This window comes from Phascolarctos cinereus, unplaced genomic scaffold (assembly GCF_003287225.1).
Source record: "Phascolarctos cinereus isolate Bilbo 61053 unplaced genomic scaffold, phaCin_HiC Scaffold_2;HRSCAF=192, whole genome shotgun sequence".
Classification (NCBI taxonomy): domain Eukaryota; kingdom Metazoa; phylum Chordata; class Mammalia; order Diprotodontia; family Phascolarctidae; genus Phascolarctos; species Phascolarctos cinereus.
The window spans coordinates 41533111-41674391 of NW_027555625.1; the positions used below are offsets into that span (position 1 = coordinate 41533111).

Genomic DNA, 141281 nt, shown 5'->3' on the forward strand with positions numbered 1-141281 from the left:
CTGTGGCCCTCCTCCCAGCCATCCCAATGCCCTCTGGCAACTGACCCACCTTCCCTCTCCAAACTCAGCTCCCACAGCCTCCTGGACTAGAAACACTGTCTCCAGGCAGACCAGTCTCTTCATTATCCCCAGTACATGCCTCTAGTCAATGAAGACCCTGCAACCCCCAGACCAGGGACAGCTCTCCTCAATCTTCTAAGGCCTAGATTAAGTACTATGTACTCCAGAAAGTCCTCCCTGACTGCTGGAAATGGAGACACAGGACCTGAGTCCATACTCTGCCTCTTACTATGTGTGTGACTCAACCATTCTGAGACTATAAAATGAAACAACAGGATTTGATGATTTGTCTCAGAGGACCCTTCTGGTTCTAGAACTTGGACTTCATTCCAGCCCATGAAAACCTCATACCGCAAGGAGCAATAACATCTAGGATTTACAGCTGGAGGACGTTAGAAACTGCACCTTCGGCCTAAACGGCGGCATCCAGGGGTCGCTGGATTTGGAATCCAAAGAATCGAGTTCAAATCCTGCCTCTGGTACAATTCACAGGGTTGTTTTGAGAATCAAATAAGATGACTTTTGTAAAGCGCTTTGTAAAGCTTAAAGCACTATATAAACACTAGCTGTTATTATTAACAAGAACGTATGAGGGGCCTACTGTGTGTCAGGTACTACGAATGCAAAAACAGGAGACAAAGTCCTCAAGAAATATTCAATATGGGGATGGGGGAGGGAAGGGAGAGAAGACATATACACATATAAAAAGTAATTTCATTGCGGCAGTATCAACTGGGATGGGTGGGGAGAATTAGGATAGAATTTCTGTAAGAGTGGCTCTTGAGATGAGTTTTGAAGGAAGTGAGGATTCTAAGGGTAAGCAGGTAACGATTGCATTCTGAGCGTGGGAGATGGCCTAAGCCAGGGGTGGTGAACCTGCAGCCTCGAGGCCACATGTGGTCTTCTAAATCCTCAAGGGCAGCCCTTTGAGTGAATCCAAACTTCACTGAACAAATCCCCTTCATAAAAGGATTCGTTCTTTCAAACTTGGACTCCATCAGAAGGCTGCACCCGAGGACCTAGAAGGCCCCAGGTGGCCTCCGGGCCACAGGTTCCCCACCTCTATCTTAGGAGGACAGATTGTAAAGGGCTTTAAATGCTGAACAGAGTGACTCTTGTTTCATCTCAGAAGCAAGCAGGAGACATTGAAGATTCTTGAGAAGGAGAGTGACCTAGGCAGACCTATTCCTTATTAGTATCAATTTGACTGTGGTATGGAAGATCGATCAGAGAGGTTGCTGATTTTGTGCAACCACTCTAATTTTGGTGCTCGGCCCTAAGAAAGGCCAACACTCCACCTATTGGCAGCTGTTAAAAAAAATCATTGCGGTCTTTGCCCATAAAAGCTGAGGGCTTTGCTTCCCATCCAGCCTCCCTGTGCCCCCACCCCCCACCAGAAAGCATCTGTCTTCTTCCAGCAGCAGCCCCTGGCAGGGTATTAATCCCTTGGGAGAGCAGGTACCCGTTCCCAGGAGCCAGAGGAACTTGGGCTGAAGCAGATGTAGGCAGCATCTCCACAGTCTCCTGGGGGACTAGGGAAAAAAAAAAAGCATGATGTTGAAGTCCGGCCTTCCCGAGTCATCGAACCGCTCTTTTGGGTAGCTTTGAACAAAACAGAGGAGATTGGGGTTGGCTCAGCTGGAGAGACCGCCAGAATGGGGTGGCCCAAATCCATCTGCCCAAAAAGGTTAGTAGGAGGGGTTGTTATCATTAAGCTTCTATCCCTCCTCATCCAGGCTCTCAAGGCAGTGACTCAGAGGCCACTTGGGGAGCTTTTGCGGACTCACCCTCCGGGTTGCTGCACTGGGGAGGCATCTCTGTACATCCAGATGGTTCCTTTGGAGCCTAGCGAAAGTCCAACAGAAAGGGGTCAGGATCCTCAGCCACCCTCCCAAGGCTCCGGGTTAAACAGAAATGGGCCCCATGGAGATATTTGGGTAGGGGGCAAGAGGAGGGAAAGAGAGAAAAGAAAGGACTCAGCAGCACCTGGGAGTCTAAGACTGCTGTGGCTGAAGGTCATGGCATCAGACCAGGCTGACTGACTCACTTCTCTCATCTGTAAAATGGGGGTAATGCTACCATCGCTGCTGACATCACAGGACTATTATGAGCAAACATGAAGGTGACATAAAAATAGCTGTTATTTGTTTGGGGAAGCTGGCCTTCTGTGCCATGTTTTAGCAGCTTCCTCCCACCTGCCTTCCGAGGTAGCCAGGGAGTCCTAGACTTGGAGTCAGGAAGACCTGGGTTGGCATCCCACCTTAGACACTTCGCTGTGTGGCCAGACCTTTCGCCCTTCTGGGCTTTGTTTTCTCATCTCTAAAATGAGCTTCTCTTCTAGCGCTCTCTCAGACTGGGAGCTGCGGCAGAGGGCGCTGCGGAGGCACAGTTTTACCTGCTCAGGCTCCTCTTTCCTCACGGGCTGATCCTCCTTCACCTCTGGTTCTGCTGGTGCTGGTTCCAGATCCGATTTCGCCTCTTCTCCTGCCCCGATCTTCTGAGGGGTGCTCGGTGGCTGGGGCAGCACCCTCTCAATCCAGCTCAACATGCCTTCACCTCGAGGGAGGGAGAAGACTTTGTTCCTCAGGCTTTCCCCTGGCCATCTGTTGCCCATACCATCTGCCACAGAGGCCTGAACTTGGAAATGGCAGCCTCCCACCTTTGGGGGCTGCTGGGAGCCCCAGTGGGTCAAACTCCCATTCTGGGACAGATCAAAGGATCGCTTTTATCCCTATCAGGGGAGACAGAGCTGAAGCAGTCCCCACTTTCCCTATTGTTCTTTTGACTCCCTTTCTCCCCAAACTCCATTCCATGTATGACCATTTCTCTGATTATGATTCAATGAATAGAGGTCCAGTTGATACAATGGAAAGAATACTGAGGGGCAGCTAGGTGGCGCAGTGGATAGAGCATTGGCCCTGAAGTCAGGAGGACCTGAGTTCAAATCCGGCCTCAGACCAAACACTTGACACTTACTAGCTGTGTGACCCCGGGCAAGTCACTTAACCCCAATTGCCTAAAAAAAAAAGGGGGGGGGAAATACTGAATGTGGAGTCAAGGAGACCTGAGTTCAAATCCTGCTCAGCCACTTACTACCTATATGACTGTGAGAAAGTCGCCTCGACATGTCTAGATACCCAACTTTTCTGGGCCTTGGCCTTCTTGTCTGTAAAATGAAGCAGCTGGCCTCGATAGCAGCTTTAGAACCCAGAACCTCAAACCTAATACTGCACTTACTCTGCATAGCAGCGAGGAGTATCATCCCTTGAACTAGCTAGAGCTATATCCAGGAGGCCTGGCTAGAGAAGTCTACACCTGGGGTGCGGAATCTTGTGGCCTCCAAGCCACACGTGGCCCTCTAGGTCCTCAACTGTGGCCCTTTTTTTTTCCAGTTAAAGGGTCGCACTTGAGGACCTCAAAGCCACAGGTTCCCCACCCCTTGCCTAGGCCACATAAAGCACTCACAGATCCCCAAAGCTCACACCCTAGCACCTCTTGTCACACCCTCCCTCCTCACCAACTCATTGATTTATTCATTCATTCAAGAAACATTTCCCAAGCATCTGTCATTCAGGCCCTTAGTCGGGGTGATTCAAAGCTTAGCTAAGACAAGGTAGCTGACCTCATGAAGTCAGAGAAGCATAAGGAACAATGCGACAAGGAAGCCCGCCAGAGGGGTACAGGCCTGAGCCCCCTCCCTTCCCAGGCTCTGTTTCCACGCTCCCTGAGGCTCCGGATTCTGGTTCCTTCACACTCTGCTGCTCCCCTCTAGGGGTCTAGAAACCAAATTAATGAAGAACCTGATGAATTAATCACCCTGTTTGACCCTCTGTATCCCTCAACGCGATCACTCTGGCTACTGAACTTGGCCATGAACTTTCACTTGTCTCTGTTACTTATTCCCTGTGTGACTTTGAGCACCTCATTGCGCGAGCTAAACGATTTCTGAGGCAGCATGGTGCAGAGGGTAGGGCACTGGTCTTGGAGTTACGAAGACCTGAGCTCAAATCCCACCTCAGATGCTTATTAGGTATGTCCTCCTGGGCAAGTCATGTTAAACTCCCAGTGCCTCAGTTTCCCCAAATGTAAATAGGAGAGTTGGACTCAGTGGCTTCTAAGGCCCCTTCTGCCTCTAAAGCTGTGATGCTATAATCCTGAATTTGCCTCTCCAGAACTTTAACTAGAAGTACTGGCATAAAACACTGGCTGCCCTGAAACTAACTTTTTAGGAGAAATTCAGCTGCAGGGAGATAAAGGGACATGGGAGGCAAAGACAGAGACACCAGGGACCTCAGAACACAAGGTCCCATGAGGCACTGAGGACACCAGCCTCTGAGGAAAGGGATGTGGAGATATCCAGAGCTCTTTCTGAGAAGGCTGCCCCAGGGAAGATACCGGCTGTGTCAGGACTAGGCCGGAGCCCACCTGGGGACAATTCGGTAGAGAGGGAGAGGATTGAAGGGGCCATCTGGAAGCTCTCTTACTTGTGCTAAGCCTGGTTGCTTCTACTTGCTGACTCGTACAAGTGCTGGCTGGGCCCTCCGCATTTGGAGCCCTCGGCCAAAGGCGAGGACACGGCACTCTTGTCGTAGTTCTGACCCGATCTAAGCTCTGATTCAGGCTATGGAACACATCCCCAAAGCATCTCTCCCTCCGGTGCCTAAAATGCTAGCATTATGGAGTTATTTCCTTGGAAGGAACAGAGCCCTTTCCCATTACCTTCCTTTAAACTGTATCTTTTAAAAGTCATTCACGGGAATGCAACATAGTTTATCAGACACTTTCCTCAACAGAAGAGACAGGGATAGGATGAAGATACTGAGGACCCTGACAGGGAAAGTTAAGTTGAATTTAGGCAGTGAATCCCAACTGAACTCTCAATCTTATTACCTCCCTTCTTTGGTTTGTTTCCCTCCTAATCTTCAGGGGACTATTTACTCATTCATTTTTTCACTCATTAAATATCTATTATTATTATTATTATTATTATTATTATTATTATTACTATTATTATTGTTATTGTTGAGTCGTTTTCAGTTGTATCTGACTCTCTGTGACCCCATTTGGGGTTTTCTTGGCAGAGATGCTGGAGTGGTTTGCCATTTCCTTCTCCAGCTCATTTTACAGGTGAGGAAACTGAGGCAGAGTGAAGTGACTTGCCTATTGGGTAGTTCCTATTTGGGCAATGGGCTATTACCACTGTCAGTGCTGTAGACTCAATTCAGCTCTTCCCTCTAATTAGTTTCCATGACTCCAGACTTGACCCTCCCTCCCTATCCTCCATGCAACCCCCAAACTGATATTCCACAAATCCACATCTGATCATGTCACCTCATCCTCTCCCCCCACTCAAAAATCTTCAGTTGGTCCCTCTTTCCCCCTATGAACAAAACACTAATCCCTCAGCTGACATTTCAAGCCCTCCCATACCTTCGCTTTTCAGTATAACTTTACATTAATCTGCCTTCACATCCCACTCTCCAGTGCCATTAGCTGTCCTCCATAGAAATCATCCTGTCCCCCACCTCTTGAAGACACTTTGGATGCAATCTTCATTTACTTTCTTCTCTACCTGTAGTATCTCCCCTGGAGAATAAACCCTTGAGGGCAGGAATTGTTTGGGGTTTTATTTTTTATTTTCTTTGGGGGCACCTAGTAAAGTACCTTAGGACACAGTAGTTTCTTAAGCTTTGTTGGACTGAATGTGCTTACTACACTGATGACGGTGATAAGAAGAAAGCCAGTGGGAGGGAGACGACAGGGATGACATAAGTAAGTATGATACATGCTAGAAGGTGATGGAAGCAAAGGGAAAAGCTTAACAAAGGATTCTAGAAAAGTTGAGTGAGTTCCCCATCACAGAAGGTCTCCAAGTGGAGATTGGGTAGCCACTTTTTAGGGATGCTATAGAAGTTTCAAATGTTGGTCAAAGTCAAATTAAGTGACCTTTGGGGTTCACTTAGGACCCTTAAATTCTATGACTCTGCTTTCCCTGGTTTTTCTTGATCCAACCTTCACTTCCTCTCCAGCCTGGCCTGGAAATAGAGACAGCTGACTCAGGTAAGGGCTTCTCTACTACCTCTCCTGACATTCTCCTGCCCATAAAATTGGGCAGATCCCCTCCATTTCCACATTCTCTCCCATCTCCTTCCCAACAAATGGGCCACAGGGGAAAGTAACTGACCTCCTCTGGGACTAACAAGGAAGTCTATTTTGACCCTAGGAGACTTTGCCAGTGCAGATGGGAGGGCAAGTTCTCCTTTCTGTAGGACCCCAGAGAATGAAACACAAAGGTTAGGGTCAGGCTTGCAGTAACTCAGCATTGCCCCACTGGCCACCCCATCCTTCCTTGCCTCTTCTTCTGGGAGATAAGAGTCTCCCCAGAGATCCTGAGAAGTTCCAGAAGGCTATGGGAGGTTGGCCAATGAGCCTCCCTTCTGTCCCCACCCCTAAAATTAGAGGTTCCCCTTCTCTCAAGCTCAGAGAAAATCACAGTCCCCAAGCAGTTACCTTGTCTGGTCTGACAGTGCCCAGCCACTGGTCCACGTTGCTCCCAATACAAGCCTCAAAGGGCTCTGATGGGATTAGAAAGGGGCCTTCCCACAAAGGAGATTAATGGGGATGGATCTGGTGATAATACTGGGACACCAGACAAAAGTAGCTGTCACTATGGGGGGCTGAGGTCACCCTACAACAGAGAAAGGGAATCTTCTGCCTGTGCCCCTCACCACAACACCCCACTGATCCAGGGCTCGGCCACATCTCAGAGGAGAAAGGATCTAGTAGGCTACTGTGACCAACTAAGGTGTTTAAAAGGTCTAGGGACATCACTGAGGGGTTTAGACTCTGTCTTCAGAGTGTGGGTGGGGAGGTGTCCCTTGCCACCCGTGGCCAAGTTTTGATGTGAAGGGATGGGACTCTGGGGCCCAGGATGATTTAAGAAAACACTGAGTGGATGTGGGAGGAGAAAGCCTGCTGGAAGTGGGAACAGGAGCAAGTATTCCTATACTGGGGGTGTAGAGGGATCTCTGTTTGAGCCTTGCAGATCTTTCAGAAGCCTCAATGCAAAAATTCAGGAAGGGAGAACAGGTCTCTTCTACCCAGGAGAACGTGAGCTGTGGCCGCAGGGCACCATTCCAGAGAAGGCTGACAGTGCCCTCACTTTAGGCCAGTGAAGAGAGAGTAGACAGTGTCGGCAAAGCCACAGGCTTTATGTGAGAGGGGGAAACTGATCCTGGGTTTAGGAGCTTTCAAGGGTTTAAGGGCGGGCGTTTAAAAATTCCCCATCCCCCAAGTGAGAATGAGGAGGGGGGAAGAGGAGGGACTAAGTTAATTAATTTATTCATTCAACAAACATTTTTTTTGGCCCAGTGGATAGACTGCACTCCTGACCGCCCACATGGCACCCCAGGAAGCCCACTCCATCCCTGGACTATTTCTCCCATTGTGAGGACCCTCTCTGCCTCCAGCCTCTCCCCCTCACTGGCTGCTTCCTCCAGACCCTCCATTTTAGGGAGGAGCCCCAGACCAGCCATGACTTCATCTCCAAGCTAGAACTCCTGTCCCTGCCAGGACTTTCTACCCTCCTCCCTTTTCAATCTCTTTTAAGTATTGTCTTACAATTAAAATGCAAGTTCTGGGGGCAGCTAGATGGCTCAGTGAATAGAGCTCTGGCCTGGGAGTCAGGAAGACCTGAGTTCAAATCCAGCCTCAGACACTTAACACTTACTAGCTGTGTGACCCTGGGCAAGTCACTTAACCCTGATCACCTCACCAAAAAAGAAAAAAAAATGTAAGCTCCCCTGGAGCAAAGACTAAGACAATCTTTCAAAGCCTGTTTTTGTTTTTCCAGTACTTAGAGAAAGTACCTGTGGTTCAGTTGTTTCTGTTATGTATGACTCTTCCTGATCACATGAGGGAGGAGGGGGTTGTTTATTGGCAAAAATACTGGAGTAGTTTACAGATGAGGAAACTGAGGCAAACAGGCTAAGTGACTTGCCCAGGGTCACACAGCAAATAAGGTCAGATTTGAACTCAGGTCTTCTTGACTCCAGGCCCAGCATTCTATGCTACTAGAAAAAATATGTGGCACATAGTAAATGTTTAATAAATGTTTGCTGACTAGATTGTTGGAGTCAAGAAGATCTGAGTTCAAATCCTATCTCAGACAGTTACTATGGATGTGACCCTGGGCAAATTAATTTCTCTCAGCCTCAGTTTCTCAATCTGTAAAACAGAGCACTTACCTCTCAGAGTTATTGTGAATTTCGAAATGAGATAACATGAAAACCTTAAAGCTCTATGTAAATGCAAGCTATCATTATGATTGTTTAATGTTTTATATTTTATAAAAGGGAAGCAGCTAAGCGGCACAGGGTCAGGAAAACTCATCTTCCTGAGTTCAAATCCAGCCTTAGACACTGTGTGACATTGGGCAAATCACTTAACTCTGTTTTCCTCAGTTTCCTCATCTGTCAAATGAGCTGGAGAAGGAAATGGCAAAACACTTCAGTACCTTTGCAAAGAAAACCCCAAATGGGGTCACAAAGGGTTAGAAATGACTGAACAACAACACAATTTTATAAAAGCATTATATGATGTTTAAGATTTACCAGACTCTGGCAGGCCCAGTAGACAGTGGGGGATTCAAGGCTGAATAAGGTATGGTCCTGGTTTTCCTGGAGTTCACAATCTAATCTGGGTTGTAAGGCATATACACAAACAGCTACCATATCAAACCTTCTTTTATAGCCCCTTTCCTTGTCTTAGGTCCTCAGAGATTGGGTACTAGTGCTGAACTTTACATCAGAGCTCCAGGAATGTCTGAAACTTGTGGGGGGGAAGTATTATGCAGTGGAGGAAATATCAAACTGGCAATCAGGAGAATTCAGTCTCTGCTCCTGGCTCTGAGATCTTGAGCAAGTGACTTCCTCTGCTCTGGCCTCAGTTTCTTTTTCTGTAAAAATGAAAGGGTTCTGCTGACTGTTCTACGGGAGGTGCCCCCTGTTGCTGCTACAGCACTCCTAGGTGCCTAACTCCAGGACTGGAAGGAACCCCTGAGGCCACCTAATCTAACTCCTTCATTTTACAAGTGACGAAACTGAGGCCTGAGAATTTAAGTAACTAGCCTGAAGTCTCAGAGTCAGAGGAGAAGATGACCATTGTTGAGAGGGAGAACACAGCTCCCAGCCTGGCTTGTCAGAAAATATGGTCTTCTGAGGGATTCAGTGCTGAGCTGAAGGTGAAATACCGATATAGCAGACACTTTATTGTGCTTTGTGTTCTGATATTTTAGTGTCAACCTCCAGAAAGAGAATAACAGCAAAGTCGCTGGTGCTTATTTCAGTGTTTGTCATTGCCTATTTGTCAGTCTTTTGTGTTGAGCATTTCTTTTGTGTGGAAGAAATAAAAAGCTGCCCTCCACATGGTAAAAAAAAAATTAAAATTAATTGGAATAGATGTTGAGCCTGGAGAAGAGAAGACTGTTGTGGAGGTGAGGGGTGGGGAAGCATGATAACTATCTTCACATGCTCAGCAAAGAGGCAAACACACTTGACCTGTTTGGTCCTAGAGGGCAGACCCAGGACTGGTGAAGATGGCCCAAGAATAGCTTCCTGACCCGTAGAAGGGAATAGACCGACTTAAGGAGCTGTCTGTCAGTGGAGGTCTTCAGCTGGAGGCTGGATGAGCGTGTCCACGGGGCTACGCAGGGTCTGCCCACTCGGGTGTGGGTTCAACTAGATGGTTTCTGAGGTTCCTCCTGCTCAGGCTGAGCTGGAAAGGGCACTTTGGTTGCTTCTCTCTCAGGCACTATCCAAGTTCAGGGAGATTTCAAAGGAGAGAGAGGGAGAGAGAGAGAGAGAGGGAGGGAGGGAGGGAGGAGGGGGAGAGAGAGAGAGAGAGAGAGAGAGAGAGAGAGAGAGAGAGAGAGAGAGAGAGAGAGAGAGAGAGAGAGATGGAGAGAGATGGAGAGGGAGAGAGGGAGAGAGAGATGGAGAGGGAGAGAGGGGAAGAGAGAGAGAGAGAGAGAGAGAGAGAGAGAGAGAGAGAGAGAGAGAGAGAGAGAGAGATGGAGAGAGATGGAGAGGGAGAGAGGGGAAGAGAGAGAGAGAGAGAGAGAGAGAGAGATGGAGAGGGAGAGAGGGAAGAGAGAGAGAGAGAGAAAAGAGAGAGAGAGAGAGAGAGAGAGAGAGAGAGAGATGGAGAGGGAGAGAGGGGAAGAGAGAGAGAGAGAGAGAGAGATGGAGAAGAAGAAGAAGAAGAAGAAGAAGAAGAAGAAGAAGAAGAAGAAGAAGAAGAAGAAGAAAGAAGAAGAAGAAGAAGAAGTAGAAGAAGTAGAAGAAGGAGGAGGAGGAGGAGGAGGAGGAAAGGAAGGGAGGGAGGAAGGAAAAGAGAGAGAAGACAGAAGTAGGAGGAGGAAGAGAAGAGAGAAGGGAGGAGAAGAGAAGAGAGAAAAAAGGAGGAGGAGGGAGAGGAAAAGAGAGGAGGAGAGAGAGAAGAAAAGGAGGAGGAAGAGGAGGAGAGAGAGGAGAAGAGAGAAGAAGAAATAGAAGGAGGAGGAGAGGAGAAGGGAAAGGAAGGGAAGAAGAGAGGAGAGGAGAGATCATTCCTGGCTGGAGGGGATAAGATAGGGCTTCTCAGAAGTGGCAGTTTGAGCCAAATCTTTCACCATTGAGTATTTATGGCATAGAATGAGCAAAGGAGAGGGGTGGGGACTTAGGAGAAAGAAGGCATGCCAGAGGATGGTGAGTAGTCAGGTTTGGTCAGAGTGCAGCATGCACTGAGGGGATAATCTAGGACAAGGGTACTTAAAATTATCTTGGCAGTTCAGTGAGTCCTAAGGACCCCATCTCAGAATACTGCTTTTAAATGCATAAAATAAAATATACAGGATTATGAAGGAAACCAATGATATTGAAATAAAGATGTTATTTTCCCCCATCCAAGCTCATGAACTCCCTGAAATCTAACCACACAGTCCATGGGCTCTTAGTTTAAGCCCTGGCTAGGAGATAATGCCTTGAAAGGTAAGGTGAGGGTCAGACTGTGAAGGTGTTGGGGTGGGAGGTTGAGTGCTCAGTTGGGGTGTCAGGGATGTGCAGCTGACACTGGAATGGAAGATCAGTCCTAGAGGAGGGTTGAGAAGATAAGACAAGGGAGCAGACATTTGTCAAAAAATGAAAGGTCTTGGGAAAAGAACCAAGGCATTCTTAACTGCCTGAGAAGAGACAGCATCACTGAGCCATGGATACAAATCACGTTCCTTCTGCCCTTATAGAAACTACTTGGAGTTGGAGGAGGGGAAGGAGAACAAGAGGAACAGGCAGATTGGGGGGATCATTTCTCCTCTAGCCCTCAGCTTCCTCATTTGTAAAAGGATTAAGTCTCTTCCTGCTCTAAGACCTCAGTGGTAAGACGGTAGACCAAGCACTGTGGGGCCAGCGGCACGGGGTGAAGGCTGTCCCTCCAGATCTTCTCTCCCTAGCTTCCTCCCTGCTTCCTGTTGAGGTCACAAAACTGGAAAAGGGACAATTTCCAGAAGGCCTAAGGTAGAGTGAGTGTCATTGAGCTAATCCAGGACCTGCTGAGGCTGCCAATCTTCCTGATCCTTTTACCGCTGACCTCGGATTTCCCGGGCAGTCTCTAATCTCCACCAGGCACTATGTTTACATCCCAGTGAAGAAAGCAGCCAGCCAGACCCCACTTCCTCCCCCTCCTCCCCCTTCCGCCGAGTTTTCAGGGCAATCCTCCCATTGCTTTTCCATAGAAGGAAAAAAAAACAACTACCACCTCATTTTATCTTTTACCTTGTATTTTGCAACAGCTCTTTAGGAGCTGAGAGGTCCTTAGAAATTATAATAGCTAGCACTTACATAGCATTTGAAGTTTGCAAAACACTTTACATTTATTATCTCATTGATTGTCACAATAACCCTGGGAAGCAGGTGCTATAATTATCTGCATCTTATAGATGAGGAAAGTGAGACAGAAATTAATTGACTTGCCCAGGATCACATGGCTAGTTAGCGTCTGAGGCAAAATTTGAAATTAGGTCTTCCCGACTCCAAGTCCTGAACCCTATACACTCCACTGCTTGGTGGCCACAGGATCAACTACTGACCAACGGGCTGGGTGCTACAAGGAGATCATAGTACCTAGAATTGAAATGGTCAGCACTAGCTTAGAAGTCAGAGAACCTGGGTCCAAATTTTTGTTCCCAGATTATTCCGCCTGTGTGACTCTGATCAACTAAATGTCATCTTCTGGGTTTTGGTTTCTTGTAAAATTGATTTGTGTAATTAATGGACTAGATGGTCTCATAGGTACATTCCAGTTCTATGATCTAGCTATCTAGCTCAAGCTTGCTTTGACATATTGGGGAACTGAAACCCAGAAGGGGGAAGTCACTCACCCAAAGTCACACAGCTGGGAAGCAGCAAAGTCAGCTTTCCTTACTTAAAGCCCAGCGTCCAACATGCTGACACTGATGTCCCAAGCTTCACAGAGCCTTTTCTAACAAAACCTTAAGTCTGACTCTGCTTCCATCCCTTTCTCTTTGTTAGGATTCCCACTAGGGAAAAGGATTATGGGGAACAATGATAACCATTCTCCAGATCTAAAATGTCACTTTCAGCATCCCTACCCACCTTCCCAAGATAGGCTGGTAATAGTGCTAGGTGTGCTGTGGTAGATAGCATGTTGGACCTGAAGTCAAAGAGAATTGGGATTCAATTCCCACCAGAGCTGCTGACCAGCTGGACAGGTCATTTAGCCTCTCATAGTGTCCACTCCATCTTCTATAAAATACATCGATAATACTTGTGGTATCTACTTAAAACATCAAGCTTTCGCAGCTTAAAACTGTATTAAGGCTTCAGGGACATCCTATATATCTGGAATGGACACTGTAAATAGAAGGCCAGCTGAGTCCAGAATTAAGCTAGAGGATGGGAACAGATTGAGTGGCCTCTGGAAAACTTCAGCTCTGATCATGACCAATCATGATTCTAGAAGACTTAGGATGAAACATGCCATCCACCTCCTGACAGAGAGGTAATGGACTATGGGTGTAGACAAAAAGCAGCTAGATGATATAATGAATAGGGCACTGGGCATTGAGTCAAGAACTGAGTTCAAATCCAACTTCAGACAGTTACTAGCTGTGTGGCTCTGAGCAGGTCTCTTAACCTCCATCTACCTCAGTTTCCTCAAATGTAAAATGAGGATCATGGTAGCACCTACCTGGGAAGATTGTTGAGGATAAAATGAGGCTGTATTCACAAAACATTTAGCACAGTGCGTGGCACATAGTAGGTGCTATATAATGCTTATTCTCTTACCTTCCTTAGGCTGGGAATTTTGGGATGTGGACAATACAGGAATTTATTTTGCTTGACTATGCATATTTGTTCCAATAAATCTTTTTTCTTTCTTTTTCTTTTTGGTGAGGCAATCAGGGTTAAGTGACTTGCCCAGGGTCACACAGCTAGTAAATGTCAAATGTCTGAGAACAGATTTGAACTCAGGTACTTCTGACTCCAAGACTGGAGCTCTATCCACTATGCCACCTAGCTGCCCCTTTTCTTTCTTCTTCAATGGGGGCGGAGGGGTAGGAGAGAGAAAACAGATTTCTGTGCATTGGATAAAATTAAATTTTAAAAGAAATCACACAGTTCCTTTAGAAACAAAAGCCCACCTTTTTTAACTACCGCATTCTTCTGGTGATGCAATATACATACATACATATATGTGTGTGTGTGTGTGTGTGTGTGTGTGTGTGTGTGTGTGTGTATAGATGTATATGCGTCTATGAGCCATGGATTACTATCTTCCATGAAGAATTTAAAATTAAAGCTCTCCCAAAAAGCAATGAAGACATGTGCAGTGGGCATGAGAGGGCTTTGGCAAATGGCAAATAAAGGAATTACCCAGGAGAAGTTTCACATGGAGAGAAGGAAGGACACCTACTGGACAGCTCTCCTGGTCTATTGGTATCCAAGCAAAGCTGATGGGAACTCAAGGTAAGTGGACACTGGGTTCAATTCATTAGATGACATGGATGAGCACAGCTCAGGGCAAGCAGGTACAATGGGTTCTGGTCCTCAACCCCTGCCCCTCTTCCCCAACCCCCATAGTGATTGTGAAGCCCAAATTAGATCATGTGTGTAGATTGTTTTGCCAACTTTATCATACATTTCAAATATTTTTAAAATTTAGGGAAATAATAAGTCACTTCTTGCCAAAAGTCTGAGGACCCTCGTGAAGACTCCATCTCACTACCTCTCCTAAACAACCCAGAAGCCTGGCATACCTAAGTCTACCTGGATCCTCTCTCTGAACTCCTCTTTTGAGAAGGCTTGCCCTGGACCATGCTGCTGGACTCAGACAGCTGCCATTCCTGGGATGTGCTCAGGATCTGGCTCAAAGAGACAAAGGGATGAATCCAGTGAAATTTTGACAATAGGCACCCAAACATCATGGGCAGAGTAATTTCTCCTCTCTGTGCCTGCCTCCACCAGGTGAATTCTGCTCTGCCTGGCACTGCTTAGGGGTAGGGGTGGGGTGACTGTGGTTCCCCTGGGTTGACTCTGAGCCTGTTCCTCCTCTGGTATCCTCCCCCTCTCCCCACAACACAGCAGCACCCCCAGTTCTCTGACTCATATTCCCCTGAAGAACAGCTTCTCTTGTCCTCTGTAGCAGCTGGCCAGAGCCCTCCCCAATGGGGAGAATTTCCTTTCAGCTGAACTGAATAGAGGTCATCAGTTTCCAGGTAACTTTGGTGACACAGCTCTAGTAACCTAGCAACCTTGCCTTTCCTGCCCAGGAAAGACTTTGGATCAGAGCTGTCTGTTGCCCTGGTGAATAAGGGGATCAGTAAACAGAAGGACCAGGGGTGGAGACCTCACAATGGGAGGAACTCAGAGAGGATAGATATTGTCTCCTCAGAATGTCTGTTTGTTTTAAGCCCTTCTGCTGGAGCATTGATCTTTCTTCCCTTCTACTTCTTTGCTTCTTCCTTGGACGTATGGTGACTGGATAAAATTGGAAGCCTGTCCCACAAGCGCATCAGAACTCCTTGTTCCCTGGATGATATCTCCCTCTTTAAAGTCAAGAGAAGTCAGGCTTTTGGAGGATTTCAAAGTAGGCAAGGTTTGTTACTAGCAACTCCTCATCTCCCTTTCTGAGTCCTTCTCCCACCTCCCTTTCTGAACCCTTAGAGGTGTGATGATTTGTCCTTCATTTTCAAAGAGGACCTTGACATCAGGAAGATGATGCCATGATTTGCAATTGAATTGGATTTGAGTGAGAGGGCTGTGCAAAGTCACCAGCCTCACTTTCTCCTCCATATCCATCTGGGTCCAGTGGCCAGATATAGATCAGGACTAGCATCAGAATGGTGGGAAAAAACCACTGGCCTTGGAATTTAGTGCTATCAAATTCTGACTTTGCCACTTAACTACTCCTGCCAGCTTGAGCTACTTATTAACCTTTTAGACCTTATTTTCCCCAGCTTTAAAATGAAAGGGTTGAGATCAATGGTCCCTAAAGTTTCTTTTAGTTCTAAATCCCATCATCCTATGACTTTTTACTGATTACCTTCCTCTGCCTTCCCTTGCCAGCTCGGTCACTCAGTACATTTATGATGTCTGCTAGTTTCCAAAAACCTTCCAGTATGGCACTCTTCCTCAGGACTACTTTATACATTCACCTCCCATTCTAGGACCTTGTGGTCCAGATTTTGTTCTTCCTTCTCCCTCCCCCTTCAAGATTCCCATGTCTTTGGGTGCCTACCCCTCTGAGGGGGGAGCCTGAGATTGTGAGACGATGGCATAGGAGTCAGGACTGGAGAAGGACTTTCCATCATACTACACCAAGGAAAAGAATGTTGGACTGGCAGCAAGAGATGCAGGTTCTGATTCTAATTCTGCTCCTGCTCCTGGGGTAGTCTGGTCTACTCTTTTATCTTAATTCTGTTGTCTTCCCTCTGTTGATTGCCTCTAGTTTATCTTGTATGTGTCTTGTATGTACATAGTTCTCTCCCCCTTTAGACTGGGAGCTCCTTGAAGGCAGGGATTGGTTTTTTTAAACTTTTGCCCAGTGCTTAGTCAATAAACACTTATTAAGCACCAGGATGTACCAAGTGCTAGGCATGGTGACTGGTACAAAGTAAGCACCTAATAAATGTTCATTGGTCAATAATAGATGTTGGTGAATCCAAGAATTTCTTCTTGCCATTGTCCTGTATTTTCCCTCATTTTCGTGCTTCATGATCTAGACCACCATGGAGATTTTTTTCCTAATTAGTTCCTCAAATACTGCATCTAGCCTTTATTTTTTCTTTTTCCAGTATCTTCTTCAGCCCTAATTAATCTGATATTTGTGTTTCTTTTTTGGCTTTCCAAATTTATTATTATTCCAAATTATTTTATTTGGTGTGTCCCTCCATCATTTTTGTTGCAGTCCAAGGTGCCTCTTCCCTCTTCCATTTTGCTTTTCCATCTAATGACCTCAGCTTTATTTAAGTGACTCTCCTATATGACTCCGGCACCAAGATTTTCAGGTTGGAGCTATCACTTTGCAGTTTTCCTAGTTGGTACTTTGTGCATATTTCTAAGAACTAAATTCGAATCTACCTTGAATTCCTTTAATATACTTATAACCAATTTAGTTTTTCCCCTGATGCATCTTCCAACTCATCCACCAATACTTCAAGTTGGACTTCTGGAGGAATTTTCTTCCTTCAACCTTTTATGTCGCAGAAGCTCCTGAGCTGGGTTTCTTTTTCCTTTTTAATTCACTGCTCATTTTTTGGTTCATGGATGGGAGTCAGAGTGAAGCCTTCAGTGTGATCTGGAGTTCCCATGACCAGAGGGAGGCTTTAGTCCATCTCCAACTGGGAAAAAATTTAGGAAAATAATAGCACCTACCTTAGAGACCAAATGAGACAACTAATGTAAAGAGCTTTGGAAGCATTTTATACCAGGATATAAATGCTAGATATTATAGATTCCCTTCTTTCCAGTCAGCAGTGAAAAGGAGGGAGCCAAGGAGTGTCCTCAGCCTTGAAAAGAGAGGAGGGGATTTTAGAGGAGGATGAGGAAGAGGAATAGGGACGGGACCAGGCTCCTGGGGGCTCTCCTTTCTGGAGTTTAGGGCTTCAATTGTCAGGGTGGGCTGTGGGAATCAAAGCCTTCTACTCCTGGCCAAGAGAGCAGTGAAGCTGGGGCTGGGGCTGGGGCTGAAGATGAAGGAGACCTAGTAGCATTCAGGCCCTGTTCTCTGTTTCTTCTCTTGCTTCTCAATTCTTGGTGGGAGGGAGAGGAGTCTGGAAGGAGTCAAGACCTCTGGTGGTCTCAGCTCAGTCTTCTTACTGGATATTTGTCATCTGGTTTTATCTCACCACGGGGTTTCCCAGCCATGGCTCGGATCATCGACCTGGTCCCTTGGAGTGATAACTCCACTGAAGCTTATGTGTCTCCAGCCATCATGTTCCCCACACCTCCAAGGAGAAACATGCTCCCAGGGGTGAAACAGCAACTGTACCACCCCTACCTGCCCACCCTGCGGCAGATGGACATGGACACAGTCATCGCCAAACTCCCTGACGAGCACTGCCAGTCATCCACGTACTGCTGCAAAGGTAATAATGCCCACCTGGGCCAGCCTGTCTGGAGTCCCATGCCTGGGCACGATGGAGGCAAGGTCCCTATGTAGAACCTCTATGGGCTATGGGACCAAGGCCAAGTCCAGAAATGTGTAAAGAACGAGAGGAGATGTGTGACCTTGGGCAAGCAGTTAGTCTCTCTCATCCTTAGACCCTCCATTATAAAGTTGGGGAGGGAGGGTTATAAGAGATGGCCCCTGAGGCCCCTTCCACTTCCAAATCTATGAGCTTAGGACATTCTCTTCCTTGACCCTCTACCCCCATCTGGCAAGTGGGAAGAACAATGCCTGGTCCCTGCTCCCTGTCTACCTCACACATCCTCATACCATCACAGGGAATAGGGTGGGAACCTTGTAGGGAAAAGGTATGTCCTCAATTCCAAGGCATCACTGTTCTGCAACCTGGATAACCTGGATGAAGCTACCCAGAAAGAAACACATACAAAAACAGACATACCTCCACATTTTAATGCTCTACAATATGACAGTAAAGGCTCAGTTACACAGCTGTTCACACGGTTGTCAAAGGACTTTGCCCATAACGAGCTGCAAGCACTATATTTATACACAGGACCCAAAGACACAATCAGCACAGATGGTACACAATACAAACACACAAGTACCTACACCACACACACACACACACACACATACACAAGCACACACACCCTGCACAGACATCACATCCCCAGACACATCATCCATCATTTGCTTCTCTTCCCTGCAGGTGACTTTGACCGTGCCCACTTCAGCTTGCTGGGTGTCCCCAACAAAAGCCTGCATGGTCTGGTGAGTGACCTTCCTAGACTCGAGTCCAGCTTGGAAGTGGAGGGAGGATGGTAGCATGGGAGGCAGAGGGAGGAGTCACAGGATATGCTTAGAACAAGCCGTTGAAGAAGCAAGCCGGCCCAGCCCCCAGGACCAGCCTCTCTTTCTCCTCCCTGACTTACATTCCAAAGGACCACCTGGAAATCTGTTGCCTGGTTTCAGTCCCACTGTGAGGGTTTCCAGCTATGTCTCCAATCATTGATGTGATTGATTAGTCACAAAGTCCTGAGAGGTAGATAGGACAGATGTGATGCCCCTCCATCATTCACTCCCAGGAAAGGGGGCCCAGCAGCAATGAGTGTCTTCTCTCTGTGTCCCACTAAGCAGGGGAGGAAGGGAACCACCTCCCCCTACTACCTGATCAGGGCTGGCCTTGAATGGGAAGGGGAAAGTATTGTGGGGCTCAGCTCATGACCACTCCCTTCCATTGACCAATGTGTATATATGGGTAAATGGGGCCATTATTGTTTCTCATTGAATCCTTAGTGCCTAGAACTGCATCTGGCATCACATAATAAATGGTTGTTGAATGACTGATAGGGGAAGGGCTAATGGGGTTGGGAGGTGATGGGAGAACAGAACAGTGGGCCAGGGAAGGATGGTCTATTCCTGTGTCCTGCGACATTGCTGGCTTCAGTCAGAGGTCTAGTGCTGCCCTGGCTCTGTGGTGAGCCCAGTGCAAATATTCCTCTGGTCCTGAGGAAGTCCTATCTCTTCCATGCAGGCCCATGCCTTTGGAGACTGTCCTAACCCCACCCCCTTCTCTGTTACCCTAGTATCTCAGGAGCAGAAGCTGTCTTTCTTCTTTCACTCTGGGACTGGGGTCTCCCTGTACAGGAAATCACTGGGACAGGACAGATGCTTAAAAAGAGGTACCAGTGTGGGAAGATGGCCCCAATAGCACCCAGCATTAACCGTATCAACTGGCCCTGCCACACCCATGCCATTGAAGACTGGTCCCACTTTGTCTCTGCCTCAGGAGAGTTCAAGCTACCTCTTGTGGATAAAAAGGGTCCGTAGGGAGTGGGGATGACTGGGGGGGAGGTGGGAACAGGCCTGAGGGCTCATTGTGGGGAAGGGGACATGAAGTATAAGGCAGTCGTGCCTGGGGTCAGGGGGAATCTGGGGGGAAGGAAGGAAGGAGGGAAGGAGGGAGGGAGGAAGGGAGGAAGGAAGGAAGGAAGGAAGGAAGGAAGGAAGGAAGGAAGGAAGGAAGGAAGGAAGGAAGGAAGGAAAAGAGGGAGGGGGAGAGGGAGGGAGGGAAGGAGGGAGGTAGGAAGGAAAGAAAGGAGGGAAGGAGGGAGGAAAGAAGACTGAAGGAAGGAAAGAAGAAAGGAAGGGAAGGGGTGAGGGAGGGAGAGAGGAAGGGAGGGAGGGAGGAAGGAAGGAAAGGAAGGGCAGGGAGGAGGGGAAGGGAGGGGAGGGGAGGGAGGGAGGAAAGCTTTATTAGGCACCTATGACCTCTGAGTATAAAAGCCAAAACCATCAAACATGCCAAGGTCCGAGCACGCCACATGCCTCAGTGTCTACCTTAGCTCCACTGCAGACCACGGTTGACCCAAAGCCACCTCCTTTCCCTGTTCCTTCTTCTGTAAAGTGAGGGTGATGATTCCTTCCTACTTCATAGGATGAAACAAGAGAATGAATATGAAAGGCCTATGGGAAGCAGGAGGCTTCCCTTCTTCCTATTTTCCTGACCCTGAGAACTGGAATGCCTGGTCATCGTGGAGTCAGATGACCTGGGTTCGAGTCCTGACAAGGGCTGCCCACCAGACCTTTCTAAGGCCATGGTAGCCTTCTCACCACAGAAGTCAGTCACTTCTTACTAATGTGTCATATTATGACCGGTTTGGGTTGTCTGCTTTTTTAAGATTCTAACTTAGTAACCTTAATCCCAACTATGACACTTGATCAGCTACATAACTCTGGGCAAGTCAAGTTTCTGAGCCTCAGTTTTCCCCATCTATAAAATGGAAATAATCAGAACACTTGCATGATGTCCCTCAGAACTGCCATAGAAACATTAGTTATTAATTATTATCTTTACCAGAGCCCGTAGGAGTAGACAGGAAGTCTATATGCAGTTACCTCCCAGTGTCCAACAGTGATATTGTCCCCACCTCCGGGTCCTGCTGAGTCCGGAAATACAGCCTTCCTCCCTTTCGCTGGCCCTTTCCTGTCCATCAGAGCCCTAAGCATCAGACTCTGAAATGTGAAGGAAACAAGGACTTGGGAGCCAGGAGAGGGGTCAGGAACCCTCCTGTCGCTAGTCAGGAGAAGTCTCTGCTATGGCCCAGAGAATGCCTGGGATAATTATAAGGCCAGGGAGGTTTGGCTTCTTCCTCCCTCCTTCCATTCTCCACTGATTCCGGGGCCTTTGTCTTCCCCTGCTACTCAGAGGCCCCCAGCTTTGGGTGTCTCCCCTCTTCTCCATGTTCAAAATCTGCCTATTCTATGCCCCATTTTCTAAGGGCCTGCTCACTACTGGCTGATTATGAGCCAATATGGTCAACTGACATGTAAAATAGGCTCTTTCCCTTAACAGAAGCATTTCAGGCTAGAATGGGGCAAGGCAGACCTTCTAGAGATGGTATCTTGACCCAAAAAATGACTCTAAAAGCAAGAATTTAAGGTTTGGGGTGGATATGAGGGCAGGCGAGGCTTGAGGGTGTATTATGTGCAGGCAGGCAGGCCTCTCTGGAGGATGTGCTCAATCTGCCATGTGATAGAAGTGATGACCCTGGCCTGGGCCATGCGTCCTCTGCTTTCTCTTTCTGCAGTTGAGGGGTTCAGTGGCTACGCTGTGAGGTACCTGAAGCCAGATATCACCCAGTGCTGGCGGGTAGGATTACTTGGGTTGTGCTTAGCTACCACTGACCGGTGATCCTGGGCCCTGTCCAAGGACAGGCCCAGACACATCTCCACTGGGACAGGGTCCGCATTAGCCTGGACACCCCAGAGAGAGTGGGGTGGGGGAAGAGGAGGGCAGGAAAGAAGAGAATGATGGGGAAACGAGACAGCTCTCACGTCCCTCTCCCCTGCCCCTGGCTGGAACAGAACATAGAAAAAAGAATCCCTTCTTATCAATTAGAAGAGTATCTGGGAGGGCTTTGGTGGTCCTCAATGGAGGAGGGGAGGGGAGTCAGGGAACCATACAAGAATCCCCCATTCTGATTTCTGTGACAAGATGGGTCTAAGAAGGAAGGAGCAAAGGCTCTACCAACCTTTAAGCCAGTGGAGTCCTGGTATAACTGGCTAATTATCACCCCCAATTTACATCTCTGCTTCCTAGATTCCATTGGGAGTCTGAGGATCTAAGTGTGACCTTGGAAAATTATTGTACCCTTATGAGCAGCCTCAAGTTTCCTTACATATAAAATTAGGTTGTGGGGGGGGGGAGAGAAGAGTGTTAAACTCCACAACCTACAACATTCCTCTTGGGTCTAAGTCTATGTTCTTATGAACCCAGCTCTTCCATGAACTAGCCACATCACTTTGGGCAAGTCACTCCCCTCTCTAAGCCTCAGTTTCCTCATCTGCAAAATGAAGATAAGAATACACACCTCCCTTGCAACAACTTTGCATAACCAATATGTCAAACTACTAAGCCCTGTTCATTTGTAAGGTGGGATTATGATCAGCTGGGACAAAGAAACGGCCTTTCTTCCTAAAGCCATCGTCTCTCTCCCAGGTCAGCCTGGGATCATTCTTTGCAACAGCATTGGCTAGAGTGTTCACAACTGAAATGTAGGCAGAGTCAATGGGTACACCACCCACGCCCAAACCCCTCCAAGGCCTCTGGGGAACTGGGGGATGCAGCTTGGCCACTATCTCTGTGGTCTGCAGCAACTGAGTCCATTGATCTGTAAAGTAAAGGAATTGGAACAGGTGAACACTAGGATTCCATGCTTCCAAATCCACTGACTGCAGCTTTCATCCCTGAGGGTAGGAGACAGGTATAAATCCTTGGCCCCTGTGAACACACAGACCCTTCTCCAGTGACCTCCAAGCTTCCATGAGGAGAGCCGGGCCAAACAGCCACTGTTTACTGATCTCTCTCTCCTCTCTGGTCCTCTCTTAGTACTGTCTTAACCAGAACCCCAGCCTTGACCAGTATGGACAGAAACCCCTTCCTAATGACACCACGTAAGTGATCCCTCTAAGGGGTTTTCCTTAGGTACCAGGACAGAGGTTCCCTGCCTCAGACCTAAGTAGTATTGCTTTTCTCCCCACAGGAACACCTTCCGAAGCTTTAGCTCTGCCTACAGGTAACAGGATGGGACCCCTGTCCAGCATTCAGCCCCTCACCTGCCATGCCTGAGCCAAGTGTTCCCCATCAACAACTGGGCTTAGTGCCCATGGGTCAGGGTTTGGGAGGGCAAGATGGATGATAGCTTGTGTGAGGTCACTAGGACATAAGGTCAGGGAAAGAGTAAAGGACTGACAATTCATCAGCCCTCATAAGTCACTCAAAACAGTGCAGGCACATGGGAGCTGTCCAGCCCCACAAGTTTCTTAGGAGGTAAGGTTAGAGTTTTCCCTAGAAAGGGGAAAAAACAGGCATCCTAATATAAAACAGTGGCACAAAGGGCACTGGACTTGAAGTAAGAAGACCCAGGTATGTCTTTGGACAAATAATTTCACCTCTCTAGACCTCCGTGTCCACATCTATACAATGGATGGGTGTTAGGCTGTCAGAACTGGAAAGGACCTCAGATATCATGTGGACATGGGGCCCATAGAAATGGTCACAGATGTTGGTAGAGTTTTCCTAAGCAAGATTTAACTTCCAGCTTGGGTGGAGGGAGGGGTTCAAGATGATCTTTTAAGAGGCAAGGCAGCTAGGGGAAGGAGACTTTGAGTGCAGCCAAAAAAAACCTGAGCACTTATTCTGTGCTTACCCCTGAAGCTGAACACCATAGGGGATACGAGAACTGTAAGATCAATCTATGCCCTGAGGAAGCTCATAACCAGCCCAGGAAATGGCACTAACTAATAGGAAATAAAGTGCAAGTTGTGTAGCAATAGCTATACATGTCACAGAAGGGAGAGATCGGGTAAGGATGAGAACACTTGGGAAAGGCTTCCCAGAGGAGGCAGAGAAAGGGTAGAATTTAGAGAGAAGGGAATAGGATTGGCATTCCTGGCAGGAAAATAGCATGAGTAAAATCAAAGAGGTGGAAATGAGTTATGGTATCTTCGGGGGACAAGGAGGAGGGCAGAGTGAAAGGAGAAATTTGGAGGTGAGAAATAATATTAGCGTGGGGGCAGATTGTAGAGGGGCCTTCAGTGCCAAACAGAAGGAAGAGGAGGAGAAGGAGGAGGAAGAGGAGGGAGGAGGAGGATATAGTGCCTTGTGGTTTCCAAAGCACTTTAAATCACCCCATCTGGAGTAGTTTTACCCCATTTCCTCATCCTTAAAAGTGGGGGGGTGCCCTGGGTGATGCCTCAATTCCCTTCCAGCTCAAATAACCTTTGAGTCTATAAAAAAGGAAGTCATTGGCAATTGTGCAACAGCGCTGTGATACAATGAAAGCAAGGCTTAAGGTGAGCATCTGCTTCTTTCCCCAGACAAGGCAGCTACCTGACACCCTGGCATTAGCTTCCCAAGAGAAGAAGAAGATTTGGAGGTCTGGGCCAGCAGGACCAGGCTACCTTAAGCATCCACCTCTCCAAATGTAGCCTGCACTTCCCTGAGGCATATGGAATTCATGGCAGGAACAATAAAATAGCCACTCCACCCAAGAAGGCTTGAGCCTCAAAATGGCAGAGAAAGGTATTGATGGCAGGGTAAGGAGCGCGGTTATTAAGATGCTTCAGAACAAAGGAAGCCAACTCATGCCTCTTCTTGGCCCCTTGATTCGGGTAAGAAGAAAACAGCCTGCCTCTCCCTCCACAGAGGCTGGACAATATAAGGGACTCTCTGTAGATAGGGAAGATATTCTTTATGTGTCATATTATGAAGAATAGGTACTCTGGAGTCAAAAGGACTGAGGGTTCAAATCCTACTTAATGGAGGCAGCTAGGTAGCATAATGGATAGCCCACTAGGTCTGGTGTCAGAAAGACCTGAGTTCAAACTTGACCTCAGGCACTCCCTAGCTGTGTGACAATGGACCAGTCACTTAACCAGTTTGCCTCAGTTTCCTCAACTTGTACAATGGGGATAACAACAGCATCTTCCTCGCAAGGTCATTATGAGTTTCAAGTGAGAAAATATTTGTAAAAGGGCTTAGCAGAGTGCCTAGTAGGTGCTACATAAATATTTATCCCCTTCCCCTCAATACCAGTGTGATCTTGTAAAATTACATCAGATGAGATGCTCTCCAAGGCCCTTTCCAGCTCCAGATGCCATGATAATTCAGAGGCCTGGTCTTAGCAGTCCATTCAAATCAATTACTAGGCATCCACTCCACACAAGGGTCTGGACTAGGTGCTGAGAATACAAACATGGAAGAGGCCACAATTCTTGACCTTAAGCTTACATTCTATTAGAATAGAGAGGGGAGGCAGACTTGTATATAGGTAAATATAACACAAAGTAAAAGATGATGGAGCAATAGGGAAACCCATAAGAATGTTCTAGGAAAATCTGGGGCAGAAAACACAGCTGAGGTTTTGGTTTGGGGAAAGGAGGGTCAGGGAAGGCTTCTTGGAGGAAGCGGCACCCAGCCTGGACCTCGAAGGAAAGGATTCTGACTCCGTTTCTGATCTTGCTAGCTGACTAGGCAAATAATTTTCCCTCTCCGAGAGTCAGTGTATGCATTTATAACATGGGGATTATCTTACTTATATTGCCTACTGCTGCTGGGAAGAGAGCGCTCTGGAAATCTTAAGCCAATGACATTCCAGTTAGCTGTTCTTCTCTGATGCTGAAGGTACAGAGAAAGATAAAATCACCTTCCCAGAGAGAGGGAATAGGGACCCCATTATTCCGTGGTCTAGCCCTATAGGTCTGGTCTGCTTAGTTTTGGGGAGGGCATCTGGCACCCATTTTCAGGAAGGAGGGCTGTCCTAAGCACCTGGTTCAGGACGGTGTCTCCAAGATCATCTCCCCTGAGCCTACAGCTTCTTTCCTGTCATTCCTGCCCTTCAGTCCTCCCCATTCACCCACTAATAATATCCATGTCTGCTATGGTACAGAACAAAATGGGTAAGGAAGCCCCGGACCGGATGGAGATGGGGTGCGGGGGAAGGTCTATTTCTCAGCTCACCAAAAATACTGGAAAATGCAAAAGAATTTTTAAGAGTATGGTCCCAAGGGGAGCCCTGTCTGTGGGGAGCTGAAAGCTGTGTCTCAGTGTTATGCTATGTCTTGCTCCCTACATCTCTGCCCACTCACCACCCAACTCACATATCCACACACTGTGTCCTCCTTTAGCGCTCACGCCTTCCCGAGGAGCAGCCTCTGCTGGTGCTTCCTCTGCCGTACCAGGGCCAGGATAGCTGTTCTCCTAGCCCACACCTACCTCTAGAGGCCAGGTCAGGGGGACACAGATGGATGCCAAGCAAGTTGCATGGCAGTGCTATTTGGCCAGAAGGACCAAGAGAGGGGTGCCTGTCAGTTCATCAGTGGGACTGCATATGGGAGGATAAGGCGACTAGTCTGAGGCCTCTCCTCCTATCCCAAGGTGCCTAGACCTCATATCTAAATTCTCCCTATTCTTTTCTTCACTGAAGGCACCTGAAGGTGCTGAGTGCTCTTCCTCTGGATACAGCATCAGCTAAGGAGACCTGGCTCCCATTCAACAGGTTTCTATTAAACACCACGTACAGACATCCTGCCAGATGCTGGAGATGCAGAGAGAACCTACCCTTCCACATCTATATGTTACAGGCACAGAGGCCCTTGGCACATGCCTGGGAATCCCTTCCTGACACATAATCTGTCACCCACTCTGGGTGGTGCATGAAGGCCTCCCTGGAGTTATGGTGCCTTGTCTCCAGACTTGGCTTCCTATCAAAGCATCAGGCAGTCACAGGACACAAAGGAAGAAGACAGAAATGAGGTGAACCTGGTGGGTCATGCCATACTGGGAAAGGCTACCTTAAATGCCACCCAAAGCGGCAGGACCCTTGGAATCCTCAGTGGGAAGAGGGAGAGGCTGTGCCAACCAAACTGCCCATGTGAAGAACAGGTGGAAAGCATGAGTGATAACAGATGCTTCAAAGCCACCAACCTTTCCCCCTGGACCCACATGATGAGGTCAGAGTCCACCATGGACTCCACCACTTCTGAAAATGTGTTTATAGAGTTCTGGGACTACGTAGGAATGACAAAACAACCTTTTAAGGAGGGATGAGTGGGAAAGGATACGTTCTTGAAACACAGTCCTATTGAACTAAGTTCTCCCTGGAAAGGGTGTTGAGCTCTAGGGAAACAAGATCTCCAAGTTGGAAGGGACATCTAGTCATCTAGCCTAACCCAGCTGGAAAATGAATCCCTGCCGCCTCACCATATCTGATAAATGATCCTTCAGCCTCTTCTTGAAAACATCGAATGAGGGGCATCCTCACTATATCCTGGAACTCAGTCCATTTTTGGATAGCTCCAATCGTTTGCAGAGCTTTTCCTGACATCCACTCAGGGTCTCCAGTTCTGCCTTCTGGGGCCAAATAGAACAAAATGGTCTCTATTCTTCGAGGCTGCCCTTCACATTCTTGAAAACAGTGACCATGTTCCCTGAGTCTTCTCTTCTCCAGTCCCCCTCAACCAATATTAACATGGCACAAACTTGGGGTTCATCATCTCCCCATCAGCGTTGCCCAGCTTTAAAGATTCTATAATTGAGCGCTAACCTTCCTAAACTACCCAGAACTGACAATACTCTGGATGTACAATGGCTAGAGTGCTAGGCCTGGAGTCAGGAAGATCTAAGTTCAAATTAGATCTGACACTTACGAGGTCTGTGATCTTGGGCAAGTCACTTAACCTCTAGTTGCCTCAGTTTCCTTATGTGCAAAATGGTGATGATAGCACCTCTTACGGTTGTAAAAATCAAATAAGACATTTGTAAAACTTTTTGTGATACAAAGTGACTGTATAAATTCTATAGTTATTATCTAAATGCCAGGATGACCAGGGCAAAGTACAGCAGGGCTATCACTTCTTCATCCTGGAAGCTATGCCTCTCAATGAAGCCCAAGATCATACTAGCCCCTCTTCCTTCTGCCTTACAGCAATTCCTCTATAAGTTTCTGACCTGGGCTCACCCCCATCTCCCTATTCCAGAAGCAACTACCAAGGCACTACCATGCTCCTTTTTCTTCAAAATGTCAACTGAATGACAGCTTCTTCATGCCTTGGGGAGTGACCTTGTGGTAGCAGAATTATGTGCAGAGCTCCCCAACTCTCCACAGGGTTTTGCTTCACTATATTGATAAGCAAGGTAAGGAATAGCTGGGAAATGGCATTTAACCTGTCCCTGACTCTAGAAACCACAGCTAGGGTTACTATGGGTCAGATAAGCACTTAGATAAGCATTTGACATCATGTTAGTGTAGAGGTGTCAAACTCAAGGCTTCCCACAAAACTCCTGAGTGTGGCCAAAACCAGACTGAGCTGTAATTGGGAAATGTTTAACAAAATGTAAAGACAATATATCATAGGTGATGTTAATGTGAGGTTTTCTAAGGCAATATGCCCCCTAACCAATAGGAAGCCATTTCTACTTGAGTTTGACACCAATGGGTGGTAGATGCAAAACAGGCTCAATTGTTTCAGTGGAAGCAGAGAAGGACAATTTTTTTTTTAAATTAAGTCACCTTTCAAATCTTCCCATGGAAAAATCCTTGGCTTCTTGGCAATTAAATATAAGTATATGTGCACAAGAGAAAGAATCAGGTTCTGGCTAAAGGAGATGGGACTCGGTAATGGTCATTCAGTCAACAAACTTATGTGACTCAAAGGTATCAGTCAAGCAAATTCCCCCCATTTCCAGTGATTAGGGAGTTCTAGGAACTTGCCCAAGGTTACCTGAGCATATCTCTATGCTGAGAGAGGGCCAGAGTAAGGTACAGCCCTCCCTCCAAAGGCTCCCATCAAAAAGATTTATGTTTCCAAATATATTGGAATCTCTTAAGGGCAGGTACCAAGTCTCATATTTCTGTATCCTTCCTAGAGGCCGGCATAGGACCTGATACATATTGCTTAATAAATTCTGTTGGGCAAACGAGTGCATACAGGCATACACAAAAAAAATCAACACAGAACTGGATGCTAATCCACCCCCCAAACCCATTCACAATAAACACGGAAGGGAACCCACTTTTCAAAAGCTGCCTCTGTCTTTTCGGATGGCCACTGCTTAGAAACTGAAAATGAACTCATTTGAAACCCTCATTTCTTGGCATATTAGACAACAACAACAACAAAAACCCCAAGGACTAAGAATCTGATCAGAAAGGTCTGGCTCAGCATTGCAGGACTGATCTTTGAGAACTAACTGGGGAGCTGAAACGGCGACAATACAAATTTAATCTAGTCAAGTTAAAGGGAAGAAGGAAACGTGGTACGTTTTTGAGAACACTGGATTTGAAGTCAGAAGACTTGGGTTGAAATCTGCACACTGTATACTACCTAGGAGAGCACAGCCAAGTCACTCATCTGTAACACAAGCCCTTAGGCAGGATGACCTCTGAGGTTCCTCCTAACTCTAAATCGACGTTCCTCCTCTCAGAACAGCAGGGGCACCACTAGAGGGGATAGAAAACCCAGGCTGGCTTGAATCCAGGGCTGCCATGGGTTGTTGTAAGGGGGAGGAAGGGACCTCAGAACACAATGCAGAAAAAAGGTGGCCCTTCCCTTCACCCATGGCCAACGCTTCCAAATTGTGCCCTTAATCCCATGCTCTCCTCCTAGAGCTCATGGCCTCGATCATTCCCTTCCTCTTATTCCTCTCTACTGCCCCTTCCTCTTTTCCTGCAATCATGCAGTTTCCCTCATGCTTTAAAAAAAACCCACAACCCCCCCTTGACCCTGACATTCCCCAAAGCTAGCATCCTACCTCTTTCTTCCCATTCTACTTTCATTGCCTGGACTTCCTCATCCATTTGTTTCTCAACTCCTCCAATTTAGATTCCAACCTGACTGAAATTACTTTTTCCAGTTACCTTACTTGCTAAATCTAATGGCCTTTTCTCAGTCCTCATCCTACTGAACCTTTCCAAACCTTTTAACACTATCAACCACTCCCTCCCCATATACTCCCTCTGCTTCTCTTAACAGTATGAGACCGTTTTAGGTTTCATCTGCTGGATCACCATGTTATTTCACACACTTCCTCAGCACTCCCTTCCCCTATGGCCCCTTCCTCCCTCTGATTGGAGAGACATCCGAGAGCTCCTCCTAGATCCTCTATTTAAGGAGGGGGCCCAATGCATCACTTCCCATAAAGCTACTCACCTGGACCCCACTATTGTCTCTAGAAGCTCATCTTCCAGCAAGCTCAAATTGACTCTGTTATTCACAATTACTCAGCACCCCCTGCCCCTTGGAGCCCTCCTCCTCTCTAATTAGAGAGGGTACAGGATGGACATCAGAGAGCTCCTCCCAGAGCCTCTATAGAGGGAGCCCAGACACCTTATTAGTTCCCACCTGGTTGCCAGACTCCATCTTGGTCCAAAAAACCTCCCATTCCTCCCTCCTCTCAGTGTTGTGTGTGTGTGTGTGTGTGGTGTGTTGTGTGTGTGTTGTCTCCTTTATTAGATTGTGAGCTCCTTCAAGGCAGGGACTGTCTTTGCCTTTCTTTGCATCCCAAGTCTTTGGTGAATTTCTGGTTTTACCAGCTACCTGCTAGATACCTCCACCTGGATGTCCCATTAGCATTCAAAGCAACAGCCAGTCAACTAGCACTTACGAAGTGCCTGCCATGTGCCAGATGCTATGTTGAGCGCTGGGAAAACAAAGAAAGCAGGAGGAAGGAGTCCCTGCTCTCAAGCAGCTCACAACCGAATGGACCCTGACAATGGAATTCCTTACTCCCTTTCCTCCCTGCCCCGCCCCACTCCAATTTGGATTAAGGGTACCACCAACCATCCTTTTGGTCATCTGGCTTCAAAACTTTGGAGGCATCCTTGACTCTCACCTCTCCCTAACCCCTCATAACTAGTGAGGTGCCAAACCCTATTGGGTCCACTACCACAGATCGGGTCCATCAGTCACCACCTCAGCCAGGACCTCATCACCCCTTGCCTGGACTACCACAAAAGCCTTCTAATTGTTCTCCTTGCTTCAGGATCTACCCTCAACTCAAACTCCACATAGATGCTAAGTAATCTTCCTCAGACAGCCTGACCACGTCATTACCCTGCTCAACCTTCCCAGGTTCTCTGCTGTCTCTAGGATAAAATATAAACACCTTAGCCTGGCATTTAAAGTCCTCCCCAACCTGGCTCCACTCCCTTCAAGGTTCAACTGATGTGCTACCTCTTCTGCCTTGCCTCACCTCTGAGCTCTTTCTCTTCTCAAACTATCCTGCGTTGACTTGATGTGTGTATGATGTACACACACGTACGTACACACAGACACACGCACACACAGAAGAAAGTAACCATCCACAGCTAGGTGCTGCGGTGTTCTGGACTCAGAGTCAGGAAGTCTATTAGCTGAGGGACTCCTGGCAGGTCACTGGCCTTCATGGACAAGTCTGTCTCCTCATATGTAAAATGATAACAGCACCAATCTCACAGTGTTGTTGTGGACATCAAATAAAATAATATATGTAAAGTGCTTGCAAAACCTTAAAATGCTTTGTGCTAGATACAATGCCTCATACATGTGTTCATGTTACATATGTATATGTAAATATACATATATACACACATAATTGAGTTGAGGAAGGCAAAAATGAGTCAAGGAAAAGGCAGGATACTTCCCTTCTAAAAAACCTATGCTCTAGGGACCATGTCTTCCCACCCCAACTCCAGCAGCACTCATGCACACGCAGGGAAGCCGGCACACAGATTATGATAGATCTTTGCTCCCAAAGTTGAAACAGTTGACCTTAGGGCTCCTGACTTACCAGCAGACTTTAATGACTCAGCCCTAGACCTACCTAGGATTGCCTTTTTGCCCTTAAGAGGAAGACCAGGGTGGTGCCATTCTTCCTCCTTCTCGGGTCAATGACTTTCCAAAGCCTCAGCTCCTCAGAACAATTCCCAACAGGCCCAGCCATACTAAGGCACTCGTATTTGACTTCTGCTCTGCTATTGTTTCCAACTTCCCTTTCAAAGCCCTGGCACAGGGGTGTAGCTGCACTTAAGGACCTAGAAAGCCACATGTGGCCTCAAGGCAGCAGGTTCCCCACCCCTGCCCTGATGTCTTAGGTCACTGATCACAACACTTGAGAATCTGGTAGCATCCTAATCCGGAACTACAAGAGTTTGGGTGAGCAGGGCCCCTAGACAGCTTCAGCATCTAGCAACCATCCCCCTAGGGAGTGTTGAGGGGGAAAAGGGAGTGCAGTTCAGAAGTCAGTTTAGCAGATCAGGATATGAGTGAGCCTGGGGCTGGCTGACAAACACATTCACCGGCTTTATCTACGCTCGGCTGGAAGGACCAGCAAAGTGGCCAACAGGCTTCCCAACGTCCAGTCATCATCTTTACTAGGTATGAAAGTCAGGCAGTTTAAAAAGCCCAGTGCACCCTAACAGTTCTCAAGCTCCACAGGCCTCATCTACAGTTCAATGGAATCATGACAAACACCACAGTATTGACCTGTAGGAGCCTATAAGGCAGCTCTCAAGTGAGCCCCTTGCCCAATGCAATCTTGGTAGAGAAAGCTGCACAGTCTTTCCCTGGCTGAGAGCAGACACTTATTAGCTGTGACTTCAGGCAAATCACTTAACTTTTGTCTGCTTCAGCTTCCCCATTTATAACACAGGAGTAACAGCACCACCTGCCTCTCAGGGCTGCAGTGAGGACCAACTCAGATATTACATGTAGAGCACTTCGTTAGTGCCTGGTACACAGCAGGTGCCACACGTTTCTGTTGTCACTAACATCTATACCAGTACTTACTTCCTTCAGTCCTGTCCTAGGCACCATGAGGGGAAAAGATAAATCATAAAAAACGGTCTTGCCTCAGGGACTAAGGGGGTCATTGAGACCCAGCATCCATGAAAACCTTCCTAATTTAAAAACAAGCTGTACCCCACATAAAGTTGTCATGACCATTTCACAATACTGTCCATGTACTATGTAATGGAATCCCACCCTAACTCATTGGCCAGGTGCAGGTTTATAACACTGTCTCTATAAAACTATTTGCCCAGTGTTTTACCTAACATTTCCACAGAATTAATGACATTAGGCAGGGCAGGCTTGTATCAACAAGCAGAAATTAATGACCCCTCAACTGATCACTTAAATGCTGGAGTACCGAAGCAGAACATTCACACTTGAATGGAGTCAAACAGGGAAGCCTTCTTGGGGGGTTCTGAGCTAGGTCATGGGAGCCATTGGGTATTGGCTAAGCTTCTGACTTGTGCTTTGCTCTGGGGTCTCTTCCAGATCTAAATCTAGGACCCTAGGAATGCTTCAGCATAGCAGTAAAGGGGGTCCACAGCCTGACTCTGCCCACCTCCCTCCACCCCACCCCCCACTTGGCTCTCTGTGTTGGAGAATGAAGAAGATGATAGATCCAACAGGAATTAGCCACAGTTGCTCTTTAGTTCAAAGTAAACTAAACTAAACAATATCCTCTCTGTATCTTATCTGTTCTTCCGGATCCAATTCACATTCCCCTAAGAGGGCCCAGACAGCCTTATCTGACCACTTCAACCCACACTCTCTGCCTTCTGTCCACATAATTTAGCACCTGATCATTTCATGAAAAGATGGAAGTGAGGAAGGTACAGAGCCCTAAAGTCAAAGGGCCTCAGTTCAAATCCTTCCTTTGGTAATTCATATACCTTGGGTGAGTCACAACCTCTCTGGGTCTACTTCCTCCACTACAGAATAAGGCCAGCCTAGATGACCTTGGAGGTTTCTTCTGGCTCCAGACCTCGAATCCTAGACTGTCTCCCCACCGAGACTGTGAGCTCCTCCAGGAGGAGCCTGGCACAACGCCAGGCACAGAACTGGTGCTCAGTAAAGAGCCCTTGGTCTCCACTCCTCTAGAGTCCAGCTGGGGGGAGGCGAGAAGGCACCTCATTTAACCTCTTCATTTTGCAAAAGGAAATGGGGCAAGGCAATATCACCTCTCCAGGCCTCAGTCACACAGCTAGCAGCAGGGCTGAGACTATCATTCCAGCTTCCAGACTTGAAGTTCATCAACCTTTCCAGCTGGTTGCACATTCTGACTCCAAGCCTGGAGATGGCACCTTAACCATGCACGAACCACAGGAAAGCTGCTTCTGGTATTCCTAGAGAATGGCTGGCCACTTTCCCCACCTCAACAATATACACAAAACCTTGTACTAGACATAGTGACCCTACAATGAGTGAACCCTTTCTCTCCCCTAGTCTAGTACAAACTTCACCCCAGTTCATGACACCTGCTACAGAATAATAACAAGGGTCAGAGGAATTGTCAGACCCAGGACTGAAGAGGCCTTACACATCAATATGGTGACTGCCCATGGGGCATATGCTGCATTCAGACCTTTGTCTCTAGCCACACGTAGGCCTTAGATCTTTAAAGAATCTTGGAAAGTAAAAATGAACGGAGTCACTGTAAGGCAACACGGAGTAGCTTCGGAAGGTAAACCGCTTTCTCTAACCTTGGTTTGAGTCAAAGGGAAGAATGTTCTGCTGGTGCCTTAGGGAGGGAGCTCTGGAGCACTTCCAACTGAGAAGTACATGGTTACACGGGCCTGAGAGCGCAATACCGCCAACCCAAGAGAGTGCCTGATGAGGGGAAGACTTCAGCTGTCCATCAAAGATCAAGTCCAGGAGACCACTGGCTGGGCCTGCCCAGCAGAGCTGTGCCCCTCCACTGTGACCATCCTCAGAATCCAGACCAGGGCAGGTAGGCCTCATTGTCATTGTACATCTTGGACCCTGGAGCATACCCACAGTGGTGGAGGAATGCCAGCTGAAGGGAGAGCGCACATGAAAAGGGAGATTAACGGGCGCCAAAGACCAAACGAAATGTCTTCAAGATCTGCTCAGGACCGGCCCTGGTCTGCCACTCTTTCAGGCAATCAGCCAAGGAAGCCAAGGGCAGCTAACAAATCACAGCTTTTGGATAGAGAAAAGACTGATTATGTGGCTCAGGACTACACCATCTCAAAATCTCAGTGACTGCCCAGCCTGCCTTCTAAGTGGGTCCAGTAACTGAGCTTTAAAAGGGGGTGCAAAGTGACCAGCTACCTGGCAACAAGATGGGGGTGGAAAGCGTAGCAGCTGCCATGGCCCAGGATGACTTCTGTACCAAGGGGAATGGGAAATGCTCTGCTGTGTGTGTGATATATCAGGAAGGAAGTGAGGAGATCGAACACCCTCTGTTATTGCCTTCTGTTAGGGTGGAAGCACAAGAGAAGGAAGTGGGGAGACCAGTAGGGCCCTAGCTGCTTCTGGCAGCTCTACTAAGCAATCTCCCCCCAATTCAATCTCAGCTGTCGCAGAAATCTTCCTAATGCATAACCCCAACCCCTCACAACAATGCAACAACTCACCCATTCTTTGTCTAGAGGATAAAGTACAAACTCTCCCTGGAAATGTTTTAAGGTCCTCGGGTCCTCTACCTTGTAGCTCCAATCTTCCACTCCTTGCCATGTACTCCAGCTCCCAGCCAAAGGGACTGAGGCCATTCCCCAACCTCATCTGAAACTCTCTTAGCCACAAAATCTTGTTCTTCTTTCAAAGCCCAGCTCAGAAGCCAACAGATTTAAAGTTAGACCATCTGGGTTCTCATACAGGCTCTACTATTTACAGCCCATGCAGCCTCCTACAACTCATTTAGACTCTAGCATTCAGTGTCTTCACTTGTAAAACCAGGAGATCAGACCAGACCAGCTCTAAGGTCCCTTCCATCCTAACTCCGGTCTTATGATCCTAAATCCCCAGGAAGTACTTCCATATTATTAGGTCATCACTTTTGCTAGTTCAGACACGGTCATTTTTTTGTTCATTCCTGGATCCTCAACACTGAGCCCATGGCCTTGTCCACGGTAGGTCCTTGATAAATATTTGCTGAATTCAGAAGTATTAGGACATTTGCCTCCATCTGCAACTCCCCTCAACTGTGGCCTATGGAGAGGAATTGAATGGCTTTAAAATCATTTGCTAATCTTCCCACGTGCTGGGCACAGCACCTTCTAGAGGGAAACGACCTTCCGCTGCTGCGGCTCTGGAACTCATTACCTGCCAGTTTCCCTTTCTCCCCTTGTAAGAATGACTTGAATAACTTAGCTTTCTTTTGAGGTGGCTGTGTTTTTACTTCCAAAAGCATACCTTAAACTAAGTGATAATAACATCCAAAATGGCTACCTAAAACCACGGAGTTCTTTTTTGCACCTTTTTTTATAGAAGTTCCAAAATGACATGAAATTAAACTATACAATTTTGTGAATATTAACAAACTGCTTTTAGAAAGCAAAATGAAAAAGAGCCGACAGGAACTTTGTAAGGTCAGGTTCTATGTCTCTGGAGGCAGCGTAAAGTACAGAGCTTAACAGTCAAATGGGAAAGAGGGGCCCCTCCCTGAGGGCTGGCCTGGAAGTGGGGCTCATGGAGAAGAGGAAGAGGAGGAGATCTGTTTTACACTCCTTAAAGGTGAGATCGAGGACAGCTCCACCAGACTGCATCTGCTCCTCTTTCAAGAGCCAGGACCATGGACAGGTAGAGTGGGAGTGAGGAGAATGGGATGCTGGTTAAAAAACAAACCATTTCGTCTCTCCCAGTTTGCACCAAATTTCCTGGTATTCTCTTGGGGGCATGAGTAGGCCAAACTTGATCTCTAACCAGTCAGACTGGATAAATGGTTTCTGAAGAGAAGCTGAGAGGCCTACCATACCATTAAATATGGCAAGAAGCATGCATGGGGCCGGCTCTGGCCATGTGGGTATCAGGTTGGTGATCTGTCTTTGCTCCACTTAAATATCCATTTGCCCTTCTTCTACTCTTCCCCATCGTCTCCTCCTTCCACCTCCCCCCTCCCCCCAAGATTCAAAATGCCCCACAAGCAGCCAGAGTGAACTCCAGGAATCACCTCTCTGACCCAGGAAGTATCCAGACATTGAACGAAGCATCCTTGGTTGTGTGACATCCGCAATAGGGGCTGCATCAGCTTAGACAAATAGGGCCACCCAGGTTGCTGGCTACAGAATGCTCCTTTCTTGTCACAACTCAATAGAATCATTCACACGGAGAGGAAAGAAGGGGTCAAGGGACAGAAGGACTACCCAGGGACAATGCTCACTCCTGATACCCCAACCAGACTCTCCTTTGAAAGTCTGCCCTTCCCACTACCTACAAACTTACAAGACCAAACCTGGCCTTGACCATGAAGGCAGGACACTGGGCAAAGCTTAGCTCCCACCCATTCAATCTGACTAGAAGCCTCCTAACATTGTTATTTAAATAAGAAAGGGACAGGAGAACTGATGCCCCAGCAGAAAAAACAAAAACAAAAGTCACTGGTAACATTCTCTGCCCTTTGATTTTTCATCACCTGTAGTGTCCATGCATTCTGGTTATCACACACAGTGGTCCAGCCCTGCAGAGGCATGCCACTTTAAAAGAACATATTATGAAGTGCTAAGCAACCCCAGGATGGCAGGAGGAGAAGTTGCCCTTAAAATAGGGAAATTGATCTTTTAACCCTCAGTAAGAGAGGGGCTTCCTCCCCTGTTAGGAAAGGCTCTCAATCCTTTTCTCCCAACGCTAACGGAGCCTTTGTCTTGTTTCCTATTTGAACAGTCAGAAATAGTGCCCTTGTGACAACTCCTGTGGACAGCCACCAGCCTCCTATAGGGCTGACCTCTACAGCTGACTGCTCCGTTTGGTTCTGCTTTCTGGAGCTGCCGAGAGTAGAGGAGGACCCTTGCCAAGGCTCCCCTGCTGCTGGGACACACCATCCACCCGATGCCCAGGTCAAAGCAGACCTCCACCTATCAGCGAGCACTGCCGCAGTATTCTCACAGGCCACATGACAGCTCTTCATGGCCCGGTTTCATTTCTATTTAGGCTGGAAAAAATCAGGAAGGGCCTGGCAGGCTGGTCTTCCACTTCCGGGGGGCTGAGGAAGAGGAAAAGACTGGTTTCTGATTGGGTGTGGCTCTGAACTTCTCTCACAGAGAGGGGGCTAACTGGCCCTCAAAGGACCAGTGCCACTAGAAGGCTGCAAACCTGTTGCTGGGCGGTGGGAAGCTTGTCGAGGCCACACCTGCCCAGGTCAGCTCAGGCTCTGAGCCACGGACTGAGGGGGGCTGAGGCATGTTCCCCTGCCGCAGCCCAGTGGTTTCACAGACACCTCATTGAAGACACGGTACAGGGAGGAAGGCCCGGTGGGCAGGCTGGCCCAAGCGCCAGGGTACGAGGCGCTCAGGGCAGACAGGCAGCCACCTGGTAGGCGCCCTCTGCGGTGTGCTGGGTGCTGTGCTCCTGCAGCAGCCCTAGGTCCAGGAAGCGCTCCCCACACCACACGCACTTGTACTGCTGCTCACGGGCGTGCACGCTGTGGTGCTTGTTAAGGTGCTCGCGCTGCTTGAAGGCCTTGTCGCAGGAGGGGCACTTGTAGGGCTTCTCGCCCGTGTGCACGCGCCGGTGTCGCTGCAGGTCTGAGGCGTACTTGAAGCGCTTGTCGCAGTCGGGGCACTTGAGGGGCTTCTCCCGGGCCGGGTCGCAGCGGTGCTGCACAAACTCCGAGGAGGAGAAGAAGCGGCGCTCACAGAGCGTGCAGCGCAGGGGCTTCTCGGCGCAGTGGGCCAGCTGGTGCTTCTGCAGGGCCGAGGCACGCTTGTAGGCCTTGGCACAGACGGTGCACTTGAAGGGGCGCTCGGCACTCTGGGCGCACTTGTGCCGCAGCAGCTCCGATGACTGGTCGAAGCCCTTCTGGCAGACGCCGCACTTGAAGATGCTCTCGAGGCTGTGCACGTGCTGGTGGTAGACCAGGTGGCCGGGCTGGGCGAAGCCCTTCTCACACAGTGCACACTTGAAGGGTTCAGGGGAGGTGCCAGGGGCCTTGTGCGTGCGCCGATGCCGCAGCAGCGCATACTGCTGCTTGAAGCTCATCTGACACAGGTCGCACTGGAAGGGCCGCTCCTCACTGTGCGTGCGCTCGTGCTGCCGCAGGTCCGAGGGCCTGCGGAAGGCCTTCTGGCACTCGCCGCAGCGGAAGGGCCGCTCGCCACTGGGAGTGCACGCGTGCTGGAGCAGCTCTGAGGACTCCCGGAAGTGCAGCTCGCAGGCTGGGCACTTGAAGAGGTGTTCCCCCGAGTGCGCGTACATGTGGCGCACCAGGTGCGAGCGGTGCTTGAAGGTCTTCTCACACACGGTGCACTTGTAGGGCCGCTCGGAGCTGTGCGTGCGCTTGTGGTGCACCAGGTGGGAAGACTGGCTGAAGCTCTTGTCGCACAGCGTGCACTTGTAGGGCTTCTCGCCCGTGTGGATGCGCTCGTGCCGGGACAGCTCCGACAGGTGCTTGAAGGGCTTCTGGCAGATGGAGCAGCTGTATGGCTTCTCCACGGGCTCGGGCGCCGGCGCCGGCTGTGCGGGCTCCGGCGGCTTGTAGGTCTTCTCACAGATGGAGCACTTCATCACGCTGCCACTGTGCACGTTGTGGTGCTGCGCCAAGGAGGTGAGCAGCGAAAAGCCCATCTTGCACACGCCGCACACGAAGGGCTTCTGCTCCACCTGGATGCACTGGTGCTCCAGGAGGTCAGTGGCCTGGTGGAAGATCTTCAGGCACTGAGTACACTGGAAGGATCGGTCATGGCCGGGCAGGCACTGGTGCTCATGGGGGCTGGAGAGGTGGGTCAGGTCATGGCCACATACCCCACATTTGTGGGACGGCTCCGCAGGGGCCTGCAAGGGGGGGTGCTGGTGGTGCTGTAAGTTGGGGTCCGGCTGCAGGAGGATGCCATAGACGGCACAGCCCAGGGGGTTCTCGGCTGCACTTGGGGGTATGGAGTGTTCCGCCAGGGCAGGGGGAGGCTCAGCATGGTGCTGCTGCTGCTGCGGGGGAGGCGGGGGCTGCTGCGGTGGGGCCGGTGGGGGAGGCTGCTGCTGCCAGCTTTCTGACATGCTTGGGAAGAAGAAACAGGGTTTTGACAGTAACGGCTTCAGCTTCCCGCTTGAGGTGACAAAACACACTGAAAGAGTTGTCCACTGTAGTAAGTGGCAGAAGCCTTAGTCCAGAGCTAAATCTCTAGGACATCAGAGGCACAGCAAAACGTTCCTTCTTAAGCTAATTCTCAAGTCACTGACCAAATGGACACAAAAGCACTGGACAGTGTCCTGTACTTGACTGGCAAAGATTCTCTAATCAGTGGTGTGCCAGACAGGGTAAGCAGGGAGAGCTTGGCTCCTAGGATGAAGAGTTCTGTAGGGAAGAGAGAAAACAATCAAATGACAAGAACTGAGAAAAATCAGAATATCACAGGGCAGTCAGCTGCCTCTCACTCTACCCTCATCCGTCTGATTAAATGAAAAAAAAGTCTACCTAAAGATCACAACCAGTAGCCAGTACTAGCAAGTAGAGAGAGACTTAGGACTAAGAGAGATCCAGAGGAGTTCATTAGGGGCCCCAGAGCCCTGACTTGACATATGCCCTCATTTCACCATCCTCCAGCCAGAGCACACTGGCCTCGCCTCTAGCAGCTTCCTCTGCATCCCACACAGATTCCCTTCACAGTTCCCTCCTGCCCTCTGAAATCAGCTGTATGACAAATGAGAGTCTGGGCTGATTTGGCTACAAGTCATAAGTCCTTCTCTCTTCTCCCTCTTCTCATTCTCTCCTAGGGGAGGTGTAAAGACTCTGGAGAATATTGGGGCCTGTTAGGACCTGAGGAACAACATAGTCTTTTAGCTCCATCTCTTAAAGATCGGGGGTTCAACTTGCCTTTGCTGGAATAATAGTTAAGATCTAAACTATGGGACAAAGAAGGGCCTTCTAAGCCGGCATGCCACTCCATGTCGCTCCGGACACTGACTCTGTCAACCAAGAGCCTGGACCTTGACTTCACACCCTGTCTCTCCACTGTGAGTGAAAATGGCTGAACTGAGTTGAAAATCCATAGGGTGATGCCCTCTTTTAAATGAACATGTCTGAAATGCTGATCAGTAAAATTTGCTCTACTTACAAGGTGAGGCTGCCTGGCCTCCTGCAGTGTGGACTTCACCGTAAAGGGGAGACTCGCTCATCTTTACTATCCCATACAGCTCTAGACTCTATGATCCAATGACCAAGGCTCTAAGTAAATCCAACATCACAATCCTGTTCTCTCTAGAAAATGTCCTAGCCTTTCTAATTAACCCAAGATTGATAACATGAGAGTGGCTTCTGGCTTGGGGTGCCTCACTTTAGTGCAATAAAGAAGCCAACAGTCTATTAATTTGCCTCTTCAGCATAGGAAGGAAAATACAACCAACAGCAAAAGATGATAACGTTCCCCAGAAAGAGGTTCCCTACCCTAACATTAAATCTAGCGACTTGATGCAATTCCCAAAAAGAGACAGGGAAAGATCAAGTGAAGACTAAGGGTTAACTCACTCCTTTGTGGCAGTCTAAGGTCACAACACATGACAGGAAATTTCAAACAGGGAGAATATCACACAATAAGATATAAACATTCTCCAATTTCAGGTTTGCTATGGCTTCTATAGTAACACATTATCCATTTTATAGTCCTGGGGTTTTTCCTTCAAAGGAAAACCAGTTTGACCTCCTAATGGGGTTATGGGACCTGGACCCCCAAAAGCCCATGAACTTTCCTACACTGGCATTTCACATGAGGCATCTGGTCCATCCCAGTCTACCTAGATACTCAATAATCCTTTTAACTGCCCTTTCACTGTGACTCTCTGAACACTTCATCATCTGCATCTGACCCACCCCAGGCTACCTGGGCTCCTTAATCCTATCCAGAACTTCTCACATCTTTTCTTGTATATAAGTACCAATCTTACCTCCATTAAGCTGCAAGACTCACTAGGAACTCTGCCCACTCCTACTGGCAATATAATACTGCAGATTTACTAGGAATCTTGCCTGCCAAACTGGTGTTAAAATAAATCTCAATACTTTGACTGAAAGAAGGCTTGAGTGGTCACATTCTTTCAAGGCAGACCTCCTGTATGTACCCTTGCATTTTGGGGTTCCCAGCACCCCAAACTGCAACACTCCCACTCAATTCTGAAGGAAAAACACAACTCTCAGACTTCATTCTCATCTACCTAATACCTGTGGGTGGTGGGGACAAGAGAAATCAACAACTGAACACAACCTGGTCTGGCTTTGAGGCTGGGGAAGGGGGAGGGAAGAATAAAGGCCAGACGACCACCCACTCTAAATTCCAAAAACTTCCCAGGAAAGAGGAGAATTAGACTAAGAGATCTGCTCCAACACAAACATTCTCCTCTATTCAACATCTCAGCTTTTCAGTCTGTCATAACCTTGAGGTTACACATACCTTTTTTTCCCCTATTTAATAAACACGCCAGTTCAGAATTTAACCCTGGGAAAGCCTATGGCTAACTGTGGATGCCTCTAAGCTGCTGGACAAGCTTGCATTTGAGGCATTCTGAAAAGGTACAACCCAGCCTCACACAACCACCCCCTCCAGAATCCTTTTCTCTTTCCCTTTGAATTCCAGTGAAAGCTGATCCTCAGCTCCCCAGCCCCCACGCTCTGCCCTGCCCAGCTGAGCTGCCATTCGGACAGAATCGAAAACAGGAGACAAGGAATTCAATAAACACAGACAACAACCGAAAGCCTGGAAGAAAGTGGTAGGGTTTTTTGTTTTTTTAAGGAGGAAGCAAAGCCTTAGCACTGCTCCATTCACTCTGAGCCACCCCCACCCCCAAATTATCTGTCACAATAAACAGTAGGAAACCGGGGCCTCCTCTCCCCCTGGATACCAGCCTTGGGTTTTTCCTGGCTAACTCCTTAGAGGGGGAACCAGACCAGATAACAAACCACAGCAGAACCTCCTGCCAGTATATTCCAGGGAAATGCGAGCTCGACTCCCCTGCCTTTCCTAAGGACAGTTTTCTTTCTGGCCTTGGGCAGACAGGAAGTTCTAAAGAGGCAGGAACTGGGCTTGGGAAGGGGCGTAGGCAGGAGATTGGGGGGGGAGTCAGAGGACTCTGGAAAAATGAGGAGGGGGAAAAGAGGGGATTAGGTTTGGAGTGATATTAGGAAAGGTGATGTCTGAAGCCGAGGTCAAGAGATTAAAAGGATTACAGGAGATGTGAGGCAGATGAGTGAGGAAGGGGATGAGGACAGATGGGACTGAGGAGGGGGAGAGACAGATGAAGGTTATGGGGAGTGAGATGAGTGAGGAAGGGGGTGGGGAGAGATAATGGGGAGATAGAGGAGGGAGCTGGGGAGTTATGGGGCAGGAGATAGGGAGATAGAGAACTGATAGAGGTTTCTCCAAGGATGGAGTCTCTCTGGGCGCTGGGGTCTCATTAGAGGCTGGGGTTTCTCTGGGAGGATGAGGTCTAGGTCTCTCTGGAGGCCAGGGTCTCTCCTGGGGTAGGGGTCTCTCTGTGGGGGGTAGACAGCATCTTTCCTGGGCCTAGGGTCTCCCAGGGCCTCTCCCTGGGGTCCCGGGTCTCTCCTGGGGCCGGGGTCTCTCCTGGGGCCGGGGTCTCTCTGTCTGGTGGGACAGGGTCTTTCCTGGGGCTAGGGGCTCTCCTGGGGCCGAGGTCTCTCTGTCTGGGGGGGACAGGATCTCTCCCTGGGGTCCCGGGTCTCTCAGTCTGGGGGGACAGGGTCTTTCCTGGGGCTAGGGTCTCTGCTGGGGGTCCCAGGTCTCTCCTAGGGCCAGGATCTCTCTCTCTCTCTCCCCCAGGGTCTAGAGTTTCTCCTGGGGCCAGGGTCTCTCTCTCTCTGGGGGTCCCGGGTCTCTCCTGGGGCCAGGGTCTCTCTCTCTGGGGATCCCAGGTCTCTCCTGGAGCCAGGGTCTCTCTCTTTCTGGGGATCCCAGGTCTCTCCTGGGGCCAGGGTCTCTCTCTCTCTCTGGGGATCCCAAGTCTCTCCTGGGGCCGGGGTCTCTCTCTCTCTCTCTCTCTCTCTCTCTCTGGGGATCCCAGGTCTCTCCTAGGGCCAGGGTCTCTCTCTCTCTCTGGGGGTCCCGGGTCTCTCCTGGGGCCGGGGTCTCTCTCTCTCTGGGCCCTGGACTCCCCCCTCGGGCTCACCTGGGGCCTGCCGGGGGTCGCTTTCCCCTTCCGCTCCCTCCCTCGCCGCCCCGTGCTGCGGCTCCTCCCCCTCCTCGTCCTCGTCCTCCTCCGCGGCCGGGGTCGGAGCCGAGGCTGGGCCGGGCCAGGCCGGGGTCGGGGGCGCGGCCTGCGGGTCCCTCCCGATCCCCGGCCTCGCGTAGCGGCGGCGGCGGCGGCGGCGGCGGCGGCGGCGGCGGCGGGTCCCGGGCGGGGCCTGGGGGTCCGGCTGGCTCCGGGCCGGGGAGGGGGGGCGGCGTCGGCGGGAGCAGGGGCGGAGGCGGGGGCGGAGGGCGAGGGCGAGCGTGCGAGGCGAGCGTGAGTGTGAGTGAGTGTGCAAGCTAGGGTGAGTGACGGGCGCGGGGCCGGCCGGGGCCGGGAGGCGGGGCCGCGGGAGGAGGAGCGGGAGGCGAGGAGCGCGGCGAGGGGCCCAGGAGGCGAGGCCGCCCCCTGCCGGGCACCCGCCGGCGACGCAGGCCGCGAGGAGGGGGCGGGGCGACGGCCAGGGCCGCCCCGGCCCCGCCCCCTCCGCAGAGCCGGCTCCTGAGGAGGGAGGGAAAGCTTCTCCCCGCCCCCTCCGCGGGCACGTGGCTCCAGCTGGTGTCGTTCCAGGCGGGGCTTCCCAGCCACGCTCTCCCCCAAGTAAAATACGTTTTCATGGATGCATTTGCTCTGGGCGGTCAGTTACTGACCCACCCACGGCCCCAAGGTACTTTCCAATAAAAGGTTCCGCAAAAGCACCTAAATTTCGTTGTGGTCGTCTCGATCACAAGGAACTCTCCACCTTGGGTGCTAATTTCTATTTTTGCACTTTGCTGTTTGTGAACAGAAAGGACTTGGGTTTGACCTCCGGTCATTCGGAGATAGCACTGTCCTTTGTATTTTTAGGATCGTAGATTTAGGGCAGGAAGGGTCCTCAGAAGCCCCTCGTTTAAGGAAGAGGAAGCTGACTCAGGATCATAGGATCCCAGAGCTGGAAGGGACTGCCTTGGAGACCACCTGGTCAGCCCCTTCCTCATTTACAGATAAGGAAACTAGCGTCAAGGGAGTGGCAGAGCTGGGCGGAATTGGAGCTCCTGTCTTTGGACTCCAAGCTGAATTTCTGCTATGACACTTTGTTGCCTCTCCTATGGTCTTTTTTTTTTAACATTGTTGTGGTTAATTGTGTAGGTTGCACTTTGAGTTTGGCTCTGGTCTATGTCAGTTATTATGTGTTAGAGGCAGTTAGGTAGCACAGTAGATAGTAAGTCTCTTAACTTTTGTTTGCCCTAGTTTCCCCACCTATAAAATGAGAATGATAGTTAGAGCACCTAAGTCCCAGGGTTGTTGTGAGGATAGAAGGAGATGGTATTTGTAGAGTGCTTTCCAAACTTTAAAGCACTATATAAAATTATTATATAATATAATATAATAAACTATTATTATTCCCATGATTTTCTGAATTCAAAAATGAATAGAGTCAATGTTGGAGCAGTAGTGGAAAAATGTAGAAATATTAATGAAGCTATGAATAATTGGTACAACCACTCTGGAATATGTAAAGAAAGTAACTCGAATATTCATGTTCTTTAACTCAGATATCCTATTGCTAGGCACATATTCTAAGGAAGTCGGTGACAAAAAGACAAACCCTATAAGCTCTCAAAAATATTTATAGCAATGCTTTTTGTGTTAGCAAAGAACTAGAAACTAGAGAATAGCTCAACAAGTTATGGCACATAAATGTAATGGAATATTACTGTGCTATGGGAAGCAAGAGAAGATTCACATGGGCAGATACAAAATAAAGTAGGAACAAGGCTAATAAGGGCAAAGGATATGAACAGGCAGTTTTGAGATGAAAAAATTAAAGCCATCTACAATCAGATGAAAAAATGCTCTAAATCACCATTGATTAGAGAAACGAAAATTATAACAACTCTGGGGTACTACCTCATACCTATCTGATTGGCTAATAGAAAAGGGAAATGATAAATGTTGGAGAAGATGGGAAAACTGGAACACTAATGTATTGTTGGTGGAGTTGTGAACTGATCTAACCATACTGGAAAGCAATTTGGAACTATGCCCAAAGGGCTATACAATTGTTCATACCCTTTGATCCAGCACTACCACTACTAGGTCTATATCCCAAAGAGATCATAAAAAATGGAAAAGAACAAGGATAATAACTTATATGAGGATCGTACAACATATATGGAAACAGCAACAAAACGGTAGAAACTTTATGGTGCAAAATTATAATGGCGCCAACTTTGGTTCCATGAAGAAACATTAGAAGATACTTTCCCACTTCTTTGCAGAAGTGGTACATCGTGGATGTGGAATGCTACGCATAACATTTTTTTGACATACTGATTTGTTCATGGACTTTTTTCCCTTCCTATTTTTTTTTAAACACTAGAAGGACCAGGCATGCCAACTGATGCAAAAATTAGTATAATTTTTCTTTGATATAAAATTTTTCATCCTGCAATTTCTATTTCTTTGCCTTGTGGATAAAAAAAAATGCATTGCATCAATGGATGCAGCTTGGTCCTCCAAGGTATTCTTAAATTACTGTACTTCTAGTGGTAAATTCTTCATTAGAAGAGATATCTCTCTGGAGTCAGAGGATACAGTAGGAAAAGTACTTGATGTAAAAACAAAAGCTGTTAATAATAGCTTTATCTTGGCTAAAGCTTTTATCAATTCATCTTTGAAAGCCATTTCCTGGGGCAGCTAGATGGTGCTGTGGATAGAGCACCAGCCCTGGAGTCAGGAGGACCTGAGTTCAATTCTGGCCTCAGACACATAACTCTTACTAGCTGTGTCACCTTTGGCAAGTCACTTAACCCCAATGCCCAGCCAAAAACAAAACAAAACAAAAAACAAAGAAAGCCATTCTCCCGGCTTGTCTCTTACCTATAAGATGTTCTCAAAACTCACATGCTTATATATTCCAGGCAAAAGTTATAACCCAGAGGGGCAGCTAGGTGGCACACTGGATAGTGCTCCAGCCTTGGAGTCAGGAGGACCTGAGTTCAAATCCAACCTCAGACACTTAATGTTTACTAGCTGTGTGACCCTGGGCAAGTCACTTAACCCTGATCCAGCTCTAAGACCTAACAACCTATGAATGAATTCAGTTTAACAGTCATGGAGGGTTGTCTCTTCCCTCATGGAGGTCAAGAGAAAGGTTAGGGCTGGATGGATCTGAGTATACTATGCATAAAAATGATCACTTAATTTTTGGGAGCTGATGAGATTGCCAGAGGGAGTGCATTGGGAGAAGTGGATTGGACAGAGCCTTGGGGGACTTTCATAGTTATTGGCACAACCTGGATGAAAGTCCAACAAAATAGAATGAGAAGGAACAATCAGACAAGTAGAAGAAGGCAGGAGAGCTATTTCATGAAAACCTAGAGAGTAAGAGAGTAAAAAGGAGAGAAGTCCACAAGTATGAGGATGGAAAAAAAGCCATTCGATTTGGCAGTTACTTTGTTACTTTGTGTTACTTTGTTACATGTTACTTCCTATCACATGGGTTACTTTGAAGAGAGCAGTTTAAGGTGAATAGTGATGTCAGAAACTGGATTGCTGAGTTAAGAGAGTGAGAGGAAAGAAATTGGAAGCAATTGTCTGAGGCTTGCTCAAGCTAGGAGAAATACAGGACCTTTGCTATTGGAATAGACTGACAGGATCATGGGAATTTGAAAAGAACTAAATTGAAGCTTGATGTAAAGAAGAACGTCCTAATGATCACTGCTCCCCAGAAGTAGAATGTGCTGCTTCACATGGGGGGTTCTCCCCCCCTCACTGGAGTCTTTGGACAGAAGCTAGATGAAGATTTCTCCAGTACATTACAGAGGGGATTCTTTTGGGGTATGGGTTGGAGATAAAAATTCTGTGATTCTTACCTCAGAGATTATTTCACAGATGAGAAAACTGAGATTCAAAGAAGTGAAACGATTTGTCAGTGACGCAGCCAAGATGTGAACCCACGTCCCAATCTCAAGCTCTTTCTGATTGGATGTTGGGTGAACATGAGGGAAGAGAGAAGGGTGATATTGACAGAAATAGTCAAGTCAGAAAGAGGGGCCAGTCAAAATAAATCAGCAAGCATTTACTGGGCACCTATTATGTGCCAACCATGGTACTCTGTGCTGGAGGTACAAAGACAAAAACTGAAACAGTTCCTGCTCTCCCTGCCCAAAAACTTTTACCCTATTGGGGGAGGGGTACACATAAGTCGATATAAAGAAATTATTTTTGGCCAGACCATCAGTACAGGGAATTTCCTCTGCCAATGCAGATTGTTACCTGCTCTGCAACTAACAGAAACTATGAGTTCTTGAGGAATCACTACCCAAGTCCTCCCAAGCTCAGGTGCCCTCTTTCTCCAACATTATCTGGTATTTATTTGCCTGTTATTTCTGCTGTATACTTATTTCTGTATCTACCTGTCCCCCCCCCATTAGAATGCAAACTCCTTAAGATTAGGGATTGTTTCCTTCTTTGTATTTGTAATCCAGTGCCTAGTGGACAGGGAAATTAGTATTTATTAAAAGCTTGCTATATGATTTGTGCTACATACTACAGGCACTGTGCTAAGCACTTTACACATATTATCTCATTTGATTCTCACAATACTCCTGCAAGGTAGATGTTATTATTAGAATTTTTATAACTGAGGAAACTGAGGCAAGCAGAAGTCAAGTGACTTGCCTAGGGTCACTGCTGGTAAATGTCTGAGGCAGAATTTGAACTGAGGTCCTCCTGACTCTGGCCCAGTGTCTTCATTCCACTGGGCCACCTAGCTGCCTGTAAGCCCCTATGATGTAAAGGTTTTAAATGCTTGTTGATTGGGTATTTGCCTGAGATACTGAGAGGTTGTGACTTGACAGAAGTCACAGAGCTGGTATGTGTCAGGTGCAGGCTTGAACCCAGGACTTCCTGATTCAAAAGCTCCCTCTCACCTGCTATACCTCTGAATATCCTACAAGTCCCCAATAAAGTGGGGAGGGACAGCAATGGGGGGAAAGGCAGAGGAGAAGGGGAGAAGAGAGGAACAAAGGTAAAGGTAAGGAAAAGATATAGGATGGGGAGGGAAGATGGGGACAGAAAGGAAAGGAGAGGAGAAGAGAGATGGAAGGGGGGAGGGAAGATGAGGCAGGAAGGAAGGAGGGGGTAAGGAAGATGGAGAAAAGGAAGAACAGAGAAGGAAGAGGGGAGAAGAGACAGAAGGGGGAGAGAAGGAAGGGAAGGAAAAAAAGAAGAGAGAGAAGAGGAAGAGGGAGTAGAGGGAGAGGAGACAAAGAATAGGAGGAGAGAAGGAAGGAATAGGAGAGGGAAAGAAGGGGAGGAGAGAAGGAAGGGGAGGAGAAGAGAAGAAAAGGGGGAGGAGAGAAGGGGGAGAGAGGAAAGAGGAAAAGAAGGGGGAGGAGAGAAGGAAAGAGGAGAGGGAGAGGAAAAGATGAGGAGAGAAGAGGAGAAAAAAAGAAGAGGGAGAAGAGGAAGGGGGAGTAGAGGGAGAGGAGACAAGGAATAGGGGGAGAAAGGTAGGAGTAGGAGAGGGAGAAGGAAAGAAGAGGAGGAAAGAAGGAAGGGAAGGAGATGAAAGAGGAAAAGAAGGGGGAGGAGAGAAGAAAAGAGGAGGAGAGGGAGAGGAAAAGGAGAGAAGGAAAGGGAAAGAAGAAAAGAGGGAGGAAAGGGGAAGGAAAAGAGAGAGAAAAAGAAGGGGGAGGAGAGAAAGAAAGAGGAGAGGGAGAGGAAAAGAAGAGGAGAGGGAGAGGAAAAGAAGAGGAGAAGAGAAGGAAGGGGAAAGAGAAGAGAAGAAAAGAAGGGGGAGGAGAGGAAAAAAGAAGGGGGAGGAGAGGAGGGGGAGGAGCGAAGGAAGGGGGCGGGAAGGAGGAGGAGATAACGGCTAGACTCTTAACGGTTTGATCTCCCTCCAAAGTGAGCGAAGGGGAGGAGCGAAGGGGAGGGGCAGGGCGGACTCTTGGACGCGGAATTTCCGGGGGCGGGCCCAGGTTTCCGGGGGGAAGGGAATAAGCGTGGCACCCGTCGTGCCCGGGAGCAGGAAGGGCCCATGAGCGCCGCACTCCTGGTGGGCTACAGCAGCAGCAGCAGCAGCAGCGGCTCAGAAGGCGAGGATGGGTCCGGGCCCGGGCCCAGGCCCGAGCCCGGTGCAGAGCCCGAGGAGGGCGGCAGCCGTGGGTGAGGAACCGCCTGAGCAGGCGCTGAGAGGAAGCCGTTTTTCCGGCCGGGAAAGGAGAAACAAACGAGGGTCTAGTCCCCGGAACCGGAAGTGGCTTTCTGGAGTGGGGCGGGGGAGCAGAGAGTTGGCGCAGGCGCGCTGAGGAAAGGACAGCCTTTTCCCCTCACCTTGGCGGTTCAGAGCTTTCAGCCCCCTGCGGAGGGGGCCGCCGAGGCTGGATCCTGAGGCCGCTGCGGGGGCGGGGAGGCTTCCCTCCTCTACTGGGTTTCTCCCCATCCTTTAAAGATCAGCCCAAATATCGCCTCCTCCATGATGCCCTCCCCTATTCCCGCCAGCCGGAAGCCCCCTTTTGTCTGTCCCTCGTAACACGGATCATTTAATTTTGTGCATTAAAATGGCATGCATTTGAGCCTCATTCCTCAACTAGAGAGTAAGTTCCATGAGGGCAGGGACCTCGTCTTGTCTAAACTCCGCATCTTCCCAGCACAGAGGGATAAAGGAATGCATTCCTGAATAAATGAATGAATGAATGCATGCATGTATGTATGTCTCAGTGCTGATGCAGAACTAGAAGGGACCCCAGGGTCCCCCTGGTGAGGAAACTGAGATGGGTCACAGCACTTTCCCAGTCTTACGCAGCTATTCAGTGTCTGGGGTGAGATTTGAACCCAGGTCTTCCCAACTCCGGGAAGAGTCAGCATTCTGTTGGATCTGACTCAGCGCCTGTGGAAGAGACAGGGGAAATGGGGCATTTTAGAGTTGGTTTAATCGAGGAGTCAGTCCTAACAAGAGCAGTTCTCTTTGAGGCTACCCTAACCAACATTATAGCGGAAAGAGGGTTCTCAGGTCCTTGTAAAGGCAGGATGAGGCTTGTGTACCTTTTGGTACCAGAGATGGTCTCAAGAGAAAGGGGCCTGACACCCCAGGACTGACCCAAGCTCAGAGACTGAATACCCAAACCAAATCCTCCACATCTCTTGGATTCCAAGTTTGGATAGCAAAATGGAGTATGAGTGTCTTAAGCAACCACACGGAATATTCACATCCCCAGTATTGTCTGAGCAGTAGAAACCTTGCCCTGTGCCCAGCTTCAGACATCCTGGGTGTTTAAAGCACAGCATTCTTCATCCCTCAGTACTGTTCTTTTCTCTGGTCTGACTCCTTATCCCCAACATTGACAGTTGAGCAAATTCCCAGGATGGAAAGTAATTTTATCTTGTGGGCAGAATTATAGGGGATCAATCATAGGTAAAAATCAAAGTGTATTCTACATCTCTTTACTCCTGCAGATGTCGCCATCCTCCATCTCCTCCTCCTCTCCCTCGGCTGCCCATTCCAGACAGTGTCTTGAACATGTTTCCAGATCCAGAAGATGGGATTGTGGATGACATTGAAAAACATGGTGGCAGAATACGAACCTTCCCCCATGAAAGGGGTATTTGGGCCACCCACGTTTGGGTGCCCTGTAAGTGACAGCAGATCTCCCCAACCTGGGAGAGGGTCAGAGATACTGGGAGGAGCCTTTTCAGTGTTTGCTGAGTGAGGCAAGCCAGGGCGTGGATCCCTGTAAGGTTATTATTTTTTGAGCAAATAATCATGAGATTTCCCCAACATCTGGCCCAGGCTCTGACTTGATGCACAGAAGTCATCTTTGCAGGCCTCCCTGAGTACGTTTTCCAGCTTCACAGGCAGGCCGTCCAGTGGAATCTCAAAAGGCTGTCTGAGAGCTGGTGTGGGATGGTGTGACAGATTCACCTTTGGTCTGCCCTGCCTGGCCGGCTCACATCTATCACTCCCTTTTTAGAGAGGATGTCTTTCCATCAGTCTTCAGTGACATCCTGTACTTGATATCCTTTGAGCTAAATAAACATGGTTTGCCCCCTCAGTGACTTCTTTCTGAAAAGGGAGAAGAAAAGTAACCTTTTACTCCTAGGATTGTGTTCGTTTGTTCAGTGAGGGCCCCACACTCAGAAAGTAGCTCTCTTTGTTTCCTTCCCCTCCAGATGAAGCAAAGGAAGATTTTTTTGACCTGCTTGACCTTCTCATGACCCAGGCCCGGAGGGTACTGCCCAGGCTGGTAAAGATGGAGGAGTTCCACGTCAGTCTGTCACAGAGTGTGGTCCTGCGGTATCACTGGATCACGCCCTTCGTGCAGTCCCTGAAGAGCCGCATGGCCTTCTTCCACAGGTGTGCTTCCTCCTTTACACCTCCGTCTTCTCTCCTCTCTGGCCTCCTGAGCCATCTTTCTGTTTTATGCTGGGTCTGTAATCCTGGGAGCAAAAAGAACAAGGATTTTCAGCCCCCTTTGGCTACATGTCAATCCTCTTATTCCCCAGAGCCAAAAGATGTAGACAAAACTTAACATTTTATGGGAACCCACAAGGCTTGATGGAACTATGTTGGTAGGTGGCAGAAAGTTGGGCAGAAATTGCCTTTATCACCTCAGTGCCCACCCACCCCCAACACACACACACATGCGCGCGTGCGCGCACACACACACTCACCCTGCAGACATATTGGCAAAATCACAGTGGTTGTGTTCTTATTGGGACCTAAAGGCTCCCAAAGCCTTCAAAACACTAAAGAATGAATCTCTGATAAGCATGTGGGGTGTGTGTGTGTTTGTGTGTGTGTGTATTAAAATTTAGATAAGGAAAAGGCAACGAAGCTGAGGTAAGTTAAAAGTCAAAGATCAGAGTGCAAGGGATTATCCCAAAGGTGATGAGGACTGCTTCATTTGTGAGCTGTGCAAAAACAAGGGTGAGAACTTTAGGTTCTGTGACAAGTTGAGGTCAGTAGATTTGGGGGGTTTAAGTAGTGTTCCTGGCACACCCCAAAATTGTTGCATGTAGGCTTCTGCCTACTCATAAGCAGAGCCCTGTATGTTGACATGAGTAGAGGAGGAAGAGGCCTAGGAAGTAATTCTTCTTTATCTGCCTTCTCTCCCCTCATCCCAGTTCCCCAACATGTAGTTGGAGGCCTGGATGAGGATCCCAAGATCACTGGACTCAGTGAATAACATTGATTGGGTTATAGGAACAGTAAATGGTTATTGAGTCAGTGAGTATATCAGGCGTCCTCCCCACTGGGCCAGGTTTCCCAAGACTCAAAGCCTGGTTAGTCACGAAGGGCAAGACTCCAGACTGTCTCTCTCGGATTTGTTGCTTTGTACGTCCTACTTTATTTGACTCTCTCCTGTTTCTGTGTGACTGGTAATGGAGGAGTTGGTAATCCCTGTGGGGTAGTCTCCAACTGCTAATTCCTCCTGGCCCTGAGGTTCTTTTGCTGATCCTGACTTTTCTTGGTCTGTATTGGTAATATGTACTCATGCCTAGAAACACATATGTGTGCTTGTGTGTGTGTATGTGTGTGTAAAGATATAAACATGTCTTTTTTTGTACAAGTTAAGACAGATCTGTCTTCCTTTATCTTCTTGATAATCTTTTATCCAAACTAAATCTTTATTATCTATTTCTGTTAACCTCCAAGGAACAAATTATTCTTTTATCCACATCGTTATCTAATGATCTTCTCCTCCCATGGATCCAGTCATAAAATCCAGCCTTTCGAGGTTTATTGAGAGCTAACTACAGAATTGGGAGGCGGTTTTCACGCCATCCTGTTTCTAGGGGTCAGAACAGATGGAAGTGATGCCAGCAGGATTGAGTCCTTCCTGCCCAAAGATAAGCCTCCCAATGAAGTGTCTTTCTGGGCTTCATGTGACTGTGTGTAGAGCAGGGCTGGAGATGCCAAGCCAAGCCACAGAGGTAGGAAGTCAGGTGACCGCCTTCCAAGTGACTCCACTATCTTCTGGGTCATCATGTAACACTACAGTCATTTTCCTGCTTGCTTCTTCCTGTTCTGAGAAAATGATTTTTTTCTTTTTCTCTCTTAAATTTCAGGTTCTTGTTCACAGCCAACCAGGTGAAAGTTTACACAAACCAAGAGAAGACGAGGTGTGTGCGTGTGTGTGTGCATGTGTGTGTGTGGGTGTGTGTTGATGCAAGCACCACACCAGGACTGCTCTAGAGAAGATGTGGAACGGACATGCTGTGCCCCTCTTTCTGAATGTGTGGATCAGTTGTCGATCCTGAAGCTTTAAAAAAAGAAGTCAGCGGCTTAGCGGAGAACACCTCAGAGCAGCATGGGACTGTGGGGATGTCCAAGACTAGAAGGGAGAAGAGCTGGCCTCTGGCCTCATTCTCCCAGTAACTGGACATTCTTGATGCTGTCCGGTGGGGCGTGGGATGATAGCCACCCTAGTAACCTCACAAAGTGGTTGTGTTTCTGACACGTGGGAAAAGTTGAAGGTGCTAAGCAGATGTGGTAGATTAGTTACCCAGGCTTTAAAATGAGCTGTGCACCCCTCTGGGTGCCACAAGCAGAAATGGTTCTGGCAGAGCAGGGACTGTATTTTTGTTGGTGGGAAGGAGGGCAGGGTTCCTTTCTTTGTATTCCCAGCCCGTAGCATATTGCCTGGTGCTAGTAGGTGCTTAACAAATTGACTGACCAGGCCATTCGTCCACCAGTTGAGGCCAGGCCTTCCCTCCTCTCTGGGCCTCTGGAGTCTCAGGGGCTTCCTCTGGGCCCAGCAGCCTCCCTGTCCAGGCCTAGCCCCACCCCAGGCTTGCTGCCGGCTAGATGCGACTTCATGCTTTCTACCCCTTTTGTCTGCCCAGGACCTTCATTGGGTTAGAGGTTACTGCGGGGCATGCTCAGTTCCTAGACTTGGTCTCAGAGGTGGACAGAGTGATGGAGGAGTTTGACCTGGCGACTTTCTACAAGGTGAGATGCTTCTTGTTCCCCTTTGAACATAACATCTAAAAGTAGGTCCCTGTAAACCAGGTGAAATGTAGAAAGGGGAAGCGGATGGTCCATCTGGACGTCCAGCCCGTGTGTTCTGTGAAAAGGGTGTCAGACAAACCCCCTGGAGTCACGTGGAATGAACCTGGCTGGCTGATCTTCTGCACCCTCTGGGCAGCATTGGGGATGGCGGGGATCAGAGCAGCAGTGGAGAACCTTGGGCCTCAAGGCTACACATGGCCCTCTCGGTCAAAGGGCCGCACCTGAGGACCTAGAGGCCGCAGGTTCCCCACCCCTGGATCAGAGTATGGCACTGGGTCCATGAGAAGCGAAGCTCCTGGGACCCAGCACTCACCCAGAGCAAGGACAAGCTCCTGTGGACCCTGGACAGAGTCTAGACCTGGGCCATGAGGGACTGCCCCACTGAGGCTCCAACTCTTCACTGTGGAAAAACAAGAGGCCAGCCGTGCTTCTGTTGTGCTCTCCTCACAGCGCGTGCAAGCACGGGGTATGAAGGGGTCCAGGGTCCCCCGGCCCAGCTCTCTTCCCACTCGTGGGCCTTGTTCTAGGGCTGTTGAGTCTTGCCTTGCCCCAGCCCCTCCTGGTCTCAGTTGATGGCTGAGGGAGTATCCTGGGCCACACTGCCGACCCTGGGGCCCTGAGCCCCCTCAGACGTCGACGAGCCAGGCTTGGAAGCCCCTGGTGGGGCACAGGGCACTTTCCCCACCTCGATGAGGCTTCCTTGTCCTAGGAGGCACAGTGAACACTATTGGACTGGGAGTCAGGAAGACTTGAATTCAAATTCTCCAAGTCACTTACCCTACTGGACTCAGTTCCCACATCTGTAAAATGGGAACAATAATAGTACCACCTGCCTTGGAGGACTGTTGTGAAGATAAATTAGATAAAATTCGGAAAGCGCTTTGCAAACTTTAAAGGTGCCCTTGTAAAAGTTAGCTGTTGTTATTCCTTTGTAAGTCCATTAGCATAACCCCTGGAATGTGGAATGTGACCTGCTTTATCATGATATGTGCAGGTTGAAGTAGTGAAGAGTAGAATTTTCTATTGGGAAAAATATACGTTAAAAACACAAAACCATTTGAAAGGTCTTGGTTGTGTTCCTGTTTCCCCAACATGTTGGGCCCTTGCTGGCTGACAGCTCACCTACCTAGGCCCAGCTTTGTCCTCTCCCTGCTATTAACAAGCCAAACAGGAAAAACGGAAGGATGGTCCTCTCTCTGGGGCATCATTCCTGCATTAGGAATCCAGGATGCCAGGCCCTCCCTTGTGGTATAGGGCTCTCCCCACATGGATGAAGCAATGGGCCGGCACTGGCCACTCTGTGTTCTGCCTGAGCATTTCTTTGTCTCTCTCCTAGGAGCCTTCCTTCCACATCAGCCTGGCCTGGTGTGTTGGAGATGTACAATCTGAGCTGAAGGAGCAGGCCATCCAGGGGCTGCAGGTAGGGGAACCTTGGCTCGGGGGTCCTTCCTGGGGGAGATGGGAGTGGCTGGGTTTTTCTGGCCTAAGTAAAAGGACTGACCCCAAAGGGGAAGGTAGCTGGGAAGCACATTGGCCTGAAGGATTGGACATTGAGAGCCTCCAGGCACCTTCAGAGGCTGAGGCAACAGGGGCATCCTCACTTCTGGGGCTCTTGGCCACAGGCTTCACCCCGGTGGGCTGTGGGTCAGGGACCTTTTTGTTTGCTGTGACCTGTTCTAGGAAATCGTGGACAGCTTTGAAGACTCTGCTCCACTGCTGCGTGTGCGGGCTGAACAGGTCCGCTGCAAGTCTGGGAATAAGTTTTTCTCTTTCCCGTTAAAATGAGAGTGAGCAAGCCAGGGACGGGCCCTTGGTCCACCACATTCCTGCCTGCAGCCAGCCAGGGGACAGGCCTTCCTCCCTTGGAGGATGAGGGAATTCTTGGACAGCCATGCCCCTGGCTTTATGGTTCCCAGCCCATTCCAATGGGGAAGCAAGGTGCACCTGTCCACCGAACACCATTTGTGCCTAGCCAGAGAGCCCCAGTTATGGCGGTCTGAGGCACAAGGTCCTGGGGGCCTTGCCAACCCCCTCCCTCCTAAGAGGTTTTTGGGTGCAAGGCAGCCATTTCCACGAGCTAACCAGCAGAGGGCAGGGCAGACTGATTCCTGCCCTGGGCCTCCAGTCCCAGGGCAGGAATCTTTGGGGTCACTAAGTGAGCCCTTCACTTCCATCTGCTTCATTCCCTTCAGCTGCTTGTATTTTTGTGCCCTTGGCCTCAGACCAAAATCTTAAGAATTACTGTTTCCACACCTCCCTCCGATCCTGCCCTGGCTGGCCAGGTGTCTTCAGGAGGCCATGTCCCTGCCCTTTTTTCTCTCAGGAACTTCTCGGTTCTCACCCTAAGTCCCACTCAGGCCTAGCTCTGCACCAGGGTCCTCTAGCAGACCCCCCTCACACTCTCCGTGAGCCCCACCAGGTGCCAGGGGAAAACTTGAGCAGATGCTTCTTATGGGCTTGGCTGTCTGGAAAGAGCTGTCTAGATTTCCAAATTCCCCAGCCTCTGGCTTCCCACATTTATTTTCCAAAAAAATAGGAAACAAAGCTTTCCCATGGAGGCCCTTCTCCTGAATGCTCCATTATAGTCTCAGGCTTTGTCTCCATTTGCCCCTTTCTGCCTAATGAGCAACAGGAAAACATTCAGGGCCAGTTGGGGGGGAAAAATCCTTTTTTTCCTTCAGGCCCTCGCTGCAATTAAAAAAAAAAGTGGGTTGTCCTGAGCAAATCCAGCTGCCACCTGGATTTCTGGTACTGGATGATGGGACTATATATGGATATTTAAATTATGTTAAATGAAATAAATGTTTCTATTTCTGCCTCTTGGGCTCCAGTGGCAGTGTTTATCATCAGTGAGGTGAAAGGAGGGGCTTTTTTCCTTTCCCTCTCCCTGCTGCCACCCCCCAGTGCACCCAGGTCAAGATTCTGTAACAGGGGTCAGGAGTTTGGGCATCCAGCTTGCTCATGTTGCCCCTTTCACAGTAACGGGCCTGGTTCCGTCATGGTCTTGGTGCACTCTACTTAGCAGTCCAACAACAAACATTTCTAATAACACCTTGCATTTGTATGAAGCTTTCCTGATGCAGTGGGAACTCTCTCCTTGGAGACAGAAGACCTTGGTTTGAATTCTAACTGCGCTACTCACCACCTCTGCAACCTTAGGCAAGTCAGAACATCTCTCTGCTTCAGTTTCCCTATCCATAAAATGACCTCTAATCAGCTCTTAGCTGCTTCCCATAAAACGCTGGTAAAGCAAGTAAGGTAAGAAGCGTTATGGATCTCCATTTTACAGATGGGAAAACCATAGGGTACCTAATTAGCCCAAACAAAGGTCAAACAGTGGGAGAACTTTCATCTGTTGATATCTAGCCTGGTGTGTCTGCCATATTGCCTCCAAGTCCTGGCCAGGGCATTTTTTTTTTTTACTCAGCAGTCTTTCAGACAATGTGGAGGTGTTTGCTCCCCGGTACTCGCAGATGGAGCGCCCAACTTTGTTTCATGAATCATTGTCCTTCATCAGGTCTCCTCCCGCCATCTTTTCAGAATCTGGCGCCGCTCCCTGTGCTGATGACAGCTCAAGGTTAGCTGGTTACCAGCCCTTCTCCTCGGGCTTGTGCTGGAGGGGGAGGAGCTGCTTGTGTTTTCTAAACTTCGAGGGGAGCCAAGCCTGCCTGATTTCCACAGTGAAAGTCACAGCTGTAGAAAACCCCAAACGAAGGGGGACAAGCCTAGTCCCAGTGCACCGTTTTGTTGGATCCAGACCCAGCTGGTTGCCCTGTTGCTCCTTCACCATCTGGATAAAACCAGTGTCTGACAATTCATTGATGCTGGTGTTTTTCCACAGTCACTTGTAGGCAATTACTGGGAACACACCGTCTGCAGAAGACAAATACACTTAGAGTGTTCTAGGAAACCAGTCCCTTTGGAGAGCTCTGCCCAATGTTATTAGGCATTTCCATTAACAACCCCAAGAATGGATTTTACTAATCAAATTTGGGAAGGATGTGGGACTGGAAGCCCAGCTGTGCTGAATAGGGAATTAGAATGCAGCATGACTTTGAGAAATGGGCCAAAATCAATACGATGAAATTCAATGGTAGAATGGAAAGGAGCTGATAGAGCAAGGAAATCGGAAATTCACTGAGAGATGGGGAGGGTGGCTGGGCAGAAGAATGACAGAGAAGCAGTGGGGGAGCTTGGCTTGTGCCCAGCCCAGGGGACCTCTGCAAGAGACAGGATTTGGGGCTCGTCAGCTTGCAGTTGAGGAAAATAAAAAGAATTCTAGTCTCAGTTGAAACCCATTGGGTTCCCATCAGGATCACTGAGCACCTGTGGAAAGTGAAGAAAAAGAAAGGGACATCTTAACCTGCTGACTTATCACAAAAGAAAAAGAAAATCTTCAGTTATATAATAGCCATTTGACAGTCCTCAGAACCTCTTTGGTATTTGTATAAAAAAAAAAACAACTAAAGACCAAAAAGAAACTACAAAATATCTTCACTCTGCCTTCAGATATTCCCTGCAGGGTAGGAAACTCATCCTTGGGGTTTTTTGTTTGTTTTTTTGGGAGGGCGGTTTGGCCCTTATACACCTAGTGAATGCCATTCTCACACCCAGCCTCTTCAGACCACCCCCAGCCCTGTATCCAAGAGAGGAATATTAACACAGCTTTCTTGTTTATTCCTTCTCTTGGAACCAGAAGCCCTAAGCAGGACTCCTTTGGGTGGCCCTGAAAACCCAGCAGGGGGTGCTTTGTAGGCAGAGCACAAAGATGATGATTGGGCCAGGCCCCAAAGCAGGAATATTGCTTTTTAAGTAGTGGTTTTCAAAATGAAAACTCTGGCAAACAGCTTTAAAAAGGAAATCCTAGAATCAATAAAGCATAGAGTTCTGAGACCCTGAGAGGACACCTTGCCCTCCAGACTGTATAAAACTATAGGTAATGCTACAGTTTCACATGGAACAGGGATTAGATTTTGGCCTGTCTGACCTGAGTAGTCAGAAGGGTGAGCAGTGGGGTGGAATTTGCCAAAGAATCAAATTTAAACTTGATGTCTAAGGGGGGGAAAAAACCACATTTTAAGAGAGCTGTCCAAACATGGATAGCTGCCTCTGGAGGCAGTGAAGACCCACCCTCTTTGGAGATCTTTGGGCAAAGGCTAGGTGAGCACTTGGGTATACTGTAGAGGGCTTGGAGGAGATCCCTTTCAGCTCTGAGATTCAGTAATTCTCTCAAGGTATTCATCCCAGTGGCTCTCTCACAGGAAAAGTACTTTTTCTATTACTGTCCCAAACTTGGGGAAGAGTCTTGTAAATGGCAGCTCAGCTTCAGCCAGCACTCTGCAGCTACGTTGATGACCCCTTCATCTCCCCTGTACATTTTCATTCCTGAAGGGCTGCCCCAAGAATTTGTTCATCAGCTCCTGCTCCGTTGGTCTAGATAGCCAGCAGGACCAGTAAGCAAGATCAAAATCCCACAGATGTGTGAGACCATTTAAGCAAACACCTTTAAAGGAAGGGACAGTAAAGGAAGGGACAGTGACATGTAACATGACTAGCTTTTCCCTACTCTGAGTTCCATCCATAGATCGCAGAATTTTAAGCCAGAGGGGCCACTTCATAAATTCATGTGTTCGTCCATAGGGCACCTTCTGGGAAACACAAGGTGTGTTCAGTGCCTTCACTGATGACAGTCCACAGAAATCACTCCTTTTGTTATTGGTTGCCTGACACTTTGCTAAATGTTTATACTACACAAATGTTGTTCTGTTTCCCTTGAAAAATAATATCCTAGATTTGGAGCTTGAGAGGGCCTCAGAGGTCATTTTACAGATGAGGAAACTGACGCCACAGAGGTCAGGTGATTTGGCCAAGAACACAGAAGGAATAATTGTCAGAGCTGGGATTGAACTCGAGTTCCCTGTCTCCAAAAATAAGTAGGCTTTCTCCTGTACTTTGGGGACAGAAATGAGTTGCTTATACTTTGCAGCCTCCTCTGCCTAGACAGGGCCTGGAATACAACAGAAATCCTGCTCCTTAGCATTTCCCTGCTCATCGTCAAACATTGAGAAATATTTGTTTAATTTGAGTGAAACCGACCTCCAAAAATCTGCCTAGATGCGCCCAGTCCCTGGGAGTCTATAGACTGCCCAAAGTGGAGATCTGGGCGTTTTACAATAGTTGTCCTGTTGAGAGAAGCTCTGTCCTAGAAACATAAAAGTAATCTAGAGGAGAGTTAACTTTAAGAGGGAGAATTCCATTATGAAAAAGGAGTTTGCAAACTTTTTCGACCAAAGGCCCCGATGATATTCAGGGCCCCTCTTTGGCAGTATAAATGAACAGCTTTCATCAAGCCAAATATTTTTTTCAATGTGGTAGATTTTTAATAAATGTTATTGTTAAAGATAAAACATATTTCCATCAAACCTGGAAACACAAGTGGTCCATTTCTGATGGCCTCTGTGCAAATTCCAAAACAAATTGCAAAGGAAGGGATTGGATTTGGAAAGTTTGCTTACCAAAGAGCTGATTCCAAAGAAATCAGGGACAACTGTCTCCATCATTTCTTATTCTTCATTAGAAGACCCCAGGGGAGTAAAATTAGTCTGCTTCTGTTATCTTGGGAGGAGCCCTAGCTAAACATGCATGCTGGATATCTTCAGTGGTCTGTGGCCTTTTTCTTCTCTTGACAGGTTAGCTTTAAACACGCTGTAGGGGGGAAAAACACAATTTCCCAAACTCCAGCCAGCTCCAGTTTTAGGGAAGTAGGCACTGCTGGGGACTGCCACATAAAAGGGGAATGTTGCTCGGAGGGCAGCAGAGTCCCTTGCGGAAACTGACACCTGATAAAAAGGTCACACTCTTATGCCAAAAGTTAGTAGCTGAGAAGATAGAGGAAGACAGTAAAAGCCTCTGTTCATTGTCAAACCATTCTGGAGAAAAAGAAGGGGAGGGGGAGAGGAGATCTCTTTTCCCTTTATCTGCCCTGGACTGTGTCTCTAATTGGCTACGATTGTTTGAGTCCCCTTCTCAAATGAGCACTAGCCACCCACCTAGCTAACCCTTATGGTCACAGTGATGATATGGGGAGGCAGTCCCTGATTTGGAAAGCCGGGGGGTCATTCGTAGCTCTTACCAGAGAAAAGCGGGTGGACAGGGAAATTTGTGGATATTCGTTCCCTCCTTTCTCTCTCTTTTTTTTTTCCCATTTCTTCCTTTCTTTCCTTCGTTCCTTTAGTGATAGATGGCGCAGTGGAGACAGCGCTGCATCTGAATTCACAGCCCTAAATTCAAATACGACCTCTGATGCTTACTACCCGTGTGGTGGTCCTACACAACTCATGTAACCTCTGTCTGCCTCCGCTTCCTTGTATCTAAAGGTCAGCTATGGTTATTATTGCTCAAGGTTGAAGGGCACGGTAGGCAGCAAAGGTCAAGGTTTTTATTTTTTAAGAAATCCCTGATATTTGTCTCCTGCCCAGAACCACATTGAAAGTACCTGAGGGTTGGGGGCGGGGGCGCATTTTGTTAGTTTCAAGTTGAGGCCCCGCCTCTCTCTCTCCCTCTCTCCCTCTCTCCCTCTCTCCCTCTCTCCTCTCTCCCTCTCTCCCTCTCTCTCTCTCTCTCTCGGCTCTCTGGAGATCTGGGTCAAAATACATCCCTTGTACACACCCCTCCCCCAGGTCTCTCGGGGAAACTTGGTGGAGAGTTTTAAACCAGAAGCGGGTAGAAGAGCGCGAGCTCCCAGCCTTACACCTGCCTTTAGGGAAGCCCCGGGCGCGGGGCTGCGGCGGCTCCGGGCCGGGCTAGCAGCCCCCTCCCCGCGGCCTGGCCGGCCGGCCTGTGAGCGCACGGTCCCTTTAAGAGCCGCGGAGGAGAGGAGAAGAGGGAGGGGGTGGGGAGCGGGCCCCCGAGCGCAGGAGCTGGCTCAGAGCTGCGCCGATCCGGCCCCAAGGACGCGCGCCGCTAGCTCGGGCTCGGGCTCCCCCTGCCCTCTCCGCCCCGCCCCGCAGGACGCCGTGGGGGGGCCCCTGCCGCCCATCCCCCTCCCGCAGACCCCCGCCGCGGGGGGCGAGGTGCCCCGGGCACGGGGAGGGGGCGTGCGCGCCACCTCCGCGGGGCCCGGGGAGCGCACGCCTCCGCCTCGCCGGCCGGAGCATGGACAGCAGCCGCAGGCGCGCTGCGCGGAGCCCTGGGGAGCGCAGCGGCCCGGGGCATCCCCGAGGCTGAGCCCGAAACAAAGGCAGCATCCAGCGGGGAAGGAGCCGGGAGCGCCGCCCGCACCTGGCTGGCCGTCGGGCTCGCCCCCCCTCTCCGTGCCCTCCGCCGGGCTTTCCGCGCCGAGCCTTGAGAACTTGCCCAGGGGCGCCTAAGAGCTCCCCTGGGAAAAGGGAAGGCGAGGACAGAGGGGTGGTCCCGGCCCCCACGCGTCTGGCTCCAAGTTTCCGACCCTCCAGCGAGGAAGCCTCAAGCCCGTACCCAGCCGGGGAATCGGATCTCTCCGACCCCCCTCCGCAGCCCAGCCCAGCTAGCGCCGCCAGCATGAGCGGCGGCGGGGCCGGGCGGGGCGAGCCACGGAGGCCGGGCTGGGCCGGGACCCTCCTGGGCACCGGGGAGCTGCTGCTGCTGCTGTTCGTGTGGCTGGGCCCCCTGACCTGCAGCGGGGTGGCCGGGGACAGCGAAGTCAACGCCGAGGTCAGTAAGCACGCTCCCCCTTGGGGGAGTCCTCCCTCCAACCTCGCTGTCCGTTTCCTCCTTCCTTCGTTTTGATTGTCTTCTTAGCTAAACTTTGCATCCTGCCCACCTTCCCCCCCCCCGCCCCCCATTCTTTCCTTGCTTAATAAATGTTTGGATTGGGTTGATTCTCTTGGCCTTGGAGGAGGGGAGAGTGGCCCCCTCCCTCCCTCCTTAGAGGCAGAAGCTTTCTCTGGGTGGTGGCTGGACCCCTGCGGCTGTGCCCGCTTAGCCTAGCCCAGCCCCGCCAGCAGAGTCTGTGCAAGGGAATGGACTAAGGGAAATCTTCTCATACCTTTCCCTCCATTATCTGGACTATTCTTGCCTCGGGTATTAACGCTTCACAGCTGGGCATCTAGCTAACCCTCTCTGCCCTGGTCCTTGTAGCCACCAGCCAGTCAGATGCTGCAGTCGCCTGGCGAAAGGGGGAGTGAACTGTCCAGGACACCGGAGTCTCTGCCCTGAGCTCTAAACGCCGTGGTGGAGAGGGCCAGGCTCAGTCCTAGTGACTTAGGAGCAAGCCAGGGGGGATACGGTCTCAGGCAAGAACAGTTGGTGGGCTTCGGAGCTAGGGCCAGGCCAACCCATGAACAAGGGTGTCTTGCTGGGTGTCTGGTGTAGGGAGTCTGCAAAGGCCCTCTCTCCATAGCACAGTGCTAGGCACTCGGAGTACTCAGTAAAGAGCCAAGATGATGGCCAGCCAGCTTATTAAGTAATCTGATCAAAGGTGGAGGAGGAGAGGGAGGGGGCAGGTAACATCCCAAGGAGAACCCTAAAGGAAGCTGGGGCTAGAGGAACCCAGGGCCCCTGAAAACTGGGAGCTTCAGGCTCCTCGAGTAACATCGGTATCCAAGGACTTCCTTCAGGTTTCTGGGCACAGAGTGACATACTGGAGCTTTCAAACCCCTGCCTTTGGGACCAAAGGATAAGCTTAGGAGCAGATAACCCTTCTGCACAGGACATCTACCAGTGTGAGCACTGCCTGTTCAAAGCAGGCACACTTCCTCCCTTAGAAGACTCATCCCACAGGGCTGGAAAATGGTCCCATTCAATGACCAAAAGAAACGTAGACAAAACTGCAAAGCAATTTTTAAAAATATGAGTTATTGTGCAGTTCAGATAATTGAATAGACTGCCTAATAAAGGATAAATGATGCTGTTCCTGCCTTCAAGGAGCTGACAGTCTAATAAGGAGATGAGGATACATAAAGTAATTAAAAGACAAGTTTGAATGAGAAATGCCTAAGAGAAGTCAAAGAGAGAAGAAACAGGGAAAATCCGTAGTAAGTAGGATCTATCCCTGCTAACCAGGGGCACCTGGGCTGGGCCTTGAAGGAAAAGAAGGGTTTCAACAAGCAAAGATGTGGAGGGAAGGCGAGTGGGATGCAAAAGCTTGGAGGTGGGAGAGGGTGAGACTAAAACGACCCAGTTTGGCCAAATACCCAGAGTGCCATAAGAGGAACACTGGAATGAGAGTGGCCAGATGTGCTCATTTTTATCTTTCTCCCCTTCCCACATGCTCCATTCTAGCCACACTGACCAGCTTATCTGCTGTTTCTGCTACTTGGGGATTTAATTTCCCAACTCCACATCTTTGCGCAGACTTTCCCCTGTGTTTAGAATTCACTTTTTTTTTTAAACTATTGCCTGTTACCTTCAAGGCTTAGCCCATGTGCCAGTCCCTACCGGCCTTGATTTTCCCCTCTCATTTGTGCTCTCTCTTGCCTCAAGCTGCAGAGTTAAGGACTGGTTTTCATGTTGCATCTCTTCCTGCTCTGCTCCCCTGCCCCCCAAATGTAAACTCTTTAAAGACAGGGACTCTCTTGTATTTGGTTGTATCCCCCGTTCCGAGCCTAGTTCCTTGCCTGTGGTAGACACATAAATGTTTGGATTAGATTGGAGGCCCCTGAGTGTCAGGCATTTTAATCAAGTAGGCAAAGCAGGGTATTAAGAAGGGAGAAGACAAGATCATACCTGTGCTTTAGACTGCTTTGGCAGCAGACATGCAGATAGGTGTGTGTTCTCTGCATGTACCCATGAGAGCCTGGGATGGGCCAGGGCTGGGGCGAGGCACGAGGGGCTTCCAGGCAGGAACAGGCCTTCTTCGCCTTTGGGCCCTGGCCATGGGAAGCCCAGCCAGAACTCCATGTAGGGCTCCAGTTAGGAGCAGGGAGGCCGGAGCCAATGCCTGTTACTCCCCAAGGCCCTGCCCAAAATCCTTCTCTCACTTAGGGCCTCATCTCTGACCATTTATATAACCCTCTCTGCTGCCCTCCGAAGTCTCATCCTTTCCTTCTGCCTGAAATAAGAACAGAGTTCTCGGTGGAAAACTCCACAGCTCCTGTGTAGATCACCGCCACCTCCTGACCATTTTAGCAAGCCTAGGGCAGGCAAGGGAGAATCCTTCAAGGTTCAGAAAGAACAAGAGACAAAAAAGGGAAGCTTTTCAGTGACTGTCCGGCTTCTTAGAAGGGCTCTGGGGTTTCTTTCAGTCCTTCTTGTTCCGGGGGGAGAAACTGAAAAAAGAGCAAATACAGGAGGGCAGTATAGGCGTGTGTCTGGGTCTCACCACCAGGCCAGGAGGTCAGATGTGGAGAAGACTTTCCTGTGCTCTTTCCCTTGCCCATTGATGCCCTCGAGCTCGGTCTCTGGAGAACGGCCCAGTTTGGGATTTTGGATCTAGGGCCTGGGAACTGTTTCTATTTTGAGCCTTACACAGGGCGCTCCCTTCATTCTCTGCCCTGCCTGACTTCCCGTAGTTCCCCTTAGCCCGCTTCTCTGCCGCCCCAGAGATTTTTCCGATCGAAGCCAGCTGGTTCCTGACCTATTTTAATAAAGTCCTCTGGGGAAGGGCAGGGAATTCCTCCTAAGCTCCAGTTACACCAGAGAGCCAGCTGAGGCTCATGGGGGGTGGGGAGAGAGAGTGCTGTGCATAAGGTCCTAAAGGGAGGCCCAGCTCATGCTAAGTCTGACCTCCAAAGCGCTGCCCTTCAGACACTACTAGGGCTCATTACGTTCTCCACCCATATCCTATTATCTAAATGCTGATAAGGCACGTGTGTTATGAACTATCACCGCTCTACAGACTAGGTCACGGCCTAATGAAGAGAGTGCTGGAGTTGGAGGCATCTACCTGCCCCCTATCATCTGCATGGCCTCAAGCTCACTGGGCCTCATTGTTCTAGTTTGAAAAAATGATGGGTCTCTGGCCTTGGAGTCAGGAGGACCTGAGTTCAAATCCAGCCTCAAGTCACTTAACTAGCTGTGTGACACTTAACCTCTATATCCCTCAATTTCCCCATCCATAGAACAGGGATAACAATAGCACCTACCACCTATAGTTTGTCATGAGGACAAAATGAGATAATAATTGTAAAGTGCTTAGCACAGTGCCTGGAACATAGCACTCTTCTCATTATAATTATTATCATTATGTTCAAAGACTCCTTTTAACCACCCCCACAGCCCCTGCTCTAGCTCCAGCCCTCCATCACCCCTCCCCTAGATTATCACAAATCTTCTGACTGGTCTCCCTCCCCACCTCAAGTCTTCCTGCTCTAATCCATCTTCTGCCCAGTGGATGGAGTGATTTTTTTTTCCCCAAGCACTGATCTGACCACCTCCCTCCCCCCACTCAGGGAGCTCCCATGACTTTCAGTGATCTCCAGGATCAGCTAGAAAGCCCTCTGTTGGACACGGACAGCTTTTCATCCACTGATCTCTTCTTCCCTCTCCAATCCTGTTCTACCTTCCTTCCCTCTGCAGTCCATCGATGCCAGCCTACCTGTAGGTCCTTGCATTGGACCCTCCATCTCCTGCCATTTGTCTTTTCGCTGGCTGCCCGCCATGCCTCCAATGCCCTTCTCCCTCACCCCTCCTGACCTTTCTTCTTCCTTCTCTCAACCCTAACCCTGTAATCCCATCCCCAGTTGCTAATGCCTTCACTCTGAGATTATTTTCCATTTACTCTTTACATATACCTAATTATTTACATGTTGTCTCTCCATTAGAATGTGAACTCCTCCTCGAGGTTAGGGAAGGAAAGAAACAAGCATTTATTAAGCACCTACTGTGTGCTAAATGCTTTAGAAAAATATTATTTCATTTGATCCTCACAGCAACCCTGGGAGGTAGGTGCTATTAAAATCCCCATTTATAGTTGGGGAAACTGAGGCATATAGTGGCTAAGTGACTTGCTCAGGGTCACACAGCTAGGAAGTATCCAAAGCTGGATTTGAACTTGGGTCTTCTTGACTTCCAATGTCAAGTTCTCTCCACTGTGCCACCTGGCTGCCATGGGCCCATGTTTTGGGCTTTCTGAATAACCCCAGCCCTTGGCACAATGCCTGACACATAGTGTGCACTTCAGAAATGCTTGCCTACTGACTCATTGGCATCAGCATTATATTTTACAGACTGTTTCCTACGTACTGAGAGAGGAGGAGTAATTGCCTGGGTTTTCCCTCTTCTGGTCTCTAAATGACAATCTCTGGTTTTCCAGGCCTTTCCCTTCTCAATGTCCCCTGAATCATCATGAAAAGAATGGGCAGCTGACTGGTTCTCTTTCTTTCCCAGAGCCAGGGACCTCTGAGAGGAGAGAGCCTTTATTCAGGAGTTGGAATATCAGCTGGGTTTCTAAGTCTGGTCCACAGTTATTGATTCAGTATGCTCTGGCCACAGCCTCTAGGATACCCTAATGTGACAGGATGGACAGAGTGCTATTGCAACCGCAGTGCATCTGTAGTCAATCAACAAACACGTAGTAAGTGCTTCCCATGTGCCAAGGTGCTGTCTTAGGTGCTGGGTGTGTAATTATAGAGAATGAGACAGTCGCTGCTCTCAATGAGCTTACATTCTATTGCGGGGAGATAAGGCCAAGGGGAGTGAAGTTTTGATCCTGCCACTTAATATTAGTCTGTCATTAAGCAACACATTTCCCTTTCCTGGGCTTCATCTGCAAGATGAAGAGATTGGACCAGGGGACTTAAAGTCCCAGGCTGCTCTAAAATCCTGCCATCCACTGCACTGAATCCAGTCAAAGAGGCAAACGTGGCCCTCACCAACCACCCGAAGGCCATACAGAGATAGGGAGCAAGGACGCCAGCCGTGTCCTCCCATACGACATCCTTTGGTGCCTTGGTCAGAGACAGGATCTTGAGATGTATGGACCATTCATTCTAGGGATCAGGCCGGCCCCCGGGAAAGCCTAAGCCATGGGATTTCCATGATCTAAGATGGAGAAGATTCACACTCCTGGAGTCCGAGAGCTTTCTGAAACAAGACTCCCTTCTTTCTTCCCTCATGTGCTCTGGATGTGGTGGCTTAATCTTTTCCTTTCCTCCCTAGAGAATGATTTTTTCTGTCCATCCTCCCATCTCCCTCAAGGGGGAGGCTCTGGGCGGAGGGGTTACCCCAAAGGACCCCTGAAGATCTGATACCTGCTCTGTTGAGCCAATACTGCTACACCTCCTTGCCCTCCCGGGAGGAAATACTAGACACATGCTTGACTGAGCAAGAAGAAGGCCAACGTAAACCACAGGAGTTTCGTAGAGAGCTAAGGAGGGACCTTTTGGGTAGCTGGGCAGCAGGGCGGAGAGAACACCAAATCCTGCCTCACATACTGGTTATGTGTCCTAGGGCTACTCATTTAGCCTTTCTGAGCCCCAGTTTCCTCATCTGTAAAATGGGGATAAAAAAGCACCTCCTTCCCAGGGTTGTTGTATACAAGCTAATAACCTAAAAAGAGCTTTGCAAATCATAACACAGTGTAGCACCCTGCCAGGTTCCTGCACCCAGATCTGGAGATCCATCAGCAATAGTGGAGCAGGGCTGGCCGAAGGGTCAGATATTGAGCTCCTACTAAGGCATAGGGAAGGGACAGCTGGTCTGTCAATTCTGGCCCTCCTTGTCCAGGGCTTTGGTCCAGGCACATCAGTTTGCTTTTTGGCTAAGGCATCCCAGAGTGACTTAAACCTCTCATGGTATTTTTTTTTCCCTTGTTTGTTTTTTGGGGTTTTTTTCCCAAACCAAATATTTCCTTCTGCCCCTAGAGGGAGAAAGGGGACCACTCCTTTTGGCTCTCCCCTGCCCCACCCCCACCCCCCACCCCTTCCCAAAGCCAGCTTCAGACCAACACCCTCAACCAGGTGTCACCGGCTTGGGTCGCCCTTCCATGTGTCTCCGGGTGGAGAGCCAAGATATCAGAAACATGAACACACTCACCCACCTTTAGATTACTCACCCCAAGGAAGCCTTGGGAGAGTACACGACCTTTGAAACTGAATAGCACCACGAAGCAATGGGCAGGATCTGTTTGCTTTACTTCTGTTTTTGGCTGCAAATGGCAACCACGCCTCCAAGCACATGCCTGTCTTCTTAAAAGGCACCGAACAGAAATGACTTGAAATAGGTGAGGAACAGCCTCCAGAAAGCAACCAGCTGAACGCCCCACAACAAGCCACAGTTGACCCAAGGGGATGGGCCCAGTTATGGATACCTGATCTTATCTCATCTAGTAAAGGTCAGCCAATCTAGACCCTGACCCGCCTACTAGAAGCCACTCATGACCCTTCTTGTTTCTCATTCCCCTCCCTACCAAAGTCAAATTAGGGCCATTGGCAAGAGATCTCCCCTGCCTACCTGCCTAGAGGGTACTCTAAGGAGGGAGGTGAGCTCCAAGAGCCCATGGTAGAGGAACTTTGGAGAGGAAAGTCAACACCTGAATTTTTTCCTCCAAAGTCTGTATGTAAACAGTGCTGCTGATCGGGAAGCTTGTGAGTGGGGCGGGACTCATTCCTGAACACCAGTGGGAAATGCAATGGGGGACGATGAGAGCCGCACTTCTGACATTGAACCTCCCATACCTGTGTCACCCCATAGCACAGTGCTTGGCACTTAATACATGTTTATCACCAGCATGGAGCCCGGGATCCCTAATATTCTTCCCCAGCCACCATACAACTGCGTGGAATAGTGGGGGTGGGGGACCCCTGGATTTGGAGTCAAACAGCCTGGGTGGTTTAAATTGTGGCTCTGTTACTTCTCATGTTCTTTACCTCCCCATCTTTCTCTGTAAAATGAGGAGATTGGATCAGGTGATCTCTCAGGACCCTTCTCGCTGTCAATCCTGTGATCTTGTTCCTTGGGCATCTCGCTGTCTGTCATCCATCTGCCTCTCATGCACAGCTGAGCTATGTCACGTGCTGTCAGTTGGGGCCCCTCAGTCAGTGGCTGCTGGCACAAAGAACACTCAAGTACAAACCACTAACAGATGGTCCTTCATCGGTCTGGCATGGCATCTCTACTTTTAGGGACCATTTAGCATCTTCTTCCCGCTCCAGGCAGGGGAAGCTGTCTACACCAGGGTGGAAATGGATTACAATAATGGTCTGATTGAGACCTGGTGATGGATCTGTCTGCCTCTTTATTCACATTTCCACTCACGATTCAAAAAGGAGGTCTAGGACAGAGCCCCCCAAGTCACCTGGGAATGGCCCTTGGATACAATGGCCAAGAGAAAATCCACTATTGATAAACTTGTCTATTCCTCAAGTAGAATTGTAAACCTCTCAAAGGCAGGAGCGGAGTCACTTTTTATTTGTGATCTCAATGCCTCAAATGGGGTCTGGAACATAGTAGGAATGCAATGCTTATTAACATCCATTAAAAAAAAATTGAAGTCTTTGGACCAAAGAGCAAGCCATGAGTACTCTGCAAAAGACCAAGGTTCAGCCCCCAAGTTTATTTAGAGCTCCTGATGCATAATACCCATGGGTGTTTCATCTTAGCCCTTTAGCCCAAGGTAGAGATATTTTAAAATTCTCCAACAGATTGCCATCCTGGGACTCATGCTTCTACTTCAGATACTGTTCCACTCTAAAGCTGGACTAAGAATATACCAGCTGGTCCATCCAGGCTTCAGAAATAAAGAAAGGAAGCAGGCCATCAGTGACCTTACTTGTCCTTGTTTGGAAGGGCATCAGTCAAGTGCAGGGAAGGATTTTGTTCAGCGGATAGGCATCAGGGTGGGAACAAGGAACATCTGATCTAAAAGACGAGTCCAACAAATGGAGATTGGGAGGGTAGGTAGGAGCCAGAGTAAATGTCAGGCCAAGGAGAGTTGGGACAATGGGAAACCATGGAAGGTTTTGAAGCAAAAGTGACAGCTTCTGGGTCAGACCAAGGTCTTCAGAATATTTCTTTGAGAAATATATAGAGTTTGAATGGAAGAAGGAAGAGGCTAAAAACAGAAACCAATTAGGAGGCTATTAGAGTAGGTCAGGCAAGAGGTGATCTAGAATGGTGTCTTCTTCATGAGTGGAGAGAAATGGACAAAGAGGTGCTGGTATAGAGGGAGAATGGGCAAAAACTTGGCCAGTGATTGGATGAGATGAGTGAGTGAAGAGTCAAGAACCAAGGCCATGAAATGTGAGTGACTGAGAAGATCATGGTGCCCTTAGTGGAACGTTTTGGGAAGGTGAAGGTCTAGTGGAGAAGATGATGAGTCCCAACTGGGACATCTGAGAGGTGTCTACTAGTTCTTTTCGCATATGCGCCATCCAGATTGCTCAGATTGGTTTGGTAGAACTTTTATTCAGTCAGCAAGCATTTTAACTACTTACTACATGCCAGACAGTAAGCCGAGGTACCAGGGATACAAATGCAAGGAATGAAACCATCCTTTTTTTCATAGAGCTTACATTCTATCTAAGACTTTTTTATTTATATGTGTGTGCACATATATATGTATATATATATATGTATATGTATATGTTTGTGTACGTGTATATACATATATTCACACAATAAGTAATAGTATATACATATATGCCTTGTGTATATATGTGTATGTATATATGTCCCTGTGTGTGTGTAAGTACACAGAATAAATACAAGCTAGTTTGAGGAGGGTGTTAGCAGTCAGTGGGATCAAGAAAGGCTTCATGGAGAAGGTGATACCTAAGGGTGCATCTTGAAGCAGGTGAGGAATTCTATGAGGCAAAAGTAAGAAGCAAAGCCCATTCCAACCTGAGGATATGGCCTGTGTCGAGGCAGGGAGATGGAAGATGAGAGACGGAGTGGCAAGTGTGAGGAATGGAGAGAGAAAGCCAGTTTGACCCTCCTAGCACTTGGGAAGGGGGATAATATGAGTGTGGCTAGAAAGACTGCTTGAGACCAGATTGTGAAGAGTTTTAGAAACCAAACAAAAGAGTTTCTAGGCAATGCTAGAGGCAACAAGGATCAAAAGAGTTCAAGTGAGGCAGTGACATAGTCAGGTCTGTGCTTAAGAAAAACCATTTTGGCAGCTGTGGGGAGGATGGATTGGAGTGGCGAAGAACTGAGGCAGGAAGGCCAATTGGGAGGCCACTGCAGTACTGTAGGAGAGAGGTGATGAGGCATGAACAAGATGGGAGCTGGGTAAGTGAAAAGGAGGGGAAGTATGTGAGAGATATTGTGGAGGGAGAAACAGCTAGGTTTGGCAGCTGATTGGATATGTGACAGGCTGGAGGCAATGCTGAGATTCCAAACCTGGGGGACTAGAAGAATTGTGCCTTGATAGAAATAATGATGTTTGGGAGAGGGGAGAGTCTACAGGGAAAGCTAATGAGCTCTGTTTTGGACATGTTGGTTGTCTTTGGGACCTTGAGTTTGGAATGTCCACTTGATAATAAGTGAAGGGGAACTGGAGCTCCGGAGAGACTGGGGCTGTATGTAAAGATTGTGAGTCATCGACTGCATTAAAATGACAATTAAGACAATGGGCACCAACCAGGGCTGAACCCTGGGATTATGGCCACAAGGTGGGGGGAGTGTAGATGATGACCCAGCAAAGAAGGAGCAGTCAGGAGAGAATAGTGTCCCAAAAGCCCAGAGAAGAGAATGTTTACTGCAGGGGAAAGTTGTCCAGCAGTGTCAAATGCAACAGAGAGGTCAAGAAGAATGAGGGCTCAGCAAAGATCGTTGAGAGATCGTTGGTCACTTTGGAAAGCCTGTTTCAGTAAAGGGAAGAGATCGGGAACCAGATTGAAAAGGGTTAAAGAGTGAGAGGTCAGTAAGTGGAGTCACGGATTACTGGCAGCTTTTTCTAGGTGTTTGGCAGAGAGAGGGAAAAGAGGGATAGTGTGAGAGCTTGAAGAAATGGTAGGGTCTGGCAAAAGGCTTTGGGGGGGTTGTTTGTTTTTGTTTTTAGGAAGGCGTGGAGACTTGTTTGAAGTCAGTAAGAAAAGGAACCATTAGATTGGGAGAGATTGGAGCAGAGGATGAAGAGTAGTGTGCCGGAAAGGTTGGGAGGGGATGGGACTGCAGGTAAATGTCCAGAGGAAGGAAGAAAGGAAAGAAACAAGTTTATTCAGTTCCTACCATATGCTAGGCACTGTGCTAAGTGCTTTAGAAATACTATCTCACAGAGAGTGGGGGATGGTGTTAAGGGGTTTGGAAATGAAAAAGGAGCTCACAGAGAATGGTCTAAATTTTTTCAGTAAATTCATTGGGAAAGTTGGTGGGAGGAGGGGAAGGTGTGAGAAAGAATGACCTTGCTGCAGTGAGAGCCCAGTTGAGATTGGACATTATAAATTTCTGATGTACCTTCAGCTAGGTTCCTGACTTTCTCCAGTTCTGTTCCTTGATTGGATCCCCTCAGCAGTTCTAAATCTCTTCTTTGTTCAAGTCCCCAGCATTTCTCCCACCTTCATTCCTTTTCAGTCTTTTCAGTTGTGTCCCATTCTTTGTGGGGTTTTCTTGGCAAAGATACTGGAGTGGTTTGGATTTCCTTCTCCAGCTCATTTTACAGATGAGGAAACTGAGGCAAACAGGGTTCAGTGACTCACCCAGTATCTGAGACCAGATTTGAACTCAGGAAGATGAGTCTTCCTGACTCTAGGGCTGGCGTTCTATGCAAGATGGTGCCACCTAGCTGCTCCTCATTACCTGTTGGCTAAAGTAAGCCCTTCGCCAAACTAGCTCCCACCTATCTTTCCATCCTTATTTCATATGACTTTCCTTCCTGTTCCTCAGCCTCAGCTCTCCACCTCTTGTCTCTCTACATTCAAGCCTCCTGCTTGCCCAAAATGCCCTCCTTCTTCCTCTCTACTTCCCAGGTGGCACTTCCAATAGAATGTAATATCTTTGAAAGTAGGAATTGTTTTATTTTTATCTTTTCATACCCAACCCTAAGCAGAGGTGCCCATAATAGGCACTTTTAAAAGCTTTAGTTTAATTGATGAGTCAGATGACCATAAAAGATATCCCAGAGGTAGTAAGTGCTGATGGCTAAGTGAAGAGGGGAACAGGAGCTGGGCCAAAGCCAGGATGGTAGACGGGGCAAATGTGCTCAAATAGCGTAGGGTTGGACGTCACAGGACTCAGAATGAGTCAACTGTGTGATATGGCTGCCCAGAACGCTGCTGGAGGTTTAGGCAGCCTTAGAGAACCATGGAAGTGATAACCATGTGCATGGAGTGCTGGGGTCAGTTCAGAGTACCGAGGGTAGGATTTTGTTTTGAATTGTGCTTTCAGCTCCTTGCTCTCTTAGCCCCCTTTTTGGTCATTTCATCTCCATAGTGCTCAGTAAAATCGGGGAGGGGGGGACCAGATTAGGTCATCTCCAGGATCCTTTCTGGTTCTCAGTCCTATGACCCCAGGATTGATTTATCTGTCTACACCTGGAATCACTCCTTAGACCAGCAGTGACTTTCAAATCGGCAACTTCCCCTGGCTGGGGCCAAGCAATGGATGAAAAGTAAACACAGCTTGGGTATGTTTCAGAAGAGGCTGGGCTGCAGACATGGGCCCCTCATCCTTGTGCTGGTAACCTGTGGCAGGCCGGAGAGCCCTCATGATCTCTGGCTAATGGCTAGCACAGAAACTGGGCAAACAGGCATCAGGGCTGAGCTCCACCCATGCCCTCACCCACAAGCCAGAGGGCCTGTTTGGTTTTTTCTCCATGGAGTGCACTGTTAAGTGCCGGAAAGCCTTCCCCTCCCTTTCCAGGGCTCTGGTTGCTGGGGGTTGCCTGCTGGGCCTTGGCTTGAGGGGTAGACAATGCATAAAAAACTTCTGACGGGCAAGCCTTTAGGCTCCTCTTCTCTGCTTAGGGCTGTGTTTCCCTATCCCATCAGCACTTGTCCCCCAAACCCAAGTTCTTTCCCTTCCCCCCTTCATTCTTTTTCTTCCTCCTCCCACTCAGGTCTCAGCTGGACTGTGACCTCCTTTGTTCCTCTGGTCCCCTAGACTGGCTACCTCTGGTTCCCTGGGACCTCTGAGGAGGCTAGGATGGCCCCATAGTGGAAAGAGACCGCCTGGGCTAGGAATTTGGAGGAGTAGTCCCCCACCCCCATTCCTGCTCCCAGAAAGGGTGTTCGTGACTCAGGAGAGGGACAGAAATGCAGATAAGGACCCCTTTGTGTCTAGCTGGGCCATTCCCAGCCAGGCCACCCCCTACCTCAGCCTCCAGTATGTCGGGCTAGATCAGCTGAGCTGGAGCAGACCCAGCCGGAGAATGTCCTTATCAGGCAGGCCTAGATAAAGCTCCCTGGGAAGGTCTGGAGGCTGAGCAGAGAGGGTTTTGCCTGGAGCTCTCATTGTCTCAAAGGAACAATGAAAACCTCAGGATCTGGCTGAGATGTGGGGCTCTGGGAGCTGCTGCTGTGCTCAGCCAGCTCTGGAAGGGGAGGGAGGCTGGCCTCCTAGATTTGGATTATCGATCTGGGTGTCTGTCTTCCCAGACATTCCCTCCCAAAGCACCGCAGAGATCCTCTCCATCCTCTCAGCAGGCTGCCTTCCCACTCCTCCTCCCCACCCCCAGAGACGCAGCCCCAGGCGGAGATGTCATGTCACCTCCCAGGCAGGCAGCCAGGCCAGTTTCCATGATACTGGGTCACTCCACGAAGTTCCCAAGATAGCGCACCGGCAGCAGAATGCCACCCCAGACCCTCTTTGGGAGGCCAGGGAAGCCCAGGGATGCTCCCCACCTTCAGGGGCCTTGGTACAGTCCTGCAGCCCAGCAAAGGCCACTCAGAGGAGGGGGGATGTGCCAGGCAGAAGAGCTGGGAGTTCAAGGTGGGATCTGTCCTCCCTGGTCTCATTCATTTTCAGGACCATCTTCCTTGGAGCTTTCAGGCTCAGGTCAAGCCCCCATCTTGTCCAGCCTTCCCTATCCTTCCAGCTCGTGGTTGGCTCCTCTTCCCAAGCTCTAGGGTCTATCATCTGCCAGCCTCATTTAGCCCTTAATTAGTCACTGCATAGTACTGACTGGTTCATAGATTAGGTTTGTTTTAGCCATCCCCCTCATTAGATTGTAAGCTTTTTTTTTTTGGTAAGGCAATTGGGGTTAAGTGACTTGGCTAAGGTCACACAGCTAGTGAGTGTAATGTGTCTGAGGTCAGATTTGAACTCAGGTCCTCCTGACTCCAAGGCTGGAGCTCTAACCACTGCGCCACCTAGCTGCCCCAGATTGTAAGCTTTTTGAGGGCAGGAGAGTGGGACCCTTGCCTTTCCCATAGCACTTGAAAGAATTATATTGACATTGCTGAAGTGCTCCAAGGTTTACAAAACACTTCTTTCACAACATCCCTGTAAGGTGGGGCAGGTGGGATCAAAGGACCTGGATTCAAATCCTGTTTCTGCCCCCTTAATACCTGTGTGACTTTGGGCTAATCCCTCCAGCTGATCAGATATTGAGCTTTTATGAGACACTTATATGCCAAGCAGTGTGCTCAGCATTTGGGATGGAATAAAAGGTGAAACCAGTCTGCCCTCAAGGAGCTTCCTTCACCTCATCTGTGAGATGAGGAAATGGATTAGTGGCCTTCACGGTCTGTCCCTAAACTTCAGAACCCCTCCATCTCCAAATGAGGAAACTGAGGCTCAGCGGAAGGAGGCGCCCAGTGAAGAGCACGTAGTTCTCACTGGGTCTCAAACCAAGGCCTGCTGCCTCCCAGATGACTCTCTCTTTAGTACTCATGCTGCAAGGTCCATAAGTGCCCGGTGCATCCTTGTTGAATGGAGCATCAGCCTCAGGTTGATAGGTGCTGACATCAGTGAAACAGCAAGCCCTTATTAAGCCCCTACCGTGTGCCAGGACCTGTGGTCAGCATTGGACATACAAATACAAAGAATGGACCAATCCCATTGTCATGTTCAAGGGCTTTCCCAATGAAGCCCCAACAATCCAGACTCTGCCATATTTGATTCAGGAGGAGGGAAACCCTGTGTTATTTCCCCACCCCTGCCTAGAGGGAAGATTCTCCCCCTGCCCTCCACTAGGAGTGAGGCTCATAGCCCTCACAGCCTCAGTCAGTTGGGAGCTGCCATCTTGGTTTTTTCTAACTGCTTTCCTGGGGAGTGGGGGGATGGTTTGATGGAGGAAGGGCTAAGCCCTTTCCTCCCTCCTGCTCATGTGATAGGCAGATCCTCCGATATCAGGCTCTGTCAATGAGGTGAGTCTATTTTAAGCCGAGACTGCCAGCCATCCTGATTTTGGAAGCAACAATTTACCCCGTGCTTGAATGGCAGGCCCTAACCCTTCCTCTCCCTCCTTCAGAATGACTCCCCTTTCTGATTACCATGGAAGCCCATTTGCATGATCTCAGGAAACTTCATTATGGATACTCCTGAAAAGGCACTCAGAGGAAGGAAGAAGAAGCCCTTCCAGAGGCTCCATGCTATAAGCCGGTGTCTGCGGCTGATTTATAAGCACCTGGCATCTGGCCATCCTGAGTGCGGGTTTGATATGGGGAAAGTCAGAGCCAAGAGAAATTGATCAACTCTCTTCTCATTGTCTCTGGCCTCAGTCCCACCCTTCTTCATTTCCCCAACCTCCCCTGCCCCACTATTTCCTGTACCCCCTCTTCTTCCACTCTCCTGAAACAGATGGGGTTCAGGAGCAGGTCAGTCTCCTGGCACTTTAATGCTATGGTTTCCTCTGGGGGTAATTGCTGGGGAGGGGGAGATGACCCCATTTCCTCTAGCACAGGAGGGGGTGTTTTATCATTTGACCTCCTCTTTGACCCTACCCTTCCCCCTCGACTTTCTGAAACCATTAACCCCATCAGTTCCCTAGCTAGGAGGTAGCCACCCACCCTGTCACATAGGGAGGCAGGGTGCCCTGGAGTCTGGCCCCCAGTTCTGCCACTGACTGAGGTCTCTCATCTTGGACCTGCCCTTACATAAAACAAAAAGGCTAGACTAGAAGGGCCTGGTTCTGGATACTCTGAAAGCTACCCCATTATGTGCCAACCCCCAGAATGGTTCTTGACAGGTCATGTCCAGACCCAAGGGACTAAAGCCTCAGTTCTTAATTCTCAGTCCATGAACTGGATTTTTTAAAAAAACATTTTGATAACTGTGTTTCGGTATAATTAGTTTCCTTTGAAGTTCTATGTATTTTATTTTATGCATTTAAAAACATTTTTCTGAGATGGGGTCCATAGGCTTTACCAGAATGACCAACAGAGGAGTCCGTGATAACAACAATAACAACAAAAAATTAAGAATGTCTGAACTAGAACCCAAGCTGCTGCCTCTCCCCACCCCGCCCCACCTCTGTCTCTGGCTTACCTGGGGCAGGTGGGGGTCTTCCAAGGCCTCTCCTATTCTCCCTGACACCAGCTACAGCCTCTGAAACACCTTGAATGCCTGGCTGCCTCCTTCCAACAGCAGAGCAGTCTCTTCACTGGTGCCTAGAGCACCTCCTTATGCTGGGGGGACAGGGTGTATACACTCCTAGCCCCAGGGGGAGCACAGGTGGGGCACAGCCCAAGCCCTGGGGCGCAGGAGCGGTAGCAGTGTGTACCCCAGGCCCCAAACCACCTGGATTGTACCAAGATCCCCCTTCTGGCTGTCTGGCAGCTGCGAACAGCTACAGGCATACCTCATTTTATTGCATTTTCAGCTGCTTTTTTTTTTTACACAAATTGAAGATTTGATGCAACTCTGCTTCAACCAAATCTATAGGCACCATTTTTCCAACAGCATGTGCTCACATCGTGTTTCTATGTCCCATTTTGGTCATTCTCACAATATTTCAAACTTTTTCATCGTTTTTATATCTGTTATGGAGACCTGTGATGAGTGATCTTTGATGTTACTATTGTAATTGGGGGGGGGCACCAAAAACTACTCATATAAGATGGTCAATTTAATCGATAAATGACGTGTGTCTTTTCAATATTGCTGTGTCTCAGGGAATAGGGAAGCCCTTCCCCGTCTTCCTTCCCTTGGGCTTCCCTATTCCCTGAGACACAACAATATTGAAATTAGGACAGTTAATAATCCTGCAAGGGCCTCTAAGTGTTCAGGTGATGGGAAGAGTCCATGGATGTGGCTGCTTGACTTTAAGAAATTGCCACAGATACCCCCAACCACTCTGACCAGTCAACAGCCATCCACAGCAGGTCAGGACCCTCCACCAAGCTCAAAGTTTACGCCTCTCCAAGGCTCATGATGCTTAGCATTTTTTTTTTTGTTTTAGCAATAAAGCATTTTTTAGTTAAGGTATATATGGGGTTTTTTAGACATAATACACACATTTTGGACAATAATATACACATATTGCACCTTTAATAGACTTGCAGTTTAGTGTAAACATAACTTTTATATGCCCTGGGAAACAAAAAAATTCTTGTAACTCCCTTTATTGCAATATTCGCTTATTGTGCTGGTCTGGAACTGAAGCCATAATATCTCTGAGGTATGCCTGTATGTACAAACAAGAAATATATGCAGTAAATTGGAGTCTGCCTCAGAGCGCAGAAGGCATTATAATCCGATGGCACAGAGCAAGGCTCTCCTTCCTTACTGGCAGGTCGGACCTCAGTCCTCTGCCTAGGCAGCCAGGCCTGCCCTCACTTGGACCGGACAGTCCTCTGGGCTGAGGGCTCTTCTCTGTGACGGAGCCTGGACATTTTTCCATCCCCTCTAAAGGGCCTTTACCCCGGTCACTGCAGCTGGTGTATGGTATGGTCTGAATGGAAGCAGTAGGGCTTCGCTTTTTGCGAATGATGGGTGTGGAGTCCGGAAGACCCGAGTTCAAATGTGACCTCAGACTCTAGCTGTGTGACCCTGGGCAGGTCACTTAACCTCTGTCTGCCTCAGTTTCCTCAAATGGGAACAATAATAGCACCTACTTCCCAGGGTTCTCTTGAGGATGCAATGAGATCATTTTTGTAAAGCTCTTAACACAGTGCCTGGCAAACAGTGGGCGCTTAATAAATGCTTATTTCCCTCCCCGACTCTTCCTTTTATACAAGTAGCCTCCCCAAGGATATGGGGGTCAGTGGCAGAGCTGAGATTCAATCCCAGGGTCTTGGGATCCAAGTCAAGTGTGTTTTCCACTCCTAGGTACCTCATCCCCTAAGCCTGCCAAGTCTCCCTCCGGAGCTGGGAAGGAACTGGCCTTGATTGGTTTAATCATGCACCACCCCCTCCCTTCCCTCACTCTGAACGTTTCCAATCAGCGGCAGCCCTCCAGGTGATGAAATAGCAATGCAGATGATCTTGGCCTTATGCAAATGAGCGTCCTGGGGTGCTGCTCCTGACCCAGCAGTGGCACCCCCTCCCCTCGGGTCTGAGCTGCTCTCTGACTTTGGGGGGAGGGCGGAGCTCCTCTTCCTGCCATTTCTCCCTGAGATTCCTCAGGAGCCATTGTTGGCCTGGGAGTTCTTCTGAGGTCCTCCTGATGCCTCCTTCTGTAAACGGCTTCCTGTGACTTTTCTGGGGCTTGCGTTAAAAAGCCATGGTAGTGGCTAGGAGGCTGGAGGCCAGAAGACCTGGGTTTGAATTCCATCTCAGACATTAGGGGGTATGCGTGTGTGTGTGTGTGTGTGTGTGTGTGTATATGAGAGAGTGCGCGAGCGCACACGCTGGAGAGGGAAGGAGTTATCTTCTCTGACCCTCAGCTTCTTTATCTGCAGGATGTACACAATGCCAATAGTACCTGCCTCAGACACTATTTTTCAGCCCTGCTCAAGTCTTTGAACTGTTCTAAGCCTCAGTTTCCTCATCTGTAAAATGGGAGTGTTAATGCCACCTACCTCTCCGGCTTGTCAGGGTGAGGATCAGACGGGTGCTTTACTTATCCTTGTGATTATCATCATTGCCTACTTCACAGTATTTATTATAAGGCTCAAATGAAATAAAGCATTTTAAGGGCTTTGCCAAAAACTTTAAGTTGCCATATGAAGGTCAGCTGCTTTTATATATATATATATATATATATATATATATATTTTTTTTTTTTCCTGTAGTGCTGGGGGGATAGCCAGAACCCCGTGGAGCTCATGGTGGCCTGGGAGCCCAGGTCTTCCACTGGCTTGGTTAGGGGGGCCCAGGGATACCAACCAGTCCCTTCCTTACTGTGACCCCATGGTGCTTGGCCTTCAGACTGCTCTGTGGGGGTCTCTGTCCAGCCAGAGTTTAGCTTCTTCCCTTGGTCTTCTCATTAACTCCCAGCTATTAAGCAGTACAGTATATGGAGCACTGGACTTGGAATAGGAATGACCTGAGTTTGAATCTTGCCTTGGATGCTACTATGTGACCCCGGTTAAGTTACTTAACCTCCATGTCTGCCTCCATTTCCTCCTCTATAAAATGGGCATGATAATAGCACCTTCCTTCCGGGATTGTTGTGAAGATCAAGTTGAATGAGATCGTTTTGCAAGCCTTAAAGCATTAGACAGGCCCCTGCTTTGCACAGCATCGCTGGCGGCTGCAGGTCATATTGGGGTGTCTTGTACCCTGGCCTGGCTGCTTTGCTGCAGGTCCAGCTTCCATGGATCCCTCCATTAACGCTCCCAGCTCCCCCTTAGCAGTTACGCGGGCTGTCCTCCACCCCTGGCCCAGGCCCAGCTCAGCAGAGCTGCCTTTGGACGGGTGTCCCTTCCATGCTGGTGGCCTGGCTGCCCGCCAGGGCCCCAGCATTGGCAAGCTCAGCCTTGCCTCCTGAAGACTCTGATCCAGCTAGTGGGTAATGCTGAGCAAAGTGTTTGCGGAGCCGGATGTGACGTCCCTGGCAGGGCCAAATGTCCCAGCCAGAGGGAAACTTGTCCTTGACCCCTGCTCTGCGGACCTCTCGTTGCCTGTGGAGCTGGGTGCCGTGCAGGCACCATGTTTGGGTCTTTGGGCCTGCTGGCCCTGTCCAACTGGAAGTCCTGGTTCCTTAAGGCTTCCAACCTTCCCCAAAAGCTCCCACCCAAGTCACAGATTGAGAGGATTCTGCAAGAATGAAAGGGCTAAGAATTAGAGCTGTCCAAGGTGGAATGGACTGCCCTGGGAGGTAGTGAGGTTCCCATCACTGGAACTCTCCAGGCCATGGCTAGGTCAACTTTTGCTGGGGATTTTGCTTAAAAACCAAAAAAAGGTCAGACAGGATACATGGAGTTTCTGTGATATGGATGGTTATCATTGCCCAGAATCCTTGATTTCTTCCTGCAAAATAAGGCTCATTCTGTCCTGGCAACCCCCCACCATCGCCACCAAAAAAAAAAAACCCTTATGTTGCCATATTGATAATGCCCTCAGCCTTATTCCAACATCCAGCCTGTATTTCTTACTCCTCCTGTTCAGGTAGGAGTAGGTAAGTGGTACAGAACACCAGGCCTGGAGTTAGGAAGACTTGAGTTCAAATCCAGCCTCAGATACTTTCTAGCTGTGTCACCCTGGGCAAGTCGCTTAATTTTTGTCTGCCTTAGTTTGCTCAACTGTTAAAATGGGGGGAAGGGGCAGGGGATAACAGTACTTAACTCCCTGGGTTATTGAAAGAATGAAATGAGATAATATTTATAAAACACTTAGCACAGTGCCCAGCACACAGTAGGTGCTTAATAAATGCTTCCCTTCCTTCCTGCATTCTGCATTCTAAGAACATTTTTTTTAGGCACTTGGGGTTAAGTGACTTGCCCAGGGTCACATAGCTAGTAAGTGTCAAGTGTTTGGTCTGAGGCCAAATTTGGATTCAGGTCCTCCTGACTTCAGGGCTGGTGCTCTTTACTGCCTCTAGAATAAAAGTGGCGGCAACACCGTCTGTATATATAGATAAGAAAATGCAACATATATACAAATTAATTTTGTAGTAGTGGGCACTCTCACCTGGGGAGCTAGGGTACCAGGAGGAAGGAGAGTGTTTTAGGCATGAAGGGACAGCCCGCGTAAAAGTACAGGGACGGGAGATTGAACATTTTGTACCAAGTGGGGCAAAGTGGCTGCACTCTGAACACGTGTATCATCAACCAGGAAATAGGGGCTGGGGTCAGATTGTGAAAGGCTTGACGTGCCAAGCATTGGGGTGTACATTTTATTCTAGAGACAGGAAAGAGCCCGTGAAGCTTCTCGAGCAGGGACATGACCTGGGAAGGCAGTTTGGCCTCTGTGTGTGTGTACGTGTGTGTGTGTTGGGGGAGAGGGGTGTGCTTTACCCCCTCCCCTTCTGTGGATCCTCATGGCTATGCCAGTTATCAGAGCCCCAGGCCCATCTTCTGTTCCTTTTACCTCCTGTCTGTATCTGCTCAGAGAATCATAGAGCCAAGCCATTCCATCTTACAGACAGGAGGACGAAGCCCAAGAGAGGGCACACGGCTTGTTCCACATCATCTCTCGCCCAGAGTTGCTTGCTGGCCATTTGTTTTGGTTTCCACTTCATATCAAGACCCCCACAGTGGAGTGTGCCTACCCACCCAGGAGTCCCTTGGAATCTCAGGAACCACGAGGGTTGGGTGGCTGCTGCCCGTTGTCCCTCACTGTCCCGTCTTCTCTTTACCCCTGTCCTTCACACATTAGAATCTTGTAGAGAAGTTCAAGGTTGAGCTTGGGGGCTGGGGTGGATGCTTTGGACCCCAGGATATTGCCGGATATTCCGAGGTCTGATCGACCCCGGCACCTTGGCTTTCTCCACAGAACTGGCTGCGTTTCTACGGCTACCTCCCCCAACCCAGCCGCCAGATGTCCACCATGAGGTCAGCTCAGATCCTGGCGTCCGCCATCTCCGAGATGCAGCGTTTCTATGGAATCACCATCACGGGCGTGCTGGATGAGGAGACCAAAGCGTAAGTCTCTCTTGGTCACGGGCCCTTTGCCTCTCTCTTCCCTTCCTTTCCCTCTCCTCGAGTTGGTGAAGTCCCGTACAGAAACAGGAACAAGCAGCTCTTCAATCCCCAGGCATGACAGCCTTCCACCCAACCCCATCCACTTTCTCCTGCCTTTATCCGCTAGGCACCGTGAACAGCACCATTCCTGGTAAACCCATGATAAACCTAGCAGTGGCCGACGCCTCCTTGACGTGTGAGGATGCTTGAGCCTATCCTCTCTGAGACCCCCAGTTGTTGGTCCCTGGCCTATCTCTACCACATCCCCTTAGCCTTTATCAGGCAGGCATTGAACAGATCTGAATGAGCTGCTGGCAAATGCATAATCCAATATGAAATACTTGGAGCACAGAATAAAGAGAGAATCAGAGCCCTGCCCTCAAGGAGCATAGAGTCTGATTGAGGAAATAGAACCGGGTAGTGAGGGGGCGCCTCATGATCAACACAGTCACCCAAATAATAATTATCGAGGGGACGAGGTGCACGAGGACTGATGTCAATAGCTATTTAAAAGTGGGATCCACCGAATGAAGAGGAGGTGAAGCTAGAGGGAGCCACCACGTTGGTGAACCAGAAGCCTGATGTCCTAGGATTTCAGGGCAGCCTGGGGAGCAAAGGCACAGCATTGGTGGGGAGGGGCAGAGAGGACGTAAAGTGAGAGAGAGAGTGTGTGTGTTGGGGGTGGTAATAAGAAAAGCAACCTCGCTGGAATAGAGAGAGGAGTCAGGGGTGTGGTGGGGGAGGGGAGGGGGCCAGCAGGGAGGGCTGGACAAAGGGAGGCCAGCATTCCTATGGGAGCCTGGGCCCCCCGCTCCCTCACTTGCCAAAGACCCTGCCAGTGTGCTGCGCTCTCTGCAGGTGGATGAAGCGGCCTCGCTGTGGGGTGCCAGACCAGTTTGGGGTACGGGTGAAAGCCAACATGCGGCGGAAACGTTATGCTCTCACCGGGAGGAAATGGAACAGCCATCACCTGACCTTCAGGTAGTTTGCTGGCTCTGTCCTGTGGTTTGTGAGGGGAGATGACCCTCACGTTCAAGTGTCTCAGGCTTCTCCTTATCCCCTGGGATCCCCCGGGGCCCTGAGTCCTGCCCCTAGTGTCTCCTGTCTGGGGGGATTTCCTTTCCCACACTTCCCCTGGCTGTTCCCACCATAGCCCCCCCGTGAGAGTTCCGCCCAGCCCCAGCCCTGCACCCCACACTGATGGGAAGGGGCCTCAGCATCTCTGCAGGAGGCTGGGTCTGTGTATTCTCCCAGCCTAGGGCTGTCTCAGGCCTGCCTGGGCCCTCCCAGATGAGCCCAAAGCCCCATCGTCACCTTCCCAGCTGTTCATCTCTATTCTTCCCAAGAACCTCCAAGCCAGACTTGACCAGGACCTTGGAATTCTAGGGCAAGCATGGACTGAAAAGAGGGGCAGGCCTTATTGGAAGCATTTTCCAATGCCCCCAAGTCCTAGGGGATGAAGATGGAACCCTGGAAATAGAGGATTGGATGTGGGAATAGCCAGGCCAGACCCTGACTCATCTGCTCCCTTCCCAGTATGGGGATAGGTTCAGGAGTCAAGCACCTGAGGTCGATTATAGCTGTGGTAGATTGGCAAAAGGATCTAGGTTCAACTGCCAGCTCTGCTGAGCACCATTACCTGTGGGCAATTCATTAAACATTTCTTCCCTCAGTTTCCTCATCTTTAAAAAGAAAGGATTGTATTAGATGATCTTTCAGACTCCTCTAGCTCTAAATGTTTTGATTTAGTGCTCTCCTCCGCCCTAGAAGACTAGCACCTTACGGGTGAGCCCCCCAAAAAGAAACCAAGGTTGCAGAGAAGGACCAGAGCTCAAGATGAGGAAGAGTTAAGTCTACACTCCTGCCTAAGGGAAGTGTGGCATGAGATTGGCTGAGGGTTTCCCATCTCTGGCCCCCAGCCAGCCGCAAGAACCCCCTTCCTCTGAGTCTCTCCTCCAATAGGAAGAAGGGAATGTTTCCCTTAATAGGAATGCTTGCCCATGGGGCTATGGGAAGGAGGATCCAACATGGCGGGTCCCTCCTCCCCATCATTTCCATCATCCCTAGCATCCAGAACTACACAGAGAAGCTGGGTTGGTACAACTCCTTGGAGGCAGTACGGCTGGCCTTCCGAGTGTGGGAGCAGGCCACGCCCCTGGTCTTCCAGGAGATCCCCTACGAGGATATCCGGCAGCGGCGGCAGAAGGAGGCAGACATCATGGTGCTCTTTGCCTCTGGTTTCCATGGCGACAGCTCCCCCTTTGATGGTGTGGGAGGCTTTCTGGCCCATGCTTACTTCCCTGGTCCAGGCATGGGCGGAGACACCCATTTTGATGCTGATGAGCCCTGGACCTTCTCCAACACTGACCTACATGGTGAGGCCAATTGGCAGAGGGAAGGAGGAGAGGGTGGGGCTAGGGTGGTCCCCATCTCACTAGTGGGGAGGCAACTATGTCCTGGGTCTGGAGCCACCTCAGAGCAGCAGGTACTGGAAATAAAGGTCATCTCCAAAAGGGCCCGGTGTGTTTGACCACCTTGATTTCTTCTCACATCCATTCTGACAAATCACTTTTATGCCTGTGATCTCATTTTTCCTCCAAACACCCCAAAGGGACAGTGAGACAAAAATCATCTTTCCCTTCCACCAAGGGGAAATGGAGGTCCTGATTGGTGAAATAGCTTCCCCAAGGCTCAAAGTAGAGTCTGGAATAGGATAACGATATGTCACCAGTCTGTCACTTCATCAGGATGGGTGTCCCCTCCGTTGATGCCCAGCGGTAGACTTTCCGTGACTTGGTAGATGGTCCTTTGGAGTTTCTGTCGCCCTTAGATTCCATACTTGACGCTGAGCTTCCCCAGACTTAGCTAGGCCTATTCCAGGATGATGCAGAGGGTCCATCACTCTTCTGTGCATCACTGTCCCTTCCTCTTCCGGCTTGGTGGTACCTGACAGCACCTGTACCCCACTGGCTTAGCCTGGAGAGACCCCAGGTTCATGCCAAAGGAGACTGCAGAAGACCTTTAGTAGAGAACAATTATTTTCAGAAGGCACTTAACCTCACAGCCACCCTGTGAGCTAAGAGGGTCATTATCCTCTTCTGACACATGAGGAAACTGAGTCTCAGAGAAAGGGAATGGCTCACCCCAAGTCCCACAACTCGAAAGTGGAAGGAATTGGCCACAAGCTCAAGTCTTCCAAATCCTCCAGCAATGTCCTTCTTGCCTGTGGCTTAGTTCGTCGGATCTAATGGACACATCAGAGACCCTGGTGTATCCTCTTAAGCCCTGTTGATTGCAAACAAAGCCCTAGAAAAGAGCATGACCTCCTTCCTTTTACCAGGAAACAACCTCTTCCTGGTGGCTGTGCATGAGCTGGGCCACGCTCTGGGGCTGGAGCACTCCAACAACCCCAGTGCCATCATGGCGCCCTTCTACCAATGGATGGACACAGACAATTTCCAACTGCCTGAAGATGACCTTCGGGGTATCCAGCAGCTCTATGGTGAGCTCACTTTACATGGAGGGGTGGGCTTCTGGAGAGAGTGGGTACCCTAGGCTGTCAGGCCAGCCCTTCCTTCCTGATCCATTGATTTGCATTTCACTATTTATTTCTAGTATAAAGTTCATTTGTTTTTCCTGGACCTGGGCACATCATGCTTCCCCATTAGATTGTAAGCTGCCCTAAAGTAGAAACCATCTCTGTCTTTTTTACCTCCCCCCTCCCCCCCCCCAGTGTTTGTCATCAGGTCCCAAGCAACCCAAGTTAATTCCCTGACCATGTAGACTACAGAGTCATTATAGGACCATGGAACATAGAGTTGTAAGTGACCTTAAAGATCATCTAAAGATCTCCCTCATTTTACAGATGAGGAAACTGAGGCCCAGAGAGAGGAAATGTACTGGGGTCTTTACTCTGGGGAAAGTCAGTAGCACCAAGGATTAAAAATCTACTTTGTATAGAGGGCCTACCCACCAGCTATCCACCACCAAGGCTTCTCATTCACACTCATATCAAGGCTTGTAGAGAAGACACCTTAGACTCCCTCAGTTGGGCTTGAAGGTGGTACTTCTTTCACATCCTTCCTTTGATTCCTCCCCCCATTTCTTAGGTACCCCAGATGGCCAGCCTCAGCCCACCAGGCCCCTTCCCACAGTGCCACCCCGACGACCAGGCCGGCCTGATCACCGCCCACCCAGACCACCACCACCACCACCTCCAGGAGGGAAGCCAGACCGACCCCCCAAACCAGGGCCTCCTAGCCAGCCACGAGCCACAGAAAGGCCAGACCAATATGGCCCCAACATCTGTGACGGGAACTTTGACACCGTAGCCATGTTGCGAGGGGAGATGTTCGTGTTCAAGGTGAAGGGCCCCTTCTTCAAGCACCCCCTTCTCTCAGTCCTTTCCTTAGCCCCGCCTATACATCTAAGTACTCTACCTTCTGGAAGTGATTAGTGATGTCACGTTGATATGGGAGCGTCTGAAAGAAGCCCTTTGTTAGTGGGGCCCAGGCAAGAGAATCCCTCTGAGGGCAGGGCCTGACAGCTCAGCAGCGGAGAAGACCCCAGTTTTCAAAGGCCAGCAGACGGGGAAAGGAAAAGAGATGTACAGACACAGAGGGGAATGGCGATAGCATGGGATCTTAGGACTGGTCATGGCCTTAGAAATCACAATTTATTTCTATTGGAAAGTTTAGTCATTTTTCCTGAATGTGAGTATGTCCCACCTCTTCATTAGACTGCTTTAAAGTATAAACTTTATCTCTGTCTTCCTTGACCTGTTTATCATCAGGTGCCAAGCAACCCAAGTTAATTGCCTGACCATATAGACTATAGGGTCAGTTATAGGGTCATAGGATATATATGGACCTTTGGTCCAGCCCTCTTACTTTTTAGATGGAACCAAGAGGGGAAATAAATTTACCTTCAGTCTCTGAAGGTTTAAAAAAAGCAAGGTTAGATTTGTACCTTAGGAAGTTAATTGTATACAGAAAGTGCTTAATAAATTATTTTCATTCATCATTTAGGCACCTCACAAATCTCCTTTTCCAATTTTTTTCTTTACTCCAGACTGTCGTCTTTCTCTTCAGGGACTCCCTCTCCTCATCTCTCTTAAGCCTGATCTCTGCCCTACCCTCACCCTTTTTTCCTTCTCACTTTCCTCCTCTGTTCTCACTTTCCCATCACTTTTTCCCCTCCAGACAGAAATTCTCCTATTTCTCCTTCCATGTGATCCATACACCCTGTGGGTTAAGACTGTCATGGTGTCCCCAAAGCCTTTTCCCTATCTCACACCCCCATATTCTTTTTTCCTCTGGGAAACCAGCCCAAGGGGACACTAAGTCAGGGCCAGCTTTGATGACCCACAGAGATCTTCCTGCCACTCCCACATGTATGATGTGTATACTTCCCCCTTCTCCTCCTCCACCTCCCCCACCCAGTATAGCCTTCCTAACCCCCTGGAGGGCCAGGGGCTGGGCTGCATTGGTCACGGTCCACTCTCCGTACTAGGGCCGCTGGTTCTGGAGGGTCCGGCACAACCGGGTGTTAGACAACTACCCCATGCCCATCGGGCACTTCTGGAGGGGACTACCCAGTGACATCAGTGCTGCCTATGAGCGTCAGGATGGACGTTTTGTCTTCTTCAAAGGTGAGCCAGATGGCCCTGGGCTAGGGAGGAGGGGTGCAGGTTGGCAGCTAGGGAAGGGGCCTCTTCACCCATATAAGATCTGTGTCTGTCCTCAGGCAGGAAGAGGAGGGGAGGGGGCCTGATTTGGCTGCTGGCTGAGTATCAGCCTGGCTTCTGAGAGTCCCTACTCATGTTTTCCCCATTATGAGCTAGATGAGGTCATCTCCATCTGTAAATGTAAAGAAAGACAAAGAGAGAGAGGAGCCAGGCTTAGAGGGAAGGGAGGAAGGGAAAGTGAGGTGGGGCTTCTGACTCAGAGTAGGACTAGGGCAGGAGAAAGCAGGGATCTCTGGGGCATGGTTCAGATTTCTCTTCTTCCCTGTTCCATCCCTGTAGGAGCTGGTATTGAGATACCCAGAAGGAATTCCAACCTCTATAGCCTGCCAGAGTAGATGGAATATAGTGTGGCCCTCCTGCCTGGGGAGAGCAGAATTCAAGGCCATCCCCTTTTTCATTGAAAGCAGAAAGTACAGTATGGTTCAGGCTTGAGACTGGAGGGCCAGGCAAGGCAGAGCCCTCTTACCTGAAGACGCTGGGTCCCTTTTTTCCATCCCCTCCAATTTCTCATTCATTTCCATGATTTGTTTCTAAATCAACAACCATTTATTAAGCATTTTATGTTGTGCCAGACATGGTGTGAAACATGAAGGATACAAAAAAAAAATAGATTGCTCCTGCCCTCAAGGAGCTTACATTCTAATGAAGAAGCCAGCATTACATAAATCAGTACATCCAAGATGCATACATAGTAGATTGAAGGAAATCTCAGTGGGGAAAGTATTAGGACCTGCGGGAGGGGGTCTAAAAAATCTCCCAGAAGAAGTAATACTTAAGCTGTCTTAAAGGAAGCCAAGATTCTCTAAAATGCAGGTTAGGAGGGAGTATTCCAAGTATGGGGACACCCAGTGCAAAGGTGAGATGGGAGATAGAGTGTTGTGTGTGAGGAATAGTGCGTAGGTCAATATGATGAGATCGTGGAGGAAAGTCATATGTTAAAAGACTAGAAAGTTGGGATGGGTCCCAGTTATGAAGAGATTTCTATTAGTTCCTAGAAGTCATAGGAAGTTACTAGAAGTTATCGAGTAGGGCTGAAACATGGGCAGACCTATGCTGTAGGAAATTCATTTTGGCAGCTGTGAGGAGGTTGGATTAGAGAGGGTAGAGGAGGGAGGCAGGGAGACCAGTTAGAAGACTATTGCAGTAGTCCAGGTGGTTGGTGACAATATGGCAGTGATGGAGTGTCAAGAAAGGATGGTATGCCAGAAATGAGGTCGAGGGATAATAACAAAACTTGGATATGTGGGCAATCAGATATGTGGGGTGGGCAAGAAAGAGAAATTGAGGATGGTGCTGTGATTGTGATTGCAGACCTGGGAGACTGGGGAGGGGGGTGGCACCCTTGACGGTCATAGGGGAAGTTCAGATGAAGAGTGGGTTTAGGGGGGAAGTGATGAGCTCTCTTGGAGTTGAGGTTCCTACAGGATATCCAGTTTGAAATGGCCAAGAGATAATTGGTAATATGGGAATATAGCTTGGGAAAGAGTCCAGGGCTGGATAGATTAATCATAAAGATGACCACTGAACTCATGGGAACTTAGGCAGTCACCAAGTGAGAGAGTTTCTAGAGAAAAGAGACAAGGTCCACCCTGCATCCTTGCTGTGCCTCTACCAGCCACTGTGTTCTTCCTTTGGGTGCACAGGAAGGCTCTACCTCCACCTGAACCATAAAATTAGGAAAGATCTGAGTCATCCCTGACTCTTCCCTCTCCCCTCATATCCTATCAACTGACAAATATTCTCCTCAGAAAAAATAAAAGATGTGAGTCTAGAGATGGAAAAAGTAAATGGTGTGAGTCTTAGGAGTCCAGGCTCCTCGTTTTACAGATGAGGAAACTGAGGCCCAGAGTGATTTGGCTAAAGTCACGTAGGTAGTAGGTATCAGAAATGACATTTGAACCCAGGTTCTCAGACTAAAGAGCCAGTACCCATCCCCATGGACCACACTGTTCTCATACTCCTTCTTAATCCTTCTTTCCTTTCATGGGCCCAGCCCATATCCGGACCTTGTCCCCTTTTACCTGAACTGGCAACAATCTATTTGGACTTAGCAGTTTCTCTTCTCTGTGGCCTATCCTCCACACGCCTGCCAACATCATCTTTCTATCAGACTAGCCTTCCTGTGTCATTCCAGAATCTTCAGTATCTCTATTACCTCGAGGTACTACTATGCAGATTTCTCCACTAGGGTTTCTGCTGACTTCCCAGGCTAAAGACTGTGTTCAAGCCAAGCCAGCTCCTTTGCCATTATGGAAAAAAGCCAGCTTCCCATCTCCAGCCTCCATGTTCTTTTGCACCCACCTAGAACTCACTCCCTTCCTCACCCCAGCCTCTTGGCATCCCTGGCTTCTTTCAAAACCACCCCCCTTGCGGGCCACCATCTGTGGGAAGCCTCTCCTGATCCCCTAAGTTGTTAACATCCCCTTCCTCTTCAAATGACCGTGAATAACCGTCACCGTTTACATGTCATGTCTCTCCCGGAGCATGTCTGTAAGTGTCTTGAGGGGAAGGCCAGTTTTCCATGTTGTCTTTGTATTTTCTAGTGCCTCATGCCCAGTAGATGTTATATATTATAATGTGATATGTAATATATATATAAAATATAAATATAAAATGCTTCTTATATTGGATTGGCTTGGACTGAATGCAGGGGATGCATTTTATATTTCTGCAGAATCCTTTGTAGCGCAGGATTCTGTGCGTGTGTGCACACGTATGTGTGTGTGCGCGCGCGTGCACGCAGCAGCTGCTCAGTAAACCTTTGCCACGTGGAGGTGTTGCTTATGTACTCCTGGGCCTTGGGATGTCTCTTAGTCTGGCACATAAACGCCAAAGGCAGAAATGGTGGGCGTCCCCTTTTCCTTTGAGAGAGAGGCTCCGTTGATGGGTGGTGAGAAGGGTAGAATCTTCTACAAGCTCAGACCTGAGGGTGAGTCCTAAACAATTTACATCACTGTCTTCCTCCAGCCCCACAAAGTGCCGTTTTCTCCTATTCTTGTATGCCTCTGTTTACAGGCGATCGGTACTGGCTCTTCCGTGAGGCCAACCTGGAATCTGGTTACCCCCAGCCTCTAACAAGCTATGGCCTGGGCATACCCTATGACCGCATTGACACAGCCATCTGGTGGGAGCCCACAGGGCACACCTTTTTCTTCCAGGAGGACAGGTAAGCTAAGCAGCCGCTCAGAGGCTGGTCTGTATTCAGAGGGGAGGAGGCTCCAAGTCACCAGCCAGAGGTCAGAGCCAGGGGAAGAGGAAATGAAGCCCCTGAGCACTCCAACACCTGCCTCTTCCCCTTGGTGAGGCTTTGAAGGTTGGGCTTTAATCTTCTCAAATCTGGCCTTTGCCCTCCTACAGCCCAGATGGTGCATGGAGGTAGGGGGTGGAGGGAGAGGCAGTTCAGCTTAAACAGAATTCCAGAAGTGTTTACTTACCTTGAGATGTCTTCTCGGAAAGTGGGTGCAGACAAGGGCTTTTCTTCCTTTACAAGAGCTGGGGCTCCACATGCTAAATTGTTCCCTGAGGATTGATTGGTAGTATCCCTTCCAGAGGCTGTCAGGATATCTGAGGGTACTTTATGACCAAACATGACCATAACCGTAAGCCTCCCAGCCCTGGCTATATGCACCCACTCATCTGTCACAATGCGGGCTGGATAGGGTGGGAGCCTGGAAGCAAAAAAAGAGAGAAGATCTGGGAGAGGGGGATGGGAGTACGAGAGTACTACTAAGGGCCAGAGCATGGGGCTCTCCCACCCTCCGCACTGGCTGTCAGATGGCAATAAGGCCATGTGAGGGGGCTGTTGGTGCTCCACCATCACAAGGGCCTGGCCTCGGAGTCTTGTTTCTGACCACAGGGAGCAGTTTGCTGCCGAGCTATCCCCATTGTTTCTCCCAGCTCCTGCATTTGAAAGGGGTCGGGTTGAGGTTAGAAGTGCAGTCTGTGCAGGGTCAGTCTTAAGTGGCCGCCAAAAGAGTCCAGCCCACAACCTTGGCCTTGCCAACACTGGGTTGCAAACAACTGAGCAGACCACAAACCAAACCTAGCCCTGGTGGTTTTGAAGAGCAGCCCAAGTATCTGGCCTCCCTCCCCGAGACTCTGGAAAGGAGAGGAACACACAGCTTCATATCAACTAGCCAAAGAAGGAACTGGAATAACACCCAGTTGGTAGAGAGGGAACTCTGTCCTCTCCCTCACTTTATCCCGCTCACAGGGAGCCTTGTCTGTCTTGGAAATTCGCCCCCCTGCGCAGAGGGCTGGCATCTCAGAACTGGGCTGAGCCTATTGACAGGAGACCCAAGTTCTGGTCCAGGCTGTAGCCCTGAGGTGCCGACTTGGTGATGGACGGTGTCGAGGTTGGGCGCGTTGGCATACAACCTCGGCATCGAGAAAGGGGTGATGGGAGCAGCCTAGCAGGGCTCTGGGAACCCAGATTCTTGGTGCTGTTGACTACAGGTACTGGCGCTTTAATGAGGATACTCAGCGAGGAGACCCTGGCTACCCTAAGCCCATCAGCATCTGGAAGGGAGTTCCATCTTCACCCAAGGGGGCCTTCCTAAGTAACGATGCAGGTATGAGAAACCCAGACCCCTGTCCAGCTTCGTTCCTTCCCCATCACCGGGTGAGGACCAAACTGAGATCACATTTGTAAAAAGCACTTAGCATGGTGCCTGACGCGTAGTAGGTCCCCCGGGGTCCCAGGGAGACTGAGATTTTGGCAGCCTGGCCAATGTGGACTGATGAATGGAGTGATGTATTTGGAGTTAAGTGAACCAGACGCTTGAGGATTCATTTAAGCAGCAGAGCTAGAGGAGGCAGCTTGGGTACAAAAAGCAAGGACTGGGCAAGGGCTGGAGAGCCTGGGTTCACATCCTGTCTCTGCTGCTGACCCCCTGGGTGACTGACCATCTGTAAAATGAGAGATCTCAACTTCTTCTGCCCTAAGAGCTCTTCCGACTTTAAATCTGTGATCCGATGACCTATAGGTTTCAAAAACTCCCTCTCCCCCTGTGACCCCCAAATAGCCTGCGGCCAGAGCCACCCACCCCGTCTCACTCTGCTCCTCTTCCTCCTGCCACAGCCTACACCTACTTCTACAAGGGCACCAAGTACTGGAAATTCGACAATGAGCGGCTCCGGATGGAGCCCGGGTACCCCAAGTCCATCCTTCGGGACTTCATGGGCTGCCAAGAGGAGACGGCCGATCCCGATGCTGGGCGCCGTTGGCCCGACCTGCACCGGCCGCCCTTCAACCCTAACGGCGGAGACGGGGAGGAGGAGGAGCAGGAGGAGGACGGGGCCCACCGGAGGCCCGGGGAGGAGGATAATGAGGTGGTGGAGGATGAAGAGGGAGACTATGGGGATGATGGCAAGGGCGGCGGCGGCGGCAACCGCGTGGTGGTGCAGATTGACGAGTACACACGGACCATGAACGTGGTCATGGTGCTGGTGCCGCTGGTGCTGCTGCTCTGCATTCTGGGCCTCATCTACGTCATCATCCAGATGCAGCGGAAAGGTGCCCCGAGGATGCTGCTGTACTGCAAACGCTCCTTGCAGGAGTGGGTCTGACCGCCGAGGCCCCACTGACCCCCGCCCCTGCCCCCACTCCATTCCTCCCACACGGTGCTAACCCATAGACATGTATGTATATACTGTGTTTGTTGATGACTTCCCAGACCTGACGTTGATTTCTTCAGTCCATGGATGTGGGTGTGGGCACCCTGCCCATCACCAGGAATTCTGAGCATCCTTAAAATGAATGTTCCCTCTGCCAGCCCAAGAGGCTGGTAGCGGCCTGGAGACCCCCTCCCCTATTCCCCTCGTCTATTTATACTAAGATGTTTTTCATTTCTTTCTTCCTTTCCTCCTTCCTTCCTCCTTCCCCACCCATTTCTCTTTCTTTCCCCCTCTCTCCCCGCTCCACCCCACCCACCGCAGTGGGTGGAGGTGGGAATGGGCCCAGCCCACCTCAGTTCCCCACTTTCCTTAGGGTAGACATTCACCCTCTGGACCCAGCTCAGCTCTTAAATGTGTGGTCCTATCATAGGGTTCAGAGCACGAAGGGACCATGGTGAACATCTAATCTACAACCTTCCATTACAGATGAGGACATCAAGGGGAGTGAGGGGCAGGCCCTGATCTGAATTCAGGTGTTCTGACTTGAAATCCTGCGCTCCCTCTATTCTGCCTGTGTGAGAATTAGGGTCCTGTCCAACTCCTCCTTCCTCCTTTCCCATCCCGGGCTGAAGCAGGAGCTGAGAGGCCTTCCCTGGTCTGCTACTGCCATGGGTTGCTGCAGAGGAACTCCTTCCTTTGCTCATTCTGGGCTGATATGCAAGGAACCGAGAGGCCACTACAGGTGTCCGTGTTTGCTTTGGAGACCAGCTGCTTAGCTAGGCAGGGAGCCCAAGGGAGTCTGCCAGAGGAAAAAGCCTTGGTTTGAGTAGTTCCCCCAGGGCTGGGAAATCACCCAGCCCTGGATTTATCCCACTTTGGTGGCTGAGGGCATGACTGTGTTTTCCCGGTGGCTCCTGCTAGCTCAGTAGAAACAAAAAGATGGATGGAGTTATGGATTTGTATTTCTCCAGCCACCTCTGAGCTATGGAGGCTTAATCCATAGCATCAGAGATGTAAGGAGGACGAGGCCTGGTGAAAGCTTTGTCCAAAATGTCACCAGATTTACAAGGATCTCCCCTAAAACTAATCCCTGCCCTTCCTCCCCATCTCCTGGTAGGCACCAAGATGTCACCGCCTACCTGGGTCAGGATCTCACCCACAATCACCAAAAGAACAGGGAGAGATGTTTGTCCAGGGGTCATGGTAGTGATAGAGGGGAGAGATGCACAAGGGAAGAAGGGTGACATCCCCCCTTCTAGGCTGCTGTCCGAGGACCCTGACACTGCCTCTGCATAGCATCATTAGCACCTACCTTAGCAAAAATGATTAAGAGAGGAAGCTACCTAGTCTTCCTGAGTGAGCTCACCTCTCATGTGGGGCACAGGCAGAGGGATTCTTAACCTTTTGGGTGTCATGGACCCCTCTGGTGGTCTGGTGAAACCTCCGGGCCCTTTCTCGGAATCATCGTTCTGAATTCATAAAATAGTTGCGTATGGGATTACAAAGGAAACCAACTCTGTTGAATAGTTATCAGAATACATAGCTTACAAAGTTTATAGTCCCCAGGCTAAGGACCACCCTCTCTCTACTACCACCCATGCCCATCTAGGGGATCACTGTCTTTTCCCTCCATCCATCCCTGTCATTGAGGGTGCCTTCTCCGCCTCTGGAGGGAATTCCTCTTTTGTAAGAATTCCAGATCTGTATAGAATTTAGTTCTAGAAGGGACCCTGCAAACAATCTACTCCAATACCTTTACCTTACCACAGGGGTGGGGGGAAGGGTGATGTACAGTTACAGAGCTAGAAAGCAAGAGAGGATTCGAACCCAGGCCCTCTGGCTCCAAGATCACTCTGCTGCCAGAGGTTCTCCACCCAGGGTCTGTGGGGGTCCATGGATAGATTTCAGGGAGTCTCCGAACTCCAATGGGGAAAAAATTACTAACTTGTCTTTTTCTTTGTAATATTCACTAGTTTTATGCCTTTCAAAACATGATTCTGAGAAAGGGGTCTGTCTGAAGACTTCACCAGGCTGCCACTTAAGGGGTCCAGGGCACAAAAGAAGGTTCTGGAGCTCTGCTCTACCACAGAGGTTTACAGTTAGAGCCTTCAGAGTGACAAGTCCTAGGGATATATCATGCCTTGGACTGGTCTCCCTTTCCGTGAGGACAGTGACAACAGCTTCATCGGCCCAGCTCCGGCCATGAGAGGAGAGTGTGTGCTCAAACCCTCCATTTCCATGTTATTTGGAAGAAATGGTGCTCCAGAACCCTGGCTAAAGCAGAAATTTAAGGGAGGAGCTGGAATCTGGCCTACACGGCTCATCCACCCTTCTGGCCTGTTGGAATGGCTTAGCTCTCAACCGTAGTGGGAGCATATTGAGGGAAGGGGGTTGGGTGACACAGTCCAGTCCTTTCATGCACACACCCCTTTCTTGCAGACAGATGGCTGCTTTGGGCACTGAGTCTTGGAGTAAAGGCTTTGGTTACCTGCCCTGCCGGTGTTTTCCTTCACCTGGTCTCTCTCCCAGCACTAGAGGAAGCAGTAGGGCAGAGTGATCAGGGATGGAGGAGAGGTGTTTGATTTGGGTTCATAGGTCAGTCTGAGTAGGTACTGCCACAAGAACAGCAGGGGTTTGATGGAGTTATTGAAGATGACACTCCAAGCTGTAGCAGCTAGAAGGAAGCTGTCTGGGGACCTAGAGACCCAATGCCATCTTCAGGCCCATGGGAATCAGAGGGGTGGTTGTTGGGGTCTGCAGGAAAGGTATAGAGGTGATAACATTGGGATGCTTCTGCTTCTGGGTGTGCATCTGGGAAATGGGTCACTGGGGAAAGAAGGGGAAGGGAACACAAGCAGTCTTGAGAAATAGCTCTTCCTCCAGCTGATCAGGGATGGAAGAGCCAAATGGAAACCCCAAAGTGCTGTCTCTGCCTCCTCCCTCCCAGAGCTCTGCCTGGTGGCTCCCACCCGCCTGCAGCCAGGGCCATACTGGGGAGGGACAGCAGTAATTGGGGCCAAGTCCCAGGGGGGGTCCTCCCCTCCTGCCTTGACCTGCTTTGCATCTGCTCTCTTCCCCCTCCCTACATCCCCATTCCAAAATAAACAAGAGTCTCCAGCCACTGTGGGAAACGGTACTGGGAAGCTGGGCTCTCTGATCTCTTCCTTGGCCCTCTTCTCTCCGAGCTGCCCCCTCCCCATCTTCTCTCCTTTGTAGGCCTTGGCAGAAGCTGGACTGTATCCTCCTAATTCCTGGGGCCATTAAGTGAATAGGGGACAGCTCAGAGATTTTAGATTTGGAACAAATCCTTTCCGGGCAACCTCAACCACCCCCACTTCCTTGTCTTTCTCCCCTTTTATTTTGGCCGCTTTTTAACCCTAGGCAGAGGCAAAGCTTGTAAAGCCCCATCTCTCCCCACCCACCCAAGGATTTTCTTCTGGAGGACACTGACCATATCTCTGACCCTTGCCCCAGCAGACAGTGAGATCCCATGGCAAGGGTTAGATGACCCCATGTACATTTTTGTAAATAATATGCAGCTTATTAAATTGTACATATAGCTTCTGACAGGTGTGGCTTGCTTTGTGATGGGGGAAGCATCGCATTGTATCCTAATTGGAAGGGCCTACCTTAGAGATCAAGTTGCTACAGCAGAACACAGGCCCCTTTCTCTTCCCACCCCTTTACTACCCATTCCAAGTGGGGTGGGCTTCAAGGAAAAAATAGCTTGAATTGTTCTAGCACTTTGCTTTAAAGTTTACAAAGTGTTTTCCTCATGACAACCCTGTGGTATAGATACGTGTGAGTATTGTTATCGCCCATTTTACAGATGGGGAAAAACTTGAGACTCAGAATGAAGTTATTTGCCAGTGACGCAGGTGTCAGAGCAGGGTTTGAACCCAGGATTTCTGACTCCAAAGCCAATAGTTTTCCCCCTGCTTTCGCACCTCCTAGGTTTATTTGTTTTTGGCTTTTTTCCTGGCTCCCGCCTATGGGGGTTCATTTCTATTAGAAGGGAAGCCTCAGGCCTGAAGGTTGAATTTGGCCAGGAGGGTTATGCCTGATGCAGAAAGGGCCCAGATATGCAAGGGCCAGGTTGGACTTGAGGCCTGGCCAGAGAGCCAGGGGCCAGTGAGAGCTCCGAGCCCCTGACTGCTCTTTGACCCTGGGGTGAGGAGGAGGAGGGGGAAGGAATGTGTGATTCTCAGTTATTTTCACCTTCCCCATGGGAAAGGACAGCTTCTGGCTCCATTCCCCATCCCAGTCTAGGAGTGGGAGGGAGCCTCGCTGTGGAAACAAGGCTAGAGCTGTCCCTGATCCCCTCCTCACTTCATCCCGTCACTCTAGGCCCAGCTTAGCGCCTTCCCCAGTCAGTCTGAGAACCCAGCCTGGGTGGAAGCCAAGGATGGGGAGGAGATAGAGTCAGGACAGACGGAAAAACTGTTCTGCTTGGAATCCTGCAGGTGCAGGCCTGTGGTGGGAGAAACTAGGGCTGGCAGGGAGCCCAGGCCCTCCTCTCTCCACCCCAACCCTTTAATTGGCTTTCCCAGAAGGAACTTTACTCTCTCTCTCCTTCCCCCACCCCATCTCTGTCTGCCTTCCTTTGGATATATGTCTCTTTTACTGTGAAACCAGAGTGATGAAATTTGATTGGAAAAGTCCTCATCTTTTTTTTTTCTCTCACCCTCCCCCCTTTTTAGCTCCTACCTCCATTTTTCTCTGTTGCTACCCCTTCTCTGCTGTGGGTAAAGGGCTCACTTAGGGAGGGAAAACACAATGAAAAAAAATTGCATTTATCTGGTCCTTGAGGCTCCAGAGATGTGTGTTCATTTTTCCTGGTCTTCCTTCTCTCCCAGCTTCATCCCTGCCTAGATTGGGCATCCATTCCTTGAGCAATTTCTCATGTGTATGTTGGTTGTGTTTTCTACAATCCATGCTGGTCATGATTCAAGGCTCCGTAATAAACCTATGAACAGCTGTGGTTCGGGGTTCCTGTGTGTCAAAGGTGTTTCTCCTACGCCCGCCACTGAATGAAGTATGTCTAAGATGGAAGATTGGAGTCCAGTTGTGGGGAGCTGTGAACACCAGGCTGAGAAGTTTGCTTTCAGTCTCACAGTCTGGAAATGTTTGACCCGATAATCGGATCTGATGTGGGCCACACTCCTAAGCTGGTGTTTATCCCCCTGCCTGGGAGATTCTCCTGAAACACAGCTTCCCTCCCTGTCTCTAGACAGTGTGGTAGGCATGGCAACGGGCTTTGCTTTGGGACCAAGATGGGGACTCAGGACGGAGACAGCTCCCCATCTTAATGAGTGTGATGACCTCGATAGATAAAACCCCAGAACAGGGATTCTTAACCACGTGTTATAGATCCCACGGGTTTCACAGAGTCTGTGAACATGGGTGGGAAAACAATTCTATCTTTATTTCGAAAGAATTGGCTTTCTCTACAATCCCATGTATTTTATTTCATGTATTTAAAAACACTAACATTATTCTGAGAAAGGGTCCATGGGCTTCAGCTGACTGCCAAAGGGGTGCATAACCCACAAAAATAATTAAGAATCCTTTTAAGTGACTTTCAAATGTAGACTGTTAAGAACATTGAATAGTAGTGCTGGAAGAGACCACCTATGAACTAGTCTAGTCGAACTTGTTCCATTTATAGATGGGGAAACAGACCCAGAGAATGCCCCAAATCAAAAATTAAGATTCAAACACAGGACTCTTGACTCAGCCCTATGGCCACTTCCTCAATCAATCAGAGGCTAATATTTTAATACCAGTTGACATTTATATAGTACTCTGCGATTTACAAAGCACTTTACATACATTACTTCATCTTGTTGGGAAGCTTCTCTCTACTTAAATCCTAAAAGCCAATCTCTTTCCCCCAGCTCCTTCCAGGCCATCCTAAGCCTTGGGCTTAATGGGGGTGATGACTGAGGTGGAAGATAGGCTCCCACTCGCAGGGTGAGAGAGGGCCCAGGGACAAAGGGTGACGATCATCCGAAAGCCCTCCTTCCTTGCCTTTAATCTTTTTCTCAGGAGATCTATGCCTTTGGGAGAGACTTGGCAGGGGACATGGCTTCTCAGGAAATCATGTCAGGAGCCTCCCCCTGGCTTGTCAGTCTAAAATTAGGCCACAAAGAAACAATACGGTGGAGGGGAGGATCTAGGTGAGGACCAGCCCATTTCTTCCACTTTCAGGATCAAGCAAAGCCTTTGTCTGCAGAGGGACTGGAGATGGGGGTGGGACCGGGAGGGGGAGGGATTGTCTCCATGGTGCCCCAGAGAATGCTGAGCTCCTCCGGGTGAGAAGCCTGTCACCCCACTGCAAGAGCAAGCAGGGACTGCAGATCTAGCTGGGAGGAGGAGGGGGGAAGTTTCCTGCTCACCAGTCTCAAGCCAGACATGTCAGAAGGCTGGCGTGCCAGAGTCGGGGGCAAGGGGGCGTCTCGGAAGGAGCTCCAGGGACTGCAAGGCAGGTCGGGGAGGGGGAGGGGAAGCCGGGCTTCCAGAGGGAGGGAACCTGGCGACTCCAGTCCTAGAATAGGAGTAGGCACTGCCCCAACCTCCTCCTCAGCTGGTTCCTTTGTCCAGTGCCCTCACCCCACTTCTTCCCACTGTCCTAAACAAACCGGACAACAAACATTTCTGAGCCAGCGCTAGACAGCTCAGTGGATAGAGCTCTGGGCTTGGAGTCTGGAAGACCCAAGTTCAAATGTGGCCTCAGACACTTACTGGTTGTGTGACCCTGGGCAAGTCACTTAACTGTTTGCCTTAGTTTCCCTATCTGTAAAATGATCTGGAGAAGGAAATGGTAAACCACGTATCTTTACCAAGAAAACCCCACAGCCAGTATTGGCTTGCTGTGGTCCATGCCATAGACCCTATGGGGTTACAGAGAGTGGAACTCGGCTGAACAACCACAGAGCCAGACGCTGCCTGGGGAAACAAAATAAGTAAAAAGAAAGACTGTGTTCACCCTCAGGGAGTTTACATTTGAATGGGGAAGATACAGAAAAAAGGGAGCTTGAGAAGAGGGCAGGAGGAGAGGGGGAGATGGTGGTGAAGTCAGGAGAGTCAGAAACACTGCCAAGAGGGGAATAAGACCCAACCACCCAGGGCCCATCCCCAAAATGGAGAGGCTAGGAAGAAGCTTGTCCATGGGAGAAGTGGGCCAACATGGCAGAGGGATATTCTAGGGTGAGAAGGCAGTTGAGTCATGATGGCACTAACCTCACTGTGGGTGGGGTGTGGAAATCTGACCATGTAGCTCAGTTCTGATCCAGAAGTCCTGAAAAGCACCTGGGGGATTAAGGTGGGAGCTATAGTCTTTAGCCACCAAACTCTTCCAAAGCTTCTAACCCTAATCAAATCCTAGCCCCTCATTTTCCTGAGGAAATGGAAATCCCCAAAGATTTAGTGACCTGCCCAAAGTCATGCAGATGTTAAGAAATCAGTCAGAACGCAGGTGCCCAGTCCCTTCAGCCTGCCATCTTCTCTCCTACAGTGGCCAGCAGCCAAGCACCTTCAGCTGTCCCTGTCCCTAGCCCCTGGCCACTCTGACCCTGGACTTTGCGAGGTTGCTGACAGCCACAGGGGCATAAAAAAAGAATCAGGCCCCAGCACCTTTATTAGGCCCTCCTCATCTTTCAAAGGAAGGGAGGGTAATTGCTTTGAGGCTTGTTACCAAAAACAAAAGTTTCTTCCATGCCTGGATAGCTCTGACTGGGGTGGGGGGAGAGGGGGAGGGAGGGGAGGTGACTGCTGGACAGACATTGACCTGGGCCCTGAAGCCACTTTTGAAGGTAGAGTACTGGCCATGGGTCTCAGCCAGATGGCGTCAGCCGTGTCCTTCACCACCTCACCACCCACTGCCTCAGTGGGACCCTGCTAAATATAAGGTCCATTCCTGCCATTTATAGATCTGGGCATTCTGTCCTGAGTGACCCTCCTCCTCCCTTCCTGAGCTGAGATTCCTGAAGAGTAATGAGCCCTTCCCCGAGGAGCTGCCCCCTGGGCCGGCCTGCCTTGGGAAATGGATTTGGCAGCCCCAGAAGACGCTCAGGAATAGCTGGAGCCTTATGACCAAGAGACCATCCTCCAATTTAATTCATGGCGGCAGAGTCAGCTTGGTAGTTAAGCTAGAGAGCTGGCCTTCAAGTCTTGGATTCACATCCCCCATCTCTGACATACTGAATGTGTCACCCTCGGCAAGTTATTCATCAGTGCTCTAAGCAACTCATCAAAGAAAGGTGCCAACCTGCATTGGTAGAGGGATTTCCTCACCTGGGAGTTCCTTGTACCAGTGAGATCACAGGACTCTCCCCAAATCAGGGCCGTATGCTATTGTGCTCCATACATGCCTGAAAGACTATCAGATGCCTGCCTTATAAAGTAGGATAAGGAATCTCATTTTTCTTCCACGTCACGATCCCCTAGGGACTTCAAGTTAAGTCCATTGGTATTTATTAAGCACCTACTGTGTGCCAGGCACTGTGCTAAGCACTAGGCAAAGATAGATCCTGCCCTCAAGGAGTTCCAAGTATAATGGGGGAGATGAGTTATCAACAGGATAAACTGGAGATAATGAACAGGTAAGGCACCGGTATTAAGAGGCATCAGGACAGGCTTCTTGTAAGACAGGGTGTTTTAGCCAAGAACTGAAGTAAGCCAGGAGTAGGATACGAGTAGGAAAGAGAGTTCCTGACTTGGGAACAGCTAGTGAAAAAGCAGTTAGGAGTCTGAACACCAAGGAGGCCAGAGTCGCTGGATCACAGAGGATGCAGAGGGAAATGGACACTGGAAAGCAGAAGGAATACCAGTCATTGGCTTTAAAAGCCAAACAGGATTTTATTTTTGCTCCTGGAGCTAACAGGGAGCCATTGGAGATTATTGAATAGGAGAGGGACATCATCAGACCTGTGCTTTAGGAAGATCACTTTAGCAGCTGAATGGAGGAGGGACTTGAGACAGGCAGAGCCTCCAGCAGCTACTGCAACAATCCAGGTGTGTGAGGACCTGCATGGGTGGTAGGGGCAGGGGGGTGTCAGAGCTGAGGAGGGGCCATGTACAAGAGAAGTTATGAAAAAGTAAAATCAACAGGACTTGGCTATTGATTGTATATGGGGCAGTGAGAGAGAGTGAGGAGATGAGGACCACACCTCAGTTTTAAGCTTGGCTGGCTGGGATAGTGATGGTGCCCTCACTTACCCTGGTAGTACCAAGAATTTAGGAAGGGGGGGGATTTTGGTGGGGGAAGATAACGAGTCCGGTTTTGGACACGTTGAGTTTGACATCCCACACTTGATTCTTAATCTAAGCCCTCCCAAATCCCTAAGTCTTCTTTTCTCCAGGCTAAAGACTGCCCCAAACCAGTTCCTCCAACTGACCCTCAGATGCCTTGATCTCAAAGCCTTTCACCATCCTGTTTTCCCTTCTTTCTAATTTTCCAGCCAATCAGTGACCTTCCTAAAATGCAGTGCCTAGAAATGAACACAATAATCCAGACATAATCTGAGTAAGACAGTGCAGAGTGTGACTATCACCACCATCCTCCCCCCCCATTCTTGGAATCCCATGTATAATGTAGACTAATAGACTAACTGTTGACTCTTACTGAGTTTGTAGTTACTCTGACCCCCTAGATATTTTTCTGACGGACTGCCCCCATTTTGTTCTTGGGAAGTTGACTTTTCGAGACTTTATGTATTATTTCTACAAAATTTCATTTTATTGGATTCAGCCCGAAGTTCCAGTCTATGAAGATCTTTTTCTGAGGGGGACGGGAATCCTGACTCTTGTCTTCCACTGTGTTAGCTATCTCTCTCAGCTTTGTATCATGTACTATTCTATCTTTATCCAGGTCATTGATGACCATGTTAAAGAGCACTGGGTCAAGGCCAAATTCCTGGGAGTGTATGGGTGTGCAGGAGGACCAGCACCTCTGATGGGAGGGCTTGCTGAGTCCTTTTCCCGGCTGCTCATCTACCTTTGGTGTCCTGGCATTCAACTCTCACCTGTGGCTCCAAGAAGCGGTAGTATGGGCAGTGGCCACACCCCAGTAAAACCAACTCAGCAGAAGGTCATCCAAGGCATCCCAGGCCATCACCAGGCATCCTGGCTTTTGTCCTGCCACTGGCCTTCTATGACTCTGGAAGAGAGAGACTGATGATTTTTGTATGCAGCTCTGCCTCACTTAAATTCAATTCATGCATGAGTCAAGACATCACCTGGGACCTCTTCAAAACCCAAGGACAAACAAAAATAACTTGGCTGCCAGAGTGAGTTTCCTTAAGTTCAGGTCTGACCATGTCACTCCCTCACCCAATAAACCCCATTAGCTTCCTATTACCTCCAAGGTCAAATATAAAGAGGAGGAGGAGGAGAAGAAGAAGAAGAAAGCATTTATTAAGTGATACATGCCTACTTTCTGTTCCTCAAAGACACTATCTCCTGTCTCTGTGACACCACCTCCTACAGGAAGCCTTCTTGTGCCCCTCAGCCATCTGAGCCTTCCCAGCTAAGGTTTCCTTGCTTCTGCTCAGTATTTACTCTGTGCGTATCTATTTACTTACACATTGTCTCCTCTGTTAGTTTTTGCCTTTCTTTGTATCTCTGCAGCTTCGAACATCGTAGATGCCTTAAGGTGCCTGTTGACTGAAACATGAGCTGTACTACACGGTCTTTGAGATCCATTCCAGCCCTGAGATTTTATAATTCTACCCATTTTTCTGCCCACAGCCAGAAAATAATGTGTAAATGCTAAGTGCCTAAGGAGGTCGTGGGGCATAGTGTCTAGACTTGAGTCAAGAGACCTGGGTTCACCCCTTACCTCTGACATCATCCAGTTAACTATGGGCAAGTCTCGCTATCTGAGGCTCAGCTTCCCCGTCTCTAAAATGGGAGGAAGAATATTTGTACTGCCTCCCTCATTCAATTAACAAGAATTTGTGAAACACTCATATTCAGTCACTGGGAATATAAAGAAAAAGCCAAGACAAATCCCTGCCCTCAAGGAACGTACATTCTATTGGAAAAGCCAACAGTCCTAAAACAGGACATACAAGATGGCTACAGAGCTGATGGAAGATTGTAAAGCGCAATGCAAGACCGTAAGCAGAGCTCTGGATGAGGGGATCAATGCTCCCTTATTTACCTCATCCCTCTCTTCTCTCACTGCAAAAGTTCCTTGGCAGGGTAGCTAGGTAGTGCAATGGATAGAGCACCAGCCCTGAAGTCAAGAGGACCTGAGTTCAAATATGACCTCAGATACTCACTAACTGTGTGACCCTGGGCAAGTCACTTAACTCTGACTGCCTCCTCCCACCAAAAAAAAAAAAGATTATAAAAGAAAAGTCTCTTGGTAATTCATGAGACTCAAAGGTTCTCTCTCCACCACAGAAAGTCCCTCAGGTAATTCAGCAGAATGAACCCTGTGGCTGAAGCCAGGCTGACCCAGCAGCTCAGAAAGGGGACCTTTCTGCGTGCTCCAAGTGCTTGCATCCATCGTCAAATCTCCTTTCTTCCCACAGGGCCTTCCACTTCCCCCTACCTCCTGTCCATTCCCTCTTCCCTCAGGGGCAGCTGTGGGGAGGCCCCCACATTCTGCCCGAGTGAACAGCAACTCATGCCAGAAACTCCAAAATGCAGAGGCCGACAGATCCTCCTTTCATGGCTGGCAGAGGGCGTGGGGGCAGGGCCAGGGGCATCGGCCTGATTTCCATCTTCCCCACTGCTTTTGTCAGAAAAGCCTTTTTGTTGGGAAGTTACACAGCTTCTATTCTACTGCTCACGAGAAGGAATCTTGCTGCTTCCTCTCCCCACTGATGGGGCCGCTTGCTTCTCTATCTGGGTCCAAGAAGCAAAGACTTCCCATTCTTGGGGCATGGGTAACTTTCTCTTGCTGGGTCCTGATGACTACTCGGTCTTCCCCTTGGCTTCTGATTGCCGAGCAGTCTACCTGGGGTCCTCCTGCAATGGCTATGCCAACCCTCCCATATCTAGCCCATCTATGGGTCAAGGCCACAACTGGCAATAAGCTACTCTGAATCAGTGGACCGGTATCTGTCTCATAAGGGGCAAGATGGGCGCCCGAAGAAAGTGGGGCAAATCACCAGCAATATCTGGTGGAGTTAAGTCATGGCTCCTCCATCCTCCACCCCTACTTCAAAAAGTAGGTCATAATCAGTCAATCAATATACATTTATTAAGCACCTACTCTGTGCCAGGCATTGGGCTAAGTGCTGGGGATACAAAGAGGCAAAAAGACAGTCCACATTCTCAAGGAGCTCACAATCTAATGACTAACTTCGGGTGTAGGTGAAGTGAGTATTGCCCTGGTAACGGAATGAGGTTGAGGAAAATCTCAACTGAGTCTGGGAGAGCTTAGAAAGACCCGAGCTCCAAAGATATCCTGGGGTATCTATGTGACCTTAGGCAAGTAATCTAACCTCTTGGGGCCTCAGTTTCCTCACCTGTAAAACGGAGAGGTTAGATTAGATGAACCTCTTAGATATGATCAAGGACATAATGCTGTGATCCAGAGAGCTGAGCAAGAACAGACTATAAGAACAGGATTCAGACACTGTTCCTAACCTCTCTGGGCCTCAGTTTCCTCATCTGTAAAATGAGAGAATTGAACTAAATGATCTCTAAAATCCCTTGCAGCTTGAAATCCTGGGGATCCTAGGAGCCTTCACCATGCCTCAGTTTTCTCAGCTGTCTCACAAGAACAACGCAGCTGCATCGGAACCGGAAACACAAGCAGGCCCAGGCGAGGGACAACTTATTTCTGACCTTCCCAGGCTTGCTGCCTCTGGAGTGCCTTTCAGCCTGAGAATCTAAGTGATGATTTGAGGGAAAGGGCCCAGCTGAAAGGCCAAGGAGGAACTGCAGGCTAAGGAGACCCTCCCTGCCCCACCCGAGGCCTCTCCCTTTCCCTCCCACATCTCCTGGAATAGTCCAGCCTGGTCATTCTGGTTCTTGGCCAGCAGCCATGGATGTGGCTGAGGAAACGCTTGACTTCCATTTGCTATCTGGCTCCCTCCCCCACCCCTCATCCACTGAGCAATGACATCATTCATTTCCTATTCCCTCTGACAGCTGACAGGTCTGGACTCCCCTGGGGCACTGGGCTTAATTGTGCTGATAATCAAGTATCCCTTGTGATCAGTGGTGGGGAACAGGGCAGGGGCAGGAAGCTCAGGGTCTCACTGGGGGGTGGAAAAAAATAGTCATGTAGAATCTAGAGGGATGAAGGAATGAATGAGTGAATGAGTGCATGAATGAATAAACTTAAGGGCAAAGTAATGTCAAGGCTTCCAGTACAGAGAAAAATTCCTAGTTCCAATCAAGACACCTATGCATGTAGCCTGAGGATGATAAGGGCCACCCTTATCATGTGTGACTCATTCCTCTTTATCTGTTCCCCTCACAGCTGTGGACCGAGTACTGTCCCATGGGAGGAGGTAATTACCGAGAAGGTCTCTTTCCATCCCTAATGCCCTTTCTTCCACCCCCAGCTCTAAGGGGTTTCTGCAAGCCCCAGGCAGCCTCAGATTCAGTGCCTCTAAATTCCCCTCCTCCCACCCTCTTAGCAATTTTCCAGCCACCCCAGTCCTTACCCTAAACAGCCCCAAACTCCCACTCAGTGCCTGCTCTATTTGCAATCCCACCTCCTTGGCTCATGGTGTTGATATCAAGGAAAATGAATTCATTTCTGACTCAAAATTTATTGCCAAGATGGACTTGGCTCTAAGTGGGAAGATGGGCCCCCAGGAGGTAGGAGATATAGAAATATATTTATTTTTCCTCCTGGCCCCTCTAACTCCTCTGATTAACGATCCACAAAAATAAATGTAGTATATTACTGTATTATCTAGTGCGATAGCCAGAGTGAGCAGAGCAACTATGACTGATATTTATAGAATTCTTTCCAGTGGGAACTCAGGTCTTCCAGACTTAAGGCGTAGCACTCTGTCCAAATAGTATATTCTGGCCTGACACCTGGAGCGTTGTGTACGGTTCTAGATGCCACGTTTTCAAAAGGATGAGCTAGAGCATGTGACCAGCATGGTGAGGGGACTGCTGACCACACCATGCAAAGACCAGTTAATGGAATTAAGGATATGTAGCCTAGATAAAAGATGATTGTGGGGAAGAGGAGGGAGGAGCAGCCTGTGATAAATATCTCCAAGTATATGAAGACTCTTGTGAAGAAGAGAGATTATATTTGCTTTTTATATTTATTTGTTTAGGCAGCTGAGTGGTACAGTGGATAGAGTGCTGGAGTCAGGAAGACACAGGTTCAAATCTAGCTTCAGATAATTACTAGCTGTGTGACCCTGGGCAAGTCACCTAACCTGCCTCATTTTCCTCATCTTTAAAATGATGAAATGGCCTCTGAGGTCCCTTCCAGCTCTAAATCAGTGGTGCCCTTGTCATGTGGGATATACTGAACATGCTGAGAAGCCTTTTCCTGCTTTCAGATGATCCCATGTGTGACTCACTGGAGCTCTTTGGGGATGACCAGCTTGACTGGCTCCTTCTGACCAAAGCCCCTGGGACTCTGGCAGTGATTGACTCCAAAGGTCACTTTGCTTAGCTTCCCTGTCTCTGGCCTTCCATTCAGCTGCCCTTCCATCTCCTTCCATCTCAAAATACTCACTGCTGCCGCTGCTGCTACCAAACCAGCCTCTGCTGCCACTGTCCATTCAAAATTCCCCAAAGGGTAGAGATGAATCCCATAAGTGGATACTCTGGGGAAAGTGACAAAGGCTGGTCAGGTACTTCAGGTTTGTTATTGAAATGAAATGTGAAATATGATCCATTTAGTAGTAGCAACAGGGGGTTTAATTTGCTATAGCAGGGAAAGGATTTTCAGCAAGGATATAGCATTGATTCAGTCAGGTATAACTTCTCTGACTGTTGTTGGCCATGGTGGTCCACCAGTCAGAAGCCTAAGGGAGAAGCAGGTGGCTTCTCATACCCTGGCCATTAGCAAACTGTAGTTTCATTGGCATAAGCCTTAGACCCCAGAGCCAATTAAATCTCAAGAATGGTTTCAATAACTTTTTGAGGAAAAACTGGCCTAGGTCATGTGGTATAGGGTCTTGGGAAAATCTAGCCCAAGCTACATGGCAGGATTCTAGGAAATAATGCTCCTATCACAACCCACCCCTCGGTGGCAAGGTCCTAAGGTTCTTCTTAAAGCAGTGATGTCAAAATGAAATAGAAATGGGGCCGCTAAATCATTCATAAGGATTACTGTGGGCCACATGTTCTACTCAGAAAACCAAATATTAATAATACCTATTTTTATTGTATTTTCATTTATTTTGTTAAATATTTCCCAATCATTAATCTGGTTTGGAAGCACTCAGGAGTGTTATGAGCTACATGCAATCCAAGGAACCATATGTTTGACATCTCTGTTCTAAAGGACCCTCTGCCACTTAAATGGTTTTGAGGCTGTTACTGGACAACCCTGATTTTAAAGCTTTAAGAAACCTGGCATAGGCAACATTGGAAGAGGAAAAGAAAAACTAAAGCAAAAAGATAGCAAAACAACAACAACTAAAGTAGTAGCTCCTTGAAGGAGTGACAATATGGATGAGCATGAAAAAATCTGAGGCTTCACCTGCCCCCTTCAGAAGAACCAAATCTAGTATATTGATGATTTGGCCCATGAGATGGATATTGCAAAAACCTTTGCAGCTCATGGTGGGCATCCCACTGTGAAGTGGCAATAATGAGCACCAGGAACGTTAGGACCACAGGCTAGGTGATGGCACTTTCTGCAGAGTCACCAATCCTTATCATAGATCAAGATAATCTATAGCAAGGTAGCTAAGACGTTATAACTCTTTTTTGTTTTGTTTTTGCTAGGTAATGGGGTTAAGTGACTTGCCCAGAGGCACACAGCTAGTAATATAAGTCTTTTCCACATAACCTGTCCCAATTCCAGGGTGGATATGGAGAATGTTGCCACACCACCACCTATTCAGTGTTCCCTAGCCCACCAGAGCTCATGTTAACTTAATACCTGAAACAGTTTTTATCCCAATCAGAAGAGGATAAAAAAACCACTGTCTGTCTGGGATTGCATCTCCCCAAAACCTACATAGCCAAGCTCTCGCTGCCCACAGGTATCCATCTCAGAAGCCCGTTACACTATTATTAATTCTCTGACCTTACTGGAGGTCAAGTGGTGGCCAGATGACCACTTGTCAGAGATGTCAACGAGAAGACTGATTCTCAGGCCATTGGTGGCTGCTGAGATCCTATGGTTAATCCAATATTCTGGTTCATAGAGAGATGTCTTTGGAGCCTCCTCTGAGGGGCTAGACTGAGTAAAGCTCTCTTCAAGAGGGAGAGGGTCTCACTCCAGATAGAAAAGTCCCCAGCCATCAATTGAAGAGAGCTAAATACACTCTTCTCTTTGGTGAAACAGAGTGGATAAGAGAGGCCTATATATAGCATGTCTGCAAGGGGACCTGGGAAAAGAAGAATTCCCAAGGAGCGAGATCAGGGAATGGATTAGAATGAGGAGATACTTGGGTCAAGGAGGCCAACCAGCAGGCATTGGGTGACGCCCCAGGGTGGTGGTGGTAGTGTTTGAAGAAATAAAGGGAGACATAAGAGAGTGTTTTGAAGGTAGAAATGATGAGATCTGACAACAGATTGGATATGTGTGGCATTGGTGTGTGTGTATGGATTGGAGAACGGGTAACACCAAGTCTGCTGGCTCATTTTTGATGGCACAAGAATAATCCACCAAAGCCTAAGAGATGCCAGCCACCCTTCCCTTCTATTCGGCTAACTCTATGGATGCCATTCTAGCCTGCCCAGGTGGAGGCTTCTTACCTGGAAAAGCTTCTGAACTTCTCTAAAGCCCTTGGGATTTCACCCCTGATGACCGAGCACAAAGCTTGAAAAACTGTTCCCTGGGTCTCCTGTGGGCAGGCCTCCAAGTTTAAGTGTTTGAAGTCACAGCAGACGCAAGCTATTCTGGGAGAGAGGTGAATGGGGTTGTGCTCACCTGAACATGGGTTGGTATAGCTTTCTGGCATTTTCCTGTTATTTTCTGGCCTGAAGAAATGCTCTCTTGTTTTAGAGCTATTCCTAGCCTGGGTTTGCAGGTAGCGCTTAGAAACGGAATCCTTTAGACATGATTTAACTTTAGAAATTCCCCACTTATCTGAGTAGGGGCAAAAACAAGTCAGAGAGGTGATTTATCATCAAGAAATCTTTATGATATGAACCTCTATCTTTTTCCAGAATCTGGAGCACAGGTTATGCATAAATAGATTTCCAGTTGTCAAATAAGGAATTAGAACACAAGAGCCTCGATACTACTAAATTCTAATGAACATAACTTTAGAGTTGATGCTCCAGAAGGCACTTTAGCATCGTTGTTTGGGACATTAATTTTACTGCAGAATAAGGGTTTTCAACCTTTTTTTGGGGGGTCTCTGGCAATCTGGGAAAGGAAGCCTATGGGCCTCTTCTCGGAATCATGATTTTAAATGCATAAAATAAAATACATAGGATTACAAAGGAAACCAGTTCTATTGAAATAGAAGTCTAGATAGATAAATGGATGGATGGATGGATGGATAGGTAGGTAGGTAGGTAGGTAGATAGATAGATAGATAGATAGATAGATAGATAGATAGATAGATAGATGGATGGATAGACAGATGGATAATGATAGATGGATGAATAGATGGATGGATGGATGGATGGATAGATAGATAGATAGATAGATAGATAGATAGATAGATAGATGATAGGTGGATAGATAGATGATAGGTAGATAGACAGACACCCAAGTTCATAGGTACTCAGGTTAAGAGCCCCTCCTTGAGCAGAATCATAGATTCTTAGGATTGGAAGCAATTTTTATTTTTTTAAATGGGTTTTATTGGGGGTTTTTTTGTCTTCATATCACTGTTATTTCCAGATCTACTTTCCCTCTCCCCCAGAATTAATCCTCCTTTGTCACAATAAAGAACAGTTCATCACAAGCTTCCCAGTGATCACATCTAATCACGTTTACAATCCCCTGCTTCTAGTCTCCCTATTCACCTGCTTTCTGTGGAAGAGGGCTATGTTTCATTATCTCTTCTCCAGGACCATTATTGTTCATCATGATTTTTCAGCTTTGTCAAAAAGTTCTTCCTGCCACACGGTACACTGAGTTCAGCCTTTTCCTGGGCCAGGGGGCATGGACACCCAGAACAAGCCCCTCCCTGTTCTCTGCTATTGGAGAAGCACTCTTTGGTCTCCATAGAAAGCCACAGATCCAAGGGCCGTAGTCTCTGGCTTTCCAAGGGCCAGCCAGCTGCTGGTCCTTCGCACACAATGTATTAAGGGGCTGACTTCATCTGACTGGATTGTTTCCCTGTTACAATGGAGACTTTTGTCTTGGGAACAACTTTTTCCACCTTCCAAAAGGCACCAGGAGAGAAAATTGAAGTGGAGAGAGAAAGGTCTGTAGGGAATGGGTGGAGAGAGCAGAAAAATGGCCTGGGGGCCCAGGCTCTGATTCTTGGTAGAAGGTCTCCTCCGTGGCTGTCCAGCCAGGCCCAACCCAGGCCCCTTCTCCTTTGCTGTTTTTACCTCCCTCTGGATCGTCTTGGAAGCTGGAGAGTTGAATGACCTCAGGCTCTGTTCTTCTCCCTCCAAGACTACTGACTATTGAAAGATTTTCTCTTAAGAGCCAGTGGCCAGGTGTAGCTAGGTGGCACAGTGGATACAGCACCAGCCCTGGATTCAGGAGGACCTGAGTTTAAATCTGGCCTCAGACACATAACATTTACTAGCCATGTGACCCTGGGCAAGTCACTTAACCCCATTGCCAAGCCAAAAAAAAAAAGCCAGTGACAATAATGTCGCTCAACAGAAATGAGGGTTGAGTTCTGGCTAAAGAACTATCTTCCCCTTCATTCAGATAGTTAGGTAGCACTTATTAAGTGTTTACTATGTTCCAAGCACCATGCTAAGAGCTGGGAATACAAATGAGGCAGTTCTTGCCCTTAAGGAAGTTGCATTCTAAGAGGAGAAATCATCACAGAAAGGAGTGTTGTAGAGGGAGGGAAGCAGGAAGAGGGTACCTTTAAGAGAGTGAGGCCCAAGCCCCAGCAAGATCAGACAAAAATCTCATTCCTCAGAGCCAAGGAAGCCAGAAAGGAGTCCGAGTTTCTGCTGTTGGGATGGTGAGAAAGCAGGGCCATGACAAGGAGACTGTGGAAAGCTACAGATGATGCAGACAAGATGGGTGATAGGAGAACATGAGCATTCATGTCAATATCAGGATCCCCTCCCAGGAGAGACCGAGATGGAGCCCTGCAGGGCAACTGGCTTTCTAAGTAACTCCGGGATGATCAACCAAGGCAGTGTTCTGTAGTGAATGTGCATGTATGTATATGTTTATGTACACACACACACACACACACACACACACACACACACAACCTCTCAGTGCACCCAGGCAATCTTCTAAGACTCCAAGCTGCAAAGCAGGTGCCCAGCTCTGTTGGTAGGTGGAGTTTCTTCTCTGTAAATTTCCTATACCTATGAAATTACAAGTCCAAACACAACACATACAAACAAGAAACACAGATGATAATAATTAAATGATAATCATCAAATAATAGCTGAACTTGGTAGACTTGTTTAAGGTCTACAAAACATTCCACATACATTATCTTATTTAAATCCCACAACAACTCTTTAATGTAGATGTGAGAGAAATATTCTACCCAGTTTGAAGATAAGGAAACTGAGGCTCAGAGAGGTTAAGTGTGCAAATTAATCAGCACAAGAAATTATTTTTACATGCTTTCGTTTTGTGACAGCAATGGTCATGCATATATCCTTTTACTGACACTAGGCAGACTCAGAACATCTGACCCTGAGAAAACTGGATTGAGTTGGTTTCCCCTCTTTTAGTCAATTCTCTGCCAATTGAGTGCTGGATTTTGTACCATATACATGCTTTGCTAATCTTGTTTATTGGATATTACTCTAAAGGTGGCACAGAGGATAGAGCACCGGGCTTGGAATCAGGAAGACTCATCTTCAGATGCTTACTAGCTGTGTGACCCTGGGCAAGTCATTTCACCCTATCTGCCTCAGTTTCCTCATCTGTCAAATGAGCCAGAGAAGAAAATGGCAAACCACTCCAGTCTCTTTGCCAAGAAAACCCCAGATGGGGTCACTAAGAGTCAGATGTGACTGAACAACCACAAAATTACTCCCAAGAAATAGGCAAACACTGTCGTTCTTGGAGAACATATTTCAGCAACTGCTAGAGATATTGCAATGGCTGTTGGTGTGGGGAAGTCAAGCATTTCAGGGATCAATGAAGCCCGTAATTAAACAGGATTAGTCACAGTTAAAAGCAAGGGAAAGGAAAAGAGATTAAAAACGAAAACTGAAGCCAAGAGCTGACATTATTTCTATGTGAATGATGACAGATCTTTCTGTACCTCTACAGTTTGCGGCTTTGAGCAGGGAGGCACAGCAAATGAAGTCTGAGGTGCCAGGACATAGAGGCCTGGAAAATTCTCTAAACCCCAGCGGTCTCTGGAGTAGAATCTATTATGCTTCAGCTGAGGTTAAAAAAAAAAAAAAAGCAGGGGTAGCGATCATGATCTCAGACAGAGCAAAAATAGACCTAATTAAAAGAGATAAGCAGGGAAACTACCTTTTGCTAAAAGGTGCCATAAACAATGAAACAATATCAAAAAAATTTGCAGCAAGTTTCTCTGATAAGGGCTTCAGTTGCCAAATATACAGAACACTGAGTTGAATTTATAAGAATAAGAGCCATTCCCCAATTGATAAATGGTCAAAGGATATGACCAGGCAGTTTTCAGGCAAAGTAATCAAAGCTATCAATAGTCACATGAAAAAATGCTCTAAATCACTGCTAAATAGAGAAATACCAATTAAAACAATTCTGAGATCCCACCAACACCTATCAGATTGGCAAACATGACAGAAAAGGAAAATAACAAATGCTGAAGGGGATTTGGAAAAACAGGACATCAACGTACTGTTGGTAGAGTTGTAAACTTGTCCAACCACTGGAAAGAACAATTTGGAACAATTCCCAAAGAGCTATAAAACTGTGCGTACCATTTGACTTAGCAATACCACTACTAGGTTTGTCTCCCAAAGAGATCAAAGAAAAGGGAAAAGGACCTGTATGTACAAAAATACTTATTGCAGATTTTTTTTTGTGGTGGCAAAAAAATTAGAAACTGAGGAAATGCCCATCAATTAAGGAATGGCTGAACAAGTTGTGAATATATGATTGTGATAAATGCTATTGTTCCATAAGAGATGATGAAGAGGATAACTTCAGAATAACCTGGGAAGACTTATATGAACTGGTATAAAGTGAAATTAGAAAAACCAACAGAACATTGTACACAGTAACAGAAATATTATATGGTGATTAATTGTGGATTCTCAACATACAATGATCTGAGACAATTCTGAAAGACTTATGATGAAAAATGCTATCTACCTCCAGAGAAAGAACAGATGATAAATTCTGAGTGCAAATTAAAATGTAATTTTTTATTTTCTTGTTTTTCTTACTTTTTATGACATAGCTAATATGAAAATATGTTTTACATAATTTAACATGTAAAATTGATATAATATTATTTGCCTTCTCAATAAGTGGGGAAGCGGCTGGAGGAAGGGAGAAAATTTGAAACTCAAAATTTTTTCTTAAAGAATGTTTGAAATAAATAAAGTTGGGGGGAAAAAACCCACCACACTCTTTAAAGGGTATCTGTGATTTCCTATAGTAATAATAATAATGGTTTGTGGAGCAGGGGTATACTGGGGTATTTCCAAGAGTATGCTAGAGCCAAAGAGCCAGTCGTTAAAGTTTCAGCATCAGCATTTATACCTTGGAAATTGGTAAACAGTACAAATCAGGGCTTGATTTAATATCTTGTTTACTGTCTAGACTTAAGAAAGTCTAGTAGAAAGTGATGGAGAAAATGTTAATAAATCAGATTAAACTTAAATGTGTGTTTGTGCATCCCCCCAAAGCCCATTATTAAACATTCACCAGCATACCCCTGGGGCATTTCCCATTGAGTTAGGCATGTGCTCTGTCCGCTTTCTGGGGGACATGTGCTGTGACCTCTTGTTAAAGGACATGAGAAACACCATTGTGGTATCTCAGATCCCCATGAATGGGGTTGAACAGAAGATTACTGACTATGAGGTCAGAGGAATATCCTGCCTCAGAGTAAGAATCTAGAAAGATTCTACATCTATTTTACAAGTCAAAGGTCAGCAAACCATGACTCTCAGGCCAAATCAAGCCATCACCTGTTTTTGTAGGACCCACAACCTAAGAATGCTCTTTACATTTTTAAATGGCTGAAAAAAATCAAAAGAAAAACGATATTTCAAATTTCAGTACCCATAAATAAAGTTGTATTGGCACACAGCCTCATTAATCCTTTTCCATGGTGTCGATGGCTGTTTTGAGCTAGAATGGCAGAATGGACTAGCTGTGACCCTGACTGCATGTGGTGTTCTCATCCCTCCTCATGGCTGCTCAGCTCCCTACAAATTACAGTGACTCAATTATAACCGCATCGTTTCAAGTGCCACTCACATCGCCCTACTGTGACATTTTATTTTTTATTACCAGTGCATACTGATCATGTCAAAACAAGAAAAGGGAAAAAAAGGTTTTATGATGATTTTTTGAGTTCAGGAATGAGACTGAAATTTTTCCAAATGAGAAGAACCATCCTTAACCGTTACTATTGAATGCTGAAAGGTTTTAGAAATTAGCTTTTGCTGCAAATTTGATAATGTTTCTTAATGAATCCAATCTAAAATTACAAGGCAAAATAGCACTTACATATGAAATTTATTCTGTGATAAAGTCAATTTGATGGCAACTCAAGTTTGAATCCACAAGTGATACCAAGCTATTTTGTACACTTGCCATATAAGAAGCTAGGTCTTCATTCTCATACAAATTTGCAGCAGATAGATTTTATGAGTTCAAACTACTGTTGCAGCAGCACTTTTTTTCCAACCTTGTTGTTTGGTGGTAGTGGTGGTGGTCTTCATTTTCAAAGAGAATCAATAGCATTAAAGGATGATGTCTTGACTTGTGAATTGGATTTGAGTGAGTCACAGTTACTCCAAGTCATCAGCCTCACTCTTGAGTCCACAGTCATTGAAGTCCAGTGGCAACACAAAAGTCAAGGTAGTTGGAGATGGCCCAGCATGCAGTGGGTGACCTTGGCATCTTCTGTGTCTGACTGAGCTGTAAGCACTCCACAGCACCTGCTTCAGCTGCCTTCATGGCTGTTGGAACAAATTGTGCTCATCCTCCCATTCTACCTGGGGGAAGTCTTCACATGCTAGGAGTAGACACGCCATGAACTCATCGACCTTGATCCCAGCTCAAAACAAATTCCCCCATTTCAAAATTCACTTAACTATTCAATTGAGGTGCTTCCACCTAACCGTCAACTGTCAGTGATTGATTTGCAGTGCAATGACATGTTAAAAGGCAAATTTCAAGAGAAGAATCTAATAAAATTCTATAAATGCCTTCCAAGCGATGAATATGTTCAATTAAAACCACATGCTTATGGACTGAAATCAGTATTTGGCAGTACCTCCTATGTGAAAAGACATTTTCAGAGAGGAAATATGTAAAACCTCCTTGCAGATCAGCATTAACAAAGAATACTTGCAATTAATTTTGATGATAACTTTGAACCCCAATTAAGCAAAGTGTTACTTGCCCCCAAAACAAAGTCCACTTTTCTAATCAGTAGACCTCTAGTACAAAAAATGTGCCAATCATTATTATTATATTTGAATTTCATAAATAAAAATTTTATGGAAGTTTGTTTCTTCTCATTGTATAAGTACCCACATAACATCCTTGAATTTGTCTCTTGGCCCACAAACCCTATAATTTTTAGCCCTTTACAGAAAAAGTTTGCCAGTTCCTGTTGTAGATAATGAAACTAAGGCCAGAGAGATTAAGTGTTTTGCTTCAGTCACTTAGGTGGTGGGTGCCCTAGGTGAGATTTGCTCCTGTGTCAAGATGAATTCCAGGTTCAGTACTTTATCTAATACATCAAGATTTCTTCTCCCCTTGGAAAAAACAAAACATAGCTTTTTACCTGTGAAAGTTATTGTGTTCTTCCTTTTTTCAGGATGAGCTCTCCCCAGGCAAATGAATAGCTCCATCATGAATGATGTCCTGGAGCTTCTCTCCCTAATCCCCTCTCATACTGGAAAGCTGGGTCCTTAGTGGGTATCTGGGTTCCCTCTGGGTTCTAGGAGCAGCCCTGAAGAGCTAGGGACTGTCTTTCTAATGTTAAAGCTCATAAGCCTCTATATGGGGATGTGCTTCCTTATCAATTAGTCATCCAAACAATTAGCTTTCTAGAAAGGGGCATTTGTTAAGGGGGGGCATAATAAGAGTAGTTGGTATAAAACATCCCCCCCCAAATTTGTGACAAACTCTCACTAGTATATACTTGAGTACAGGGTAAAGTAGGCTAAAGGTTGGAGAACATATGTGGCAAAGGAATAATGCCTAGTTCTTGGTTTCTAGAATTCCTTTTTCTCTTCTTTTTGGGGTATTCATGAAGTTCCTGCTAAGAATGTTGTCATTTTCTTCTAGGCTCCTTGTCATCTCTTAAAATTCCCTTTCTTCAGTGTGTCTTCAGTCTTCAGTCCTTGGTACTCAATTCAGATACTGTTGCCTTTTCTTGATCCTGCATAAATATACAGGGAACAATCAGAGAATACTTACGCATGCTCTGAAATGGAGAGCTAGACCCCTTTATTTCACATTATCAAGAAGGTATGAGCTTTCTGACAGCAGGCTCACCAAACATCTACATGGGTCCTACGCACACACTTCTAGAACTGAGTCTTCATTGGCTAGTCCCCCATTACATCAACTGTTACTGAATTCTGTTCTAATCATTCTGTTATGTGCATTAAGATTCTTTTATGTTTAGCACCTCTTTCTTTATATGAATAAAATGACCTGTTTCATGTCTGATTCATATTGTACATTAAGTATTTCTTTTTCAAATGCCCCCTTTTTGTTGAGGCTATAGATTTGGGCCAAAAAGTAAATTGTCCCCAGGATGCCAGGATGGGGATTTGTTTGTAAGTCAGTCAGGGAGATAAGGGGGAGCCTAATCCTTATAATTAAAGGTCAGGCTTTCCCATGGATAAAACTGGAGTGAACAACAATGGTTAGGTCCAGGAAAAGATGTGGTAAAGGTCACCAGCCCGTAGACACTCAGTACCAGTGGCTTTTTGTGAAATCCAAATGGAGACAGAATACTGCCATACAATCTTGTACTATGACACCATGAAAGGTTAAGAAATTTATCTAAGAGATGGAAATATATATGCTTCAGTGACCTGGGAACTTGTCTGATTTAAAGCCTATCTAAAGACTATGGGTTAAAGAAACTTTGGAACATCCAATGAAGGAAACTCAAAATGATTCCCAGTACTCATAGAAATTTATAACCATAGGCCATTTTCTCCTGGAAACCCACTCTACTTAAGTGAAAGTAGATTTCTGTTTCACCCTAATACACATACAAATGCAATCTGAGCGTGCATGCATACACTCACACACAAACAAAAACAAATTATCAGCATCTGCTAAATGCAGTGACTGGCAAGAAGGTTCTGAGACTAAAGCATACTATTTCTCTCTCTCTCTCTCTCTCTCTCTCTCTCTCTCTCTCTCTCTCTCTCTCTCTCTTCTCTCTCTCTCTCTCTCTCTCTCTCTCTCTCTCTCTCTCTTTCAAGTCTTCTTGCACAAAATGACTAATATGGAAATGTTTTACGTGATTGCACTTGTATAACCTATATCTGGTTGCTTATCATTTCAGGGAGGAGAAAGGGGAAGTAGGGAGAAATAGAATTTAGAATTCAAAACTTTTTTAAAAAAACAAATCTTAAAAATGGTTTTTACATGTAATTGGGAGAAAATAAAATATTATTTTTTTTAAAAAAAGAAGGTTCTGAGAGACAATCTCACCTTGGCTTGGTCCAGAGCATAATAGATTAAAATGGCATCTTCCAGGGTGTTAAACAATATGCCATAGTTGATGTATATAAAAGCAAATAGGATAGACTGCTGGGCCTGGAGTGAAGAAGACATGAGTTCAAATCTAGTTTCAGTCACTTACAAGCTATGTGACTCTAGGCAAGTCACTTAATCTCTGTCAGCCTCAGTTTCTTCAGCTATATGCCACCTCCCTCCCAGGGTTGTCGTATAGATCAAATAAGATAATATCTGGAAAGAGTTCAACACATTGTCTGGCACTTAATGTTTATTCCCTCCACTATAAACATGAATTGATAGCAATGATGATAATAGCATATATTATATATATATATATATATATAATATATTATATATATGTATGGAGAGAGAAAGAGAGAGAGAGAAAGAAAGAGAGAGGGGAGAGAGAAAGAGAGAGAGAGAGAGAGAGAGAGAGAGAGAGAGAGAGAGAGAGAGGGAGGGAGGGAGGAGAGAGAGAGAAAGAGAGGGAGAGAGAGAGAGGGAGGGGGAGAGAGAGAAAGAGAGATGGCCCTTAATAAATGTTTGTTGGATTTCATTATGCAGCACTTCAAGGATTACAAAGTGCTCAATGTATTATTCATTTGGTCCCCATGACAATTTTGCGAGACAGGAATATTATACCCATTTCACAAACTGAGGCTCGGAGCAGTCAGATGTTTTACTCATGGTCACTCAACTAGTAGATGGCAGGATCAAGATTTAAACCCAGGTTTCCATCCTCCTGTTTAGTTCTCTTCCTGCTACACCATTGCTAATGATAAGCAAAGACTTTTCCATCTCAAAGAAAGGAAAGCACCATCTTGTAGATGTGATCCTGACAAAGCTTCCTGGGAAGACTCTAAATGCAATTTGCAATAACATTGAGAAAGTGCAGGAAGAGAAGGCCTGGACAGAAAGGAAGGAAGGCAAAGATCAAGGCCAGAGGAAATTTAACTGTTGTTGGCATTAACGTATGACCTTTGTCCAACAGCCAATCGATCTGCTCCGGGAGGGACAGAGCCACATTGACATTCCCTCTAGTAACGAAAACAATCAATAACGAAGTTGCAGCTGAGTTGAAGGATGGCTTTTAGGTTCTCTTTGGAAAAGAAATAAAAGGAGTTGGAGGATTTGGTTTCGTCACCCATCTAAATTTAAGAAGGAACAACACTTCATGCAATGCTTGGCTATCTCACCTTGCAATGCTCACAGGGACCATAAGCAAACAGATCACCGTGAAGATAACTGCAATTTATGCACCCACAAAAATCTGCTGCAAAGAATGAAGATGTGAAAACAATCTCTGAAGGCATTCTGTGGCAAAATGAGCCAAACCAAGTCAACATTACCTGTTGATTGTTGGTCACTTCATTGCAAAGGTGAACACCAACCTTAAGAGAAGAGCCTTTCTATTCAACAAGAATTGATAAGAAAACTAGAAAACAGTCTTGGGGAAACAAGTTCAGATTAGCATCTTGTACTTTAAGCTCCAATACATTCCAAGTAGACAACCCTACCATCCCCTCAGGCTATTTTTTAGATCTTTCCTCCCTCTCACTGACAAATGTGTAGAGAAAGTTGTTTGCGCTTGTTTTCTCTAATTCTTTTCTCATTTGCTTCTCAACCTCTTCCAATCTAGCTTGCAACCTCAGCAATTGAAACCGCTCTCTCCAAAGCATAGGGGAGAATCCTCAAATATATGACGGAAAACAAGGCTCAGGACCAAGAAGTAAAAGAAGTCAGAGGAGTTTAAAACACACAAAAAACTTACATTGGTAAATGCTGAATTTGTTCCGAAAGACGAGTCTGAAAGTGCTAGATATAACAAGTAATGAGTAACATTACCAAAAGTGAACTGGACTCTATCTTAAGGGACAGAAAATGCTTTGTTATTGGTGTGATTGCAGAATTAGCTTTCTGTAAGCAGTCAGAACACCATGTGGTTAGAGCAAGGTCAAGATCAATGGCAAATTAAATCAAAAGGCACAGAAAAAACTTAGATAAAATGCAGCACTCATTTATATTGAAGCACAACAAGTCACTGGAATTAAAACACTGTTCCTCAAGATTATCTATCTAAAACCAGAAGCTAGCTTCAGTATAAATGAGCACACTAAAACATTTTCCAGCAACATTAGAGTATCTAATTTCCCAATAATATTAGAATACTAAACAAAGATGCTTACTGTCACCACTATTATTTTAAATAGCTCTAGAAATGCTAGCCATATCTATAAGAGAAGAAAAAGAAATTGAGAGATTAAGCAAATGGAAGTAAAATTATCTTTACCTTTAGACAATATGATGATTTATTTAGAGAAAAATTTACCTAAAAATGAGCCACAAATTGAGATATTAGTTTCATAAAAGTAGCAGAAGGCAAAATAAGTACACAAAAATCTTTCTGTATATTGCTAACAAAACCCAAGAGGAAGAAATAGAAACATAAATTCTACTTAAGAAACAATAAAATGTCTGAGTACTAATCTTCTAAGAAATATAAGCATAACCACAAAAAAAGCTTTTTTTGGCAAAAATAAAATAAAATAATTGGAATACTTGGAAAGCTATCCAATATATGTGACTAGACCATGCCAATGTAATAAAATTGCCAACGCTACTGAAATTATTCTCCAGATTTGGTGCTGTATTAATCAAATTTCCAAAGGGATACTTTATAGAACTAAGAAAAATAACAACAAAATTAGTTGGGAAGAATAAAGAGCCAAAAATACCAAGGGATATTGTTTCAAAAAGTAGGAAGGGTTGGTGCTACCCAGTTTCAAATTTTAACTATCTGCTACTGTATTAAAAATAAAATTAGATCAGGAAATAGACTATTCTACATACCAAGAGACAAATGCATACAAGAATTCTATGCTTGATAAACCCAAAAACATAAAGGAAGGAATTCTCTATTCGATAAGAAATGGTGGGAAAACTAGAAAACAGTCTTGGGAAAATAGGTTTAGAACAACATCTTATACAATAACACATTAATTTAATCCTGCCGTCCCCTCATGCTGTGGTTTCATCTCTTTTTTTTTTTTTTTTGGTGAGGCAACTGGGGTTAAGTGACTTGCCCAGAGTCACACAGCTAGTGAATGTTATATGTCAGAGGCTAGATTTGAACTCAGGTTCTCCTGACTCCAGAGCCAGTGCTCTATCCACTGCACCACCTAGCTGCCCCATATCTTTCTTCCCTTTCATAGCTAACTCCAATAATAAATTGTCTATCTATGAGCTATCCACTTCTCATTTACTTTTTTCACTCTTTTGTGATCTGGCTTCCAACCTGACCACTCACCTGAAATTGGTATTTAACAAAGTGACCAGTGATCTCTTGGTTGCCAGATGAGTCTTCTCAGTTCTCATCTTTCTTGATCTCTCTACAACAACTAACACTACTGACCACCCTCTGGGTTTTCATGACACTGCTCTCTCTTGATTCTCCCTCTGCCTCTCTGGTCCACTCTTCATTCACCTTTGCTGGATCATCACCCATTCTTTACATGGATGTACAAGGCTCTTTCTTCTCTCTCTACATCCTCTCAGGGACCTCATCCTCCTCTGTGCTTGGGTTCAGTTATCATCCCAAGGCAGGTGACTACCAGGCCCCTAGGTCTAGCCCTCATCTCTCTCCTGAGTTAGTCTCAGTAACTAGTCATAGCTGCTGGTAGATCCTTGTCTCTCTCTTTGTGAAGCAAAATGGCCGCTGGATTAGATCAAATTTTAGTGTCTTTACCGTGTCACCCAAGCTCAATGAACCCAACCAGAGATGTGACTCAGTAATAATAGTAATACATTTCTGCCACATTTGTGTAGCGCTTTAAGGCTGACACAGTACTTGCCTAAAACAAAACAACCCCGACGTTGTGATTGTATGTAGAGCTTTATAGATGGGAAAGCGAGTCTCAGAGAAATGAAGTGAAATGCTCAGAGTCAGGACTAGTAAACAGCAGGGTCAGGATTTGAACCTAGGTAGTGATTAACTACAATTTCAATGTGACTTTCAGCGGCACTCAATGAGATATCCAAAGACTTGAGTTCCAATCCTGGAAGTCTGTCACTTATTATGTGTGAGACTTCGGGCAGATCACCTGACTTCTCTGGACCTCAGTATCCTTGTCCATAAAAATCAATAAATAAAGGGAGAAATGAAGAAATAGACAAAGGAATGAACAAATGAGTGAATAAAATGAGAGGATTGAATTAGATGACCTCTAAGGTCCCTCCTAGTTCCAAGATGGTCTTCTATAGTTTCCATCAAGGGGCTGGTAGACCCAAACTTGTCACTAGAGATGTCATTGTGAATGAGACAGATTTAGCAATATTACCCCAAATTAAACATGTGTAGGGAGACACTTCCCATTACTCCCCAACACCAAACATGCTGACAAAGATAATTAGCAGATGGTCAAAGAGCCAACTCTTTCTCCCTAGAAGCCTGCTGAACCACCACTTCCCTGCCCCCAATCCCAGCCTCCCCAGACGAGTCCCAACAAAAAAGAGCCTCTGTCTTCTAACCACTTGGTCTAATCCCAGGAATCCTTCCCCAGCATAATAGTGGGCTCTGTCCTAGGCCTCGATATGCTCTCCCGCCCTCAGTTTTGCCTCCCAAGGCCCTTCCTGAGCTTCGGGCCTCCCCCAGGCCCCATATGGCTGGCATCCAAAGAGAAGATGATTATCACACTACTGTACTCTGGGCTCATGCCACCAGAAGCATCACAGACATTAGTTGTCTTCCAAGGATGGGCCAGGGCAAGAGGAAACCAGACCCTTTACGTGATGCTGACATCTAGGAAGGAATAGAGCTCCAGCTGCCCAGGGCCCATGGTAAAAGCTTCCACTGACTAAGAGGATGGGAACCTTTACCAAACCACCCCCACTCCAGCTTCCTGACAGACTTCCTCTTGACTTTATCCCTAGAACGCCAAAGTGGGAGGCCGCCCTACATGAAATCATTTTCCTTCTCAGGCCTCAATTTCCTTATCTGTATAATGAGGGCATTGAATTAAATGATCTCTAATATTCCTTCCAGAACTCCATCTAAGATCCTATAAAATGAAACATGATTAACCCCTAGCCTAAGGGAAGAATGGATGGGAATTTATTTGGAGCCTTTAACTGCATGGGCCATCTATCTCCCATGCCTGGAACAGTCTACCTCCTCCCTCCACCTACCTTATTTCTGCCTTTCTATGCATCCCCAGCCCTTAACACAGGGTCTGACACATAGCAAGCACTTTAAAAATATTTATTGACTGACACATGGTTCCAGGACTATTTCCAAGACACCACTCAGCCTCTCTTGTATATCTGTGTCTCCTTTCTGCCCTTGCCTGCCTCTACCCTCTTGGGGGAGGAGGGGGAGTGAGCATTTATTAAGCACCTACTATGTGCCTGGCACTGTGTTGAGCACTTTACAGATATTATCTCTGATCCTCACAACATCCCCAGGAGGGGTTATTACTCCCATTTTACAGATAAGGAAGCTAGGGGAGATAGAGGTTAAGTGATTTGCTTAGGGTCACACCTCTTCAGAAGAGGTGACAGATCTGGGGTATAGACCTCAGCATAAGCAGGCTTGTAGATGCATGAGCTGTGCTAGTTGTAGCCATAACATATTAGTGAGTGAAGGGACCTAAAGACAGATTCACCTTACTGTTCCCCACCCCCTCCACTTAGACAAGTAATTTTCCTACCTTGTACTTGCCCTTAAATTCTATCTGTACAAGGACAAGATTCATCTGGCTGGAGATCTGTGGAACAGGGAGGAAAAAGGATTAATTATCCCCCTGCCTTCCCTAAACTCAGCATTTTCCTTCCTTCCTTCAACCTACCAACAAGTATTCATTAAGCCTTACTATGTGCTAAGCACTGTGGTTGCAAAGAAAGGCAAAAATGGTATCCTCGCCCTCAAGAAGCTCAGTTAATCAATGGAGTATTTATAAAGTGCCCACTGAGTCCCAGGCACATATTTATTGAGTGCCAATTATGAAAGAGCTCTTCCAACCTTAAAGTGCTATATAAATGTGAGTTATTAATGTCATTATTTACAAAGTCCTAAAGCGCTAGGTATGAGAGCAGAGCTAAAACCAAGCCGGGAAGCTGGAAGCTACTTTCTACCATTTGACACATGGAGAAAACATTCAAGGCAGTTCCCATCCCCGAAGTCTGGTAGATGACATGTGAGCAGAAGGTATGTGATGCCTCTGTCTCCTGTTGGAATAACCCATCTTCTGGCTTTTTAGGTCACCAAGGGGAAAAGTCCATCCCTCCCCACCCACACACACATACACCCCATCCTTTAGATGCTGGCTAGCCAGAAACAATAGTGTCCCAGGCCTGAGATTCCTGAATGAGGGACTCATCCCAGAAGAGCCCAGGAATCCAATTCCAACACCCACCAAGATTGCGATGTAGACTGAGAGGAAGCAACAAGGCTCACCCAAGGCGCCATGATGAAGAAAGCAAGAGTTGACTTTTTTTATATCAGAGACAACGTGATTACTCACTCTCTCCTAAGGAGGTTCACAGTCTTCCCTTTCTCGAGCCAACCTATTCTCATGCCTTTGAGCAACATTTCTTTGGTGAAAACTCCAATCTATGCCTCTAGTCCTGACTTTCCCATTTCCCTGCTATCTCCTCAAACCCAACATTAAAACAGACCTCATCTCACCCTAAACCTATCAGCCTCCATGCTCCATTCCCACACCAATCCCATCCCAACTCAACTATTTCTGTCAATAGTACTGTGAATCTCCCTCAACCAAGCCCCAAACTTTGATGTCTTCCTTAACTCATCCTCCATTCCCTAATCCTTCCCTGAACATCCTCCCTTTAGAAAGCTTCCGGCCTCTTCTCCTTCCTCTCTGTCCCCACTGCTATCAACCCTCAATAGCCTTCAGCCTCTTCTCTCCTCTATCCATCTTACAGCCCTGCCGGAAGAGTCTGCTTAAAGCGCCATTTCCTCACATCCTGTCCTTGCTCAAAGAACCTCCAAGGATTGCCCATGGCCTCCAGGATAAAGTGTCTTACCTTCCAACTTTGGACTTTTTCTGCTCTATTTCTTCCTCTTCCTCCTCCTTTCCATGAAGTCGGCAGCTTCCAAACAAGGCCTCCAATTCCCCGTTTGTACAGGGAGTGGGCTGTTCTAGGTCAGCTGTCAGGGCTTTTCTAGCATTGACATTCTATACCTAAGAGCCCTCCCAGAACTAACCTTCCATGATCCAAGGGCCCTCCCAGCTTTTTAAAGGGCCGGGGAGAAATGTGGCTTCTATGAGTAAAGGAGAGACAGGCCTTTCCCAAGAGATGTTTGCCGATTGATTGAGGAAGAAGCAGGATGATGTATTGGGGAAAAATGATGGGCCAGGAGTCAGGAGGCTGGACTCCAGTCCCAGAATTTCAAAATTTATTGAGTGCTTACCATGTGCCAGGCACTGTGCTAAGCCCTGGCGATACAAAAAGAAGCCAAAGACAGTCTCTGTCCCCCAGGAGCTTACAATCTAAAGGAGGAGACAATGATACTCGAATGAGTAGAAGGGTTAGTCTTGGTAAGGAGTAAGGTCATCTCATCATGTGAGACAGGGTGAAGGAGAAGAGAGTGGCAGAATGCTCCTGAGTGATAGGAGTTGGGGAAGAGGGGAGAAGAGGAAGCTCACAGCAAACAGCCTCAATTTTTTTTGTAAAATATGAGATGAGGTTCCCAGCTAAGAGAGTTGGGGGAGAGGAGCAGGAGCTATGGGAGGTTTGAAGAGGTTTGGAAGAGCTGCTGTGGAGAGTGGGACAGTGAGTTGATAAGGAGCTTTAGTAGGATTGCCGAGCAGCAGTGAGGTTGTATAACCTAAATTTGTAGTGGACTCAGTCCGAACAGGAGCATAATTTTCTCTACCTTCATTCAGCAGCATGTGTGTAATAAATAAACAAGAATCCCTTCTAAGATAACAAGAGGGGCACCCTAATGCACAGAGCACTGTTCCTGGAATTAGGATGACCTGAGTTCAAATCCAGCCTCAGACATTTACTAGCTGTGTGATACTGGGCAAGTCACTTAATGTTGGTCTGCCTCTGTTTCTTCATTTACAGAATGGGGATGATAATAAGAGCACCTACCTCCTAGGGTTATTTTAAAGATCAAATGAAGCAACACTTGTAAAGCACTTGGCACCTAGTAGGTGCTTAATAAATGTTTGTTCCCCTTCTACAACAAGCCCACCATGTGGTCTTCCAGATTTTCCTTTTAGACCTCCAGTAAAGGGGAATCCCACTACCTTATGCAACAGCCCATTCCATTTCTGGACGGCTCTAATTGTTAGGAAGTTTTCACCGTCATCAAGCCTAGATTTGTCTCTTGTCAACTGACCCTCATTGTTCCTGCCCTTTGGGCCCAAATTCCATCCATCTTCTCCATGACCAACTTGTCAGTCTTTCAGATTTTTGAAGACAGATTATCACATCCCCACTTATCTTCCTTTGTTCTAGGCTAAATATTTTCAGTTCTTTCAATGGACCCTGCTGTCATGGCTCTCCTCTGGAAATTCCCCGGCTTTCTAAACTGTGGTCCCCAGAAGTAAATCCAAGACTCCAAATGTATTCATCCAATCAAAGCAGAGTAGAGAGAGACTCTCCTCTTTCTAGTCCTGGTCTCTATGCCTCTTAATGTAGATTGAGATTCTTGGTTGCCACAGCACTCTTGACTCGTGTAGAGCTTGTGGACCACTAAGATTTTCAGATCTTTTCAAATGAGCTGTTATCTAGCCATGCCTCCCCCATCTTGTATTTGTCAAGTTGTTTTTTTAACACCCAACTGAAAGACTTTACCCTCACCTCTGTTAAATTCATTTTTCTAGATTGAGTCCAGTTTTTGAGCCTGTTAAGACCTTTTTGTATCCTGATTCAATCATTAAGAGTGTTATCCATCACTCTCAGCTTTGTGACTTTGGCAGATTTGATAACCAAGACATCTATGCTTTATGGTGTGTGGGACAAAGCCCACTCACTCAAAATTAAAACAAAGACTTAGATACCTTGAAAGCAGAAAGGAGTTTATTGCTTTCTCATGAGAAAGGGTACCACTCCTGGTCACCATTGCCAGCCAGGAGAGTATGAATTCGTTACAGAAAGGAAGGCTTATTTATACCCTAACATGAGCTCCTCCTCCCTAACCCCCCTCCCCTTATCCCATTGGCTGGGCCTTCAGGGGGCACAATCTATTCACAGCCCCATCAACAGAGACACAAGTTTGCCCAGAGACAAGAAAAGGTGGGAAGTTTTGCAAGGGCAAGCAGTTCAGGTTGGAGGTAGGGCTACTCTTTCTGCTAAGTATTTAAAAAACAGTGTCTGAGTGTGGGAGGGTTTTGAAAGCAATACAAGAACTATTAACAAGAACTATTGACCCTTTGAGGAGGCTTCACTTCTGAGAGATCATCTCTCACAATGGTAGATAGCCCAGAGACCTAGGAACCTCCATGACCTCCTCCTAAGATGATATTAAACCATTAATGCCTCCTGTTTGGGTTTGTCTATTCAACCCATTCTGAAGTCAACTAATTATACTATCAGGCTCTGTCTTCCTTCCCTCCCTCCTTCCTTCCTTCCTTCCTTCCTTTCCTCCTTCCTCTCTCTCCTCTCCCTCCATCCACACAGGGAACCATATACCCTTACCTGTGGGTGCTCTTCCCAAAGAAATGTAAATTTCAATCGCTGAAACCTTGCAAGATATCTTGGGGTTTATGGGCTAGGTATTTTTTTTCTCTCCCCTACTTATTTATTCCATCATTAAAAAAAAAACAGGGACAATTAACTCTTTTGCCCCATGTAGTTTCATTTATGATTTCTTGAAATATGGCACTGGAGAAAAACAGGCTTTGATAAAAACCCGTTGGGATTCAAATGGAGCTACTAGATCTTGCCTTAAACCCAAATCACTCTGGCTCTCACTGATTGGCCAACAATAGGTCCCAGCTCAAGCCTCACTGGGTCACTGCTGGCCTTCTGATGGCTCAGAGTGAGTGTAAATAGCAATTGTTTCTGTTCTGGCCAGAGACCCCGAGGGTCTTCCCCTCCCAGATTGATTTTTTTTTTTAGTAGGATTACCTACCTTAATCACTGAATGGGTGCTACCTCAGTCAAACTGAGACCTGTTAAAGACCTTAGTTTAAAAAGGCCAAGGCCTCCTACTGTGTCCAGGGCCATCTCCATTCTTCTGATCTATGTCTTGCCAAGGTCCCAGAAGGCTCCAGAGGAGTGAGGCTGGTGCCTTTGCATAGCCCCACCTCACTTAAATCAAATTCACTTGCAAGCCATGACGTCACCTCCCTGATGTCGTGGTCCTCTTGGAGAATGAAGGACAGACAACAACGATTAAGCTATCACCTGCTTTGCTCTGAAGTCTTTGCCTTTCGTCAGAGGTGCTCTCCAAAGATCAGCCTCCTTACACTCTGGGAAGGCCTAAGCTGGGGTCAGCTGAGGCTACTCAGCTTCAGAGCAACTGGAGTCAGAGTTAGGGGAGAAGGATTCGAGAGTAATGGAATAATTCCTTCTTTTCTACAAGGCCAGCTGGAAGGAAGGGGACAAGTATTTATTAAGCACCTACTATGCATCGGGCACCTTGCTAAGTGTTTATAAATATTATCTCACTTGATCCTCACAATAATCCTGGGAAGTAGCTGCTATTATTGCGCCACTTTACAGACCAAGACTTGTCCAAGGTCACATGGCTATTAAGTGTCTGAGGTCACATTAGAACTCAGGTCTTCCTAACTCTAGGTCCAGCTCTCTATCCACTAGCTGGAGAGATATTGGCAATTTTTTTCCTAAAATCTAGGTAAACTAATTAACTAAACTAAAACTAAACCAAACTAGGTTAACTAAATCTTGGTAAACTAGTGTTCTCATGATCAATCAGTCTAGTGACCCTGTCCAAAAGAGGAATAAGGTTAGTCTGGCATGACAAGAGTTCCCCATCTAAAATGAGCTCTTGGGGGTAGCTAGGTGGCAGAGTGGATAGAGCACCGGCCCTAAAGTCAGTGGAGTTCAAATCCGGCCTCAGACACTTGACGCTTACTAGCTGTGTGACCCTGGGCAAGTCACTTAACCCCATTGACTAACCAATAAAAAAATAAATGAGCTCTTAACCATTTTTTGTTTGTTTCATGAGCCCCTTTGGCAGGCTGACAAAGTCAAAATCATATTTCTAAATGCATAAAATAAAATAAAATACAGAGACTTATAAAAGAAACCAATTGTAGTAAAACATAGATATCAAAATATTGAAAAATAAGGGTTAGGACCCCAGGTTAAGAACCATGTTCACTAACAGTCCTTTCAAACAATCCATTCTGAAATTTTTCTAGTAATTGAAGCCAAGCCCATCAGCCTAGAGTCATCAGACTTCTTTCTCTGCCACTGAGTCTCTGTATGACCTTGGGCCAATCACTTCTGCCCTCTCTGGGCTTGAGTTTCGGGTTGGACTAGGATAGGGGTCCTGACCTGGCATCTGTGGACAGATTTCAAGGGGTCCATGAATTTGGGATGGGGGAAAAAAATTACATCTTTATTTTCACTTACCTTTGGTTTCCTTTAGATACCTCTTATTTCATGCATTTAAAACCATGCTTCTGAGAAGGGGGCCCATAGGCCTGCCCAGACTACCCAAGGGTCTGTAATGTAAGAAAGGGGGCCCAGATCATCACAGAAGTGCCCTCCAGTGCTGGCAAGCTCAGTTTTACTGAAGGCTTGCCAGTCCATTGCAAGGCCTCCATAGAGCCTTGCTGCGCTGAGAGAATAGGTACAAATTTCATGCTTCATTCTCCTCTAACCTCTCCTATGTTGCTTAATCTCTTCTCCCTTGGGAACCATTAGAAAGTCTATAGAAATCATTTCCTTAACAGCTCCTGCTTTGCCCTGAAATCGGTACCTTCTTTGAGAGGTGCTTTCCAAAGGTCAGCTTCCTCTAAATGATTTGTTCTCTCCTGCTCAGACTTGGAGAAACTGAGCTGGAATGAGGGGAGAGGGGTTAGAGAGTAATGAGTTCACTGTTATCTCCCCCTCCCCCTTCCTCCCAGGGATTGGGAAGGAGCCCAGGACATCCACGATTCCAATTTTCTTCTTGGACATATGGCCACAGCCCACCCTGGACCTGCACCCCATCCCACAGGCCCAGCATGGGGAGCCTGGACTTTAGGTGCATCCAGCTTTGGCCTCCCCCACCCCCCACCCCTTCTGTGTGTGCCTCAGTTTCCTCATACATTAAAAGAGAAAATTGATCTATTAGCCTCCAGCTCCCCAGGGGCTGGATGAAATAGTGTCTAGAAAGCTCTCAGAAGGAAAGTGCTTAGATCAGCAAAGCTTTGCTCTTAATGGTGCTCGCTGGCTGGCTCTCAGAGGCCTTGACTGCCTGTCATCTGCTGGACGCCCCCCGACTTCCCTCCGTTGTCATGAAGCCAGAAGCTATAACGCCCAAACCACTTAGTAATCATTAGGGTCCCTCCCAGCCATCAAAGAAAAACAACAATACATATACGTGTGAGACATTCAGCCTACTGGTGGCATGTTTGCTTACTCATGGATACACAAACGGGGAGGCTGTAGATGGGGGATGGGGGAGGGCATGGAGTTAATGGAAGATGCTTGCCCTGAGCTCAGAGGTGGCCACCGACGAGCCATTATCTCTGGAATCAGACAGACATTGTCAAAGGGAATTTCCAGGCACTCTCCCAATCTTTTTGCTGCTACTAATCTGCCTGTACCTAGTATTGTGAGCTATTGCCCAAAGGTGGAAAGCTTTTCATCACACACAGGCTTGGCCCCCAATGGCAAATTGTCATAATTAGGTCTGATCCCTATAATGCCCAGTACTGCACCAAGATACCCAAAGAACGACATATGCACCCTCTACAGTTTCCCAGCACTTAGCACCCATGCCTGGCTTATTAACTGCCTCACCACACTCCCAAGAGGCTGCTTTGATCTTGAGACACCCTAGAAAGATGGGTTTATGCAGATTGAAGCACATTATTTGCTATTTTTTTCTTGTTTTGTTTTGTTTCCTCTTTCTGGTGGTTCCTCCTATTGGTTCTAATTCTTTCTTACAGCATCGTTAATGTGAAAATATGTTTAATAGGAATGTATATGTATAGCTTATCTAAGACTGCGTGCCATCTTAGGGAGGGAGGTAGTGAGGGAGGGGGAGAAAAATGTAAAACTCAAAAGCTTATGGAAGTGATTGTTGATAAATCAAAATAAACTAATAAAAAATTTAAAAAAAGACATTGAAAGATAAAAAAATTTAAAAAAAAGATGGGTTTAAGAAGACAATGCAGGCTAACGGATAAGAGCGTTGGACCTGGAGTAAGAGAGGCAAGGGTTTGAGTCTTAGCTCTCACATTTACTAACTAGCAAGTCACTTCGTGCCTCATCTGTAAAATAGGTATAATTAGATGGGCAGCACTTCCTATAGGGTTTCTGTGAGGCTCAAATGGCATGACATATGTGAATTGCCTTGCAAACCCTAAAGTCCTATGTAAATATGAGTTGGCTTTTTTATTTTATTTATTGATATTTATAGCTTTAAAATCAATTAATCAATATTTACTGATTTCCTCAGTATTTCCTACTAGCAACCCTGGTGGTTTCCTGACTCCTGGCCATTGGAAAGGAGATACGTTTCCTTAAAGGATGGATAGGGTTTTCGTAAGCAAAAGGGAGAGGCAGGGTTATTCCAGGTGAAATGACTGGTATGAATTGGAGTAGGTGTGTGTTTTGTGGGGCTTTTTAAAAAGGTTTTAATTATTATACATTAATCATCATTTGATTATTAATTATAAAATAATTTTATTAACTATTAAGATATAATAAATACTATGCATTATTTATCAGTAACTTAATTATTTAATTATTATAACTTTCACAACAACAGCAGTATTTTAAGGACATGTTGAAAAGTTGCATAACCAGGGAACTCTTGTGATAACTGTAGCCCTCTCAAAGCATTTTGTAAGTTTGTAAGCCATAAAGTGAGGTGTATATAAAGGGAGAGAGTGATGGACCCAGGATCTGGAAGGACCTGGGTTCAAATCCCAGTTTTGTCAATTACTCACTGTGAATCTAGGCGAGTCTCAGCTTCTTGGAAGCTATTTCCTCATTTGTAAAAGGGGATGATAATAATGATAAGTGTAGTCCCTTCCTCAGAGGGTTAACTGTTATGAGGCTAAAATGAGAATATGTATGTAAAGTGCTTTAAATATTGTTATTATTATTAGTGGTATATAGTGATAGAGGCTTATTGATTATGCCTCTACTGGGCTTAACTCTGCTTGGGGAACTTACTCCTTTGGAGTCAGATATTATTATCATCCCCATTTTGCAGATAAGGAAGCTGAGGCTGAGAGAAATCTAATGACCTGCCCACATCTACATAGCTAGTGAGTGGCAGAAGAGGGTCCTTCCTGATACCAAGACTAGGGCTTGAGCCATGCACCATGCTGTCTCTAGGTGTAGTTATTTCTAATTTGAGCGGTATGGGAGGGGGCATGGAGTTAATGAAAGACGCTCACCAGCCCTCTGTGTTATTCACAAGTTAGTAAACATGTCTTCAGTAGAGGGAATGTCTCGCACATAGATGTATTACTGTTTTTCTTCAAATGTATATAGATGCCATTGGGATTAATAATATGCAAAAAATAAATGCAAAAGGATTCCTGAGTTCAGGGTAGATTTTTGTCATCAGGTAGACAGCACAACATAGAAGGTGGGAAGCTGCATTTGAACTCAGGGAAACCTGGATTCAAACCCCACTTCTGGCATTTACCAACTGTGTGACCCTGGCCAGGTCACTCACCCATACAAGTTTCAGTTCACTGCCTCCAGGGTTTGGCTTAATTGTTCTGCTTTATTACAAGGGAGGGATCATTCTGGAGGGAGGGAGGATTTAGAAATGATAGTTATCTGAAAACAAAAGGCATCAGCAAAAACTTTTAAAAAAGAATTCTACCTTTCCTCCCCTCCAAAAATAGGATCATAGCTATAGAGGCAGAACAGGAGGGGGAAACAAAAATTTGGTAAATACCTACTATGGGCCAGACACTTGCGCTAAGCATTTTACATTGTCTCATTTGATCCTCATAACAGCCCTGAGAGGTAGGTGCTATTATGACCTCCATTTTACTGAGGAGAAAACTGAGGCAAACAGAGGTTAAGTGACTTGCCCAAGGTCACACAGCTGGTAAGTATCTGAGGCAGAATTCAAACTCAGGTCCATCCTGACTCCAGATCCAGTGCTTTCTAATCACAGTGCCACGTTTGGGATCATTTCATCTATCAGGTCTTTTTTTTTTTTTTGGTCTTAGGACTCCTTTATACTCTTACTGAGGATTCTAAAGGCTTTTGTTTATGCGTGTTATAGCTATCAATATCTACCATACTAGACATATATTAGTATGATTATGAAGATAGTTTTGATCTCGAAGACCCTCTGAAAGAGTGTGGGGCAGAGAATTGCTGATCCAATCTCCTCATTTTACAGATGTGGAAACTGATGCCCTGAGAATCTGTGTCATTTGCCCAGGGTCACACAAACTATAAGTGCCATAGAGATTTGAACCCAGGTCCTCTGACTTTGAATGCCCCCTCCTGCTTTCCACTACCCAGCTCTCTGTAGTTATATCCTGGAAAAAACAAACCAAAATGAAGCCAACGGTCCTTTAAGGTCCTCTCTTCAGGAAGCTCCTGCCCACACTCATTTCCCCTTCTTTGAATTTCTATAGCCCTGTGGCCGTTTAACACCTCACTCAGCCCTTAATTCAAAGCTTTCTTGCACATATACTATGATCTGGTTGTTTCACACACATTAGTCTTATGTCCTAGACTAGAGGCTCCTTGAGGGCAGAGCCTTGCCTTGGACTTCTCTTATGGCAGCACCTAGAACAGGACCCTGCACAGAGATGCTCATAATAGAGAGATTTGGAGTCAGGGGGCTTTCTTTGAATTCCTAGCTCAGGGGCAGCTAGGTGGGACGGTAGATAGAGCTCTGGCCTTGGAGTCAGGAGGACCTGAGTTCAAATCTAGCCTCAGACACTTGAAACTCACTAGCTGTGTGACCCTGGGCGAGTCACTTAACCCTGACTGCCTCACCAAAAAAAAAAAAATTCCCAGCTCAGCCATTAGCAGTTGTATGACCCTGAGCATGAACTGGGTTTCTTCATGGTGGGAATAATCACCTTTGCTTTACTGCTTTGAAAGGAAATTATTCTGTAAATGGCTACAGAAATATGAGCTATCATTGGTCTTAATTGATCATTTTTTTTAAATCATAGATTGAAGTCACCTAGGAGTCCACCTGCCTCATTTTACAGAAAAGGAAACTGAGGTCAAGAGGTTAAGTGACTTTCTTAAGGAAAAGATAAGTGACCTTGAACCCAGGTCCCCTGGCTCCCAGTTCCAGTGTTCTTTCTTCTGCCCCAGTTGAGTCATTTTCAGTCATATCCAATTCTCTGTGGCCCCATTTGGGGTTCTCTTGACAAAGACATTGGAGTGGTTTGCCATTTTCTTCTCCAGCTCATTTGACATATGAGGAAACTGAGGCAAACAGGGTGAAGTGACTTACCCAGAGTCACACAGCTAGGAAGTGTCTGAGGCTGGATCTGAACTCAGGAAGTCGAGTCTTCCTGTCTTTAGGCCAGGCAACTCTATCTACTATACCTCTACCCCTTGCCACTGATTAAATGCTGATCAATTTTAAAATAAATATGTGCCACAGAGAACGTTGAGCAGGACAGAGAGATGGTGACTTCTGATGGGAAAAATCAGTGCTGTCTTGGCTCATTCTTGCCTTGATGGAGGAAGAAAGTTTGGCTTCTCAAGGCAGGGAGGCTGAGGTTTTTATCAACGCTGCTGCGTCTCTGTAAAGATTCTGGCTGGGGGTAGGGTTTCCTTTATCTCAGCAGATGTAGGCTTAGGAAAACAGGATCCAGGAGACTCAACATGGCGGGCGGCTTGAACCAGAGCTTAATTCTCAGCTCCTCATCCATCTCCTTAATGAGCTGTGAGGGTGGACAAGTCACCTCCCCTCTGCTGCTGCCTCAAAAGAGTGAGGTCAAAGGTTGGTCTAGGAAGATTGGGGGGGAGGGGAAGGGGAGGGGGAAGGAGCTCATTTTGGATCCCACTGGCCTTGGCAGAATGAATGTTCAGGAAATCCTCTGAGACTAACATCCTTCTTCCTGCAGGCCCTCAGTCAGCGTGGCTGGTCTCTGTGAGCAAGGATGGATGTGCCCCCAAGGAGGTTCCTGCTGATGTAGGTGGGGGTACCAAAAGGGGGAGTACATCAACCAGCGTTTATTAAGCTCCTACTGTGGGCTTAGCACTGTGCTGGTGCTGGGATTACAAAGACAAAGAATGAAACTTTCCCTTCTCGAGGGAAGCTTAAATTCTAAAGAAGCAGCAGGATTATTGTTGTTTGTAAGAGGCCTGTGATGTCAGGGAGGTGACACCATGACATGCAAGTGAACTGTATTTAAGCAAGGCGGGGCTGTGCAAGGTCACCAGCCTTACTATCTCCTCTGGAGCCATCTGGGTCCAGAGACCAGATATAGATCTGGATGACTGGAGATGGCCCCGTGGCAGTAAGGACAATTTGAAGAATGTGGAGAATATTTGTAAAGAGAGATGTAGATGTATACAAACTAGCTAAATGCAAAGTAGCTTGAGGCCGAGGTCACTAGCAGCAGAGGAGGTCAAGAAAGAAGTCATGGACAAGCTGATGCTCAAACTGTGTATTGAGGGAAAAGAAGGATTCTGTGAGACGGAGGTGGGGAGGAAGTGCATTTCAGGCACGGGGCACAGCAAACGCAAAAGCCTGGTGATGGGACAGGGGATGCCAGGTGTCAGGAACAGAGAAAAGGCAAGTTTGGCTGGATAGCAGGGTATGACTGATGTTCAATAAGGCTCCCCTTCCCCCCCACCCCAATCTTCCTAGATAGGCTGGAGTAAGATTGTGAACTGAGGACTTTTCTTTTGATTCTAGAGTTGATTGAATAGGGGAGTGAGGTGGCCAGATCTATGTTTGAGGAAAATCACTTTGGAGTGTTGGAGGATACTTCAGGCAGGGAGACCATTTAAGAGGCTGTTGCAATAATCTAGGCAAAATGGAGTGAGGGCTTGAAAGTGGCAGCTCTGTGAGTAGAGAACAGTGTAGACATGAGAAATGTGGCAAAGAGCAAGATCTGGCAACTGCTTGGATGTATGGGGTAAGGGAAAATGAAGATCTAAGGACAATGCCGAGATTTTGAACCCAGGACACTGGAAGGATGGCGGTGCCTTTGACAGAAATAGGGAAGTTTGGAAAGGGGGCTGGCTTGGTGGGGAGTGGGGGAAGAGTGGGAGAAGATAAGGAGCTCAGTTTGGGGCAGGTGTAGTGAGAGATGTCTCTGGGCCATCCAGCATGAAATGTCCAAGGCAACTAACTGGAGAGGCAGCATGGAAACTCAGGGGACAGACTGGGGAGTCCAGGAGTCCGGGAGTCTGGGAGTCATGAACCAAGAAGGATGCAGATGATGGTTAGACCCGGGGAGTTGAATGAGAGAGGAGAGAGAGAAAGACAGAGACAGAGGCAGAGAGAGAGACACACACACAGAGACAAGGGACAGAGAGACACAGAGATATAAACAGAGAGACAGAGATAGAGAGACACAGAGATAGTCACAGAGAGACAGAAAAAGAAAGAGATATACACAGAGACAAGGGACAGAAAGACAAAGAGATATAGACACAGAGACAGAGAGACACCAAGAAAGACAGAGATACAAAGACTGAGGTAGAGAGACAGGGACAGAGAGAGAGGGGGCAGGGCCTAGGGCAAAGCCTAGGGAGGACCCACAGATAAGGGGCAACATTCAGCCCCCTTCCTCATCCCAACTTAGCAGAGGACTGGAGAAGGGTCGATGGAAGCTCCCTAGAACTGACTGCAAGAAGGCCAGTGTTTCTCAGGCACATGGTCAGCATTGACCCCGGGGGAGGGGAGATTGTTGAGCCCTACCCCCAGCTGGGATGGGGGGCTTGCCCTGCTCCCCC

At 47.7% G+C, this 141281-nt stretch overlaps 4 protein-coding genes and 1 long non-coding RNA gene across 10 annotated transcripts; 3 read left to right on the forward strand and 2 right to left on the reverse strand.

The window, feature by feature from the left end:
• Positions 1 to 14915: 14915 nt before the first annotated feature.
• Positions 14916 to 24316, forward strand: SPMIP8 (sperm microtubule inner protein 8). Of its 3 annotated transcripts, none has more exons than XM_020963718.2 (8): positions 14919 to 15201; positions 17477 to 17701; positions 18452 to 18513; positions 19390 to 19564; positions 21333 to 21394; positions 22634 to 22698; positions 22788 to 22820; positions 24124 to 24316. In XM_020963718.2, the coding sequence occupies exons 2-8, from the start codon at positions 17479 to 17481 to the stop codon at positions 24152 to 24154; spliced, it is 651 nt and encodes a 216-aa protein (XP_020819377.1). In that variant the 5' UTR covers positions 14919 to 15201; positions 17477 to 17478; the 3' UTR covers positions 24155 to 24316. The 3 variants fall into 3 exon arrangements, with proteins under 3 accessions (XP_078005465.1, XP_020819377.1, XP_020819376.1); XM_020963717.1 differs by having other exon boundaries at positions 14920 to 15210; XM_078149339.1 differs by lacking the exons at positions 22634 to 22698; positions 22788 to 22820; positions 24124 to 24316 and having other exon boundaries at positions 14916 to 15210; positions 21333 to 22627.
• An 11683-nt stretch (positions 24317 to 35999) lies between these two features.
• Positions 36000 to 44299, reverse strand: ZNF319 (zinc finger protein 319). The gene is made up of 2 exons (XM_020963642.2): positions 43861 to 44299; positions 36000 to 40039 (listed from the first exon to the last, which is right to left on the reverse strand). The coding sequence occupies exon 2, from the start codon at positions 39739 to 39741 to the stop codon at positions 38041 to 38043; it is 1701 nt and encodes a 566-aa protein (XP_020819301.1). The 5' UTR covers positions 39742 to 40039; positions 43861 to 44299; the 3' UTR covers positions 36000 to 38040.
• Positions 44300 to 49881: 5582 nt separating this feature from the next.
• USB1 (U6 snRNA biogenesis phosphodiesterase 1) lies at positions 49882 to 61200 on the forward strand. Of its 3 annotated transcripts, none has more exons than XM_020963505.2 (7): positions 49882 to 50076; positions 51367 to 51542; positions 52081 to 52264; positions 53980 to 54033; positions 54757 to 54862; positions 56259 to 56342; positions 57992 to 61200. In XM_020963505.2, the coding sequence occupies exons 1-7, from the start codon at positions 49949 to 49951 to the stop codon at positions 57998 to 58000; spliced, it is 741 nt and encodes a 246-aa protein (XP_020819164.1). In that variant the 5' UTR covers positions 49882 to 49948; the 3' UTR covers positions 58001 to 61200. The 3 variants fall into 3 exon arrangements, with proteins under 3 accessions (XP_020819164.1, XP_020819166.1, XP_020819165.1); XM_020963507.2 differs by lacking the exon at positions 57992 to 61200 and adding an exon at positions 56603 to 57740; XM_020963506.2 differs by lacking the exons at positions 49882 to 50076; positions 57992 to 61200 and adding exons at positions 50223 to 50507; positions 56603 to 57740.
• Positions 61201 to 62530: 1330 nt separating this feature from the next.
• Positions 62531 to 101069, forward strand: MMP15 (matrix metallopeptidase 15). 2 transcript variants are annotated; one of them, XM_020963502.2, is made up of 10 exons: positions 62531 to 63613; positions 84539 to 84687; positions 85585 to 85707; positions 86794 to 87101; positions 88067 to 88228; positions 88836 to 89089; positions 90238 to 90376; positions 93488 to 93638; positions 94928 to 95043; positions 95553 to 101069. In XM_020963502.2, the coding sequence occupies exons 1-10, from the start codon at positions 63461 to 63463 to the stop codon at positions 96038 to 96040; spliced, it is 2043 nt and encodes a 680-aa protein (XP_020819161.1). In that variant the 5' UTR covers positions 62531 to 63460; the 3' UTR covers positions 96041 to 101069. The 2 variants fall into 2 exon arrangements, with proteins under 2 accessions (XP_020819161.1, XP_020819163.1); XM_020963504.2 differs by lacking the exon at positions 62531 to 63613 and adding an exon at positions 68205 to 68414.
• Positions 101070 to 117786: 16717 nt separating this feature from the next.
• Positions 117787 to 124079, reverse strand: LOC110192496 (uncharacterized). The gene is made up of 3 exons (XR_002320169.2): positions 123985 to 124079; positions 122187 to 122291; positions 117787 to 120891 (listed from the first exon to the last, which is right to left on the reverse strand). It is a non-coding gene; the product is annotated as an uncharacterized LOC110192496 (long non-coding RNA).
• Positions 124080 to 141281: the final 17202 nt, after the last annotated feature.

Coding starts and splice junctions, on each gene's coding strand:
- USB1 (XM_020963507.2), top strand. CDS start 49,949: ATGAGCGCCGCACTCCTGGTGGGCTACAGCAGCAGCAGCAGCAGCAGC. Junction 52,265..53,979: donor CGCATGGCCTTCTTCCACAG/GTGTGCTTCCTC, acceptor CTTAAATTTCAG/GTTCTTGTTCACAGCCAACC. Junction 56,343..56,602: donor AGGCCATCCAGGGGCTGCAG/GTAGGGGAACCT, acceptor GACCTGTTCTAG/GAAATCGTGGACAGCTTTGA.
- SPMIP8 (XM_020963718.2), top strand. CDS start 17,479: ATGGCTCGGATCATCGACCTGGTCCCTTGGAGTGATAACTCCACTGAA. Junction 17,702..18,451: donor ATCCACGTACTGCTGCAAAG/GTAATAATGCCC, acceptor TCTTCCCTGCAG/GTGACTTTGACCGTGCCCAC. Junction 18,514..19,389: donor ACAAAAGCCTGCATGGTCTG/GTGAGTGACCTT, acceptor CTCCCTGTACAG/GAAATCACTGGGACAGGACA.
- ZNF319 (XM_020963642.2), bottom strand. CDS start 39,741: ATGTCAGAAAGCTGGCAGCAGCAGCCTCCCCCACCGGCCCCACCGCAG.
- MMP15 (XM_020963502.2), top strand. CDS start 63,461: ATGAGCGGCGGCGGGGCCGGGCGGGGCGAGCCACGGAGGCCGGGCTGG. Junction 84,688..85,584: donor CTGGATGAGGAGACCAAAGC/GTAAGTCTCTCT, acceptor CGCTCTCTGCAG/GTGGATGAAGCGGCCTCGCT. Junction 90,377..93,487: donor ACGTTTTGTCTTCTTCAAAG/GTGAGCCAGATG, acceptor CTCTGTTTACAG/GCGATCGGTACTGGCTCTTC.